The 112,050-nt window shown below is 48.1% G+C and overlaps 10 protein-coding genes and 1 long non-coding RNA gene across 17 annotated transcripts; 10 read left to right on the plus strand and 1 right to left on the minus strand.

Moving 5' to 3' along the window:
* Positions 1–3,728: 3,728 nt before the first annotated feature.
* On the plus strand, positions 3,729–5,574 carry LOC117842630 (F-box/FBD/LRR-repeat protein At5g44980). The gene is made up of 4 exons (XM_072291720.1): positions 3,729–4,072; positions 4,601–4,806; positions 4,899–5,023; positions 5,158–5,574. Exons 1-4 carry the CDS (start codon positions 3,849–3,851, stop codon positions 5,572–5,574), a joined length of 972 nt encoding a protein of 323 aa, XP_072147821.1. The 5' UTR covers positions 3,729–3,848.
* Positions 5,575–13,300: 7,726 nt separating this feature from the next.
* LOC117846025 (F-box/FBD/LRR-repeat protein At1g13570) lies at positions 13,301–14,871 on the plus strand. Its single transcript, XM_072291721.1, has 2 exons — positions 13,301–14,511; positions 14,612–14,871. Exons 1-2 carry the CDS (start codon positions 13,600–13,602, stop codon positions 14,777–14,779), a joined length of 1,080 nt encoding a protein of 359 aa, XP_072147822.1. The 5' UTR covers positions 13,301–13,599; the 3' UTR covers positions 14,780–14,871.
* Positions 14,872–28,028: 13,157 nt separating this feature from the next.
* LOC117842642 (F-box/LRR-repeat protein At3g03360-like) lies at positions 28,029–29,709 on the plus strand. Its single transcript, XM_072291722.1, has 3 exons — positions 28,029–28,963; positions 29,073–29,173; positions 29,271–29,709. The coding sequence occupies exons 1-3, from the start codon at positions 28,085–28,087 to the stop codon at positions 29,674–29,676; spliced, it is 1,386 nt and encodes a 461-aa protein (XP_072147823.1). The 5' UTR covers positions 28,029–28,084; the 3' UTR covers positions 29,677–29,709.
* A 5,794-nt stretch (positions 29,710–35,503) lies between these two features.
* On the plus strand, positions 35,504–36,055 carry LOC117842649 (secreted RxLR effector protein 161-like). Its single transcript, XM_034723141.1, has one exon. It carries the CDS (start codon positions 35,504–35,506, stop codon positions 36,053–36,055), a length of 552 nt encoding a protein of 183 aa, XP_034579032.1.
* A 1,028-nt stretch (positions 36,056–37,083) lies between these two features.
* On the plus strand, positions 37,084–39,585 carry LOC117842653 (putative F-box/LRR-repeat protein At4g15060). Its single transcript, XM_034723145.2, has 4 exons — positions 37,084–38,033; positions 38,139–38,273; positions 38,389–38,616; positions 39,409–39,585. Exons 1-4 carry the CDS (start codon positions 37,134–37,136, stop codon positions 39,583–39,585), a joined length of 1,440 nt encoding a protein of 479 aa, XP_034579036.2. The 5' UTR covers positions 37,084–37,133.
* Positions 39,586–47,804: 8,219 nt separating this feature from the next.
* On the plus strand, positions 47,805–54,704 carry LOC117842710 (uncharacterized). Its single transcript, XM_072291723.1, has 5 exons — positions 47,805–48,960; positions 50,042–50,425; positions 50,555–50,782; positions 50,898–53,715; positions 53,780–54,704. The coding sequence occupies exons 4-5, from the start codon at positions 51,824–51,826 to the stop codon at positions 54,702–54,704; spliced, it is 2,817 nt and encodes a 938-aa protein (XP_072147824.1). The 5' UTR covers positions 47,805–48,960; positions 50,042–50,425; positions 50,555–50,782; positions 50,898–51,823.
* Positions 54,705–59,593: 4,889 nt separating this feature from the next.
* LOC117844744 (uncharacterized) lies at positions 59,594–63,352 on the plus strand. The gene is made up of 3 exons (XM_072292016.1): positions 59,594–59,966; positions 60,331–61,942; positions 62,076–63,352. The coding sequence occupies exons 1-3, from the start codon at positions 59,764–59,766 to the stop codon at positions 62,511–62,513; spliced, it is 2,253 nt and encodes a 750-aa protein (XP_072148117.1). The 5' UTR covers positions 59,594–59,763; the 3' UTR covers positions 62,514–63,352.
* Positions 63,353–64,047: 695 nt separating this feature from the next.
* Positions 64,048–65,125, plus strand: LOC117842656 (putative F-box/FBD/LRR-repeat protein At4g03220). The gene has a single exon (XM_034723151.2). The coding sequence runs from the start codon at positions 64,048–64,050 to the stop codon at positions 65,095–65,097; it is 1,050 nt and encodes a 349-aa protein (XP_034579042.2). The 3' UTR covers positions 65,098–65,125.
* Positions 65,126–66,529: 1,404 nt separating this feature from the next.
* Positions 66,530–71,299, plus strand: LOC117844745 (F-box/LRR-repeat protein At3g03360). 7 transcript variants are annotated; one of them, XR_004637923.2, is made up of 6 exons: positions 66,532–67,534; positions 67,656–67,790; positions 67,892–68,342; positions 69,712–69,828; positions 70,080–70,175; positions 70,886–71,299. XR_004637923.2 is itself a non-coding variant. In XM_034725521.2 (4 exons), exons 1-4 carry the CDS (start codon positions 66,668–66,670, stop codon positions 68,068–68,070), a joined length of 1,074 nt encoding a protein of 357 aa, XP_034581412.1. In that variant the 5' UTR covers positions 66,530–66,667; the 3' UTR covers positions 68,071–68,205. The 7 variants fall into 7 exon arrangements, 4 of the variants coding, with proteins under 4 accessions (XP_034581412.1, XP_034581410.1, XP_034581411.1 ...); XR_004637922.2 differs by having other exon boundaries at positions 69,712–70,175; XR_004637924.2 differs by lacking the exon at positions 69,712–69,828.
* Positions 71,224–75,265, minus strand: LOC117844748 (wall-associated receptor kinase 1). The gene is given in 6 exon segments (XM_072291724.1): positions 71,224–72,320; positions 72,834–72,839; positions 72,951–73,179; positions 73,705–73,933; positions 73,935–73,995; positions 74,538–75,265. Coding segments are annotated over 6 exon segments (2,109 nt in total). The 5' UTR covers positions 75,188–75,265; the 3' UTR covers positions 71,224–71,386.
* Positions 75,266–105,922: 30,657 nt separating this feature from the next.
* On the plus strand, positions 105,923–108,317 carry LOC117844749 (uncharacterized). The gene is made up of 2 exons (XR_004637925.2): positions 105,923–107,040; positions 107,929–108,317. It is a non-coding gene; the product is annotated as an uncharacterized lncRNA (long non-coding RNA).
* Positions 108,318–112,050: the final 3,733 nt, after the last annotated feature.

A 112,050-nucleotide genomic window follows, 5' to 3' on the forward strand; every position in this document is an offset into this window, starting at 1 on the left:
CCATGTCTGCGCTTCTACGCGGTGGTTCGGTGGGGTGTGAGCCTCGGAGGGCTCCGCCACCTCAGGGACTGGTTCTGGTGCGTCTGCCATGGCGCACTCCGGAGATAGAGGATGATTGACCGCCATCACGTCACCATTGGTGGAGCCATCGCTCTCAAGCGTCTTGTCACACAGGTGCTCGAGAAACGAGTAGGGGGCATAGTCCATCATCCCCACATACTCGTACAGGGGAAGAGGTGGCATCACGACCCTCTGGAGGCTCTGCGCGTACATGTCCATTGGGGACCATAGGTTGAAAGGAAGGAATCCTTGCGGCGGGCGTGGCAGGGATAGCAAAGGTCGCCTAGAAAGCTGGCTGAAAGTATTGACGAGTGAATACACCATGGTATTCACATCGTTGGCCGTGGGGTTGGCACCCAGCACGAACTTGATGCGGAGCACGGTGGCTTCCACATCGAGGTTGTTGAGTGGCCCGCCAGCAACGATGCGAGACACCTTTCCAGGGGATGCCAGGGGGTTCGCCTCCTTGCGAAGGCGAAGTACGCTGAGCTGGTCAGCGATGAAGTCCAGGCTTCCGAAGTAGAAGGTCTGGAGTGGTGTAAACACCGGTGGAACCCACATCCTGTCGAGGGCGGGAGCGGGGAGCTCCAGCAAGCCGAAGCGAACCATATCGCTGGAGCCCGCTACACCAGCGATGGCGGCGAGATAGGCCATACGATGACCTACAAATAAGAATGCAATGACATCTTCCCTACGGATGGTGTCGAGGGCGGGAGCGGGGAGCTCCAGCGAGCTGAAGCGAACCATATCGCTGGAGCCCGCTACACCAGCGATGGCGGCGAGATAGGCCATACGATGACCTACAAATAAGAATGCAATGACATCTTCCCTACGGATGGCGCCAACTGTCGATGTGGAATCTGGCCGACAAGTAAATATTGGTAGTTTTGCCATGCGTTATATCAGATATGGCCTAGCACGCAATGACACAGTATTTATACTGGTTCAGGCAACGTACCCTACGTCCAATTGGGGGTCGATCGTCGACTTTATTCCTGAGCCCAAGTGCTCATAGTTTGAGGTAGGGGTACAAATGGGAGGAAAACAAGATGGGGCACCTGAGTCCTGACCTTGTTCTCTTCTCGGTGAAAGAGAGTGGCAGGAGCCCAAGCGTGCGCTAAGTGTTGGAGCAGTGTGTGCGGTATGAGAACCATCTGTGTTGTGTGTGTGTGTGTGAAAAAGGTCCCTTGTAGGTATATCTCTCGTGTATGGAGGGGGGTTGCACCCTTTTATAGCACAAGGGGGTGGCCCTTACAAGTCAGAAGGAGAGAAAAAAAGAGAGAGGGGGTATACGGGTGCTGCCTAGTCTTGTCGAATCCTATGCTAGTGGATATGTTATGGCCTCCGTCATCGGCCCCTGTTCTCCTTGTCAGCTCATCATGTTGCTACGTCAGGCCATCACGCCATAGCGTCAGGTCATCATGCTGTAGTAGGTAGGTTTACGGCGCCACTATGCGACGTGCGCAGCGTGTGGCGTGGTACAGTTCCATGTACGGCCGGCTGACCCGAGTGTTGCATCGTTATCCGTCCTACCTGCTCCCAGGGCCCACACTAGGAGGTCGGCCCTGGTCGGGGGTCAACGTTGGTGGCACGATGGGAACCTAGTCGGGGACGTAGGTCAGGAGCATCCGGTCAAGGAGAGTTGGTCGGGAGACCCCTGTCGGGGTCGGACTGTGGTCCCACCCTTGGCGGGCTTCGTCTGGTCGGCCATCGATCGATCCTCCAGGTCGGGGGAGCTGGTCGGCGGCCAAGCCGTGGCCCGGCCCAACTGTGTGCAGCCAGACCGGCCCAGATATCCGCAGTCGGCATGCCCTTTGTTGGGCTAAGTCTTATGGGAAGTGGTCCCGTTGGGGACCCCGGGTATATAGACCCGTCAACGGCACTCAGCAAACCCATCTTTGCCGAATGCCCCAAACCCTAGACACTCGGCAAATAGCTTTGCACTCGGCAAATATATTAATTATTTTTTTCATTTCCTTATTTTTCATAACGTGTTTTTGTTTTTTTCGATGTACTTTGAAAATACCTTATCAAATTGACTCAACAATATATATATATATATATGATTTTTCTACGAATTTTATTCCATTATTTTATAGAGTTACAACTCAAATTTAATTTATATCAATTAAAATTCTATAATTGCACTTAATAAATTAAAATTATTAAACGGATCAAAAAAATTACCAAAATTTCACATGAAACAATCTAGGTTCCCTATTGCCTATTCAAAAAGTTTTGAAGTCGAACCTCAATTCGGCTGTCACTTTGACTCCAAATCTTACCGATTCCTTCTCAACGCTACGATTCTTCTTCTAAGATGCTTCGGTTTATAAACATCGTATGTGATAAATTATGCGAAACTTTCTTAATTTTTTACCACAGCCTCCATGTATGATATCATCATATCATGAGAAATCTCATTAGTTACAGACTTTGTTTGCTTTTCTAGAATTTAAAACCAATCGACTACACGTTCGTGGTCGTGTTTCCTGAACAAGATGTTCGAAATTTATTTTCATTTTCCGAGTAAGGTCTAACACTGGACTCAATAACAAGAATATCATTTTTCTACTCATTTTATTCTATTATTTCAATCACTTGCATTTCAAATTTGACTTATACCAAAAAATTCCTAGAAATGCAATTAATTAATTAAATATAGCAAACAGATCTAGAAATATACCAAATTTTAACCTGGAATATCACATGTTGTATGTTGAGAGTAGAAAAAGTTTAAAGATCAGAAGAGAAAAAGTTTAAAGATCAGAAGAGAAAAAGTTTAAAGATCAGAAGAGAAAAAGTTTGAAATTATTTGCCGAGTGCCACAGATTTACACTCGGCAAACATATTAATGGATGGACACGTGGCACATTCTTTGCCGAGTGTTTTTTTTTCAGATTTACACTCAGCAACCATATTAACGGATGGACACGTGGCACGTTCTTTGTCGAGTGTTTTTTTCTCTTTTGTCGAGTGTTAAAATTTGCCGAGTGTTTATGCACATTTTTGCCGAGTGTAAGTTTTTGCCAAGTGTTTCCACTAACGGACACTCGGCAAACATATTAACGGATTTACACGTGGCACGTTCTTTGCCGAGTGCCTCCCTTTGCCGAGTGTTTTTTCCTCTTTTGCCGAGTGCAAAAAGTTGCCGAGTGTTTATGCGCGTTTTTTCCGAGTGTAAATATTTGCCGAGTGTTTTTTAATCTGTTTATCATGTGTCACATTTTTTACCGAGTCTTTTTATTTTAGCACTTGGTAAATAGCTTCTTTACTGAGTGCACGATGGAATACACTCGGCAAAGAACTTGGCACACCGCAAAGCCACAATTTCCGGTAGTAACTGATGAGCTATCAATTTTTTGAGCCAACTCGATGGTTCTTGATGTCGTGTTGATCCCTGGTGCAGTCATTTTTCTTTTCACGTCACACACTCAATGGGGATACAAAAGATTCAGTTGGGAGCCAAGATCAAAAGCTTCGGTCAAGATTCAAAATCTTTTGTGTTTGAGATCATGGGCTTTCCAAAATTTCTACCTAAAACACTCCAAGAGTCCGAGGAACTCCCAACTTGGAATTTGGAAGCCAACTGGTAATAAAATCTTTTAAAAGTACTATTGGTTTATCTCTAGCGGGCCCGCACCTTTTCTTTCTCTGCGTCAATCTCAACCGACGCCATTATGAAAAAAAAGTAATCTTGAACCAACGCACCAAAGCAGAAAAACCCCAATCGCCGTCCTCGCCGGCGGCGCACCTCCCCGATCCCCATCGGCGCCGGCGTCTACGCCATGGAGACAGTCGCCAGGAGCAAGCAGAGGAGAAGTCTGGAAGACGAGGAAGAGGAAGAACTCACCGACCGCATCAGCCGCCTCCCCGACGCCGTCCTCGGCGACATCGTCACGCTCCTCCCCACCAGGGACGGCGCCCGCACGCAGGTGCTCTCCTCCCGGTGGCGTCACATCTGGCGCTCCGCCCCTCTCAACCTCGACCTCGTCCGGCTCACCTCCTTCAAGTACAGCAGGTGCGTGCGCGTCTCCGCCAGCGAGATCACGTGGATGCTCTCCGCGCATCGGGGCCCTGGCCGCCGCTTCTGCACCGAATTGCAGCATCTCGAGCTACATGACCGCTGCCCCGCCGCGGTCCTCGACGGCTGGCTCCGTTCCCCCGCCCTCGACAACCTCGAGGAGCTCGAGTTCCACTACGGATTCAGTTCCCTGCCACCGCGGCCGCAGCTCCCGGCATCGGTGCAACGCTTCTCTTCGACTCTTCGCGTTGCCAAGTTCGCCGGCTGCAGCTTCCCGGTGGGAAACGCCGGCGCTCTGCACTTGCCGGTTCTCAAGCAGCTGAGCCTTATGGACGCCACGATCTCGGAGAGCTCTCTGCAGGCCTTGCTCGGCGGCTGCCCTGCCCTGCAGAGCTTGCTGCTGTCTGACAACAGCGGCTACTCTCGAGTCCGAATCATGTCTCGCACTCTTTTAAGCATTGGTGTGTTCCCGGGCCCATCCGATGACTGGTTGCACCATCTCAGTACTGGTGGCAGATTGCAACATCTCATCCTGGAGGACGCTCCCTATCTAGAAAGATTGCTTATTTTTCCTTATGCATCTAGATCTGGGTATGCCAAGAGAATGAACATCTCGGTTATTTCGGCTCCAAAATTGAATATTTTGGGGCCACTCTATGGTAACCTCTCCACGGTTGAGATTGGCACCACAGTTTTTCAGGTTTATCTGCCTCCTTCTCATTCTTACTTTCACCTACATGAGGAATGCTAAAACCCCTTACTGATCATGGTGTTACCCTCCTTTGCATTCTGTGCTTAACTCAGGGACCGCGCCTTGTTAGCTTCATGACGGTGGCACCCAGTGTGAAGATTTTAGCTTTACTGAATAAGGAAATTAGTTTGGATGTGGTTATTAACTTTATGAAATGCTTTCCCTGCTTGGAGAAGTTGTACATCGAGGTGACTAAACCTGCCTCGCGTGCAATTGGGTGTTAATTCTTTTGTCGCTTGCAATTGCATCCATACTTGTACTAAAAGATTATGTTGTACTAAAAGATAGCTTAACCATGTTTATGTTCAATTTCCTTTTCCAGATAGTATTGGCGGGGTACCAAAATGGATGTAGCCGTGAATACCAGAATTTTGTCAGGACCCATGATATTCGCCTGAAGAAAGTTGTGTTGTTAAGCTATCGAGGCAACAAGTCCCATGCTAAGTTTGCCAAGTTCTTTGTACTGAATGCAAAAGTGCTAGAATCAATGGTTCTTGAGTTACAAAAAGGAATAAAGCTTAGCACTGAGTGGATTGAGAAACAGCATGAGCGTCTACATACAAAAAATAGGGCTTCTAGGGGTGTACAGTTTGATTTTGTGTATCGTGAAGGTCAATCTGGGCTGATTGCCCCTGTGATCGATGAAGCACAAGCACATGATTTATCAACAGCTGACCCCTTTGTTGGGTTTCATGCCCGGTCGCATATAGGCTACACCATTTTAATGGGACTTGATTAGTCACTTGTCTGCAGCATTTTGATATTTAGTGTCTCTGTTCGTAGAATATTGTAATTTGTCAATAGACTGATATATTCTGTTATAACCAGAGAAGAGCTAGTTGGGGGTGTCCACCATTTGTATTTCTCCACATGGTTATCATTGAAATAATTGCACATATCATATTTGCGTCAAGCATGTTGCTTTCTAATCCCTTTGGCATCCATGCAAAATAAATCTCTCTGGTGAGAACATGAGGATATATTATATGCTATGTAGAAGCTAATCTTGTTTCATACAATGTACCAACTTGACCATTTGTGGAACTTTTGTGGTAACCTGTGTCAAGATTACTTGCTTCACCACAGATGTAATGTAAGCAATCTCACTTAATTCTACAATTTGTTTTAACCCTACCTCTCATTAACTCATTTACCATGTTTTTGTAAGTGGCCTGTGTCGGTTATATATTGGTGGTATGCATTGATTTCAACCTATGTTACAGTTCATTTCACAGGTTCTCTTTGTTTTTCCCTCCAGGTTTGTGCATGCATGTCTTTGCTAGAGAAGTAGTGAGGGCATGACTTTCTTTTTTTTTCTTTGTTGAGGGGGTGAGGAAAACTCACAGGTGAGGTAATTCTCCAATCTTGTAGTGGTATATTAGTCTGTTTCTGATCTGTTTCGAGGTGGAACTAGGGCAATCTATGCAGGGTAATTATTTGGGAGTTTTCTGCAGTGTTTTTAAATTTAGATTGTTGGTTTACATGGTTAGTTTAATTTGTTTTTGTATCAAACGGGAAGGAGAGCTATGCATCATTATTTTAAGAAGAAATAAATATACATGTTGCATTAAATTGGAGACTTGTAATTTTCTCCTCCTTTAAAATAGTTTTAGCGTGTCTGAGAGGTCTTGTTCTATCATTAACTGTTAGAGTATATTAGGCAACTCCAGATGTGGTTAGTTTAGGATTGATTGTAATTCCAGGATAATCTTCCTTATCTCTAAGAGAGGTTACTTGCCCTCCAAGCCATGTCCTCATATATAATCAGCCCACGGGGTTCAAGCAATACAACCCACGCATTATACAAAATCTTACATTAACATATGATTAGCCAATTGCATCAGCTGAATTTCTGCCCTAAGACTAGGCTGTTCCTGACTTCATGGTTGGTACACAATTACCATATACTTGCCAGATGCCTTGATATCCGTCTCAACTCTCAAGACACTAGTGCTGCAAAATAAATTAAGGCATAAAGTCAACAAGGTAATTTCATGCCATTCTTTTTTATTAAATGCAAAAAATGCTGGAGCCAATAGGATTTGAGTGTGGAATCTACATGGAGAATAAAGAAATTGTTGCAGAGCAGCGTAGTTTGCTTCAGCTTGAAAAGGGGTTTTTGGTTCATGTCCAAGTTAAACGCTCACTACGGGAAACTTTAAATTTGCCGAGTGTTTTCTTTTTGCCGAGTGTTTTTTTTCGGACACTCGGCAAACAAGCTCTTCGCCGAGTGCCAAGCCAAAAACACTCGGCAAAAAAAAAACACTCGGCAAATCGTGGCTTTGCCGAGTGTCAAATAAAAAACACTCGGCAAAGCCCCCTCTTTGCCGAGTGTCAAAAAAAACACTCGGCAAAGAGGGGGGTTTGCCTAGTGTTTTTTTTTGACACTCGGCAAAAAAATAATTTTTTTTTCTCTTTTCACCATGAAATTTTTTCTACTCCCCACATACAACATGTGGTACACCATGTTAAAATTTGATATATTTTTGAATTTATTTGCTATATTTAATTAATTAATTGCATTTCAAGGGAATTTTTGGTATAAGTCAAATTTGAACTGCAAGTGATTCAAATTATGGAATAAAATGAGTAGAAAAATGATATTCATGTTATTTGGACCAATTTGAGACCTGACCCATGAAATGAAAAGAAATTTCGAACATCTTGTTCAGGAAACACGATCATGAACGTGTCGCAGTAGTATTTTTAAATTATAAAAAAAAACAATCAAAGTCTGAAAATCTTAAGATTTGTCATGATGTGATGATATAATACGTGGAGGCTGTGGAAAAAAATTGAGAAGGTTTTGCACATTTCATCATGTACGATGATTACAAACCGAAGCATCTCAGAAGAAGAATAGTAACTTTAAGAAGAATTCGATAAAATTTAGAGTCGAAGTGACGGTCGAGTTCGTTTTGACTACAAAACTTTTTGTATAGTCAGTAGAAAACCTATATTGGTTTGTGTGAAAATTTGGTATTTTTTTGAAACTGTTGGATATTTTTTAAATTTTTTTCAAAAAACGTTTGCCGAGTGTCCTACGCTGGACACTCGGCAAAGAAAACTCTTTACCGAGTGTCCACGTAGGACACTCGGCAAACCATCCGCCCGGCCCCTCAATAAGTGCCTCCCGGCCCCCTGGCCTCTCACTCCCCTCACCCGGCCGGCCCTCACTCCCCTCACTCCCTCCTCTCTCCCTCCTCTCTCCCTCCCGCCGCCGCCCGAAGGCCCCCGCCGCCGCGCGCCGCCCGGCGCCCGGCATGCCGCCCGGCGCCCCCCGCCGCCGCTCGGCGCCCGGCATGCCGCCCGACGCCCCCCGCCGCCGCCCGGCGGCCCCGGCCCCGCCGCCCGCCGCCCCGCGCTCCCGGATCCGCCGCCGCCGCCCGCCGGATCCTCCGCCGCCCGCCGCCCTGGCCCCCGGATCCGCCGCCCCGGCCCCCGGATCCGCCCGCCGCCCCGGCCCCCGGATCCGCCGCCGCCGGCCGCCCGGCGCCCGGCGCCCCCGGATCCGCCGCCGCCGCCCGGATCCGCCGCCGCCCGCCCGGCGCCCGGCCCCCGGATCCGCCGCCGCCTGCCGCCCGGCGCACGGCGCCCCCGGATCCGCCGCCGCCCCCCCCCCCCCCCCCCGGCGCCCGGCCCCCGGCCCCCGGCCCCCGGATCCACCGCCCGCCCGTCCCCTCCACCGGATCCGCCGGCGCCGGGGCCTGAAGAGAAGAGGAGAGGATGGTGGCGGCGGCGGCGGCGGAGCAGTGGCGGTGCGTGATTTTTTTTTTCAATAATTGTTCGCCGAGTGTTTTCTGGTCACTCGGCAAAGTCTTTGCCGAGTGCCCGACACAAGACACTCGGCGAACTAGTGTTTGCCGACTCTATATTTGCCGTGTGCCGTTTGCCGAGTGTTACACTCGGCAAACGGTTCGCCGAGGGTATTCTGCCCTTCGCCGAGTGCCCCTGGCACTCGGCAATTTGACTGTGTCCCGTAGTGGCTGCCCATGGAGTTGATTAGGGATTGATCAGAAACTTTAACGTCCAAATTGGTAAAATACTACTCTTAGTTATGAGTTGCAGCTTAAGCATATCATAAAGCCCTAAAAAAAATTTTCCCTAAAAAAAAAACCAAAGATCAACATTTTTGAGGTTTTCAACTTGGAATAGCTGATATGACCTTTTGAGCTTGTTAGTGGCCACTAGGCTAGGTGACATTATTTGGGCTTGTATCTTGGCCACTGACCAGTGAACCCGTGACTAGGCTGGGATGCTGTTATCTGACTATATGAGAAGTCATGAAAAATGCTTCCTTGTTTGATTTTGTCCATGTTCCTATAATATTGTTGAGCAATGACCATTGAACACACTCAATCTTCACCCTTTTCTAATATGTTTGTAATATAAATTTGCATTTCTTGGCACGTCAATGGCAAACGTGCTTGGTGTTTGATTCATGCTGATATATCCGTGGTAAATCATGCGATTCTACGTGGTGCTCATTGTAAATTGAACTAGTTGGCGCTGGTTCAGTAACAATTTTTTTAAATAATTAACAGGCTTGTTATAAGAAATCTTAGCTACCTTGTTAACTTTTACAACCATTATTGCATGCATGCTAACAGCAATGGACAGCTTATTTAGGCTACAACCACCATGTAAAAATGAGGTATTTTCTGTATGTTTTTGAGTATAGCCATGAAAAATTGTTGCTGGACTTTGGCCCTGTCCCAGCTAAAGCCGTGACCTGTGACTGTGAGCACACCCAATCTTCAGTTCTTCACCCTCTTCTAATACATGTTGGCCAGACAATGAGATTCAAAGTATTCCATTTTAGATGGATATAAGAAATCCGAGTTAGCTTGTTAGTGACACTCCTTTTCTAAGGTGACATATATGGCCTTTTTTTTTTGTACGGTGGCTTACTAGGGACATGCAGGATTTTGACAACTACCAATGCTTGATGGAAGACATGACAATGCTTTAGAAATTTCATTTTTGCACCTGGTAACTGCGGATGGGCATGCCTTCGGGGCCAGCTCGTTCTACATTCTCACAATTCCTTTGCTATTTGTTTTCTAATTTTCTATACTGGAAAAAGTATATTTTTCATCATTTAAGTATTTTGAAAGTGTGACATTCATTCCATGTCAACTCGGGACGAAATCTCATCAGTGAAACCATCAGTTACTGCAACTGAAAGCTTCAGGCTGAGGCAGTAGCAGAGAGCCTGTGATGTTGTTCCCTTGAGTAATTGCTTTCTGCCGGTGGCTCACCTGGTACTCGTAAATTTAAAACACGAGAAAAACATGAATTAGCTAGGGATTTGTTCATCATTTACAAGCGCTGGGATAAATTCGAAACACGAGGCATGCAGCGTTCGTTTGACAAGCTGGACTTTGTCTAAACAAAAATGTTATTACGACGGCAGAGCCATTAGAAAAATAGAGCTTAGGCTAATCCCAGTGGGAGTTTCATAGAGGTTTCATGCACGTTAAATACAGTGACACATCAACATATGTGATGACATGGTATGATAGTTATGAAGTGAGAGAGGGAAGAAGTTTCATCAGGATGAAACTGTGTATACACTGTTTCCAAGACTATGAAACTTGCATTGGGCTATAGAGTTTCATTTCATCTAACCATATCCAATCACATGCCTCACAATTAAATGTCATGGTCATCCTATGAAATCGTAAAATGAAACTATGCACTGGGACTCTCTGTTTCATTCATGAGAATACACCTCATGGGATGATGTGGCATCCTTGGAAACAGTGCGATAAAACCTTGCACTGGGACTAGCCTTACACCTGATTGGGTTTTACAATACCTGATCCGGTGCTTTCTCTAAATGGGTTGCCTTGTGATCGGGGTAGTTTTTTTACATGGTCATCATCGTAATCAGCTCATGTTACGGCATGGTACTTTCACTACTAGAAAATCAGCCTCACGTACCGATCTCATACCCCCTCTAGAATCGGTTGCCCAACCGGTACTAAAGAGGCGGTCCTCTGGAGGGTGTGAAAAAATTAAAAAAAAAGAAAATCCTCCCAGCCAGCCCCGCCCCCACCTCCGCCGGCCACCGGCCCCACCCCTCCTCGCTGCTACCGCCACCCGTGCCTGCTCCACCCCTCCTCGCCGCTACCACCACCGGCCCCCGCCCCCTCCACCCCACCGCCCCTCCTCCTCCACCACTGGCCCTCCTCCTCCATCCTTCCTCACCGCTACCGCTCCGGCCTGCTGCTACCTCCTCGCCGCACCGCCACCCGCGCCTGCTTGCCTGCCAGCCAGAAAGAGGGACGGAAGCAAGAAGAGATAAGGAAGGGGATCAAGGAGATAAGGAAGAGGGACAGGGCAAGCGACATAAAATTCTTAGTGTTTGGCACGTTGGATGGCCCCTCACCCCCCTCTAAAAATTCATCGAGGCTCTGTGCGGTTGGGGAAACAATGGTTGTAGTTCTACACTTCTACTTTGTTGAATGGGTTCAACAGAAAGAACAGTCAAGCGGAGAGAATCAGGTTACAGCGGGGCAAAAAAAACACAGACTCGCCCAAGAACGTGCGTAGAAGAAGCCCACGAGCCGGCAACTATATAGGGCTGACCCAGGGAGGATCGCAGTGCTCCACGTCTCGATCTCCCCGTTCTGATTCCTAATGGCCACCGGCCGCCGCGCCGCCATGGTGATGGCCACGAGAGCCAAGAAGAGGAGGCTGGAAGAAGAAGAAAAACAGGAGCTCGTCGACAACTTTATCAGAGGCCTCCCCGACGCCGTCCTCGGCGACATCATCACGCTCCTCCCCACCAGGGACGGCGCCCGCACGCAGGTGCTCTCCTCTCGCTGGCCCCACGTCTGGCGCTCCGCTCCTCTCAACTTAGACTCCAACGCCAACAGCCCCCGCACCATTCGCGGCAACGTCCGCGACAGCGAGATCTCGTGTGCCCTCTCCGCGCATCAGGGCCCCGGCCGCCGCTTCCGCCACGAATTCCCGTACGTCGATATGTGAACCGGCTCCGCCACGAAACTGGACTGCTGGCTCCGATACCCCGCCCTCGACAACCTTACTGATCATGATGTTAACCCCTTTGCATTCTGTGCTTAACTCAGGGACCACTTTTTAGCATTGTAACGGTGGTGCCCAGCGTGAAGATTTTAGCTTTAGTGAATGGGCATCTTAGTATGGATGTGGTTATTGGCTTTCTGCAATGCTTTCGTTGCTTGGAGAAGTTGTACATCAAGGTGTCATCATGTCCACCAGCACGAAGGCCGGTGAGGACTTTCGCCTGGAGCAATAAAACCCCTCGTTGCACGTACATGGTTTGACACTCCTGGACCACTGCTACAGCAACCCAGCCGAGGCGCCGCCGCCGCCGCCCCTCGGCTCACCATGCCACCTTACCTCCACCTCCATTTTTGTCGCCACCCTCCATCCCTGCCCACACGCAGCATCCTCCCCCGCCTGCACCTCCCTGCCGATGCCGTACGACCGCTTGCCGTGCTCCTCTTGGCTGCCGCACTCCTCCCCGCCACCGTGCACTCTCCCGACTGCACGCTCCTCCCGACCGCACTCCTCCCGGCCGCGCTCCTCCTAGCCGCGTGCACTGCCCGACCGCACTCCTTCCAGCCACTACACGCTCTCTCGACCTTCGCGCTTCTCTCTCAGCCAGCGCTCCTCTGTTGCCCGCGCCGGGTGCCCGGCCTCTCACCCATCGAGAGTCCGTTGGCAGCCAGGGTGCACCTAGAGGATGAGCTCGTCGGCGACACACGTAAGGAAGACATCCACAGTGAGCTGCCACTCATCGATAGATGGCCGCAAGCCACTGCTGCCTGGGCCTGTCAGTCCCCCCGCTGGGTAGCAAGGCACAACCACCGCCAGCACACCGGCCCTTGCCAGGCCCATCCCCGTGACGCCCACGGCCATCCACGCCGTCCTCACTTCTCGCTCTGCCGCCCGCTCTCCTCTAGCGTCGCTGGCGAGGCATCATTCTTTGCGTCACACCCGCGGTCGCTCTCCTCCTTGTCGGCGGGCCGTCGCCGGCCGCCACCCTTCGTCATCGACGGATCCACCCTCGGGGCCACTGGATTCGCACTCGCCTGTGCTGGATCCGGCCGCCCATGCCGGCGCCGCCATGGCCTGTCCTCTCCGTTGATCGGGCGTCCACGTTTGCCTGAACCCGAGGGGGGGGGGGGAGAGCCGCCCAGCCACCGCTATCATTGCGGCTACTCGGACTTCCGACGGACGGCTTAGACGGCAGCACGGCGAAGGGAGGAGGGAGAGGAGTGGAAGGCGGCTGTAGCCCCCCCCCCCCCCCCCCCCCCCCCCCCCCCCCCCCCCCCCCCCCCCCGTCGCCCACGCAGGGGGAGAGGCTCAGGTTTGGACAATTGCTTGAACTGCTATTGATGCAAAATGTACTGAGCATTGCAATTAGGCAATATAAGTTGCATACTAGAAATTTTGAGCATATTCTATATGATTCGTGGATGTAATTTCCATCTCAGGTTTTGGTCCCCCAATTGCCATTGTGTCTTTTCTTTGTCGTGCACGATTTCCTCAACGAACCATGCCCATGTCCATGTCATCATGTTATACATGTAACAGGGCCCACGTGTACTAGTATTTATTAGTTTATCACCCAAAACAGGAGAAAAAAAGAAAAGAACCATCGAGCAATCCCGATCTCGGCATCGGCCGCCAACGCCGCCATCTTCCCAATCCCGCCCGCGCCGGCGCCCGGCGCACCTTTTGTATCCCTCAATCCCACCGTCCGTCCGCCATGGGGACGATCGCCGGAGACGAGTGGACGAGAAGACTGGAAGACGAGGAAGACGAGGAGCTCGTCGACCGCATCAGCGGCCTCCCCGACGCCGTCCTCGGCGACATCGTCACGCTCCTCCCCACCAGGGACGGCGCCCGCACGCAGGTGCTCTCCTCCCGCTGGCGCCACGTCTGGCGCTCCGCTCCTCTCAACTTCGACTCCAACGCCGACAGCCCCCGCACCATCCGCGGCAACGTCCGCGACAGCGAGATCTCGCGCGCCCTCTCCGCGCATCAGGGCCCCGGCCGCCGCTTCCGCCACGAATTCCCGTACGTCGACACGGGAACCCGCTCCGCCGCGAAGCTGGACTGCTGGCTCCGGTACCCCGCCCTTGACAACCTCCAGGAGCTCGTGTTCCACTACGGGATCAGGTTCCCGCGTGGATGGAGTTCTCTGCCGCCGCCGCCGCCGCTGCCGGAATCGGTGCGCCGCTTCTCTCCGACTCTTCGCGTCGCCAGCTTCGGCGGCTGCGCCTTCCCGGAGGTAAACGCCGCCAGCGCGCCGCTCCACTTGCCGGTTCTCAAGCAGCTGAGCCTTACGCATGCCACGATCTCGGAGAAGTCTCTGCTTGCCTTGCTCGCCGGCTGCCCTGTCCTGCAGAGCTTGCTGCTGTCTTACAACAGTGGCTGCTCTCGAGTCCGAATTGCGTCTCGCACTCTTACCAGCATTGGTGTGAACCCAGGTCGGGGAGACTCCAGATTGCAACACCTCATCCTGGAGGATGCTCCCTGTCTAGAAAGATTGCTGGTTTTTTCATCCGGGACTCGCAAGATAATGGACATCTCGGTTATCTCGGCTCCAAAGTTGGATATTTTGGGGCCACTCTCTGATGACTTCTCCAGAGTCGAGTTTGGCTCCACAGTTTTTCAGGTATATATATCTGCAACCTTCCCACCTTCATGAGGAATACCAAAAACCCCTTACTGATCATGATGTTAACCCCGGCCTTTGCATTCTGTGCTTAACTCAGGGATCACTTGTTAGCATCGTAACGGTGGTGCCCAGCGTGAAGATTTTAGCTTTAGTGAATGGGCATCCTAGTATGGATGTGGTTATTGGCTTTCTGCAATGCTTTCCTTGCTTGGAGAAGTTGTACATCAAGGTGACTAAACCTATCTACCTCGCAATTGGGTGTTAATTCTTTTGTCACTTGCTATTGCTTCTTCGGTACTTGTTCTAAAGCTGCTACCTTGTCACTGTGTTTATGTTCGTTTTGCTTTTCCAGACAAAATTCGCGGGGTACTACGAAAATGGGTGGCGCGATGAATACCACAATCTTGTCAGTACCCTTGATATTCGCGTGAAGAAAGTTGTTTTGTTGAACTATCGAGGCGACAAATCCCATGTTAACTTTGCTAAGCTCTTTGTACTGAATGCAAGAGTGCTAGAGTCAATGGTTCTTGAGTTAGTAGAAGGGATAGTGCCTAGCACTGAGTGGATTGAGAGACAGCATAAGCGTCTACATACTAAAAATAAGGCTTCTACGAGTGCGCAGTTTGATTTTGTGGGTCATGATGTCCGATCTGGGCTGTTTGGCAATGTGAATGAAGCACCAGCACATGTTGGCTATGTGAATGAAGCACAAGCACATGATTTGTCAACAGCCGACCCCTTTGTAAGGTTTCGTGACTGGCCCTGCTAGGCTACCCAGTTTCTGCGGAACTTGATTATTAGTCTATTGTTTGCAGCGTTTTGGCATCTCCGTTCCTAGAATATTGTAATTTGTAAACAGACAAGTGATATATTCTGTTTTAACCAGAGGAGCTAGTTGGGGTGTCCATTGTGATTTTTCCATCTGGTTATCATTGAAATGATTGCGCATATTATATATGCTATGTTATGCAAAAAGGAAACCTCTTTGGTCAGTTGGTGAGAACATGACGGAATTATATGTTATGTAGAAGCTAATCCTGTTCCACGCACTGCGGCCAACTTGACCATTTGTGGAACTTTTGTGATGACCTGCGTCCAGTTTACTTTCTTTACCAGTACCACAGATGTAATGTAAGCAATCTTGCTTATTTCTTTTAACTCTACCTCTCACAACTCATTTACCTTGTTTGCAAATGCCCATGCGTTGGTTATGTACTGAGGATATAAATTGATTTCAACCTATATGCTACAATTGGCAAATGTTTTCTTTGTTTTTCCTTCTCCATCTTTGCTCATGCATGTGTCTTTGAGAGAGAAGTAGTGAGGAAATCACAGATGAGATAATTCTCCAATCTTGTGGTATGTTACAAAGTCCAGACCCAGTGATTATCTGTTTTGAGGTGGAATTAGGGAAACTTTATTTGCAGGGCGATTATCTGGGAATTTTCTGCAGTGGAACTTGAATTTTAACTGATTGTAAATGTAAGCTGCATACAACTTCAACGCTAAGCTGAACCTAGATGGACATGTTTCGGACATGTGCCCTGCTTCTCTGTGGTTCATCTTTCACCATGACCTGATGCTGATGGTGTGGCTCAAGCAGTAGTTTCAGCATTTCCATGCATCCTTGAAACTGAAACGTACTTATATTTGGGTAATGGTTCATTTTGAGCGAACAAGTTTGCATGCATGCATTGGTTGTTCAGCTGGTTGTTTCTCTGTAGAAGATGAAAAAAAAAGAAGAAATTCCTGCTGTAAAGGTGTAAAAAAAGAAATTCCTGCTGTGGGCTAGCAGGCTACAACTGAACTGAGGACCAGGGTGACTGCTGCGTATGGAGGGTTTCTGAACAAGTTAACTCTGAACAATGAGCTATCAATATTTTGAGCCAACTCGATGGTTCTTGATGTCGTGTTGATCCCTGGTGCAGTCATTTTTGTTTTCACGTCACACACTCAATCGGGATACAAAAGATTGAGTTTTTTTATATTAAGGATAAAATCCGGCCTACTATATCCACATGGTGGACATATACAGCCAAAGGTTACAAGAGTTCTTAGACTCTAATCCTCAACACTGAGGAACTCAAAACACAAGAAAGATAACTCTAAGACAAAGAAAATAATTAGAAGACTAAGCTTCATTCTTCTTCTTCTTCGTCCATGCTTCGTTCATGTGTTGTCTTCATGCATCGCGAAGCCATCACATCTTTCATCTGCTTAGAAACTTGATGTTGGGCTTGGAATACTTGTTTTCTATCACTCGCATAACAGACTCCGTCTTAGATAATGAAGGTCAGGCCAAAGGACTTCCAAGGCGACGCCTCCAAGAAGGATACGATGTCGAGGACGGCATTGCCACCCATCCGACAAGCCGGAGTAAGGTTTTCACATAGAAGACCATTGACCTTACAGAGAGCATCACAACAAACACCTCCACGGAGGGAAATAATGCCCAATCGACGCCGTCATTGCTGACACTGACATCAATCGAGTAAAGCTTTCGCCCGTAACTCCTGCACGACCACATCATCATCCCAACAAGAAATATGCAACGCTCTTGTGGCCAAACCTGCTAGGCAGCCCCGCATAGTGGAGCTGACACCACCAGGATGCACTGAAGATGCCAAGCCTGCTGGCTGTCCCCCCACTCACCGACGGGAAACCGAGGCAAGAGGAGCGCCATCCACCCGCCGAGGACCCGACCGCCGGGGCGGTCAGGTCATTTGGGGTAGCAAGGCGACAGAGGGTCCGAGGGGCACGGCCGCACGGCTCCAATCGACCCACCCCTAGGCAGTGATGCTACAACGGCGCATCCCGCCTACCGCCCGATACGGACACTGTGGCGAAGGGAGGAGGAGATCCAGGTCGCGTCCGCCGCCGTCGTTACGGATCCAAGCACCGTGACCACCCGCTGTGCGCTGTCCTTCGCCCGGATGCCACATCCGCCGCCGGCACGATCCGTCGCCGCGGGGCAAGTCTCCTCCAGATCCGGCCGTGACCGGCCAAGATTGGCGCGCCACCATCTTCTCTAAGCGAGGGCTGCTGCCGCCACCTTGTGTGCGCGGGCAAAACTGGCGAGAAGCAAAGGGAATGCCTCGCTGCCACCTTCCTCGCCGTCACATGAGCTTTTGGCGTTGGCTCCAGCGACGGCGTCGCAGGGGAGGGGTGGCGTGGGTCTCTGGCGGCGGCAGCGGCGCTAGGGTTCCGCCCGTGTTGCCCGAGAGGGGCGACGCGGGGGACAAAAGATTCAGTTGAGAGCCAAGATCAAAAGCTTCAGTCAAGATTCAAAATCTTTTGTGTTTGAGATCAAGGGCTTTCCAAAATTTCTACCTAAAACCCTTCAAGAGTCCAAGGAACTCCCAACGTGGAATTTGGAAGCCAACTGGTTATAAAATCTTCTCTTTCTCTGCGTCAATCTCAACCGACGCCATTATAAAAAAAAGGTAATCTTCAACCAACGCAAAACCCCAATCGCCGTCCTCGCCGGCGGCGCACCTTCCCGATTCCCCAATCCCCACCGGCGCCGGCGTCTCCGCCATGGAGACAGTCGCCAGGAGCAAGCGGAGAAGTCTGGAAGAGGAGGAAATGGAAGAGAAAGAGCCCACCGACCGCATCAGCCGCCTCCCCGACGCCGTCCTCGGCGACATCGTCACGCTCCTCCCCAGCAGGGACGGCGCCCGCACGCAGGTGCTCTCCTCCCGGTGGCGCCACATCTGGCGCTCCGCCCCTCTCAACCTCGACCTCGTCCGGTTCACCTCCTTCAAGTACTACGGCAGGTGCGTGCGCGAGATCTTAACCGCCAGCGAGATCACGTCGATCCTCTCCGCGCATCGGGGCCCCGGCCGCCGCTTCTGCACCAAATTGCAGAACCTCGACCTACACGGCGGCCGCCCCGCCGCGGTCCTCGATGGCTGGCTCCGGTCCCCCGCCCTCGACAACCTCGAGGAGCTCGAGTTCCACTACGGATATAGGTATCCTCGTGGATTCAGTCCCCTGCCGGCATCGGTGCAACGCTTCCCTTCGACTCTTCGCGTTGCCAAGTTTGCCGGCTGCAGCTTCCCGGAGGGAAACGCCGGCGCTCTGCACTTGCCAGTTCTCAAGCAGCTGAGCCTTATGCACGCCACGATCTCGGAGAGCTCTCTGCAGGCATTGCTCGCCGGCTGCCCTGCCCTGCAGAGCTTGCTGCTGTCTGACAACAGCGGCTACTCTCGAGTCCGAATCATGTCTCGCACTCTTTTAAGCATTGGTGTGTTCCCGGGCCCACCCGATGACTGGTTGCAACGTCTCACTGGTGGCAGATTGCAACATCTCATCCTGGAGGACGCTCCCTGTCTAGAAAGATTGCTTATTTTTCCTTCTGCATTTGGGTATGCCAAGATGATGGACATCTCGGTTATTTCGGCTCCAAAATTGAATATTTTGGGGCCAATCTCTGATGACCTCTCCACGGTTGAGTTTGGCACCACAGTTTTTCAGGTTTATCTGCCTCCTTCTCATTCTCACTTTCATCTTCATGAGGAATGCCAAAACCCCTTACTGATTATAGTGTTACCCTTTGCATTCTGTGCTTAACTCAGCGACCGCACCTTGTTAGCTTCATGACAGTGGCACCGAGTGTGAAGATTTTAGCTTTACTGAATATGCAAATTAGTTTGGATGTGGTTATTAACTTTATGAAATGCTTTCCCTGCTTGGAGAAGTTGTACATCAAGGTGACTAAACCTACTTCACAATTGGTGTTAATTCTTTTTGTCACTAGCAGTTGCATCCATACTTGTTCTAAAGCTACCTTGTAACCATGTTTATGTTAATTTCCTTTTCCAGATAGTATTGGCGGGGTGCAAAAATTGGTGGAGCCCTGAATACCAGAATTTTGTCAGGACCCATGATATTCGCCTGAAGAAAGTTGTGTTGTTAAACTATCGAGGCAACAGTTCCCATGTTAACTTTGCCAAGTTCTTTGTACTGAATGCAAATGTGCTAGAATCAATGGTTCTTGAGTTAGAAGAAGGAATAACGCTTAGCACTGAGTGGATTGAGAAACAGCATGAGCATCTACATACAAATTATAGGGCTTCTAGTGGTGCACAGTTTGATTTTGTGTATCATGAAGGTCGATCTGGGCTGATTGCCCGTGTGGATGAAGCACAAGCACATGATTTGTCAACAGCCGACCCCTTTGTAGGGTTTCGTGCCTGGTCCAATATTTAGGCTGCACCGTTTTGATGGAATTTGATTAGTCACATGTCTGCAGCATTTTGATATTTGGTGTCTCTGTTATAACCAGAGAAGAGCAAGTGCGCCAGAGCACTAGACGCATAGCCCCAGCCGCACCCCCCCCCCCCCCCCCCCCCCCCCCCCCCCCCGCCGCGTTGGAGCTGTCGTTGCTCCTGCCAGCGGCCGGTCAGCAAGCGGGAGCTGCAAGGTGAGACGGACGTTGTCGAGGAAAGCAGCAGTTTTCGCCCTGCCCACCACGGAGGAGCTTGGTGGCAGTGGTGAAGCCATAGGTTAGCTAGGTCGGGCCGGCGTGACCGGGGTGTCGGTGCTGCAGGTGGCCGCCGGTGAGCTATTCGCGTGCATCTCGTCCGGTGGGCATGCCATGATCATGGGTGCGTCGCACGGTGGACATGGCATGGCACCGGCAGGACGCACACGTTTGGAGTAGGTTCGTAGGATAGGCGAACGTTGAACGTTTTGCAGGTCCCTATCGTCAAGGCCGCCTAGGCTGTTGGAGCAGCTTGATGGTGCGGAGGGGACAGGTGCTGTGCAGAGGTAGCTTGTAGCTTCAAGCAACATAGGGTCTTCCGGGCGTGTGAGTGGATAGAGCTGCTGCGGCAGGAGCAGCTCCGGTTCAAGTTCGGGGCGAACTAGTGTAGGCGCTCGTGACCCCTGGCTCAGCTTTTCACCCACATGTTGTTGACACTGTAGTGGCGTCATGCTGCCAGGGTATGGGCGCGCCGCGTGCGGGCCGTCCACCCTACCGTCCATCACCGTCACTGGACGCTGTGCTGACCGGTCACTCCCGGGCGGGAGCAGAGACACATTGATCATTGGACTGTAGTTCGAAACGTTTGACCTGGTCGCCGCAGCCGTGAGCGGCGCCGCCGCCGTCGGCGAACTTGCGCAGTGCCCGGGTCGATCTTGCTTGAGGTGAAGGGGTGGGAAATCACTGTTCTTGAACGGGGAGGGAACCACACACGCCCGCAGCGCCGTGCACGACGGCGGCGGCATGGCAGAAACCCTCCTGGAACTTGTTCCGGCCGCCGTGTCGCCATCAGGGGGGTAGGAGCTACCATCTTCAAACCCAGGCCTGGTTTAGAACCCATGCATTCTTGGCCCGTACCCTCGGGAGCTGGTGTAGTCGCGGTCGGGATCTCCGTCGTGGCCGGAGTCGCCGTCGTTCGACGGCGGCGACGAGGAAGGGGCCGGTCGGCGTGCGCGATCGGAAATCAGCGACATGCCGAAGCCGAATGATCACATCGTAGGTTAACCCTTTCTTCTGCCGTAGGTATGGCGGCAAGTTACACCAAATCCGCTACATCTCCGGATCATCGTAGGTAACTTGCTGCTCGTGCTCCTCAATCCAGAGCTTGCACCTCCTTGGAACGCAGCCCGGATCGTCGATCCACGCCTGGACCTTCATCCTCCTCAAGTCGACGCCGTCGTTGATCACCGGATCAATGTGCTCCACCCAGCAGGAGGGCGAGAGGATCTTCCTGGCCATACGTATGTTCCAGGCGTGCGCCGGAACGCCATCCAGCTCCAGGGCGACGCGGAAGAACAGGGTGTGTGTGTCCGCCCGCACCAGCCGTGTCCAAGGCCGAAGAGAGAAACAGAGCTCACCGACGGGCACAGAACCGGCAGCCATGGCCGCGTCTCACGCTCGCTGTGTCGTGAAGGACACGAGGAAGCTTTTGGGCCAAAACTGGCGGACCAGGAAGTTGTCCGCGCCTGCAACCGGCAACTCCGCGATGGCACGACGCATCCCGTCGATCGGCATGTCGGATGGCGCGCCAGGGCCCGTAGCGAGCAGCGAGAACCACAGGCGCTCATCCGCATCCATGGCGGCATCCCGGGCAAGGAAGCACGTTACCTCCGCAGGACAGCTGTCCGGGTGACCTGGCGGCATGTCCTCGTCGAATAGGGCGTTCGCAAGGTCACGGTCATCTCCCGCAGAGCTGCCGGAACCCGACGGCCCCTCCCGTAGGGACGGCCGTGGCAAGTTCTGACGCTGGGGTGGCGGGTTCTGACCGTAGCGCGGTGGCTGCGTAGAGCCCCCCGACGCAGGCCGAGTAGTGGGGTGCACGGCGTTCTCCGGCGGCAAACGTTCCCGAGCGACGCGGTCAGAGCTGGACGCCAGAGGTGACAGTGTGCGGGCAGGAGCGTCGCAGTCGTGTGGCATCAGCGGAGAGTCGCGGTGAGCCCGCACGAAACGGCATCCCCCACCATCGCCCGAGGAGACAGAGCTAACCGGCCCGCGAGATCTTAACCGCCCGCGAGATCACGTGGATCCTCTCGGCGCAACGGGGCCCCGGCCGCCGCTTCTGCACCGAATTGCAGTACCTCGACCTACACGATGGCCGCCCCGCCGCGATCCTCGACGGCTGGCTCCGGTCCCCCGCCCTCGACAACCTCGAGGAGCTCGAGTTCCACTACGGATTCAGTCCCCTGCCACCGCCGCCGCAGCTGCCGGCATCGGTGCAACGCTTCTCTTCGACTCTTCGCGTTGCCAAGTTCGCCGGCTGCAGCTTCCCGGAGGGAAACGCCGGCGCTCTGCACTTGCCGGTTCTCAAGCAGCTGAGCCTTGTGCACGCCACGATCTCGGAGAGCTCTCTGCAGGCCTTGCTCGCCGGCTGCCCTGCCCTGCAGAGCTTGCTGCTGTCTTACAACAGCGGCTACTCTCGAGCCCGAATCGTGTCTCGCACTCTTTTATGCATTGGTGTGAGCCCGGGTCGGGGAGACTACAGATTGCTCATCCTGGTGGACGCTCCCTGTCTAGAGAGATTGCTTATTTTTCCTGATGCCCAGATGATGGACATCTCGGTTATTTCGGCTCCAAAATTGAATATTTTGGGGCCACTCTCTGATGACCTCTACACGGTTGAGTTTGGCACCACAGTTTTTCAGGTTTATCTGCCACTTTCTCACTTTCACCTTCATGAGGAATGCCAAAACCCCTTACTGATCATGGTGTTACATATTGCATTCTGTGCTTAACTCAGGGACCGCGACTTGTTAGCTTCATGACGGTGGCACCCAGAGTGAAGATTTTAGCTTTACTGAATAAGCAAATTAGTTTGGATGTGATTATTAACTTTATGAAATGCTTTCCCTGCTTGGAGAAGTTGTACATTGAGGTGACTAAGGGGGTGTTTGGATCTTTAGTCCGGACTAAAATTTATGTCACATCAAATATTCGGAGGCTAATTAGGAGGACCAAACATGAGCTAATTATAAAACTAATTACACAGATGGAGGCTAATTCCCAAGATGAATCTATTAAGCCTATCAATCAATCCATCATTAGCACATGTTTACTGTAGCACCACATTGTCAAATCATGGACTAATTAGGCTTAATAGATTCATCTCGCAAATTAGCCTCCATATGTGCAATTGATTTTGTAATTAGTCTATGTTTAATACTCTTAATTAGTATCTAAACATTTGATGTGACAAGAATTTTAGGAGCTCCTAAAGAAACAAACGGGGCCTAAACCTGCCTCACAATTGGGTGTTAATTCTTTTGTCACTTGCAATTGCATCCATACTTGTTCTAAAAGATAGCTTAACCATGTTTATGTTCAATTTCCTTTTCCAGATAGTATTGGCGGGGTACAAAAATGGATGGAGCCGTGAATACCAGAATTTTGTGAGGACCCATGATATTCGCCTGAAGAAAGTTGTGTTGTTAAACTATCGAGGCAACAATTCCCATGTTAACTTTGCCAAGTTCTTTGTACTGAATGCAAAAATTCTAGAATCAATGGTTCTTGAGTTAAAAAAGGAATAACGCTTAGCACTGAGTGGATTGAGAAACAGCACGAGCGTCTACATACAAAAAATAGGGCTTCTAGGGGTGCACAATTTGATTTTGCGTATCATGAAGGTCGATCTGGGCTGATTGACCCTGTGATGGATGAAGCACAAGCACATGATTTGTCAACAGCCGACCCCTTTAATTTGTAGGGTTTCGTGCCTGGTCCAATATTTAGGCTACACCATTTTGATGGAACTTGATTAGTCACTTATCTGCAGCATTTTGATATTTAGTGTCTCTGTTCCTAAAATATTGTAATTTGTCATCAGACTGAGAGAAGAGCTAGTTGGGGGTGGTGTCCAGCATCTGTGATTTCTCCACATGGTTATCATTGAAATAATTGCACATATCACATTTGCGTCAAGCATGTTGCTTTCTAATCCCTTTGGCATCCATGCAAAATAAATCTCTCTAGTGAGAACATGAGGATAGATATTATATGTTATGTAGAAGCTAATCTTGTTTCTTACATTTTACCAACTTGACCATTTGTGGAACTTTTGTGGTAACCTGTGTCAAGATTACTTGCTTCACCACCCAGATGTAATGTAAGCAATCTCACTTAATTCTACAATTTGTTTTAACCCTACCTCTCATTAACTCATTTACCATGTTTTTGTAATTGGCCTGTGTCGGTTATATATTGGTGCTATGCATTGATTTCAACCTATGCTACAGTTGATTTCACAGGTTCTCTTTGTTTTCCCTACAGGTTTGTGCATGCATGTCTTTGCAAGAGAAGTAGTGAGGCATGACTTTGTTTTTTTTCTTTGTTGAGGGGGTGAGGAAAGCTCACAGGTGAGGTAATTCTCTGATCTTGTAATTATTAGGAAGTATACGTGTGTATTAAGAACTATTTATTCTTTCCATGTACACCTGATTGTATTCCTTGTACTTCAAGTCACATTGGCTATATATATAGAGGTCAACCCCCCCTCGTTAGGGCTTGTGGTGTTTCCCATCTATCTCTCTACAGTAATGGTATATTAGTCTGTATCCACCCCTTAGTTATCTGATCTGTTTTGAGGTGGAACTTGGGCAATCTTTGCAGGGTAATTATTTATGAGTTTTCTGCAATGTTTTTAAATTTAGATTGTTGGTTTACAGGGTTAGTTTAATTTGTTTTTTTGTCGAACGGGAAGGAGAGAGCTATGCATCATTATTTTAAGAAGAAATAAATATAGAACCAAAGTACATGTTACTACACAGCGCATCAACCATTTAAAAGTGGAAGCAATAGGAATAAAAAAAAGTTGGTTTATTTCATTTTTTTCATTGCATAAATAAATTGATGCGGCATGTGTGTTAAGTTTGTTCTTGTAACTCCACTTATGCTTTTTTACGTTATACCATGGTGCATGAAATTGGAGACTTGTAATTTTCTCCTCCCTGCAAATAGTTTTAGCGTGTCTAAGAGGTCCTGTTCTATCATTAACGGTTAGAGTATAGATTGATTGTAATTCCGGGATAATGTTCCTTATCTTTAGGAGGGTTACTTGCCCTCCAAGCCATGTCCTCGTATATAACGTATTATACAAAATCTTACATTAACATATGATTAGCCAATTGCATGTATGCGTCTCAATCCACTAGTGCTGCAAAACAAATTAAGGCATAAAGTCAACAATGTAATTTCATGCCATTCTTTTTATTTGATGCAAAAAATGCTGGAGCCAATAGGATTTGAGGGTGGAATCCACATTGAGAATAAAGAAATTGTTGCAGAGCAGCGTAGTTTGCTTCAGCTTGAAAAGGGGGTTTTGGTTCATGTCAACTTAAATGCTGCCCGTGGAGTTGATTAGGGATTGATCAGAAACTTTAACCTCCAAATTGGAAAAATACAACTCTTAGTTTTGAGTTGCAGCTTAAGCATATCATAAAGCCCTAAAAAAATTTTGCCCTAAAAAAAGCAAAGATCAACATTTTTGAGGTTTTCAACTTGGAACAGCTGATATGGCCTTTTTAGCTTGTTAGTGGCTACTAGGCTAGGTGGCATTATTTGGGCTTGTATCTTGGCCACTGACCAGTGAACTCCGTGACTAGGCTGGGATGCTGTTATCTGACTATCTGAGAAGTCATGAAAAATTCTTCCTTGTTTGATTTTCTCCATGTGTTCCTACAATATTGTTGAGCAATGACCATTGAGCACACTCAATCTTCACCCTTTTCTAATATGTTTGTAATATAAATTCGCATTTCTTGGCACGTCACTGGCAAACGTGCTTGGTGTTTTTGATTCATGCTGATATATTCATGGTAAATCATGCGATTCAACGTGGTGCTCATTGTAAATTGAACTAGTTGGCGTTGGTTCAGTAACAATTTTTTTAGATAATTAACATAGGCTTGTTATAAGAAATCTTAGCTACCTTGTTAACCTTTTACAATCATTGCATCCATGCTAACAGCAATGGACAGCTTATATAGCTAGGCTACAACCACCATGTAAAAATAAGATATTTTCTGTATGTTTCCACTTTCCAAGTGTACGTCTAGATGATGCTTGTTTTTGAGGATAGCCATGAAAAATTCTCGCTGAACTTTGGCCCTGTCCCAGCAAAAGCCGTGATCTGTGACTGTGAGCACACCCAATCTTCAGTTCTTCACCCTCTTCTAATACATCTTGGCCAGACAATGAGATTCAAAGTATTCCATTTTAGATGGATATAAGAAATCCCAGTTAGCTTGTTAGTGACCACTCCTTTTCTATGGTGACATATATGGCCTTGTTTTGTATGGTGGCTTCCTAGGGACATGCAGGATTACAATGCTTGATGGAAGACATGACAATGCTTTAGAAATTTCATTTCGTAGCAAAAATGTTATTACGACGGCAGAGCCATTAGAAAAATAGAGATTACACCTGATTGGGTTTTACACCTGATCCGGTGCTCTCTCTAAATGGGCTGACTTGTGATCGGGGTAGTTTTTTATATGGTCATCATCGTAATCGGCTCAGCACTAAGTAGAGAACTCGCCTTCAGTCCCGGTTCGTAGGAAGCAAATCTCCTGAAAAACCATCCGAGATAAAACAATTGAGATAAAAGAGGGACCTTTTGTCCCGAGTCACTCAACAGGGACTAAAGATCCCTTTTATCCCGGTTGGTATACCAACCGGGGTAAAAGAGTTTTCTAAAAAAATAAAAAAAGCACCGGCGGGCGGAGGCCCGCCTCGGCTCCCACGCCACTGGCCTCCGTGCGTCGCCGCCGAGCCACCGCATCCCGCCACCACCCGCACCCTGCACTGGCGCGCCTGCTCCGGCCTCGCTCGCTCGCGCCGGTGCGCCTGCTCCGGCCCCGCCGCCTCCTGCTCCGCTTCGCGCCGCCGCCTCCTCCACCACATCCACCCGCCGCTCCTTGCCCGCCGCCGCCGCCTGCAAAAACTCACCACAACAACACTAATACTGCACCGAGCTCACCGCCACCGCACCTCTTACTGCTGCTCCTCAAGCGTCGCCGCCGCCTGCAACAAAAAACTGCAAGAACTCACCACAACTACACTGACTTGGCCACCGAGCTCGCTGCCGGCCGGCCACCTCTTATTCCGCTGCCCTGCACCTCGCCCCGCTGCTGTTCCTCACTGGCAATAAGGGGCGAGCAGAGGGGGAAGGAGAGGGCAGCAGAGGGGGTGGCGGCACCGGGAGGGAGGGGAGGGGCGGCGCCGGGAGTGAGGGGAGGGGGCGGCAGCGCCGGCCGGTAGGGAGGCTAGGGAGAAGTGGCGGCGCCAGTGAAGCCTGCCAGTAAGCGCGCGTGAGAGAGGAAGAAAGAGATAAGGAAGGAAGAGATAAGGAAGCCTAGAGGGGAATTGGAGGGTTATTAAGAGAGAGGGGAATTGGAGGGGGCACACGAAAAACGAGGGTAGGGACTTTTTATCCCGGTTGGAAACACCAACCAGGATAAAAGGGGGCCCTTTAGTCTCGGTTGTTATTTCCAACTGGGATAAAAGGCCCCTCCAGACCACTAGTCTTTACAACCGGGATTAAACGGGTTCTTTAGTCCCGGTTGGTGAGCCCCCCACCAGTGGGGGGTGGTTTAGTTCCGGTTAGTGAATCATTTATTCCGGATCAACTTTAAATCGGGATAAAAGGGGTGGATGAAAATGTGAGTTACTAGTGCAGGTTACGGCATGGTCCTTTAAAGATGAAGTCGAGGCATGATTAGAGCTTATTCTTAATGGTAATGAATGCCTCCGGAATGTTGTTCCCACTGATTTTTTTAAAAAAGATGCATTTTATTTTGCATGGACAAAGAAAAAGTACTTATAATTGAGCATAGAAAAAAAATCCATCGGGGCTCTGTGCGGTGTGGGTCTACACTTCTACTTCGTTGAATCGGTTTAAAAGAAAGAACAGTCAAAGAAGAGAATCAGATTACAGTGGGCCAAAAAAAAAACAGACTGGGCCAAGAACATGAGTAGAAGAAGCCCATGAGCCGGCAACTATATATGGCTGGCCCGGCCGGGGAGGATCGCAGTGCTCCACGTCTCGATCTCGCCGTTCCGATTCCTGATGGCTACCGGCCGCCGCGCCGCATGGTGATGGCCACGAGAGCCAAGAAGAGGAGGCTGGAAGAAGAAGAAAAACAGGAGCTCGTCGACGACATTATCAGCGGCCTCCCCGACGACGTCCTCGGCGACATCGTCACGCTCCTCCCCACCAGGGACGGCGCCCGCACGCAAGTCCTCTCCTCCCGGTGGCGGCACATATGGCGCTCCGCTCCCCTCAACCTCGACCTCCAAGAGCCATTGCGGTGCACCCCCGCCAGCGACATCTCCCGCGTCCTCTCCGCACACCCGGGCCCCGGCCGCCGCTTGCACGTAAGCTACCTCAGCCACTACAGATTCGACATCGATACGATGACCCTCGACGGCTGGCTCCGGTCCCCCGCCATTGACGGCCTCCGGGAGCTCGAGATCCTCCTCGGCCATTATCGCTTGCGCAGGGGGCTTATTAAGCCGCTGCCACTGCCGCCATCGGTGCTCCGCTTCTCCTCCACCCTCGCCGTCGCCAGATTCGAAGCATGCGTCCTCCCAGATTGCGGTGCTACCCACTGGCCGCATCTTAAGAAGCTGACCCTTTTCAGTGTCACGGTCTCGGAGAGCTCCCTGCACGCGTTGCTCGCCGGCTGCTCTGCCATTGAGAGCTTGCTGCTACGTGACAATAGAGGCTTCTCTCGAGTGAAAATCGTGTCCCCTAGCCTCAGGAGCATCGGTGTGAGTTCTATTCGGGGATGCGATGACGACCCTAGGTTACAACAGCTCGTCATCGAGGACGCCCCTTGCCTAGAAAGGTTACTATTTTTTGATGGACTGGATATTGGCATCTCGGTAATCTCTGCGCCAAGGCTGGACATTCTGGGGAAACTCAAGGGCGTAGGCCATATGCTTCAATTTGGCACCACGGCTCTTCAGGTATAGGGGCATAGTTATTTTTCTCACCTTCATTAATTCACGATGGATCCATGTCCCATAATTTGGCTGATCAATATTGTGTATAAATTCTATGCTTAATTTCACTCAGGGATCGACCGTTGCTAGCCTGACGACGGTGGTGCCAAGTGTGAGGGTTCTAGCTTTATCTCATATGAAACCTTGTTTGGATGTGGTTATTAACTTGATGAAGTGCTTTCCTCACTTGGAGAATTTGCACATGGAGGTGACTCGTCTCTGAACCAACTAGAGTGTGCATTTTGCGATCTTTAATTTTGGCGCTTATTAGTATTATGTCGAAAGCTAGGCTGACCAATTTTATGTTGGGTTTGCTTTTCCAGATAACAAACGATGGGGAGGAAAATGCATCGTCTGATAAGAACCAGGAACCTATTAACATCCGTCTGAGAAAGATCGTGGTAGCATACTTTCATTTTAGGAAGCTGCATATTGAATTTGCCAAGTTCTTTGTAATGAATGCAAGCGTGCTGGAGTCAATGACGCTTGAGTTAAAACATGTAAGTGTTGGCAACAACGCGTGGATTAGAAGACAATGTACGCTGCTCCAGGTCGAAAAGAGGGCTTCGAAGGGTGCACGATTTCATTTTGTATCTCGTAAGGGATCATTTAGTCTTCCTCGTGCCAAGCAAGTACATGAAATGTCAAAACACGACCCCTTTCAAAAGACTCATTAGTAGGTCTGGCAACACCAATAAGAAATATTTGGTTCCTTGCAGGAACATCCAGTGAGTTTTAGTCATTTTTCAGTGTCGTGACATTTGTTATCTCTTTCAATGGAATACTGTAATTTGTCGTCCAATTTGGTGCTATATTTCGTTATAAATGGAGAGGACCTCTTGAGATGCCCATTGTTCTTTTCCACCTGGTTGTCATTGGAATGATTTTGCAACTTGCAAATCATGTATTACTTGGTACACCTGAATACCTGATGTATCACAATCGCCAATATAGTGTTCACTTCAGTTTTTCAGCAATGTTCATAATTCATAGTTTGTTTATTCTTGAGGAATCTACTTCCAGGTTATAATACCTAAACATAGGTCTTGCTTGCGCATCAGCTGTAATATGAGCAGAGCAGAGCTGAGTTTGGTATGCCATATTCCCCTATATTCTTTATTTCAGAACTGTAATGTTGCAATCTCTTAGTTTTGAAAACTAATGTATGGGTTGAATCCTTATTGCAATCTGATAATTTCCATGCCTCCTCTCTTTTTATGACATTAAACAGGAATACCGGATCATTTAACCTTACATGTTAATGCTTAGTGCCAATCAGGCTGCATTTTTTATCAAACTGGAAAGCCGAGGAACACCTGTTGAACAGTTGAAGACTAGGATGAAGAGGAAGATGAAGACGAAGAGCACCTCGGCTGCATCAACAACCGCCTCCCTGAGGATGCCATCAGCGTCATCGTCTCAACAATCTCCCGGAGTTTGATCATTGATGTCTAGAGCTGGTGCCTCAAGTGCTTGTCAGTCAAAAGGGGAACTGGCTCTGGAAAATAGAATGAGCGTTTTGGCACGGAAGTTGTTTAGCATCAATGGGACTATAGTGCTGGATTATAGAACGGTGCCGGCGGCGAGCTACACCTGCCGCTTCTCAAACAGCTGACCCTTTCCAATGTCACCATCTCGGAGAGCTCCCTGCATTCCTGCAGATACAAAACCCATCATGGCGAAGTTACCCAAGTATCTGCTCATGCTCAGAAAGTTTCTTATCAATTTCACCAAGTATTGATGCAACTTTGTGTCAGAGAACCCCAGTGCACTATGCTTCACCCATCACCCCCCAATCAATTTATCAGGGAAATTCAATTCAGCGGCAAAGGCTGAACACTACTTGAGAAAGTGTATGGTGATGAACGACATCATTAGGCCAAAGGCCCTTCCTTCATGTAACCCAGGAGTTTCAAGCTGAAGTGGACCAAAGTGTTAGCACCTTGAACACACTCATTTCTTCAATTTGAGACCACACAGGGAAGCTGTTGACAAATGGAACTTCGGTACAACTTTGTGCGCCCATCAACATTTCTGATTAATTACTTGACAGTTACAGTACTATTATTGATTTTTGCTGTCAGGCCTTCGTTCAGTAAGCTGCCAGGGCAATAACGGAAAGAAATATATATGCACTTGAAGCTCCAGTCATGCGAAGGCCTGAACTGTTAGGGGCTCTAGGCGTTGGTAGCTGCTACTTGTGTTTGCTTCGAAGTTTAAGTGTGGTCAACACATGTGGTATGTGTGCCGTGTGCCTCCTTATTAAAACATTTTTGTCTCTAGTACCTTGGGCTGGAAATACGTGTTGTTTTTTTGGCAATCTGTTTGAAATATATAGCAGTAAACAGCAAAATTGACCGCGTTTTTGTAGGGCAGGCTAATAAGAGTTAGGAAATTTTAAGATTATGGTATGCACTAGGATCGTGCCCGTGCATTGCTACATGCAAAATAAATATCTTTTATATGAAATAAAAAGGAAAAATTGCCGGTCAACCATACCAAAATATTTCCCTCCATAATGATTCAACTTGCATATTCATGCATTTAACCACATTAAAATTCACTTGTCACGCACATAGAAAATCCAAATATCATTCCAATATGTATCCATGAATAAGGCCCAATTGTCATGTTATATTTCAAAATTTCAAACGAGATGCCACATGAACAAGACCTACACTAAGCTAACCCACTTTGAATGGTGAACAATGACGTGAAACCAAAAGGTTTAGGTTCAACCTTACGTTGCTAGTTACCAAAAGTAGACTTGCTCTTCATGTGCAGAAAAAGAATGAGGGATCACTACTTGACTCCCCTCCATTCTATTCCATGCATGGAAATGCTTCTTCTTACCTTCTAGTTGACACAAGCTAATTGACTGGAACAAAGAATATGAAAAGTCAGTTGGCAAATTTAGCAAGGAAAAAAATATGTACTGTGGTCCATCTGATAGCAATAGTTATGCTGATCTAAACCAATCTTAGATTTAAACTAAGAGAAGCCATACACAAGGCATAGGGCTAATAGAAGCAATCCTCAATAAAAGGAACTGCACTGACAAATTAAAATCTACAGTCCTAAAACATACCACTATCGTAGGGCTGTCGTCAGAGTAATTTCTCTAGCTAATAGAACAAATCTATCCTTTTCAGAAACTGAACTGAATGCAAGATCCCAGTGACTACGTTGGTTATGTAAAAACATTGGGCACCACAATCAGTCATGTCAAAATCTCTGATAAACTTGGAAAGGAGATGTACACTACTAAACATGTCAAGATCCTAGAATTTATACCTATCTTCAATCCACTGGAATAATGGAATTTATTCCTACCTACAATCCACTGCAATAATGGAATTTATGCCTACCTAGAAACAACCAAACTGCAACTTCATTCAGTCCACCGGTGAGATGCAAAAGTCAGCAACGATCTAAAAATTCTAGCAAGATGCAACTACAAACTAAGCAGCAATGCTACATAGTTTCACTCTTTTGTTATGAACAACAGTGACCTCATTCTTCACATTGAAAGAGCCTGAGAATAGTTGTGTGCCAAATTTTACGAACTGAATATGAACCTGAGAAAGAAATGCCAATAAACTGGAAAATTTCTTTCAGCAACAGTATTGCAGTATGTATAGGATTGTATAGATACGTACCTACCAACTTTCAGAAAATACACACTATATGTTTAAATATATGTCAGCCCCAAGTCTAGTGTAATACAGCTCTTTCCTCTATTCTTCACAATCTACGTTGCCTCATCTAGCACAAATTAAATAGTCGACTTCAGTTCAATCTGATTGGCAAGAAAATCTTGAACACGGACAATGAGCCTGAAAAGTTCACAGTGAAAAAAAATGTAGAGCTAGCAGTGCAAGATTAAATCAAGAGCACAACGAATATTTTGCATTACCTAAAAGAGTTGGCTGAAGCCACTGGCTATCGTATTTACAGTTCTCTTCAAACTAACCTTACCAAAAAAAAAAGCTTCCAAAATTTTGATTCCTCAATCACCTAGCATACTGTTATTCACACTCAAGTTGTTGTTGCACAGTGAATTAGTAATAGAAAAGGGATGCATGCAAAAGTCAGAGAATTTTATAAGCAATTGCGATCAATATTACTACATTCTATTTGTTTGATATGGGCATATGGCTCCGGCAATTCACAACAAATGGTAAACACAGACCAAAGGGTAAATACATATCAACTTATGAGTAGATGGATAAACTTATGAGATTCGATGTGGCTGCCCACATTGCAATACTCCAAAATAGCTTTTGCGATCTAATATTGACAAAGCCATTATTTTGAACAACAAAAGTTGTGCTTGTACATTACGAAATTTTAATGGCATATCAGGAAACATAACACAACAGCTCCCATCTGCATTGTGAGAATCCAACCACAAACTGGTGCACCTTCGGTTACTGAAATTCAAGGAGCTCTTCATGTGATCCTGCAACAAAATAGATAGCAGTGAGGCCACAACCTAAAACTATTTGTACTCAAGAAATATGAAATACTGGGAAAAACAATACATCAACCACGCCTAGTTCAGCTATAGAATGGTCCTTCTACAGGTGTGAGAATTCATATCTGTGTAATGTGTCACTAACAGAATAGAAATACCAAAACAAGTAATCAAGGTCATAAGATGCATCATCACTTTTGTTTGCATATCACCCAATCAGATTTTCTCCATGTCTAGCTTGGTATTATAACAAACAGCTTCAGGGCAACACCATCTACGTGGCAAAAATGACTGAGCTTGTTACGCATAGCCCAAGCTGGGTACATTACAGGTAGCATCACAGCAGCAGCGACTCACCAATGACCATGCAGAGGAGCTTCCTGGGGCGGATCGGACAAGGCCGAAAAGGTGGTCGATGTAATCAAAAATCGACTCGAACACCTCTTCAAAGGTGGTGGGCGCCGGCTGCAGGAAGAAAGACCGTATAGCCGTGAGATCGAGAGCTGAGCAAACACCAGCTGGGGTTCGGGAGGCCGGAATCGAGCAGGATCGAATGCGTACCCGGCCTTCGGGGTGGAAACAGGGGTGAATGATCTTGATGCCATTCATGTCGAGGTAGAGGTTGTCAAACCCGATGCCGTTAGGGTTGGGGCGGTGGAGGTCGACGGGGACAAAGGCACGACTCGGAGGCGGATCTGCGGAAGCGCGAGCGCAGACGCGGCCGCGAGAGGCCGGCGCTGCGGGGCCCGGCTCCGTCGGAGGCCCCCAGCAGCGAGAGCGCGCTGAGCGCGAGGAGGAGGAGCAGCGCCGCCATGACTGCCATCGACGGCCCCCCGGGGGCAGGCATCATGGGACGGACCGTAAAAACATCACCTCTTTAGTTTTTTTTATTAGCTGTAGAGATTTTGTAGAAGCTCCCAACACTTTCATTGATAACTTATGCCCTGAGAACAATTGTAGCCTGCTTGTTCACTATGGGATATTGCTATAGAATATTAACACAGGATTTTGTACAGTATTATTAATAGTCTTTTTAATGAAACTGTACAAAATCAGATAGTGTACAAAAAAGTTTACTACCATCAAGAAATAGTACAAGTTTAGAGGATCTGAACATGAAGTTAATTACTATGGCATGGCCCGTCCCTATAAATGCTTCCACGCAAATAAATTCGTAACTTTTTCATATATAATTTCGGATGAATACAAACTTTACATGCCTATGAGAGTTTTGTAATTTCTATTTTGGTACCTACTGCAGTGCATGCGAAAAGAAAATGCTAGCTGCTCGTTGAAAATTGTTGGATCCATATTATCCTATGTTTTTTAACTGATTAATTTGTTGTGTCTCGTACACGTGCAACCATTTTTCATTTGCTCTTGATTGGTATGCACATACAACTAAAAGAAGGAAGGAGCACATGCATGAGCGCTTCTCACGCACGACGCGTCCATGGCGTAAGACTCGGACGCCCAACGCCGTCCACACATGTCGTGAGCTCGTGCAAGAAACAACAGAAAGCACAAGTTTAGGGATTTGCTAACAAATCCAAGTGATGAACGTACCATTCTCATCTCGCCAACGACAGAGTACTCCTTCCTTCATCTGGAACTGGAAGCAGCGCATTACTAGCTTCCCCTGATGAGACAGTTGAGATCGAATCATGGAAGAGACGACGATCATCCCCAGGCCGGAAAAGCTGATGATCAATTGCTACTTGAGGCTTCGGGCGGTAACAGCCAACATTGCAAGAGCTCTGGGGTTCCTGGCAGTGTCTTGGTCCACCGTCGTGCTCCTCGGCAGCTTCGTCCACGACCTGCCACCCAAGGAGTTCAGGCTTCTCACCGCACTCACCTTCGTCTTGGCATTGAGGCCGTTTTCTAGATAAGTGACCTGGGACCTCTCTCCTTCTACTTGGGGATCAAGGTGCACTAGACGACTCCATCATCACACTTTGACACACTGCCTACGCAAGCACGTTGTTGAGCTGAGTGGGCTCACCGACTATAACCCAGCTCTCACACTGATGGAGGAGAGGCTAAAGCTGAGCCATGACAGCACGGCTGAGGAGGTGGATGCTACACACTACCGACGGCTTGTGGGGAGCCTTCGCTACCTCGCCCACATGCGGCTGGACTTGGCGTTCTCCGTCGGCTACGTCAGTCGGTTTATGCAGCGACCGACGACGGAGCACCTGCAGGCCCTCAAGAGGATCCTCCGCTATGTTGCGGGGACTCTCAACTACGACCTCCACTACCTGAGGTATCCCTGGACGGCACACTTCATTAGCTACAATGACAGCAACCACGTCGGCAACATCAACACCAGCAAGAGCACGAGCAGGATGTTCTTCTTCCTTGGCAAGTGCCTCGTCAGCTGGCAGCCGGTCAAGCAGCAGGTGGTGGCCCTATCCAGTTGTGAGGCCGAGTATATTGCTGCTTCTTCTGCTTCGACTCCGGCTCTCTGGCTCGCTCGGCTGCTCGGCGATCTTCTTGACAAGGATGCTGAAGCAGTGGAGCTCAGGGTGGATAGCAAGTCTGCTTTGGCTCTGGCGAAGAATCCTATCTTTCACGAGTGAAGCAAGCACATCAGAGTGAGGTACCACTTCATCCGAGGTTGCTTGGAGGAAGGGAGTGTCAGGGGGAACTACGTCAACACAAAGGATCAACTCGCCGACCTTCTTACCAAGTCCCTTGGAAGAATCAAGTTCCAAGAACTCTGCTCTAGGATTGGGATGGTCGAGTTGCCGCTCAAGACACGCAAGACTTTGGGGGAGATTGATAGAATAAGTCTTGTGTGTTGGGTGTGCATTTATCTATCTATATACTTAACTTTGATACCTTTTTAATAATTGTTGGATGCTTTACTTAGTTTCCAAGCCACCTACTATGGTTGGTCTATATGTACCCCAAACTGCTATCTATTATGGTGTGGAATGAGAAAGAGATATTTTGGGCTAACAAGTGAAACCATCAGATACTGCAACTGAAAGCTTCAGGCTGAGGCAGCAGCCGAGAGCCGGTTGTGTCGTTCCCTTGAGTAATTGCTTTCTGCCGGTGGCTCACCTGGGATAAATTCGAAACACGAGGCAGGCAGCGTTCGTTTGACAAGCTGGACTTGTCTAAACAAAAATGTTATGACGACGGCCGAGCCATTAGAAAAATAGAGCTTACACCTGATTGGGTTTTACACCGGATCCGGTGCTTTCTCTAGATGGGCTGACTTGTGATCGGAGTAGTTTTTGATATGATCATCGTCGTAATCGGCTCAGGTTACATCATGGTCCTTTAAAGACGAAGTCGAGGCTCGTGGGTTTTTCCGATCCACATGATTAGAGCTTATTCTTAATGGTAATGAATGCTTCAGGAAGGTTGTTCCCACTGATTTTTTTTAAGAAAAGATGCATTTTATTTTGCATGGACAAAGAAAAAAAATACTTTTAATTGAGTATAGAAAAAAGTTCTACCCTTCTACTTTGTTGAATGGGTTTGAAAGAAAGAAAAAAGTCAAACGGAGAGAATCAGATTATAGTGGGCCAAAAAAACAGACTGGGCCAAGAACGTGCGTAGAAGAAGCCCATGAGCCGGCAGCTATATATGGCTGGCCCGGGGAGGATCGCAGTGCTCCACGTCTCGATCTCCCCGTTCCGATTCCTGATGGCCACCAGCCGCCGCGCCGCCATGGTGATGGCCACGAGAGCCAAGAAGAGGAGGCTGGAAGAAGAAGAAAAACAGGAGCTCGTCGACGACTTTATCAGCGGCCTCCCCGACGGCATCCTCTGCGACATCGTAACGCTCCTCCCCACCAGGGACGGCGCCCGCACGCAGGTCCTCTCCTCCCGGTGGCGGCACATATGGCGCTCCGCTCCCCTCAACCTCGACCTCCCTGAGCCATTGCGGCGCAGCCCAGCCAGCGACATCTCCCGCGTCCTCTCCGCACACCCGGGCCCCGGCCGCCGCTTTTACGTAAGCTACCGCCGCGGCCTCAACCACTACAGCTTGGACATCGATACGATGACCCTCGATGGCTGGCTCCGGTCCCCCGCCATTGACGGCCTCCGGGAGCTCGAGATCCTCCTCGACCATTATCGCTGTATGGCTAAGCTGGTTTCACTGCCGCCATCGGTGCTCCGGTTCTCCACCCTCGCCGTCGCCAGCTTCGAATCATGCGTCCTCCCAGATTGCGGTGCTACCCACTGGCCACATCTCAAGAAGCTGACCCTTTTCAGTGTCACGGTCTCGGAGAGCTCCCTACACGCGTTGCTCGCCGGCTGCTCTTCCATTGAGAGCTTGCTGCTACGTGACAACAGAGGCTTCTCTCGAGTGAAAATCGTGTCCCCTAGCCTCAGGAGCATCGGTGTGAGTTCTATTCGGGGACTCGATGACGACCCTAGGTTACGACAGCTCGTCATCGAGGACGCCCCTTGCCTAGAAAGGTTACTGTTTTTTTATGGACTGGGCATTGGCATCTCGGTAATCTCTGCGCCAAGGCTGGATATTCTGGGGAAACTCAAGGGCGTAGGCCATATGCTTCAATTTGGCACCACGGCTCTTCAGGTATAGGGGCATAGTTATTTTTCTCACCTTCATTCACGATGGATCCATGTCCCATAATTTGGCTGATCAATATTGTGTATAAATTCTATGCTTAATTTCACTCAGGGATCGCCCGTTGCTAGCTTGACGACGGTGGTGCCAAGTGTGAGGGTTCTAGCTTTATCTCATATGAAACCTTGTTTGGATGTGGTTATTAACTTGATGAAGTGCTTTCCTCACTTGGAGAATTTGCACATGAAGGTGACTCGTCTCTGAACCAACTAGAGTGTGCAGTTTGCAATCTTTAATTTTGGCGCTTATTAGTATTATGTCGAAAGCTAGGCTGACCAATTTTATGTTGGGTTTGCTTTTCCAGATAACACACGATGGGGAGGAAAATGCATGGTCTCATAAGTACCGGGAACCTATTGACATCCTTCTGAGAAAGATCGTGCTAGCATACTTTCATGATAGGAAGCTGCATATTGAATTTGCTAAGTTCTTTGTAATGAATGCAAGCGTGCTGGAGTCAATGACGCTTGAGTTAAAACATGGAAGTGTTGGCAACGACGCGTGGATTAGAAGACAACGTAGGCTGCTCCAGGTCAAAAAGAGGGCTTCGAAGGGTGCACGATTTGATTTTTTATCTCGTAATGGATCATTTAGTCTTCCTCGTGCCAATCAAGTACATGAAATGTCAATACTCGACCCCTTTCAAAGGGTTCGTCAGTAGGTCTGGCAACACCAACAAGAGATATTGGTTCCATGTGAGAACATCCAGTGAGTTTTAGTCATTTTTCAGTGTCGTGACATTTGTTATCTCTTTTCATGGAATGCTGTAATTTGTCGTCCAATTTGGTGCTATATTTCGTTATAAACGGAGAGGACCTCTTGAGATGCCCATTGTTCTTTTCCACCTGGTTGTCATTGGAATGATTGCAACTTGCAAATCAAATCATGTATTACTTGGTACACCTGAATACCTGATGTATCACAATCGCCAATATAGTGTTCACTTCAGTTTTTCAGCAATGTTCATGAATTTATTCTTGAGGAATCTACTTCCAGGTTATAATACCTAAACATAGGTCTTGCTTGCGCATCAGCTGTAATATGAGCAGAGCAGAGCTGAGTTTGGTATGCCATATTCCCCTATATTCTTTATTTCAGAACAACTGTAATGTTGCAATCTCTTAGTTTTGAAAACTAATGTATGGGCGGGTTGAATCCTTATTGCAATCTGATAATTTCCATGTCTCCTCTCTTTTTATATGACATTAAACAGGAATACTGGATCGTTTAATTAACCTTACATGTTAATGCTTAGTGCTAATCAGGCTGCAGTTTTTGTCAAACTGGAAAGCCGAGGAACACCTGTTGAACAGTTGAAGACTAGGATGAAGAGGAAGACGAAGACGAAGAGCACCTCGGCTGCATCAACAACCGCCTCCCCGAGGATGCCATCGGCGTCATCGTCTCAACAATCTCCCGGAGTTTGATCATTGATGTCAAGAGCTGGTGCCTCAAGTGCTTGTCAGTCAAAAGGGGAAACTGGCTCTGGAAAATAGAATGAGCGTTTTGGCACGGAAGTTGTTTAGCATCAATTAATGGGACTATAGTGCTGGACTATAGAACGTTGCCGGCGGCGAGCTACACCTGCCGCTTCTCAAACAGCTGACCCTTTCCAATGTCACCATCTTAGAGAGCTGCCTGCATTCCTTGCTCCTCAACTGCCCTGTCCTGGAGAGCTTGCTGCTGCTCGATAACAATTGCTGCCATCGATTCCACGTCAGGTCCCATAGCCTTAGAAGCCTTGGTGTGAGCTTTGATGGCAGGCCCGGCCCTTCACGTTGCGGCCCCTCATCATCGAGGATGCCCCGTGTCTGGAAAAATTGCTGTTGTTCATATACATGGGTATAGGGACGCACCTGTAGGTAATCTACGCGCCAAGATTGGACGTTCTAGGGCGAATCTCCGGCAACTTCCCCTGGCTCCAGTTTGGCAACACAGGTTTCCAGGTGCCCGTCATCATCATTCTTGCATTCACCTTCTTCATTCACCTTCTTCATTCACCTCCTTTTTCTTCCTGATCATGATATGATGTTATTAGTTCTGCGTGCTTGACTGATCAGGATGCCACCTGCTGTAGTAGCATGGACTTGGTGTGCGGTTTGAAGGTTTTAGCTTTATCCATGAACCCTAGTTTGGATGAGGTTATGAAATGCTCTCCTCGCTTGGAGACCTTGTACATCAAGGTGACTAAATGTTTTCGATCTGTAACAGATAGTGTGCATATCTTACTGTTATATATATCCGTAATTTGTTCTAAATAAAGCTAGGTTGGCAGTTGACACATTTTCTGTGTTTATTTTACCTTTTCAAACATTGCACGCAAGGCCAGGAAATGTGTGGTGTCATAGAGACAGGAATCTTGTAGCCAACCTCGACACTCGTCTCAAGAAGGTTGTGTTCACAAACTAACTATCGAGGCAAGATGTCGCATCTTAAAATCGCCAAGTTCTTCGTACGTATTGAACGCGAGAGATTGCTGGAGTCCATGAGGCTCGAGTTGGAAGATGGAAACGTTAGCAAAATATTCACTGGGTCACGTACGTAGCCTTCTATGTGCTGAGCAAGTACATGATCTGTCGACAGACGACCCCTTTCACAGGCTTCATGTGCACGCTATGATTCCGTTCCATGGGTAGGCTAAAAGTCTCGCAGGAAGATTATGTTAGGTTTTTTGGGGATGATTTCAAGTCCAGCATAGTTGGCAATTGTCCTTCTGCCTGTGCTATTCAGTTTAGATGGCCCTCTCTTGTCGTTGTCACCATTTTATTATAATAATAACAATATAATACTAAATAATCTGCAAATTCATATGCCGTTAAGGTGGCTCCAAATGCTTAATTAGAAATTAAGTGACACCATATTTACATTACTTTTTTCGTTTTCAGTTCAGAGCTTGTTCGGCTGAGCTTTGCTGCAGACTAAAAGCAGGAAAGCCCCATCTGAAGAAACGCTGCTGCAGATACAAAACATGCAGTCCCATCTGCAGCAGGAACGCTGTTGCAGCAAGCCTCTTGCTCCAAATCTTCCTCTAGTCTCCAACAATTTGTGATGCTGATAGTGTACTTCCTTCACTATGGTGATGAACGACATCATTAGGCCAAAGGCCCTTCCTTCATGTAACCCAGGAGTTTCAAGCTGATGTGGACCAAAGTGTTATCACCTTGAACACACTCATTTCTTCAATTTGAGACCACACAGGGAAGCTGTTGACAAATGGAACTTCGGTACAACTTTGTGCGCCCATCAACATTTCTGATTAATTACTTGACAGTTACACTATTATTGATTTTTGCTGTCAGGCCTTCGTTCAGTAAGCTGCCAGGGCAATAACGGAAAGAAATATATATGCACTTGAAGCTCCAGTCATGCGAAGGCCTGAACTGTTAGGGGCTCTAGGCGTTGGTAGCTGCTACTTGTGTTTGCTTCGAAGTTTAAGTGTGGTCAACACATGTGGTATGTGTGCCGTGTGCCTCCTTATTAAAACATTTTTGTCTCCAGTACCTGGGCTGGAAATGCGTGTTGTTTTTTTGGCAATCTGTTTGAAATATATAGCAGTAAACAGCAAAATTGACTGCGTTTTTTTAGGGCAGGCTAATAAGATTTAGGAAATTGTAAGATTTTGGTATGCATTTTGTAGAAGCTCCCAACACTTTCATTGATAACTTATGCCATGAGGACAATTGTAGCCTTGTTCACTATGGGATATTGTTATAGAGTATTAACATAGGATTTTGTACAGTATTATTAATACAGTCTTTTTAATAAAACTGTACAAAAAAGTTTACGGCCAGCAAGAAATAGTACAATTTTAGAGGATCTGAACATGAAGTTACTGTGGCATGGCCCGCCCCTATAAATGCTTCTATGCAAATAAATTCGTAACTTTTTCATATATGATCTCGGATGATTCCAAACTTTATATGGGTATGAGAGTTTTGTAATTTCTATTTTGGTACCTACTGCAGTGCATGCGAAAAGAAAATGCTACTAGCTGCTCGTTGAAAATTGTTGGATCCATTTTCCTATGTTTTTTAACTGATTAATTTGTTGTGTCTCGATCGTACACATGCAACTATTTTTCTCTGTAATTTATTTGTCCTTGATTGGTATGCACATACAACTAAAAGAAGGAAGGAGCACATGCATGAGCTTCTCACGCACTACGCGTCCATGGCGTAAGACTCGGACGCCCAACGCCGTCCACACATTTCTTGAGCTCGAGCATGAAACAACAGAAAGCACCATCCATGGCGTAAGACTCGGACGCCCAACGCCGTCCACACATTTCTTGAGCTCGAGCATGAAACAACAGAAAGCACCATTCTCATCCAAGTGATGAACGTACCATTCTCATCTCGCCAACGACAGATTAATTCCTTCCTTCATCTGGAACTGGAAGCAGCTAGCATTACTAGCTTCCCTTGATCAGAGAGACAGAGTTGAGATCGAATCATGGAAGAGACGAGGATCATCCCCAGGCCGGAAAAGCTGATGATCAATCGCTTCTTGGGGCTTCTGGCGGGGACAGCTAAGATTATAAGAGCTCTGAGGTTCCTGGCAGTGTCTTGGTCCGCCGTGGTGCTCCTCGGCGGCTTCGTCGTCCACGATCTGCCACCCAAGGAGTTCTGGCTTCTCACCGCACTCACCTTCGTCGTGGCATCGAGGCCGGTTTCCCATCTCTCTTCAATTGCAATTTTACAATCCTGTCATTGAAGTCGATCTCTTCAATAAATTTTACTTGTCATATCTCTCTCACCGACAATACACACATTATCCTGCAGGTTGATGGAAACTTCAATATGTTTTGGGCACAAAATTCGTATAATACGTATGCTCCGGCAACAGAAGTGGATCAAGGCGCACAAGGCCATAATCAGCATGTTGGGTACAATGCAACTAGTGAAGTGGATCATAGGCGCTTGTTATTTATGCCTCTGTCTGTCTTCGCCATTTGTGAGCCTGGGAGTCTCAGTGTCGCGTCTTGTACATGGCCGAGACATTGCCGCCAACGGAGCGGCGGCAAAACTGAACGCTGCACTGGACATCTTCTATGCTCTACATCTGCTGCAGAGCTTATTCAGCTTGTACTACATAGTCATTTACCTTAATGGAAAATACATGCAGCTTCTGACGAACAGGCACTCTGGGCTTGAGGAAGAATGGGGTTACCGACAACAAGCAGTTCGAATGTACTATTCAGAAACAGAAAAGAAGCTTAGCAAGGACGGGAAGCTGCCCTGCAACTGGGACTTGATCACATACGCTATTGGGTTGCTCCAGTCTGCATCTGGGGATGATGACTATCTATGGGGAGCAAGGGTATTAGACAAGCTCTTCGACGACACGGATGCATCTATAAGACGGCAGCTACTGTCTTCAAGGATCTCTATTCAGAATCTGATCGGCATGATTGGTCGGAGAGGCGCAGCTCATGACATCATCGAGAGCAGAGAGCGCGCCGCAAGGATTGTGGCTCATCTTGCCACTAGTATCAATATAACACACTTCCCGGGTATAGTACAATGCATTTGTTCCCTACTTGAAAGAAGCAACTACTGTGAGCCACAAGTTACTACTTGTCGTCCATCGGAGAATCCTCAAAATAGACTTCTTCCTGATGATAAAAAGGATCAACATGAAACACCCCAGCATCATCAAGATGATGCCTACATGGCAGTGCCCATCAAAGACCAAACTGATGGCCATGAACACCAACAAGCCAGTTTAGCCAAGAGAAAAGGAATAGCTTTGATGGTATGGGATTTTATCAACGACTGCCGTGAGGCATGGCGACAAGTGATCGAATTTATCCGTGGGCATGTAAAGAGCGTACAGCAGTTTTTCCCAACGAATTTAGAGGAGCCAAGGAGCTGATTTCTCAAGGCCTGTTGATTCTTGAGAGGCTCACACAAGACGAAGGAAACTGCACGGAGATCAGCAGACACCAACGGCTGGTCGCTAAGATTACATCGCCACTGAGCAGCCATGACTTCCTCAGCAATGCACGGGACAAAAAAATGGTTGGAATGCTAAACAAGTCACTCACAGTGGTGAGCAGGCTACTTAGCAGCCCTGGAGACGGCGCCACAAGGCTGCGCCAGGAGCTGGCAAGTAAAACGGAAGCCGCCAGTAACCTGATGGCTATTTTGGAGCTTGCTGACAGTAGTGAAAGTGCCCAAGAACTGCATGAACAAGCCCTGGAGATCCTGGCAGAGTTAGCCTTTGATGATTCTTTCAAGAAACTGGATTTCGAAAAGCTTTTAAAGGCCCTGGTACGAATCTTCCTTGAGAAAGAGGCCAGCAATACTGCAGGGGACATGGCTACAGTGGACGTGGCTGACAGTACTATAGCCGAACTAGAACGAGCAGACAGAGAACATAAGGCCACCAGACTGAGGCGCAAAGCAGGGGAAGCGCTGGCCAGACTGCTTCCCCTTGGCGCGGCAACAGATGTTAAGGTTGCTGATAAACTTTCCAAGCAAGAGGCAATCGACCTATTGACCAAGGTAACTGATCGCTACCTCTGCCTCACTTTTGATCTTTTTATTCGCAATTTCTCAGTGAATTTCTTTTTACTTCTGTAGTGTATACAAATATTTCCCGGACAGTTCAAACGTATATAGTGGGTCTAGGTCCAAATTATATGCTATTTTAGAAAGATACAACCACTGTTTTGGAACTTATCCTAAATATTATACATTGAAAACAGAGGGGGTGGTTTATAATTTTAGTATTATTTGTTTCTCGGATTTCTTTTCTATAATAAATATCCAACTTAGCTGCTAATCCCTCTGTTCCAAAATGTAAGGTGTTTTAGTTTTGCCCGAACTTTCTAATTTTCATCAAGTTTATATAAAAATATATTAACAATTATGATACCAAATAAATGAACTACCAAGGCATATTATATGGCAGATTTAGTGAAATTATTGGTGTTGTAGATGTTGATGCATTTTCTATAAATTCAGTCAAACTTAGAGATGTTTGACTTAGGACAAAAAGAAAAAACTTAAACATCTCACCTGTTGAAATAGGGGGAGCATTTGGAACTTGCATTAGATAGATGAACATAAGAAATTACAAGAGGGCATCTAAATTTTTTTCTTCAAGTAAGTCATTAACTCCTTTCAATAACTTAACATGTATCATGTATAATACCATTATAAGATTGCTGATCTCTTGTGTGAAATTATGTTGCGGCAGGTGTTTGATCAAATATTATCTAGTAAAATGGGAAAAACTGAAGATGCAGTCAAAAGGGTTGTTATACAAAAGAAAAACCTAGTGATTCGGGTAACTTGCTGCCTCTACATCGCTTTTGATCTTGTCCCCATTGTCTCATCTGTCAGCAGTAAATTTCTCTCACTTTTGTAGTTTAGAATCATTTTCCTCAAACACTGAAACACATTTAGTGCGCCAACATTAGTATCCTTTCCAATCCAAATATATGTCATTGTAGTAAGATAATTTATAATTGTAGTATTATTACTTTTTCTAGGCAATTTTGTCATCAATATCCATCTTAGCTGCTACTTGCATAAAAATTACAAGGGACCATCTTAATTTATTCAAGCAATTCATCAACTCATTTCAATAATTTAAATACAGATAAAAGGACATCCTTCTTCGACTAGACATGAGTTAACTCCTTTCCATAAATTATGCATAAATAAAACAACATATTTCTTCTACTAGAGATGGTTTGCGTCAATCTTTATCATGTATAATATGATTATAAGATTGCTGATCCGTTGTGTTAAATTATGTTTGTTACAGACACTCGATCAAATATTATCTAGTAAAATGGGAAACTATACAGATGCAGCCGTAAGTGCTGCTAGAGAAACGAAAAACCTAGTGACCAAGGTAAATTATTGACTCGCTATCTCTACCTCTGAATCACTTTTGATCCCATTCCCAATTTCTTAGATGTCAATCAATTCTCTTATACCTTTATAGTGTAGAAATATTTTCCTTAACTGTTCAAACACATTTAGTGTATCAAAATTAGTCTCCATTTGGATCTAAACTATATGTCATTTTGTAAGATAGTTTATTATTGTGATATTATTATTTGCTAGGCAGTTTTGTCATTGATATCCATCCAAGCTGCTAATGGGTATTTGCATAGATATACATATGAAACCACATGGGGCCATCTTAACTTGTGTTCGAGTAATTCATTAACTCCTGTCAATAACCTATGTACAGATAACACAACATAGTCCTTCAACTAGAGATGAAATGCATCATTCTGTATCATGTAAAATATTATTATAACACTGCTGATCTCTTGTGTTAAATCATGTTGCAGGAGCATGATCAAATACTATCTAGTAAAATGGGAACAAATGCAGATGCAGCCAAAAAGGCTTTAACAATAATTGAAAGCCTGCCGACGGAGGTAACTCGCTATGTACTCTACCTCTACATCGCTTTTGAACTTATTCCCATTCTCTCAAATGTCAGTAAATTATCTTACTTCTGCAGTGTAGAATATTTTTCCCAAGAGTTCAAATGCATTTCATGGGTCAACATTAGTATCCCTTCTGATCCAAATTATATATCATTTCATAATATATTTAATATTTGTATTTTCTAATTAGTACTTGCATTAGATAGATATACAAACGAAATTCCAGGGGGGCACCTTAATTTGTTCAATCTAATTATTGAGTTCTTTCAAATAGTTTATGTACAGATAAAACAACATCATTCTTAGACCAGGGATGAGCTGCATGCATGAATCTGTATCATGTATGATATGGTTATGACTTTGCTGATCCTTTTTGTTAAATTATGTTGTTGCAGGGGCTCAGTAAGCTGATATTACCTAGTAAAATGGAAGTAACTGTGTTTGTTGCTTCCCTTTTACGTATTCTCATTCATGCAATCGAGAAGCAATCCGAGGAAATAAAATCAATGGCAGCCATGTTATCCCTCGCCGTGGTGATGTGCAACAAGAATGCTATGAGTAGAGAAGATTTTGCTCGTGCCACCCCTGGAGATGAAACAATGGTGAAGAAGCTCAAGGAGATACTAAAAGTAAACAAGCACTGCACGGCTGAGTGTTTGGAAGTAGTGAAGCTTACATGCCACGTGGTGGTAGCTATGATTAAAGCCCAGCCCAGCTGCATCCAACGTTTCAATGAACATAATTTCGAGGAAACACTGGCGGAGACTTTGGAAACCATGTCAGAGGTTGATGACTGCCTGCTCTTCGCTGGGAACGATCGTGAGGTGATCAAGCCTGCCAGGTCTCTCGCTTCTCTCGTGAAGGAAGCACAGGAACTCCTAAAGACAACATAGGAAAAGGCTGGGTGACTGATCGATCTCTGCCTGATAAAGGGTACGCACTTGTTTGTGGTTTATCTCTGAATCGTGTTCTGGGCTATCTGTGTGATCGAAACGTGATTTTTATTCTTGCTTCAGAACTAAGATGTCCAATTCTTGCTGATAATGTAGTCGTGTCCTATCGAAGTGATACGCTGGGAGCTTTAGGTCAGAGCGCCTCACAACGGAATCCTCTGTAGGTTGAGGTTCTCCAGTTTGGTGTCTCCAAGTAAGTGTGGATTCTTTGCGTCTTCCATGAATGCTTCTTTGTGTCTTCAATTCCATGAATAATGCTTTGTTTGCGTGCTGGGAGAGGTGACGTCGGACCCATCTTCCGCCCTGATCTATAATACGCTATCGCTGCTGTTTGTCAAGTCCCGTCGCCAAACATAATATCTGATTGATCTCCTAGAGAAAGCATAGGAAAAGGGTAACCGATTGATCTCTGCCTGATCAAGGGGACGTCGTCAAGTATACTATCCATATGCACTTGTTTGTATCTCTGCCTAAGCAAGTGTCGTGTTATTGCTCGTTATTGCTACCTTTTTCGTGCTATTTAAGTGGTATTTCTAGACTAAATCCTATACTAATTAACCCGTCATTTGGCACTTGAAATAACCTCATATTTGCATGTGTTGAATTTCGGACTACATTGGAAAAATGAAGGGTTTTTCTACGACATGTTGGATTTGGGTTTGGATTTTGTATATTGGAATGTCCAAACATGATGAAGAGGATTAAAAGGCTTAGGATAAAAATAAAAATATTTACAGCAAGACTATACAGGAGGAATATATAAGCGCCCCTAGCTACTCCATCATTTGTATGAAAAAAAAATAGGGCTTGGTCTCGGGAGTAGGGAGCTGCCGTTGGGGAGCGATTGGCGGCATGAGGCGAGCAGAAGGGGAGGTGTCGGAAGAGACCCGTTAGATCTAGCTTTTATGGTTCTTGCTTAGAGTTGCTGGGCATGAAGTGGGTGTGGGACCACCATTTCACTATCAATATTTATGTACCACGTAGCTAGTATTTTGTTTGGTTTCGTACAAAGCTGCTGCTTTATGCCTGTACGAGTTACGTGATAGGGAGGCTGGTATGTTCGCGCACTTTGGAAAAAAGAGCTGCTTTGAGGGGAAATAGCCGTGTGCTGAGGATCGGAAGCGACCCAGAAGGCCAGAAACGATGGATGCGTGCATCCTGATTAAATAGATCCGTGACATCCATATAGCAAATTGATGGCCAGTCCATGTGCATCCCAATACACAAAGTGGTCAATTGTTTCTTTCCTACTATCGTTTCCACCAAACCAAAGTTACAACAGTACGTGTTGAAACCTTTCCTGCACTCCTTAAGCAAGCATCTTGTTCCTTGAGTGTAGTCACAACTCTTAAACAAGTGTCCTGCAAGATAAGTATCTTGCTGCCTATTTAATAATAAGCGTCTCTCGTCTTGCTGAAAGCAAGAGTACCATTACATTGGGCACCAGCAGGGAGGGGAAGACGTCCATTTTCCTCAGTTCACGCCAGAAGAGATGTGTAACCAGACGGTATGCACCTATGACCAAATAAATTATTGTGTCTTTTGCAGCCATTTTTTTTTCTCTTTTTCACATTTAGTATGATATTTTGGCCTTCAAAACGTCATTGCTCTAACCTATTTGGATTTGAATTCAAAATTCTTGAATACATTATTATATATGTAGAGTATATGTTTAATTTTAACATGGAAGTCGAATATGACATGTTTAATAGGAATGTGGATATATTGGTAATATTGTTTTTAAGCAGGTACCATTATTGTTACTATTTTATAATTGTAAGTCCACTTGATTCATTTGCTCTCTACCAAAAATAAAATCCTTGTATAGGTTAACGTGTACAGTTTGAGGTTAGCCTTTAGCTCTAGCATATGTAGTGCCAAACCATGTTAAGAATGTATGAAGTTCTTTCACGAACTGAATCATCAATTTCTTGTCAACATTTTTAGGGTACCATTCAAAATCTAAGTTGTTTTAATTTGAGGATTCTTACAATGGTACAGCTGTTCCTCGTAACCAATGCCTACCAATAAAATATATGATTTAAACAATCCTTTGGGTCTCACTTAATTGGAAAATAAGATTGGAAAATAAGACTATCAAATGGAGGAATTTAATTATTTGAATGAATTAGGATAATTTTTCATATTCATGGACCACGTTTTTATATTAGTGCGTTTAGTGCACCAAGAAAGAAGCAGGGAGCGGCTCTTGGACATATAAATTCTATTACTCGCTAAACAAACAACCGTATCCTCTGCCGGTTCGTTTTAAAAAAACTAAACAACCTAGGTCTGACATAATTTGGTCTGACATTAATGAAAGCGTGCATGCAAGCATGTTTAATTTTAACATAAATGAAGGCTAATGGTCTGACATTACTGCAAGCGTGCATGCATAATTTTGTCTAGAATTTTCTAAACGAACAGTATTTGTGAGATGGAGGGAGTATGCGGAAATGCTAGAAGTTCCGTACTGATAACATAAATGATGGCAGATTATTGCATCCAAAACTTATTAATTTGAGTGGAAGCTATTGCCACTTGTGCTCCCTCTTCATGTGCTGACATGTACGTGCATGTTGTGACAGCATCTGCCGAACTAACGCGACCCAGAAATGGAGCGGTCAAGCTACCCATTACTCGGGCAGCATGAGCAGTGACCACACGCTGGCAAATCCCATTGCAAAAGGCAAACCAGACATCGGCCTCCTCCATTATTGCAAACGTTCGTTTAATTTCTTTCAGAGTTTTGACAAAAATTAAGGAACCATGGAAGAGGACGTCGGAAGGCCGGAGGTGCTGATGATCAATCGCTACGTGAGGCTTCGGACCGCCACGGGGAACATTGTAAGCGCTCTGGGATTCCTGGCGTTGCTGTGGTCCACCGTCGTGCTCCTCGGAGGCTTCATCGACGATCTCCTGCTCAAGGAGTTCTGGGTCCTCACTGCACTCAGCTTCCTCATGGCATGCAGGTAATACAATAGCTTTCCTTCTATGTATGCCTGCCATTAATTGCCGTTGCGTCCGTCAAAACTTGTGTCGCCGTTAATGTCAAATTTTCACTCTAATGGCCCCTCGGTTGACTGATCGATGAGAGACAGATAGATCACCAAAACCCCATATGCAAGTGAGAGACTGAGAGACCAGAGAGGAAGGGAGCGAAGACGGCCTGAGCAGCGAGGTGGTGTCAGCGGAACGGCACTAGTGGACCTCAAAAGTCAAAATCGAGCGCCAAAAAAAATAGAGTACCTGTGCACGAATTTGGCCGCGGCGGATCATGAAATCGAGAGCCGGCGGGCAAACTTGGCGCCAGCTTCACTCGAAATCAAGTATGATAAAACAACATCATTCTTAGACCAGGGATGAGCTGCATGCATGAATCTGTATCATGTATGATATGGTTATGACATTGCTGATCCTTTTTGTTAAATTATGTTTTCGCAGGCGCTCGGTAAGATATTACCTAGTAAAATGGAAGTAATTGTGTTTGTTGCTTCCCTTTTACGTATTCTTATTCATGGAATGGAGAAGCAATTCGAGGAAATAAAATCAATGGCAGCCATGTTATCCATCGCCGTGGTGACACCAAGAATGCTATGAGTAGAGAAGATTTTGTTCGTGCCACCCGTGGAGATGAAACACTGGTGAAGAAGCTCAAGGAGATACTAAAAGTAAACAAGCACTGCACGGCTGAGTGTTGGGAAGTAGTGAAGTTTACATGCCACGTGGTGGTAACTATGATTAAAGCCCAGCCCAGCTGCATCGAACGTTTCAATGAACATAATTTCGAGGAAACACTGGCCGAGGCTATCAGATCCCAAGAATCAGTGATGTTATTTTCTAACATTGGAAACCATGTCTGAGGTTGATGACTGCATGCTCTTCGCTGGGAATGATCGTGAGGTGATCAGGCCTGCCAGGTTTCTGTTGGGTAATACAAGCTCGGTCAGTGTTAGTTAGCTAGAATAAAGGAACTCAAATTCTTTGAGCGTCTGTACAGGCCGTTGATGCATGTGTTCATGCACCGGCCCTCCTTTCTTTCAGCAGAGTCGTAGGACTAGGTGGGGTGATGGCCAAGTCTCTGAAACGTGGGATGGTGCGTTTCATGCAGAGGCGAGGGGATCGCAGCGTCGTTGTGAGTTTGGGCCACTATCTACTTGTATTTTGGATCTTTATATTGAGTTTGGGAGTCCAGAAAATGCCAGTTCGTTCGGCACCAAAACTGAGCTGTGTTACTCGCGTTCATTAGCGTTCTTGAGTGTTTTGTGTGAGTTCTAGGTTCCAAGGGGTGCTGTTCATCTTCTCCGGCGACGGGTGCCGGGATTTGAAGGCAACAAGTGGTACCAGAGCGGTTACGACTCGGGGAAGCCATGTCTTCGCTGCCCAACCTCGGCGGGAGGTCGAGGACGCCGGTGGGGCGCCGGCGGCCGTCACCGTCGCCACCGTGGCGCCAGCCGCGCCCGCGGTACCGCGACGGCACGATCATCATCGAGCGCACGGTGGAGCGTCGCCTCAAGGACATCGGCAGCGCCAAGTGGCCGATGCTCACCAAGACGAACTACGGCGCGTGGGCGGCTATGATGCGCGTCATGCTCAAGTCGCGCAAGCTCTGGGATGCCGTCAACCTCTGCGACGCGGATGAAGACGAGGACGAGATGGCGCTGGAGGCCATCTGCAAGGCGGTCCCTGAGGACATGGTGGAGGTCATGGCGAACAAGTCGAGCGCGCGGGCGGCTTGGGAGGACATCAAGACGGCGAACCTCGGCGTCGAGCGGGTGCGCAAGGCGAAGGCGCAAACACTCCGCAAGGAGTTCGACTCCCTGTCTTTCAAGGACAGCGAGTCGGTCAGCGACTTCCAGGTGCGGATCACCAAGATCGCACAGCAGTTGCGCACCCTCGGCGACGACCTCGATGAAACGGTGGTGGTGCACCGTTTCCTGCAGGCGGTGCCCAAGCAGTTCCACCAGATCGCCATGTCGATCGAGATGCTCTTGGAGCTCGGGGACATTCCCCTCGAGGATCTGGTGGGGCGCCTCAAGGCTGCGGAGGAGAGGTATGAGCTCACCGGCAGCGGTGTTGGCGTTGCACAGCTGAACTTCACCGAGGACGAGCTCGTGGCGCGGGTGTCCAAGCACCTCCAGATCAACTCCGACAAGGGAGCGGGGAGCTCGAGCGGCTCGTCGGGAGGACAGCCACGCGGTCGTGGAGGCGGTCGCGGAGGCGGCCGTGACAAGACTGGCCGTGGTGGCCGGCAGAAGGGCTGGGATGGGGCTCCCAGGGAAAAGAAGGGCAACGGCGGAGCGCGCAGCAACAGCTGCGACGTCGCGCGGGATGAATGCCGCTACTGCGGCGTTCGCGGTCACTGGGCCAAGGAGTGCCCGAAGCGCCGGCGGGATTCAGCCCATCTGGCCCAGGCTGAAGAGGAAGAGGAGGCCCATACCCTTCTGTTGGCGACGGCCGTCGAGGAGGTCAACGCCACTCCGTCCCTATCGGCTCCGGCCGGTGCGACGGCGACACCATCGCCGATCCACCTCGACGAGAGCCACCTCTTCGTCCAGCTTGGCGAGAGGAGCGACGGAGCCACCACAAGATGGATCCTCGACTCGGGCGCCACCAATCACATGACTGGTGCCCGGTCAGCCTTCGCGGATCTCGACGGCAGCATTCGTGGCTCCGTGCGTTTCGGCGATGGCTCCACGGTGGCGATCGAGGGGCGCGGTACTGTCCTCTTCAAGGGGAAGACCGGCGAGCATCAGAAGCTGGTGGACGTCTACCACATTCCCAGGCTGACGGCAAACATCATTAGCCTGGGCCAACTGGAGGAGAAGCGGTTCAAGATCCTGCTGGAGGACGGGGCTCTGAAGATTTGGAATCCGCAGCGGAGACTGGTGGCGATCGTGCGGCGCGCGGCAAACCGGCTCTACATCCTCAACACCAATGTCGACAAGCCGGTGTGCCTGGCGGCGCACGCAGAAGAGGCGTCGTGGCGGTGGCACGCCAGGTACGGCCACCTCAGCTTCCAGGGACTCCAGAAGCTATCGAAAGGGGAGATGGTTCGCGGGCTGCCGCGGATCGAGCACGTGGATCAGGTCTGCGACGGGTGTCTCGTTGGCAAGCAGCGGCGCGCACCGTTCCCAGCGGCAAGCAAATTCAGGGCGACACGGCAGCTGGAGCTCGTGCACGCCGACCTGTGTGGGCCGGTCACACCACCGACGGCTGGCGGCAAGAAGCTGTTCCTGCTCGTCGTCGACGACATGAGCAGGTACATGTGGCTTGTGCTCCTGGCCACGAAAGATGAAGCGGCGGCTGCTATCGTGCATCTCCAGGCACGAGCGGAGGCGGAGGTCGGGCACAAGCTGGGGACGCTGCGCCGACCGGGGCGGCGAGTTCACGGCGCGGGCGTTCGGGGAGTACTGCGCCAGCAAGGGCATTCAGCGCCACCTCACCGCGCCGTACACGCCGCAACAGAATGGCGTGGTGGAGCGGCGGAATCAGACCATGCTGGGGATGGCACGGTGCATGCTCAAATCCATGAGTGTACCCGGGCGGTTCTGGGGCGAGGCTGTGACGACGGCAGTCTTCATCCTCAACCGGGCACCTACTCGAGCTCTGAACGACAAGACGCCGCATGAAGCATGGTATGGCCGCAAGCCCGCTGTTCATTTCCTTCGCACATTCGGCTGTGTTGCGCATGTGAAGGTGGCCGGAGGCCATCTACGGAAGCTCGACGATCGAAGCACGGCCATGGTGATGATCGGGTACGAGCCGGGCATGAAAGCCTACCGGCTCTACAACCCGGCGACGGACCGCGTGCACGTCTCGCGGGACGTGGTGTTCCAGGAGGGGCATGCTTGGAAGTGGGACGAGGATGGCGCGGTGAGCACGGACGGCGGCGACGACGACCCGTTCAACGTCAAGTATGAGTATGTCTACACGCCTGGCGCGGCGGCACCTGGAGCAGCAGCAACACCGCGCGCGGCATCGAGGGCGCCGAGTGTGACATCGAGCAGGCCGAGTGCGGCCCAGAGCGTGGTGCCAAGTGCACACACAGAAGCTGCAGCACCGACGGAGCAGGCTGTGGGCGGAACACCTGCTCCACTCACGCCAAGCGCTCCGGCCACACCACCTGGGGTGGAGTTCGTCTCACCACCAAGCCGCGGCATCGACCTCGACGCCGACCACGATGACGGGGCTCCATTGCGTTTCAGGAGACTGGATGACCTTCTCGCTAGCACCAATCCAGTGGAGTAGCAGGAGCTGATGGTGGCCGTGGGTGATGGGGAACCGGCCACGTTTGAGGAAGCACGGGGTGACCAGAGCTGGATCAAGGCCATGAGAGAGGAGATGGCCTCTATCGAGCAGAACAACACTTGGTCCCTGGTGAGTCTCCCTCGCGGTCATAGAGCTATTGGTTTGAAATGGGTGTTCAAGCTTAAGCGTGATGAAGAGGGGAACATTGCCAAGTACAAAGCGCGTCTCGTTGCAAAGGGTTATGTGCAGCAAGCAGGAGTTGATTTCGATGAAGTGTTTGCCCCAGTTGCCAGAATGGAGTCAGTGAGGATGTTACTGGCAGCAGCAGCTCAAGAAGGATGGTTTGTACATCACATGGATGTTAAATCAGCCTTCCTGAATGGTGAACTCAAGGAAGAAGTCTATGTTCAGCAGCCACCTGGATTTGTAGCTGCTGGACATGAAGAGAAGGTACTGAAGCTAAACAAAGCCCTGTATGGTTTGAGGCAGGCGCCAAGAGCTTGGAATGTGAAACTTGATAGCAGTTTGCAGGTCAAGGGATTTACAAGGTGTGCAAGTGAGCATGGAATGTACACCAGGGGTGCTGGAGAGGCTAGAGTAGTGGTTGGAGTCTATGTGGATGATCTTATTATTACTGGTGCCAATTCAGCAGTAGTAGAGAAATTCAAGGAGGAGATGAGGCAGACTTTCAGGATGAGTGACCTTGGCTTCTTGTCTTTTTATCTGGGGATTGAAGTCAAGCAGGGGAACAAGTGTATAACTCTGGGACAACCTGCATATGCAAAGAAGCTGCTTGAGAAGGCAGGAATGGTGAACTGCAATCCTTGTAGTACACCAATGGAGGTCAGATTGCAGTTGTCCAGCAAAAGCACTTCAGAGGAAGTGGATGCAACAATGTACCGCAGTTTGGTTGGGAGTTTGAGGTATCTGGTTCATACACGACCAGACATTTCTTTCGCTGTGGGGTATGTCAGTAGATTCATGGAGAAGCCAAGACAGGAACACCTTGCAGCTGTCAAGCACCTACTGCGTTATATTGCAGGCACTATTGATTATGGGCTTGTTTATCCAAAGCTTACAAAAGGAGACAGCAGACTCATTGGTTACTCTGACAGTGATTTGGGGGGAGATGTGGATGAGAGGAAAAGTACTGCAGGGGTAATCTTCTTCTTGGGAGGGATGGTAATCTCATGGAGTTCTCAAAAACAGAAGACAGTGGCTCTATCCACATGTGAAGCCGAGTACATGGCAGGGGCAGCTGGGGCATGCCAAGCTGTGTGGCTCAGGAGGCTGCTGAGTGACATTGCAGGGGAGAATGTTCAGCAGCCAATTTTGAAGATGGATAATCAATCAGCAATTGCCCTGAGCAAAAATCCAGTGCTGCATGACAGGAGCAAGCACATAGACACCAAATTCCATTTCATCAGAGAGTGTGTGGAAGATGGGAGAATCAGCCTGGAACATGTGAGCACTCAGGAGCAGCTAGCTGACATTCTGACAAAGTCATTGGGGCGAGCACGGTTCTGTGAGCTTCGTGACAAAATCGGAGTTGTCAGGTTGAAGTGAAGACCGAGCATGTCTTAGGGGGAGATTGTTGGGTAATACAAGCTCGGTCAGTGTTAGTTAGCTAGAATAAAGGAACTCAAATTCTTTGAGCGTCTGTACAGGCCGTTGATGCATGTGTTCATGCACCGGCCCTCCTTTCTTTCAGCAGAGTCGTAGGACTAGGTGGGGTGATGGCCAAGTCTCTGAAACGTGGGATGGTGCGTTTCATGCAGAGGCGAGGGGATCGCAGCGTCGTTGTGAGTTTGGGCCACTATCTACTTGTATTTCGGATCTTTATATTGAGTTTGGGAGTCCAGAAAATGCCAGTTCGTTCGGCACCAAAACTGAGCTGTGTTACTCGCGTTCATTAGCGTTCTTGAGTGTTTTGTGTGAGTTCTAGGTTCCAAGGGGTGCTGTTCATCTTCTCCGGCGACGGGTGCCGGGATTTGAAGGCAACAGTTTCTCCCTTCTCTTGTTAAGGAAACACAGGAGCTCCTAGAGACAGCATAGGAAAAGGGTAACTGATTGATCTCTGCCTGATCAAGGGGACATCGTCAAGTATACTATCGATATGCACGTGTTTGTATCAAGGACGTACTTTATCTATAAATCATCTTCTGGGCCTATTTGTGTGAGTGTGAGAGAATAAACGTGTGTTTTTACTCTTGTTTCAGAACTAAGATTTCCAATTCTCGTTGACAATATAGTCGTGTGCTGTCTAAGTAGTGATGTACAGTATATTCAGCAAGAAAAATACGTCCATCATTGAACAGCTTTGCATTTGATGAATCGATCTGCTGGGGCAAAGAAATTGAGGATTTCTGTACAAACTATACTCACCTTTGACGCATTTCGTCGTCGAAAACCTCATGGTCCAGGAGGCAGCATGTCATAAGCATCCCCACCTACAGCACAGTTTCATTCCCTGATCAAAAGGTTCGAGTCCTCTTCACCTTCTTAATTTGAAGCCAGCGCTGCTACCTCTTGGATGATAGCTCCACACCACGACCACCCGTGGCTACCCACGCCCTGGCCACCGTCCATCACCACCAATGGGCGCGGGTCAACCACCTCCAAACTCCAATGCAAGGTCTCCTTCATTCGTTCTAAGCCCAACAACAAAGAAAACCCATGCAGGATGCAAGTCTCCCTTGCGTCAACCCATGCCAGAGTTCTTAACCATCAAATGTACGTCTCATTGTTTGGTGTTCTTTTTACCATAATCTTTTGAAGATGTACATCCATGGTAGGTGGATATCCCTCGTTAAGCATAGGATAATACAGTTCCTTACATGTTCGGTGTTCTAATAATGAGAAGCTTCATGTTACAATATTTCTATGATGACATGCTAAAGACTGGAAAATCACTATTGTTTCGAATTAGTAATCATGTCATTATTGTTACATCATTTTCAAACATTTTCAAATATAACGTCGCCATCAAACAAATATTTTCAACATAAACTTAATGCCATCAAATTCCAATATGCAATGTACTCATTTTATTGTTCGAGGATAAAGAGACTAGTTCCACATGCAATGCAAAAGCCTCATTCATGTGCAATGCAACATGATGACATATATAATGCATACATATTCAGCTCAGCATCACAGCTGACCAAGCGTGCCCATTTGCAAAGAGTCAACTCCTTGTATGTCATTAAATATCATCATATTCCCTTCCATGACATTAAAAATTTAGTCTTCCCTTAAGTGCCGTGTTGCCGCTCGTTATTGCCACCTTTTTCGTGCTATTTGAGTGGCGTTTCTAGACTAAATCTTATACTAATTAACCCGCCATTTAATACTTGAAATAATCTCATATTCGCATATGTGTTGTATTTTGGACTACATTGGAAAATGGTAGGAAATACGACATAAATGAAGGGTTTTTCTATAAGTTGGATTTGGGCTTGGACTTTGTATATTGGAAGGCCCAAACATGAACATTGAACTGCAGGCCCGCAGGAGGAGCTGAACTTTGCACGGGTCATATCTTCATCATCCGAACTTCGATTGGAGCGAATTTACAGGGAAAATTGCATGCCTCAAAAAGTTCTACAACTTTTGTATGAAGCGCTCAGGCATTAGAGGCCTGTCGGGGGCAGGCCGATCGGCCTGCCCTTTTCTGGGTCGGTTTGAGGTGCATTTTGCCCCCACGGCATCTCCAGGCTATAAATATGCTAATTCGCCATCGGCACGCACATCCATCCACCAAAACTCGATGAAACCTAGGGCATTCACCAGTGTGAGCTGACGGCCGCCGCAAGTCTTCGGAGTTATCTAGGAGATGGCTTAGGCCAAACCCTAGCTGCCATGGCCTCCCTGTGTGGTTGTGCCATGGTGGAGTTCAGGAGTAGTAGTAGATCATCGATGGTATGTACTTGGAGGTGATGGTCTAAATACATCTATTATGTAAGCAATGTTCTTCGTATCATCTGATCTGTTAGCAACTCAATGCCTCCTTCTATGCTTTTTGTCTATCATGGATATGCTTGTTCCTAGTCTAGTTCCGGATTAGACTATCTAGCTTGCTTGGTGTAATCATTGTTATTAGATCTAGTATGTCGATCCTTCATGATAGCTAGACATGTTTATCTGTGTTCGTGCCTTTAAACTACCTGCGCTAATAGGGGGGATCGTGACGGTGTCTACCGTGTAGGGTGGGGATTTTCGGGAGGTTGACCGAAGGTAGTAGTTTAAAGATTGTTTTGGATGATACAAGATGTGATTGGTTATTAACTAGATATGATAGACTCTTGTTAGAGCACCAATGAAGCTTGCTTAATTAATTAGCACATTAGTCCTATTCATAGATAACAACCGACCGGCCGTGAAAGAACCTCTAGCCAAGTGGTTAGAGCACCGGAGTAGAACCCAACAGGTCCGGGTTCAACTTCCTATGGGAACGAATTAAACGGTTTTAAAATAAAAAATATAAAAAAATAGGTAGGAGCTTCCTGCTGATTTCGTTAAAAAAACAATCCGCGGGCTGGAGTATTTGTTATTACTAGTTTGTCTATCTGTTTATTATATTTGGGGAAAAAAACACCGTCTTGCGTATGTCTGTATGTGTCTTTTGTTGTGTCTATTAAAAAACAATCCGCCGGCTGTTGCATTTGTTATTACTAGTTTGTCTAGCTATTTATTATATTTGAAAAAAAACACCTTCTTGCGTATGTCTGTACGTGTACCGGTTGGAAACTTCCATTAAATAACATGATTTGTTAGAAACAATCCGCCGGCTGGAGTATTTGTTTATTGCATCCAAAACTTAATTTGGTTGGAAACTATTACCACTTGTGCTCCCTCTTCATGTGCATGTTGTGACAGCATCTGCTGAACTAACGCGACCCAGAAATGGAGCGGTCAAGCTACCCATTACTCGGGCAGCATGAGCAGTGACCACACGCTGGCAAATCCCATTGCCAAAGGCAAACCAGACATCGGCCTCCTCCATTATTGCAAACGTTCGTTTAATTTCTTTCAGAGTTTTGACAAAAATTAAGGAACCATGGAAGAGGACGTCGGAAGGCCGGAGGTGCTGATGATCAATCGCTACGTGAGGCTTCGGACCGCCACGGGGAACATTGTAAGCGCTCTGGGATTCCTGGCGTTGCTGTGGTCCACCGTCGTGCTCCTCGGAGGCTTCATCGACGATCTCCTGCTCAAGGAGTTCTGGGTCCTCACTGCACTCAGCTTCCTCATGGCATGCAGGTAATACATTAGCTTTCCTTCTATGTATGCCTGCCATCAATTGCCGTTGCGTCCGTCAAAACTTGTGTCGCCGTTGATGTCAAATTTTCACTCTAATGGCCCCTCGGTTGACTGATCGATGAGAGACTTGCAAAATGCATAGTGATTTGTTCTTGAACTATGTTGTGGCTCTCCCGCTAGAGTGTCTACCTCTTCCAACTCCTAGAGAGAGAAAAAAAATGTCTTGTAATTAGCCGTGGAGTGGCTGCCGCAAGCAGCTCAGTCCCAATTCTGTGTGACACATACAATATCCTGAATTTTAATGGTCATATTATAGACAAAGACAACCTTAGCTTTTCCCTCACTAACCCAACATATTACGCAGGATGGCGGAAATTACTAACAACGAGCTCCGTAAAGGGATTTATATGGAAGAGGATGAAATCATTGATACTCTCCGGAAACAGAAATGGTTCGAGGCGCACAAGGTTGTAATCGTGCTGCGTGTGGTGCAAGTACTGAAGTGGATTTTTGGCATTTGTTTTTTCTTTCTCTATGTTCTTTCGCCATTTGTGAACCTGGGGGTCGCAGTGTGGCGTCTTGTACGACGAGATTATGGCGATGCGGGTGGAGATATTGGCAACAGATCAAAACTGAACGCCGCACTGGACATCTTCTATGTCCTAATTCTGTTCCAGAGTTTGTTCGCCTTCTACAGCATAGCCATTGACTTGGTGGAGTATGGATTGCAATCACGAACGGAAAAACACTGTGGGCTTGAAGAAACGAGTCAAGATATCGTTTGGCGCTACGCTTCAGAAACAGCTAGGAAGTTCAGGAAGGACGGGGAGCTGCCTGACAATTGGAACTTGATCGCATACGGTGTAGAGCTGCTCCAGTCTGCATCTGGGGATGACCATCTATGGGGAGCAAGGGTGTTAGACCAGTTGTTCAGTAAGGATAAGTCTGTAAGACAGGAGCTGCTATCTTCCAGGAGCTGTATCCAGAATCTGATCGGCATGATTGGTCGGAGAGGTACAGCTGATAACGTCGAGAACAGAGAGCGTGCCGCAAGGATTGTAGCACACCTTGCCAGTGACCTCAATATAGCTCACTTCCCGGGTACACTGCAATGCATCTGTTCCCTACTTGAAAGCTGTAATACGCAATCTTGTGAGCCACAAGCTACCGATCCGTCGGAGGAGCCAGAGGACCAAAATGGTGCTGACACAGTACTGCAGATCAAGGACCAAACTGAATATGAATCTGGAGGACCCAAAGAATTGGTTTCTCAAGGCCTGCTGATTCTCGAGGGGCTCACACAGGACGAAGAGAACTATGCAGAGATAAGCAAACACCCAAGGCTGCTCTCTAAGATCACATCACCACTGCTGATTTCTCAAGGCCTGCAGATCCTTGAGAGGCTGACACAAGATGAAGAAAACTGTACAGAGATAACCAAACACCCAAGGCTGCTCTCTAAGATCACATCAACAGTGAGCAGCCATAACTTCCTCAGCAATACGCGGGACAACGCAATGGTTGAAATGCTAAGCAGGTCACTCACAGTGGTGAACAGGCTACTTACCAGTCCTGGTGATGGCGCCACAAGACTGCGCCAGGAGATGGCAGGTAACAAGGAAGCTGTCAGCAGTCTGTTGGCTATTTTGGAGGCTGACAGTGAAGGTGCCCAAGAACTGCATGAACAAGCCCTGGAGATCCTGGCAGAGTTAGCCTTTGATGGTTCTTTCACAAAACCAGCTTTTGGTGAGTCTGAATGCATGCTCGACAAGCTTTTCAAGACCCTGCATCGCATCTTCCTTGAGGAGAAGGATGGCAATGCTGTGGTGGGAGAAGCAGACAGAGAGAAAGACACCAGACTGAGGGGAAAAGCAGGGGAAGCACTCGCCAGATTGCTTCCCGTTCGCGCTGCAAGAGATGCTAATAATGTTGCTGGTATACTTTCCAAGCAAGATGAGATCAACCTATTGACCAAGGTAACGAGTAATTCGTTAACTCCTTTCGATAATTTACATACAGATAAAAATGGTGGCTAGAGATGAATTACATCAATCTGTATCATGCATGATACAATTATAACTTGCCGATCCTCTATATATGTTGTTGCAGGTGTTCGATCACATAACAGCTATGAAAGGTGCAACCATAGGTGCAAACAATGAAAGGCAATCTGATGAAAGAAATTTGTTGGCAGCCATGTTATCCCTCGTCGTGGTGATATGCAATGAACACATTATCAGTAGAGAAGATTTTGTTCGTGCCATCCATGAAGATGCAGCACTGGTGAAGAAGCTCGCGGAGGTACTGAAAGTAAACAAGCAATGCACGGCTGAGTGTTTGAGAGTAGCGAAGCTTACCTGCCAGGTGGTGATAGCTATGGGTCAAGCCAAGCCCAGCTTCGTCCAACATTTCAATGAACATAACTTCAAGGAAGAACTGACCGAGGCTTTGGAAATCATGTCGGAGGTTGATGGCTGCATGCTCTTTGCTTCTCTTGTGAAGGAAGCACATAAACTCCTAAACAGCGCACAAGAACATGGTAAATGATATATCTTCCTTGAACAGACTCATTTCTTCAAATTGATACCACAAAGGGAAGCTCTTGACAAATGGAACTTTGATAGAGCTTTGTTTACTGTGTAGGCTGTAGCGCGTTGATTTTCTGATTACTTATAGTTACTACTATTGATTGTTGCTGTCAGGTGTTCGTTCAACAGAATTTCATTAATTAAGTTACCACGGCCTTCAGGTTGTGTTTGTGATCAACAATCACACTGAAAAACTGAGTAACCTTCAAAAAAAATTGAAATCCATGAGTTGACAGGATCTGAACATGAAGTTTCTTTTGTGAAGCGACTATTTGATCGGGCAACAGCAGTGAACAAGGTGATAAACTTCAGAGTCATCAACCACTGAAAGCAAGGCCAGGAATATGCATGGAGAATGATGCATCGTAACCACAAGAATGTACGTGTTATATGCACATGAATACTTCTAGTAGTAGAATATGAACCATGGAGTTATATGTGTATCAGAATTTCGTAATTTCTATTTTGATGCCTGCTGCAGTGCATGACAACATGAAAATGCTAGCACCCAGCTCATTGAAAAATGTGGAATCCATTTACCTTATGTTTTATGCTTATTAATGTTGTGTTTCTTACACATGGAACTTTTAAGTGTTCTTTTGACAAACATTGTAATGTTCGGATACTAAGATTGGAAATATTTTTTCTTGTTGCCCATCCATAATAAGCATTTTATTCAATTTTTCAATTGTAATCAAGATTTTTCAAATAGAGCATGTTGTACGGATTGCCTCCAGGATAGCTCGTGCAATCAAATATTGACATCGTATTTCTATGGATCACTGCGAATTCATTTGCCCCTTACCATAAATCTTGACAGGTGCCTTCATGTGATGCCATTTTACAAAACCCTGGTTGTGCATATACATCTTCTCCTATGTGCTATGTGTCATATTACAGAAGTGTTGATTCAAATCTATATTTTGAACTTCCGATAATTCTTAGTGCAAAAGCATTTTGATCTCCAAGAGAATTTCAGAACTTACCATTAAATCCATGATTCACCATCAGGTTGTACACCTTTCACAGCTCTCCACTCCGCACCTAGAATGTAATGTGCCATTCTTATATTTTTTTTAAAAGAAAATCTTTTTCATGTGGACCAAAATTCACTATAGTTATGGTATTATGGGTCACTTTGTCAATACCACAGCCCTTCTCCGCCAATCTTCGAGAGGCTGGATGTGGTCAAGGTTTCCAATTTCATACATCATGTCATCAAACCCACTGGTTGTTAAATACAAGGATGAATGATTAGACAAGTTAAAGTTCGGTATTGATGATTTCTTAGTTAAGGTGAAATTTGATGATCCAAAGCAAAGTTTAGGGGTGATTTGGAGTTTTCCAAAGAACAAAGGGTTAAAAAGGGAATACCAGCTGGCGCACGAAAATTTTTGTAAACCACGCCAAATCAGTCGCAAATTCTGAAATTTTTCCCAAATTCTACAGCGAAATGCTAAAAATTCCATTCCGTTCCCCACTCTCGAATCTCGATGGAGAGCGGCGGAGACAGCGAGGGCGCCCCCAAGCGTGTGAAGCTCTCGTCCGGCGATGCCGGCAGCGGCGAGGACTGCCTCAGCGCGCTCCCCGACGACGTCCTCGTCCTCATCCTCCTCCGCCTCGACACCACCGTCGCCGCCCGAACCAGCGTCCTCTCCCGCCGCTGGCGCCGCGTCTGGGCTCTCCTCCCGAAGCTCTGCTTCCCCGTCGCCCCCGAGCCCCACCGCTTCCGCGACACCCTCGACACCCACGAGGTGCCCCTCCGCGACCTCCTTGTCGGGGCCGGGGGCCCCACCCCCGAATCCCTGGCGATCTGGCTACCCGCCGCCACGCGCCGTGTCTCCGGCGACCTAACCCTTCTCAACTTTGATCCGGGGAAAGACGCCGGGGAGGAGGAGGGGGAGGCCACGCAAAGAGGCGCCTTTGAGCTCCCCTGCTTCGAGAAGGCCACCTCGATCTCCCTCATCCTGGGGTTCCACGGCCTCGCCATCGCCATGCCACCCACCGGCGTCTTCGCCCAGCTCACAGGGATCTACCTGAGCTGCGTCCGGTTCCACGGCCCGTGCACGCTCGGCGACGCCATGTCCTCGCCACGGTGCCCGTGCCTGCAGAGGCTCACCGTCGAAGACTCCCGTGAACTGGGCGATCTCACCATCAACTCGGTGTCGCTGCTGCAAATGGAGCTCAGGAACCTGCGCGGGTTGTGGCAGGTCACTGTTGTGGCGCCGGCGCTCACGGAGCTAACTGTGATATACTGCTTTCGCAACGATGACACTCAACCGGTTGCCAACATCTCAGCCCCTCAGCTGGTGAGCCTCGAGTGGAGAGATGCGTATGATCCAAGCTCCGTACATCTTGGCAAGATGGCACATCTCCGATGGCTGGGCACCTTTTATCTTGTATATGGACAAGATGGCCTTAGTCACAACCACTCTTGTTTAACGCTCTTGCAGCGCTTTGAGGCCATTGAAACCCTTTTTCTCACACTGGCATATATGCGGGTGAGATTACTTATTCTCTTATCTGAAATTATGCCATCGTAGTATCATACTGATATGTCATTGTAACATCTTTGATTACCTGGGTACATGCAGTTTGAAATTGGATAGCAAGATCCGTCCATTTTTCTGTGACATGCCCACCAAGAAATGGTCCTAGGACGACCTAGGCTACCACACTGTAGAATTCGCTCAGCCATGCATATGATTCTTCGTTTAGAAAAACTTTACATTGAAGCAAATGCCCTAATTAAATGGATGTACCATTTCGACTGTTTTCTGAATGCGATATATATGTAGAGCTATATATCACTTGTCCTCGTGGTGGTGGTATTCATGTTGAAATATATTCTCACTTGTTTTGCTTTGCGACGTTGCTGAGCACACTCAATTATCCTTCTTTTCCAATATAAACCGGTTGCTTGTACTGGGAAGCTAAGCAAGGAATTGATGTAATCCACTTCAAATACTGTCAACGCTTCTAACGAGGGCGACACTCTCCGCCTCTTGCTTACCTCTCTTCCAATTCCAAGTTCATATATCAGTATAGATTACTAAGTTAGTCTACGGCCAAGTTGAGACAAACAATCAAGTCCGCCAACCAGGATGAACAATGAAGCTTGCTTAATTAATAAGCACATTAGTCCTATTCATAGATAATAATGTGCCGGGGCCTATAGTCAAGTGGTTAGAGCACATACCCAGCAGGTCCGGGTTTGACTTCCCGCGGGAGCGAATTACGACTTCATGTAGGAGCGAATTAAACAGGTCTAAAATAAAAAAAGAGGTTGGAGCTTCCCTGTTGACTTCATTCAAAAAAACATCCGCCACCTGGAGTACTTGTTATTACTAGTTTGTCTATCTATTTATTATATTTGAAAAAAAAACACCATCTTGCGTATGTGTACTGTACTAAGGTTGGCAACTTCCATTAGGGCGTGTTTGGCTCTCACGTGCTAAACTTGAACTATCACATCGGATATTTGATACTAATTAGAAGTATTAAATATGGTGTAATTACAAAACTAATTACACAGATGGAGTCTAATTCGTGAGACGAATCTATGAAGCCTAATTAGTCAATGATTTGACAATGTGGTGCTACGGTAACTATTTGCTAATGATGAATTAATTAGGCTTAATAGATTTATCTCGCCAATTAGCCTAGGGGTTCTGCAATTAGTTTTATAATTAGCTCATGTTTAGTCCTCCTAATTAGCATCCGAACATCCAAATGACAGGGCTAAAGTTTCACACCTAGTATCCAAACACCCTCTGAATAATAACATGATTTGTTTGTTCCTCGAGGATACATGTGTATAGCCCACAAAGTCAAATGCAACGCTAGCTTCTCTCTCTACGTGATACGTTCTTGTCTTTAGTTGTGTCTATTAAAAAACAATCCGCCGGGTATTTGTTTATTGCATCCAAAACTTAATTTTGGTGGAAGCTATTGCCACTTTGTGCTCCCTCCATTAATTTCGTCGGTGCCTGGACGAAGAGATGAGGCGAAAGTGGGGAGCAGTTTGACCAGCACCACACGGTATCAATAGCGTGTGCTTGGGGGAAAAATCGCGTTGACCCCCGACAGCTCCCACTCCGATTCCCCAATCCCATGGCGATGCCCGCCGGAGCCAAGAGGGAGAGGAGGGCAAGGCTTGACGAGGATGGAGAGGAAGAGCTCGTCGACCGCATCAGCCGCCTCCCGGACGACGTCCTCGGCAACATCGTCTCCTTTCTTCCCACCGTGGCTGGCGCCCGCACGCAGGTACTCTCCTCCCGCTGGCGCCCCATCTGGCGCTCGGCTCCTCTCAACCTCGACATCCGCACCGACGACGTCTCGCGCATCCTCTCCGCGCATCAGGGCCCCGGCCGCCGCTTCTGCACTGAGTTCAGCTACTTCGACCCCGGCGACCGCTCCGCGACCCTGGACGGGTGGCTCCGGTCCCCCGCCCTCAACAACCTCCAGGAGCTCAAGTTCGACCTCAGCTTTATTCCTTATCAGGCGAGTCCGCCGCTGCTGCCGGCATCAGTACACCGCTTCTCATCCACCCTTCGCGCCGCCAGCTTCGGCGGCTGCGCTTTCCCGGAAGGAAACGGCGCCAGCCCGCTTCACTTGCCACTTCTCAAGCAGCTAAGCCTTTTGAATGTCAGAATCTCGGAAACTTCTTTCAATGCCTTGCTCGCGGCCTGCCCTGCCCTGCAAAGCTTGCTGCTAGGTTACATCATGGGCTGCTCTCGCGTCCAAATTGTGTCCCAGAGCCTTAGAAGCATTGGTTTGCTTCATACTTATTGCAATTTGCAACAACTCATCATCAAGGATGCCCCATATCTAGAAAGGTTTTTTGAAGGTTCTGCCATGGAAGTCACCGTATCGGTTGTCTCGGCACCAAAATTGCATGTTTTGGCACTACATAGTGCTTACAACCTCAGACACGACGTTGGCAGCACAACTTTTCAGTTTCGTAGAACAGTTTTTCAGGTATCACCTCCCTTCTCACTTTAATATTTGTGACGGATCCAAGACCCTTTTTTCGAACAAACGGATCAAAGTCCCCTTGTCTGATCATGATGTTAAACTTTGTATTATGTGCTTTACTCAGAGATCATGCATTCCTAGCTCCAAGACGGTGGTTCACAGCATGAAAGTCATAGCTTTAACCCAGCCGGATCTTTGTTTGGATATGGTTATTAACTTGTTGAAATGCTTTCCCTGCTTAGAGAAGCTGTACATCGAGGTGAATAAACTTTTCCTCCATAATAGGGTGTCCTCTGCTTTCTTTTTCCTCCATTCTAATGCTAGGTCGTTACTATTGTCATGTTCATTTTGCCTTTTCAGACACACAAAGCAGGGAAGAAAAATACTTGGTGTCGTCAGAAATACAAGAATCTTATTGGTACCCTTGAAATTCGTCTGAAGAAAATTGTGTTGACAAACTATCGGGGCAACAGATCACATTTTAACTTTGCCAAGTTCTTTGTTTTGAATGCGAGAATGCTACAGTCAATGAGGCTTGAGTTATTTGATCAAAATCCCAGAAGCACAGAGATTGACAGACGGCGTGGTCGAAGCACAGAGATTGACAGACAGCGTGGTCGACTGCTCCAAATAAAAAAGGCTTCAAGGGACATTTTGGATGTTGTGGCTAAAAACAGCTGCTCTTTGATGCTTTCCATTGCGTTTGCGGAGCAAGTACATGATTTGTCAATAGCTGACCCCTTTGTAAAGCTTCATAATTGGAAATGATTCCTTATGACGACCATAAAAACCCTCTTCTCCTAACTTGGAGGTAATGCTATCCTTTTCTTTTCTAAGACTTGAGTCAACATGGAAGTGAGGGAATGCAATCTACATCTGCATTTCTTGGCAGACCAACTCCTAGTCTGCTAGTTTCCCTAGGTGTTTTTAATGGTTTAATTCATACCGACCTGAAGTTTATGGCTTCTGTATATGACATATTGATAGAACCATGCCTGAAGATTCAGTAGTAATTTTAGCCACCATTCTTAGCGGTAAACCAGATGGTAAAACAAGAAGTCATTTTAGCAATAACAGTCATAGTTCTGCAATCTGTTAGAGCAACTCTAGCAATAGTCCATACTTGAGATCCCTACTTTTCTGAGTGATGGTGGCATTCTTGGGAAGGTAGATCCAGGGGAGGGGGAGGGGGAGATGACCGCCGGTTGCGATTTGGGAAGTGGCGGAGCTCTCGGGCGGTGGCGGTGGTGCTCTGGCCATATGAGCGAAGGCAAGGCAGGTAGGAGGAAAACGACCGCAACAAAAAAGTAGGGGCCTCCCTAGCCACCCGTGGGAGGAGGGGAGGGGAAAAGTAGGGTCCTCACTAGAGTAAGGATCCAAGTAGGGACCATGCTTGAGTGGGTTTTTTCACCCTCGGCCTCAACTTTTTGAGTAGGGGCTTGAGTAGGACCCTTGTTAGAGTTGCTCTTAGCTTTTGGTGACATATCTGAAACCCTCAAGTACTTTTCAGATCCTCACTGAGTATCTATCCCAAACAAGCCTCCGAGCGCTTCATACAGCAACCCTCAAGTACTTTTCAAATCCTCACTGAGTAGTTCTAGTACTCTTCGAGTACTTTATCTGGCTGAATCTTCAAAGTGCTTCAAAGATGCCATAAGGCTTTGGTGTGCTCAAGCCCTTCATCATCTTAATTTGTAATTTTCATCTTTGGAATGTGATATGGGCCATGCCAGCCCCCCTCATGATCTATATTTTTGTATTAAAGGTCTTAAAAATTAAGAAGAAAATTTATGTATATCTAGTTTTGCTCCATGAATCAGCTTAGCTGCCCCCTAATGTTTCCATCCCAGCTTCGTCCCTTAATAACGCGGTCTTTGTCTATTCAATAATCGTACCATTCTTTATTTAACATAATCAGGAATATCTTAGAAATAAACTAACGATTAATACCAATCATTTTACTTCATCTTTTTGTTAAATGTCTAAGTGGATAGGTGTCCTTCAACCATTAATACCAATCGTTTTACTTCATTTTTTGTTAAATATCTAAGTGGATAGATGTCCTTCAACCATTAATACCTATCGTTTTACTTCATTTTTTGTTAAATTTCTACGTGGATAGGTGCGTATAGTAACATTCCAGGATTGAAAAATGAATACATTCCTTTGCGTTTTTCTAGGGACGCCTTTTGTTGTGGTAGGTCAAGGCTTGGATGAACAATTACTGCATCAGTATTCTCTAAACCTGTGGCGTGAAGCAGAATAGTGGTGAAAGCTAGTATTTGGACGATAAGCAGGTTGTTTTTTCTTGTTCATTATGTCAATGGGAAATATATCCTATCAAAAGAGAATGGAGGGAATACATTCTCAGTGAAGTCAAGAGAGATCTTTTTAGTGAAAGAATAATCATTAAGCTTGCATGCCTTACGACCTTAGTAATTAATTCTTTGGAAAGCGGTCTAAGAGATTGCTACCTTTTTAGACAAGTGCGAATGCACGTCCTGGGTAGCGAGATTAAGAGATTGCTCTGGTTTTGTTTCTTCCTTAGCCGAAGAATGAAATTCCAAGGAAGTCTGTATCGGTGCTGTGGACATCGTCGTCAAGACGTCGACCGTACCGTACCCGTCAGAATCTTGTACTGCTTGTAAGTATTCGCCACTTGACAGAGTCTTGCGCTGGCCGTCGCCCGGCGAATAACCTGTCCGATTCGTCCTTTATTTTGTCCAGTTACGGTCGATCGGATTGTAGCTAGAGTACATGCTACACTACAGCATCACAGTAAGAAAAATTAATGGTTCAAATTTATTTTTTTAAAAGACATTTTCAAACCTGTAAATTTAGAAGAAAATGGCGAAGGAAGTATTCATAGGGACAGTGCAGGGCCATGGTACCTAGTACTAGTGTAGTACTATTGGCAGCAGCCGCTATGCCCTGCCGGCTGGCGAGACAGCTGTGCGGCTCGGCCTTTCGGGCCTTGTAGTAGCCCAGTTCGGTCAGCCCTTCTGTATTTTTTTTTTGCTTTTATCCATTTCTTTATTTCTTAATTAGAAAATAAGAGAAAACCCCCACAAATGGACAACAATAAGTTGCATGCGCTACAGAAATATATATTGAATTTAAGCAGCTTAACACCGACACAATCAACTCAATAATGGTAACGGTGGATAAGCTGAACTCTTGCTTTAAAATAGTTGCTGCCTTGAGTGTTGACTCGACTAACCTCACAACTTCTCTTTATTACTTTAACTTCAAGGCTAACAATTATTGATTGATGGCTATGTTATAAACTAACTTACCCTCGAGTGTTCGAAGTTAGCCTTGAGCTCCGAGATTTTCACTCTACTTTTTACTCAGGATCGGGATTGAACTATACGTCGCAAGGTTGAAGTCATGAGGTCAAGAAGCTCTTTTAGCACGAGGCTAAGGGTGCGAAGCTGATGGATTAAACCAATGCAGAGAAGAAGTCCCGAGGTTAAGGACATAAAGGCGTGAGAAGCGTGACTACATGAAGGCGTGAAAAGCATGGCCACATGAAGGCGTGAGAAGCGTGACTACATGAAGGTGAGAAGCGTGACTACCTAAGAAAATTCAATTTGTACATATTACCCTAAAGAACTTTATGTACGGCATATCCTAAGAATGTAGTAGGTGAGGAAGGACATTTACGGAATATAAAATGGCATCCGGGTCACTATAAAAGGGAAGCTCTACCCCGTTGTAAAGGAGACTCATGATTTTCAAGAGATTACAAGTGTTTTTCTTATTCCATCTGTTGTACTCGAATCCCTTTGAGACCAACACTTGCTATAAAGTAGTTGCTGCCTTGAGTGTTGACCATGCTCCATGCATGCTTAATTAGCTTGCAACAGAACTTGAACCTCCGCTGGCTATTGCCTTCACTTGCTTAAGCTCCTCCACCACCTCAGCCATGGTCGGTCTCTCATCCACGTCTTCCTTGAGACATTGGACCACGAGCCTACTGATCCTATCCAGGCATTCCATGTGATGATATGATCGGGCATCGTCACCAGACAAGATCTCTTCGTCATACAAGTTCCTTCCATTCCCCTCCTCCTTGAAGGACCTGATGAAGTCTAAGTAGAGGCTATTGTCCCCGTACTTGGCCGGCTTCCTCGTGACGAGCTCCAAGAGCACCACACCAAAGCTGTAGACATCGCTCTTCTCCGTGAATCGGCCAGACTTTATGTATATTGGGTCTATGTAGCTCATGTCCCCTGACACACACCACTTGGAGTACCTGCTGGCGACGGACACGAGCTTCGCTGACCCAAAGTCCGAGACCTTGGGTGTGAGGTTATCGTCGAGGAGGATGTTGCCGGACTTGACATCGCCATGGACGTGGTTGTGGCCACCATGTGAGTGCATGTAGGCAAGAGCTTCCGCGGAGCCAATGGCAATGTCCAGGCGCACTGGCAAGGACAGAGGGAGCGTCTTGCCGGCGCCATGGAGAACACTGTGTAGGCTGCCTCTGGGGACAAACTCGAAGACAAGCATGGGAACGTCTGTCTCGAGGCAGCACCCGACGAGGCGAACAAGGTTAGTATGGCTGATGCGGAACTGGAAGGTTATCTCATTCACGAACTCCGCCTGCGGAAGAACCTCGCCTTTCGCAGTGGCGCACTTAACCGCAACCTGTTGGGAGGCATCAGTTACCCCTATGTAGACCTTGCCAAAGGCACCTTCTCCAATAGATTTTTTGTAGCCGTTTGTGATTTTCTTCAGCTGACCCTCCGTGATTTCTGTCGAAAAACCTCCTGTGCTTTCGCCTCTTTACCTCAAAAATTGCGAAAGTTGCTACGACGGCGACAACAATTATGACTGCAGCCATTACACAGGATCTGTCGTCAGCCATACAGCTGTTACATGCAAACCATTTGTTCCTTAGTTTTATTGGAAATTTATCTTGTGCTAAAACTAATCCATTCTTCATTTTCTTGCGCATATATATATAAATATTATGTGACTGCTTTTTTCTATTATGAATTTCACCTAAGAATTTATATATCATAAAGGTTCCAACTCTTGAACATATCAAACGCACTTAAAGGAACTGTTTTCATTTTTGCTCATAGAAAATATTTTTTCTTGTGGATTCCTAAAAAAAGAACTTTGAACACAAAAGCCTTTCAATATATGCTGTACAAAATAGAAAAGAAATTGAGAGATAGCGAAGACAATAAAGATTGTTTTCATAAATAAGCTATCAAGGATATCTATGAGTTGAGAATAAAGCGAGTAACATAAAAAAAGAAGAAACCCAGTGTTAGATCAACATGCATACCTGGTACTATCCAACTATATATTCAACTGAAGTGCTCGCAGTTTTCTCAAAACCAGCAATGAAATCGAAATACCAATTGAAGAGATTTTTCATCTTCAAAAAGAATGAGTGCAATGCTATATGACTAAGTAAAGAGTGAATGCATGCTCACCAAATATTGATATTGCCCATACTGGAAATATGGGCTGGCATCCTGCTGTCTCACTTTTACCATCTCCTTTTAGACCAAATTTGCATTTGCACTTGTAACCACCCTGTGTATCATGGCATGTGCTACCACTATAACAAGGATATAGTTTTTCATACTTGTCGGGATTTGATTTCCGAAGATCGCACTCATTAATATCTGTGTCAAAGATATATGGGATATCGATCCAAATATATAGTTAGTTGGGCAAATATATCAGACTTTCAGTGGCAAATTTACATGTCAAGGGGTAGGTATATCGATCCTTCTTTTCATGAAAAACGCCTGTGTTAGTCAAATGCGTCAATCAACTGGTAGGTATGTTGGGTCTGGGCTGATTTCAATGGACTATGCTCTCTTATGATCCTAACGACAGGTTCACAAGGTTTGAGCAGAAATTAAAAGGTATTTTATGTTTTGTGATGTCAGTAGGGCAACACAGTACATAGGCATTACGGCTAATAATAGTAACGGACCATCCTATTCGAATAAAATAATAGTCAACCAACAACAAGTTTTGTACGTTTTCCATCTACAGCTATGCATATATAGAGACTTGGATTAACAATAAGCCATTTTCTGTTAAAAATAATTATCTTAGGCATCCGGCATGTTTTAATCCGTAATCTAAAAAAATCCGGTTGAAATAAACTCACTTTTTTTAGAGGGTTGAAATAAACTCACTCTTGCATCCTTTGTCACCGGTGACGTAGGGATTGCCCGTGTATCCCTCAGAGCAATTACAGAGGTACCCAGACCCCTGTGTCGCGTTCACACAGAAGCTATTTGTACTGACGCAAGCGGAAGCTGTGGGTTTAGCGGACGCGTCACCATCCTTAGGTGTGGGCCGGCAAGACCCGTCATCCCTGATGGCCCACTCAAGTACCACCGGCATATGGTTGGTTTCATTAACTAGATCTGCTGAAAAATGAATTGTTTCCGTCGAGAATAAGATCTTGCCGGCTGAAGTTATACCTAAATTTTAAACATTAAAACAAAATCAGGCATTCCGTACGTTCTATAAACTTAGTCAAAGATACAGATATTTGGCTCAAGATACTAAAAAATCTTTAAGTTTTTGTAACAGAGACGAAATATAATTTAAAAGAGATATGGAAGAGATAAAGTTAGACCGCATAAAGAAATCTGGACAAACTCTGGATCCACGCATAGAGTCGTACGTAGTACCAAACAGGCCGCATAAAGGAAAACTATAATTTTCAAATTAAATTTTTATTGGACCAGTGTGTTTTTACAACAAAATTTCTTTTGCGAGACCGGCTGGAATAAATGTTCCACGTTTTGGAGAAAATTTTCTAGCTTAACGGAAAAAATACTCCACAAAGAATGTAAAGATGCCAAGAAACTTCAACAATAGAAAATTACCACAAAACAAGATGAACAAATCAAAATATACGTTTGGGTGTTATAGAACTATTTTGTTCCATTTAATGTCATTAATTTAATGGCCGTTACGTTGAATATAATATGTAGCAAGTATATATGTGCGTACGTACCAGCCTTTCTCGGCCACAAAGGCGAAACTGCATTGGCTGTACTCCCAGGGATAATAGTAGTCGGTGCCGTTCTTGTAGTTCCAGCGTACCTCCGTCGTGCTAAGGTTGCCGGAGATGGGTATCTGGCAGCAGCCGAGCCCCGTGCACTTGTCGCCGTCGGCGGCCGCGTCCTCTATGCTCACGCAGTAGCTGACGCAGCCGGTGTAGTAGCTCGTGCTCTTCAGCATCGCCACAGTGCTGCATCCGATGGCCGTGAACTCGTTGCGCCTCTCCGAGATCACGAATGGATCGTTAAGTGTCCACTGAAAGTCGTAGGTGGTGAAGATTCTGGGCGAGTTCAAGTTGTAGCATAAGTAGGAAGGTAAGGAGAAGACGCGTATCTCGCCGGTCTCCGGTGAGATGCTGGCGATCTCAACGTCGACCAAGTATGGTCGCGGAGGACTAAAGCTATCGTCGCAAGTGATGACGTAGGGATTAAAACCCGGCCGGCCGCAGCCCTCGCCGATGCCGAAAGGATAGGGAATCTCTATGTTGCCGCACATATGGCAGTCCGGTCCCGGCATCGATGAGTTGGAGGCACCGGCAACCAGATGGGAAGTTACTAGGGCAGGAACAAGGATATGCCACAGTAGGACTTGAAGAGGCGCCATGGCTGCTGCTGGATTGTCTGCGCTAACTAGCTAGACAGTAAAGAAGCTGTAGCATTGGCTTCATATATAATTTCCGATCTGGCCGCGTGGAGGGCTATATATAGGCGGGGATGACGGCCGGGATGGATTGATAATCATCTCCCCAGTGTTAATATGTGATAATACAGATCAGCATCCATCATCTTTTTTCTTAAGCAGCTAACAGTAAAGCACTGCCTAGTAGCCAACAGAAGTACGTGTCACATCAAATCTTTGGAGGCTAATTAGGAGGACCAAATATGAGTTAATTATAAAACTAATTATACAGATGGAAGCTAATTCACGAGATGAATCTATTAAGCCTAATTAATCCATCATTAGCAAATGGTTACGGTAGCAGCACATTGTCAAATCATGGACTACTGATGTTGTAGATAGTTATGCATAAAAGTTCACAGTATATCATCAATGAACATAGTTACTGATGTTTTTTATTCTTTTCATTTTTTACTGATTAAAATTTTCAAAATAATTTCATATTTTTAATTTTTAAGAAAGTGCAAAAATTCCCAAGCATGTTGTACTGGAAGAAATCAGAAAAACTTTCTTAAGCCTCACCCTATATTTGAATATCCTTCAATTCTTATAGGCAGTCTTGTTCTCACTGGAAAACAAATATTCCACGATTTTTTTGCTCTTGTTGGCTTGTAGGGCGAAGACATTGACTTGGTGAAGTCAACAAAGATTATCTGCAGAACAGAAGCTTCCAAACGCTATTTGCAGAGTAGCACCTTTCAAAAAGCAACTGTATGTTACACAAGTGTAAATCCGCACGCCATTGCTTCTAGAAAGATTATTGTCTTGTTACTTTATTTTGTTCTTTAATACTATGGAATTAGCAACGTATAGTATTATATTGGAAAGTTTATAGGTATTCTTCCTAGATAAACCTGCTTCCACTAAGGGCGTGTTTGGCATGGAGCTGAACTCTATGGAGCTGCCAACTTCATGGAGCTGTAGTGCAAATGGGGGTGGAGTTTTGGACATTTTCAACTCCAAAACCACCAAATATGAATCTCCTCGTGGAGTTGCTGGGTAATTACCTACCAATACCACTGATTAAAAAAAATGGTTCACTTCTTTTTCTCCCGAGACCTCCCCCCTCGCCACATCTCCCTCCCGCGCCTGCTCTGTTCCTGGCGCCCAACCCCTACCCCCGCCTAGGGTTTGGCTGCCGCCACCCCCGCCGCCAGCCGCCGGCTGTCGTCATCCCCTGCTGCTGCCCCTTGTCCACCCCCACCGGCCGCCGTCCTGCTGCCCCTCCTGACCACCGCTGGCCCACCGAGCCCTACCGCCGGCGGCTGAGCCCTGACGCCGGCCGCCCCCGTCAATAGGAGCCCCACCTCCGTCCACTCCGTCAACAAGAGACCCACCGCCGGCCGCAGAACAAGGTAATTTTTTCAATTTTGATTCAAAAATTAATTTGTTTTGTATGCCTAGTTCCTTTCATAGTCAAAATTGGTTTGATTTGTTGTTGCAATCCTAGATTCACAGTAGATATTTTGCAATCCAAAATTTGTTGTGTGTACTAGAAAAATATGGACAGTACCATTCCAGTGAAGTAGATTAATGCCTTCTAATATGTGTTGGGGGGAAATATTAACGACCCCCTGATACGCTGCTTAAAGAAACAAACATGAAGGCCCAGGCCCACCAAAGCGTGATCAAGTCTCCGCCTCGCCCGACCCAGGCGTCAGGATCGGGAGCGCCCGACCTCCCTCCGCAAGGCTTCCGCCTCGCCCGACCATAACCCCAGGGTCGGGAGCGCCCGACCCTGTACCACGAAAGTTCCGCCTCGCCCGACCCCGAGCGAAGGAGTCGGGCACGCTGAGGACCACGGGGTCAGAATCCCCCTCGGATACGATCCGCATAAACAAGACAAATCCTGTGGGTCCCCCCCGTCGGCCTCACCATCAATGCGCCGCAGAGTTGGAAGAGCGCAGGGTGACCGCGCCCCCCACGCAACCCGGCGCAAGTACCCGCGCACGACCGTCCTGTGCGAGCTACAGTACCGGTGGCCGGCCCCTGTTCGTCGCAGGGTACTCATGACCTGCGGCGACCGGAGCAAAGGAGGGAGCGGCCCCGTCCTCGGGTCCCGCACGCCCTCGGGCCCCGCGCAAACGGCAGCACAGGTGTGAAGCTCCCCCTCTCCACAAGCCATCGCCAGAGCGTCGGTATCCACCGTCCTCCCTAACGGACGGCGGGGTGGCGACAAAACCGCCTCATCATGATCTAACCTGGTACCTACGAACATCGAAGAAGCTACCTACGGGGAGCAGCGACACTTGGCGTCTGGCGACCACCCATCCCGGCATGCACGGCGGCACGCGTTTAGGGTCGGCAGGACGTCGGGCGCCTTAGCTCTCCCTCCTCCTCCTCGCCTGACTTTTTACCATCTTACTCTTTACCTTTCACCCGGTCCCAATTGTAACTCCGGCCGGCCCCTTGCGATATAAAAGGAGGAACCTAGAGCTGGAGAAAGGGATCGAGATCCCCAGATCAACAAGCCCGCCTCTTCTCTAGTACACCATTGTACACGACCGCTGGGGAAGAGGGGACCGAAACAAAAGAGACTTGGGACCTGTCCCTCTCTCGCCAATCTGTAACCCCCTACTACAGAACCCCCGCGTGGGCAACACGAGCACCCTCGACACTGGACGTAGGGCTTCTCTTGCCCGAACCAGTCTAAATCCGTGTCTCCCGCGCAACCATATGAGGCTCACGCGCATAAAAGAAATTTACTAGTCTAAAGTCTAGATCCGCTGATCTTGACAACGACAGTTGGCGCGCCAGGTAGGGGACCTTTGCGCGTGCATCTACAAGTCACAGATGGCCAATCGCGATAGCAGCTTTGCTCCGGGCTCCCTGATCCGCTTCGGGAGCCTGGACTTCCTGGCCACCAGGAAAGGGATCGAGCTGATCCCTGTCCACGTCCTGCCTGCTCGTCCCGCTGCCCTCGGCACTACCACCAGGACAGCGACGAGCGGCCGGACGCTAGCCGGAAGGGCCTCACCAGAAGGATGGCTCTTCGGGCTACGCAACGCCACGGAGGCTCACGGCTGCCTCCTAGCGCGGTCCTTTGCCACGTCACCCGCGAGCAACAGGCTCGCGGGCATGGCAAGGACGGTCTCCGACACCTGCTCCAGTAACGAGGATCCCCGCCCCTCGCGCGAGTGCTTCATGGCTGACGCGCACTCCGAGGGGTCCAATGGCGATGGTGCCGAGGGGAGGCAACGGGCTCCCCCCTCGCGTGCCGCAGCTACCACTGGGGCCTTACCCAGGGCCCCAGAGTGCTCTCAGCAACCGGAAGCGCACGTGGGCGCTCGCCAAGAAGTTGAGCACCCCTACCACGAGGGGGGAGCGCGACAACAAGCGCGCGACGTCCAGGAACGCATCTGTGCGGATGGAGAACGTCCGCCGCTCTTTGCCCACGCTAGCCAGAACGTCGCCGCAGCGGCGGTGTTGCTCCGACAGCTCCCCGAGCCAGCGACCCCCGAGGAGCGACGGGCACGCCAAGAGATGCGCAACCTGCTCGAGTGCGCCGCCGTCCAGCAGGCGGAAAGTTCAGCGTCTCGACGACGCGGCCAGAACGCCAGCCGGGCAATGCATGGCGCGCCCCCGGAACCACGGGGGGAATCTGTCCATCAACCCCCTCCGGTGGCGAATCCGGTTGCAACCGCCCGACGAACACCGCCACCCGCGGCAGACGAGGCCCGATCCGTCCACCAACGCATCGGTCTCGTCCGAGACGCCCGCGACACCCTGAACGCGCGGAGACGCTCCCGCGCAGACAGGGGGGACGGGGCAGATCGAGGCTACCATGTCCACCGTGGCGGGCGCTACGACAGCGGGGAAGACCGCAGTCCGAGCCCCGGAGCGGCCGGACCACGGGCCTTCTCCACGCGCATACTGAATGCGCCCTTTCCGCCGCGCTTTAGGCAACCCACTAGCGTGCCCAAATACTCGGGGGAGACCAACCCTGGAGTATGGCTCAGCGACTACCGGCTTGCATGTCAGGCCGGCGGGGCGGACGATGACCTGTTCATCATCCGCAACTTACCCCTGTTTCTGGCAGACTCCACGAGAGCCTGGGTAGAACACATCCCTTCAGGGCGCATTCGCAACTGGAACGACCTGAAGGAGGTTTTCGTAGGAAACTTCCAAGGGACGTACACATGCCCTGGCAACTCCTGGGATCTCCGTAGCTGTCGCCAGGGGGCGGACGAGTCCCTCCGGGATTACATCCGGCGCTTCTCTAGAAAGCGCACCGAGCTCTCCAACGTCGCCGACGCCGATGTCATAGGAGCCTTCCTAGCAGGGACCTCTTGCCGGCCCCTCGTCCACGAGCTAGGGCGCCGAGGTCCACGAACCACGGAGCAGCTCCTCAACATCGCCACCAGCTACGCTTCTGGTGAAGAGGCATTTGGAGCGATCTTCGATCGTTCCAAAGGCAAGGCGAAACGGGAGGAGGACACCGACGAAGGCACCTCCAACCGCCAGCAGCAGAAGAAGAAGGGCAAGCAGCGACGTGAGGCACCGCTCGTAGGCGCAGTCGAACGCAAGCAGGGGCAGCCACCCCCCGACGGCGCTCCTGGCTTCTTCGACAAGCTGCTCGAGGGGCCGTGCCCGAACCACGAGTTCCCCGTCAAGCACGCCTACAAAGATTGTAACCTCATGAAGAGGTTCTTTGTGGGCAATCCGGTGAAAGGTGACCGGAAGCGGAAACCCGACGAGGAAAAGAAGGGAGACGAGGAGAAGGAAGACGGCTTTCCTAAAGTGGACGGCTGCTTCATGATCTTCGGGGGCTCCGCAGCGTACGACACCAGGCGCCAGCAAAAGCTAGAGCATCGGGAGGTCTACGCGGCCGAGCCTGCAACTCCGGCTTTCCTCGATTGGTCCGGACCGGCCATCACCTTCGATAGGTCCGACCACCCAGGACGCGTCCGACATCCGGGGCGCTACCATCTCGTCGTCGACCCCATCGTCGGTACGACACGCCTCACCAAGGTACTCATGGATGGGGGCAGCGGCCTCAACCTCCTCTACGCCGAAACCCTCGACGCCATGGGGATCGACCGCTCCCGCCTCCGTTCTAGCAAGGCACCCTTCCATGGCGTCGTGCCAGGGAAGCAGGCAACGCCACTCGGGCAGATCGACCTGCCCGTCACGTTCGGGACCCCTTCCAACTATAGGAAGGAGGTCCTCACCTTCGAGGTAGTGGGGTTTCGTGGCACCTACCACGCCATCTTGGGACGGCCATGCTACGCGAAGTTCATGGCGATCCCCAACTACACCTACCTCAAGCTCAAGCTGCCAAGGCCTAGTGGGGTCATCACCGTCGGCACAACCTTCCAGAAGGCATACGAGTGCGATGTCGAGTGCTGCGAGTACGCCGCGGCCATCACCGTCTCGGGCGACATGGCGGCCCAGCCTGAAGAAACGATCGAGGACCGGCCCGACGCCAAGCAGTCAGGTACCTCCTTCAAGCCCACCAAAGGCATCAAAGAAGTCCCCCTCGATCCCAGTTGTTCCGATGGAGGGGTCGTGCGCATCAGCGCGGCTCTATCCTCCAAATAGGAAAGCGCGCTCGTCGACTTCCTCCGCGCGACCAGCGACGTCTTCGCGTGGAAGCCCTCGGACATGCCAGGCATCCTGAGAGAAGTCGCCGAGCATTCCTTGAACATCAGGGCCGGCTCTAAGCCAGTAAAGCAAGGCTTGCGCCGTTTCGACGAAGAAAGGTGCAAAGCCATCGGCGAAGAGCTCCAGAAGCTCCTGACGGCCGGGTTCATCAAGGAAGTACACCACCCCGAGTGGTTGGCCAATCCTGTTCTTGTATCGAAAAAGAACGGGAAATGGAGGATGTGTGTTGACTATACCGGACTCAACAAAGCGTGCCCGAAGGATCCGTTTCCTTTGCCACGCATAGATCAAATAGTTGACTCGACCGCCGGGTGCGAAACTCTCAGTTTCCTCGACGCATACTCCGGCTATCACCAGATTGCGATGAAAGAGGCCGACCAGCTCGCCACCTCCTTCATCACTCCCTTTGGCCCCTACTGCTATGTTAAGATGCCGTTCGGCCTCAAAAACGCGGGAGCTACCTTCCAACGATGTATGCTTAAGTGCTTCGGAGACCTCATCGGGCAGACCGTTGAGGCCTACGTCGACGACATCGTTGTCAAATCCAGGAAGGGCGATCAGCTCGTTCCCGACCTGGAGCTAGCCTTCGAAAGGCTAAGGGATAAGCGCATGAAGCTTAACCCCGAAAAGTGCGTGTTCGGGGTCCCAAGGGGCATGCTGCTAGGCTTCATCGTCTCCGTGCGTGGCATCGAGGCGAGCCCGGAGAAGATAGCGGCCATCAACGACATAGGGCCGATTCGGAACGTGAAGGGAGTGCAGCGCGTCATGGGATGCTTAGCATCCCTCAGCCGCTTCATCTCGCGCCTCGGCGAGCGAGGACTTCCTCTCTATCGGCTCCTGAAAAAATCCGACCGCTTTGAGTGGACCACCGAGGCACAGGAGGCACTTGACAGGCTCAAGGATCTCTTGACGAAGGCCCCAATCCTAGTTCCGCCGGCCGACGGCGAGACCCTTCTACTCTACGTCGCGGCGACCACCCAGGTGGTCAGCGCGGCCCTAGTGGTGGAACGGGAGGAGGAGGGGCACGCTCTTAAGGTGCAACGACCGGTGTACTTCATCAGCGAAGTATTGTCCGAGTCCAAGTCACGATACCCGCAGATCCAGAAGCTCGTCTACGCCATCCTCATCACAAAGAGGAAGCTGCGCCACTACTTCACCTCCCATCCGGTAACGGTCGTCTCTTCATTCCCGCTTGGTGAAGTAATCCGGAACCCAAATGCAATAGGAAGGATCGCGAAGTGGGCGCTTGAGCTTATGGATCAGGGTATCACCTACGTCCCCCGCACCGCCATTAAGTCCCAGGTACTTGCCGATTTCGTGGCCGAGTGGACAGAGGTACAAGCACCAACGGCAACAGAGGAGCAGGAGTACTGGACGATGTATTTCGACGGGTCGCTGATGAGGGCATGCGCCGGAGCAGGCCTCGTCTTCGTCTCTCCGCTGGGCGTACGCATCATGTACATGATCCGCCTCCATTTTCCTGCATCCAACAATGTCGCTGAGTATGAAGCCCTGCTCAACGGGCTCCGCATCGCCATCGAGCTGGGCATTCGTCGACTAGACGTCCGAGGCGATTCCGAGTTGGTCGTCGAACAAGTCATGAAAGAATGGAGCTGCCATGACCCTAAAATGGCCGCCTACTGCAACGAGGTACGAAAGCTCGAGGACAAGCTCGACGGGTTGGAGCTCAACCACGTCGCAAGGCGCTTCAATGAAGCCGCCGACGAGCTCGCAAAGGCGGCGTCTGGCCGGATGCCCGTCCCCGACAGCGTCTTCGTTAGCGACCAGCTGAAGCCCTCGGTCCGTTACCCGGAGCTAGCAGGGGTCGGCGGGGCATGCCCAGTCTTGGGGGCAGGATCCGAGCCAGGGGAGGTCGGCAGCAAGCCACCTGTCCTGGACCTGAGCACCGATCCCAAGGGAACCAACGCTGCCCCACCCGACCTGGCCCCGGAAGTCAAGCCTCCCGACCCCGTGGTTATGGAAATCGAGGCGGGCCCCGCGGCGGGGGCCGACCCCTCGGCCGATTGGAGAGCCCCGTACCTCGACTACCTTCTCCACGACGCGCTCCCGACCGACAAGACTGAAGCCCGCAGGATCACGCGTCGTGCGAAATCCTTCACCATCATCGACCAGGAGCTTTACAAGCGAAGTCACACTGGGATCCTCCAGCGTTGCATCCCGATCGAACAGGGAAAGGCGCTGATCTAGGACATCCACGCTGGGGCTTGTGGTCACCATGCTGCGCCAAGGACGCTTGTGGGCAATGCCTTCCGACAAGGTTTCTACTGGCCAACCGCGGTCGCGGATGCTACCCAGGTAGTCCGCACTTGCGAAGGATGCCAGTTCTTTGCCCGCCAAACCCACCTGCCCGCGCAGGCGTTACAAACCATCCCCATCACGTGGCCGTTCGCGGTCTGGGGGCTGGATCTCGTCGGACCCTTCAAAAGGGCGCCCGGGGGCTTCACCCATCTACTCGTCGCCGTCGACAAGTTTTCCAAATGGATCGAAGCAAGGCCTGTGGCGCAAATCAGGTCCGAGCAGGCGGTGCAGTTCTTCACCGACATCATCCACCGATTCGGGATCCCGAACTCCATCATAACCGACAACGGTACGCAGTTCACCGGGAAAAGATTCCTCCAGTTCCGCGACGACCACCACATTCAAGTGGATTGGGCGGCAGTCGCGCACCCCCGCACGAACGGGCAAGTCGAGCGAGCCAATGGCATGATACTTCAGGGTCTCAAGCCACGGATCTTCGACCGCCTCAAAAAATTCAGCGGACGATGGGTCGCGGAGCTCCCAGCCATCCTCTGGAGCCTGAGGACGACCCCCAGCCGGGCGACAGGGTTCACCCCATTCTTCATGGTCTATGGGTCAGAAGCCATCTTGCCCACCGACTTGGAGTATGGGTCGCCGAGGGTCAAAGCATACAACGAACAAGGAAACCAGGCGTCACTCGAGGACGCACAAGACCAACTCGACGAGGCGCGAGATGTAGCCCTACTACACTCAGCCAAGTACCAGCAGGCCCTACGGCGTTACCACAGCCGCAGGATACAAGGCCGCGCCTTCAACGTCGGAGATCTAGTGCTCCGCCTCGTTCAAGACAACAGGGGTCGGCACAAGTTGACTCCCCCATGGGAAGGCCCGTTCATCGTCGCACAAGTGCTGCGGCCAGGCACTTACAAGCTGGCAACTCCCGACGGGCAAATCTTCAGCAACGCCTGGAACATAGAACAGCTAAGGCGCTTCTACCCATAGCTCTCATTTATAAGTTATGCATGGCCTTGCCGTCGTTTTCGTTTAAGCTCAGGGGTATCCGACCCTGGCCTCGTTCCAAGGTCGCACACCCCTCGGGGGCTACCAGTTTTTTTCTTCTGCTAAAAAAGAAACCCTGAGCCACCTTGGCTCAGGTCCTTTCGTTTAAGCTCAGGGGTATCCGACCCTGGCCTCGTTCCAAGGTCGCATACCCCTCGGGGGCTACCAGTTTTGATCTTCCTCGAAAAAAAAAGAAGGCCTTTTCTTTTTCAGGGGTACCCGACCCTGGCCTGGCTCCAGGATCGCACACCCCTCGGGGGCTATCAGGGGTCCCTACCCCAGCCGCTGGGCACCGCTAAAAAGAAAACATTTTTTCTTCTTTCAAAAAACCGAACACTCCCTTTCGAAAACCTTTGGACGCAAAAAGATAAGGATGCGTGAACGGTACTCAGCCAAGTTGCGATCGGACTGCGAAAAAGCCTACGCCCCAGCGGCTACGGTACCTTCGCTCATCAAAAACTTACTGACGCGCCCGGCAACGCATCCAAAAGCTTTCGAAACCAAAGGAATAACAAAGGGAAACAGTTTCCTTAGCGCAAAATAAAAAAGTCATAAGAACAGGCCCGTATGGCCACACAAACGAGTTCAAAGCGACTGACTTAAGTACAAACTTTTTCGGGCACAAGCCCGGTACAGCTAATTAACAGGAGGGTCGACTGGAGCAGTGGTTCCGGGGTCGGCTGAAGCAGCGGCTTCGGGGTCGGCAGGAGCGGCGGCTTCGGGGTCAGCGGCGGCTTCGGGGCCAGCGGCGGCTTCAGGGTCGGCGGCGGCGGCGGCCTCGGGACCAGCAGGAGCGGCTTCAGGATCGGCAGGGGGGACGGCTTCATCGTCCAGGAGCTTCGCGAGGGCCTCCGCTGGCGCGGTCACCACGGAGTCGATCTCGTCCAGCTCGGCATCGGTGTAGCCGGCGCAGTACCCCTCACTCATCTCGACAAAATTAATGTCGGCATAGTGAGAGCCAAAGACCCCGAAGGCGCGCCGCACACCAAGGTGAAGCGCGTCCACGACAATCTCGCGGCGGCGACGGCGCACTTCGAGGACACGAGCCGGCAGCGAGCTCGACCCCTCCTCCGGAGCAACGCCGAAGTCCTCGCAAATGACGCGGACCGCATCCCGCAGGGCGCTATGCTCGCCGCGCTCCTCGTCGAGCAGAACCCGCAACCTGGCGAGGTCATCTGCAGGAGCCGCTCGAGAAATCCCACCAAGTCAAAGGAAGCGAAACACCAACAACACAGAAATGCGTGAGCAGAAAGAGCCTCACCGTCGGCCTGGGCCTTCAACTCGCGCTCCCGGTCGACGCTGCGGGACAAGGCGGACCGGAGCCCATGCACCTGCAAACGGAATTGGTCACGTTCCGTGCGGAGGGCTCCATTCTCCCCCCTCAGCCGCGCCAGTTCCTCGGCGTCTCGGCGGGCCCGATTGGTAGCAGTGGCTCTTAGCCCCTCGGCATCGTGGCGCGCCCTGTCCATGGCAGCCTGGAACTCCTCAAGGTCGAGGCGGGCCTTCTCCGCGACGGCCTGGAGCTTGGCCTCGGCACGCCGCGCCCCCTCCAGCGCCACCTGCTCACGACCCTCCAGGTCGCGAACGGCCCCCTAGGCGGCGCCAAGCTGCAGGGTCAGATTCCTGGAGCGCTCCCTCTCGGTGTTATAGTGCTCCCAGAGGTTCCGCTGCCGCCGGAGGAAGTCAGACTTCTCCCGGCTGCCCTCTTGGAGAGCCTGCAAAACAGCATGCCGTTAAAACAAAAAAGTAAAGAAAAGGGACTCACCATCGAGCGGCAGAAACAACATACCTGGCTGCCAGGGACCACGGTGTTGGCCAAAACTCCCAACGCCGAGGTCGATGCCGCCTGAACCTGGGTGACGCCGCCGTGCACCGCCTGCCACTGATGCCACTCGGCGGCATCATCCAGTGCGTAGAGGCGCCTCGGCGGGTCGTCGCGGGATGTCCAGCGGAGGACGGGCCCTCTCCACGCCCCAGGGATGGAGGAAACCGAGGGCGGAACAAAGGCCGACTCTGACGTCGCCGTCGATGACGACATCACGACGCCGGAGACCCCTGGATCTGCCGACGTCTCCGGCGCCTGCGCACCCGTCGCCACCACAGCCGCTACCGGCACCCCTTTGGGCACCTCCGTCCCGGCCGCCAGAGTCACCCCCGCAGGAGCGACCGGAATGGAGAACCCGGTCTTCGGCACCGCTGCCTCTGTCGCCGCCGCGCCCTCGGGAGCAAGCGCCCCCTCCGCCTCCAACCCCGCCATGGCAACGGGGGCATCCGCCTTGCCCTCCGTCGTCTCCGCCTCCTCCGCCTCGTCGGCATAGAGGTCGATCACCTCCCCGGCCTGCGGGCCCGGGGGGATCACGGCCCGGACCGGAGGGGCGACCGGTGGAGCCACAGGCGGAGTGGAGTCCGCTCCCCCTCCTGCGGCCGACTCCGCCGCCGTCCCGACAACCGGCTCCGCAGCGGTCACCTCCGCCGGGGGACCCGTGGCCACACCAGGAACCCCGCCAATCGCCGTTGGTGGGGTCGCGTCCCGCCTCCCGAAGGAGGACGACGTCCGCAGCATCTTCTTGGGCGCCAGCCGCAGGGTGACGCCGCGGGGAGAAGTGCTGCACGTCGACGATCAGGCGTCAACGGAAACAAAAGGAAAGGGAAAGGAAGGAGGACACATGGGAAGAGTCAACTTACGCCCTCGAAGTGCAGGGGCGGCGCGCGCGCTTCGACTCGGAGCCGGACGCCGACCCCGGGGTATCTGGCAAGGGCCGCTTGTCGCCACCCCGTTGCCCTCCGCCAACAGGCACGGCGGCGGGGGCAGCCCCCACGGATCCCCGAGGAGCCCCCCGAGCAGACTCCTGGGGAGCGCCCCGCGCCGGACCCAAGGCAGCGGCAGGGGCGGACTCTGAGGGCCCCTGAGGGGCGCCCGGCTCGACGCCGGGGCGGCATCCCTTGCCGACCCCGAGGGAGCATCCCGCGCCCGCTCCTGGGGGGTGCCCTGGGACGACCCCGAGGGGGCGCCCCGCGCTCCTCCTTGGAGGAGGTCCTGCGCCGACCCCCGGGGAACGTCCTGCGCCGCCCCCTGGGGAGCAATCCGCACCGGCTCCTGAGGCGCGCGCTGCGCCGACCCCTGAGGAGCGGTCCGCGCCGGCTCCTGGAGCACGCGCTGCGCAGACCCCTGGGGCGCAGCCCCAGGACCCGGGGGAGCCGGATCCCGGGCGGACGCTCCCGCCGCCGCACCCCCTGCAGCCGTCTGCGAGGGTGCGTCACGAATCACCAAAGCCCCCGAACGGGGGGCAAATAGCTCTTCCTCTTCCTCCTCGTCCTCTTCCTCTTCCTCTTCTTCTTCGTCTTCTTCGTCGTCGTCGTCGTCGTCGTCGGACACGACCGCCCCTCTCCGCCGCCGTTGGAACTCCTTGGCGGCCTTCTTCCGCCGCTTCTCCGTCTCCTTGTCCTTGCGGCGTTTATCCTTCTCCGCCTGGAGACGGTTGCGAGCCCTCCGCGCGGCATCCTCCGGCACCGGTGGGAGGGAGTCCGCGACCCGGGTCAGCATGCCCTGCGAAGCATGAAAGAGGATCCGCATAAGAACAACAAAACAACGCGACGGCAGGAAGGAGAGGTGGTGACCCAAACCCCTTACCAGGTCTATGGATCCCGGCTCCGGGCGCATCGGCGGATGACCGGGGATCGGGTAGTCGACATCCTTGTCCTCCAGCGCCTCCCGGAGTCGCTGCCGGATCTCGGAGGCAGCAAGCGCGCCTGTCGCCAGGACGGTGCCCTCGGTCGGCGTGTCGGGGGACATGACGCCAAGCGGCCGCGCCCGGAGCATCAGCGGCGCCACCCGCCGGGCGTGGTACGCACCGATGACCCCGGCGCCGGTGAGCCCCTCCCGCTTCAGCTGCCCAATGGCCTGCAGCAGGTCGGAGATTTTCCTCTTCTCCTTCTCCACCGGCCCGTACGCCCACACGTCGGGCGCCGCGTCGATGGTGCGGCCGGAGAACGCCGGCAGGGGGGAGATCGGGTAGTTCTTCACGTAGAACCACTGATTGTGCCACCCCTTGTGGGACACCGAGGTCTTCACCGTCATGTACTCCTTGGAGCGAGTATGACGGAGATGGATCCCGGCGCACCCAATCAGCACCGGAGGCGACCGCTGCTGGCCCCCGGCCTTCCCCGCCTTCTGGTACAGGCTCACCGTGAAGAAGTACTTCCACAGCTCGAAGTGGGGCTCAATCCCCAGGAAACCCTCGCACAGCGCAACGAACGCCGCGATGTGCTGGATCCCATTGGGGTTGAGGTGCTGGAGCTCGAGCCCGTAGTAGTGGAGGAGCCCGCAGAAGAAGCGGCTTGGGGGGGAGGCGAACCCCCGCTCATGGAAGTGGGCGAAGGAGACGACGTAGCCAGCGGGCGGCGACGGAACCTGTTCCGGCCCCGGCAGCCTCCACTCGTCCGCCGCCGTCTTCTCGCAGAGGAGCCCCTTTCGCACCAGGCCCTCGGCGCGGTTGGCGGTGAAGTGGGAGACCCCCCAGGAGGCCATCGCCGAAGGAGGAAGGGGACCGACGGAGGCGAAGACGAAAGCACGCGGCGTGAAGCGGCGGGAACGAGGCGAGCGAGGCGAGCGCAGGTGAGCTAGGAAGGCAATAAGGCTTGAGCGCGAAAGGAGAGGAACCGGCGCGGCGTGCTTCTGCTTTTATAGGAAGAGTACCGGGGAAGCCAAATCGATGCCCCGGCCACCATAAATGCGGCGCCAGGTACGCCCCTGCCACGCTCGTTTCCTTTTCGAGAACCGCGCGCACGATCGGCCATGAAAAAACATCCTATCTTCCTCGATGCACGGGACGACGCTTCCATAACTCCACTCCCCGGGTATCGCGCCCACGACGCTCCCCACGATCGGCCCTGGCACATCAACCGCTCCGCTCTGGTCCAAGGCCCACAGGAAGGTAAGAAAGGGATACGGGGCTAAAAACGCCCCTACGGCCCAATACGGTCCGGGGGTTCGAAAGCTGGCCCAACACGGGTTCGACAGCTGCCCCAGGACATCCCCGAGCAAGGGGTGAAAAGGGACGGGCCCGCTAGCGGCCAACACCCAAGCGAGCGAACGCCAAGGGCACCCCAACCTCACGTTCGAGTCCCGCTCAGTGTAAAGTTTATGGTTTTTCCACGGGGAAAGGCAACGAGCCCTCAGATCCGGTCGAATGGATCCGAGAACTATATGAACTAACTGACGGGAAATTGGAGTACGCCACCAGCTTGGCCCGAGCCGGACCCCCCCGAACGGGGACCGGGACTCCACTCGAACTTACCCGTTTGCAGCTCAAACGAGCACCACGGTTCGTCCTACGCGGATAACGTGGCCCGGCTCAACCCCTCCGTCCTAGCGAACGGACGCTTGAGGGGCAACGATCAAAAAGTCGACCTGGCCTCCCGATCGGTTTCCTGCAACGAGCAGGAGCTCGGGGGCTAGCCTCGCAAAAAACTGCCACACGTGTGGTCACAAACCGACAGGTTCTCTCGAGCATGGCGAAGATGAAACAAGAGCGCCATAACACAGGAACCGATGGCAAACAGCGAAAGGAGCCTCCGGAGGAGCACTCCTGCTCCACCACAGGCTCGGGGGCTACTGTTGGGGGGAAATATTAACGACCCCCTGATACGCTGCTTAAAGAAACAAACATGAATGCCCAGGCCCACCAAAGCGTGATCAAGTCTCCGCCTCGCCCGACCCAGGCGTCAGGATCGGGAGCGCCCGACCTCCCTCCGCAAGGCTTCCGCCTCGCCCGACCATAACCCCAGGGTCGGGAGCGCCCGACCCTGTACCACGAAAGTTCCGCCTCGCCCGACCCCGAGCGAAGGAGTCGGGCACGCTGAGGACCACGGGGTCAGAATCCCCCTCGGATACGATCCGCATAAACAAGACAAATCCTGTGGGTCCCCCCCGTCGGCCTCACCATCAATGCGCCGCAGAGTTGGAAGAGCGCAGGGCGACCGCGCCCCCCACGCAACCCGGCGCAAGTACCCGCGCACGACCGTCCTGTGCGAGCTACAGTACCGGCGGCCGGCCCCTGTTCGTCGTAGGGTACTCATGACCTGCGGCGACAGGAGCAAAGGAGGGAGCGGCCCCGTCCTCGGGTCCCGCACGCCCTCGGGCCCCGCGCAAACGGCAGCACAGGTGTGAAGCTCCCCCTCTCCACAAGCCATCGCCAGAGCGTCGGTATCCACCGTCCTCCCTAACGGACGGCGGGGTGGTGACAAAACCACCTCATCATGATCTAACCTGGTACCTACGAACATCGAAGAAGCTACCTACGGGGAGCAGCGACACTTGGCGTCTGGCGACCACCCATCCCGGCATGCACGGCGGCACGCGTTTAGGGTCGGCAGGACGTCGGGCGCCTTGGCTCTCCCTCCTCCTCCTCGCCTGACTTTTTACCATCTTACTCTTTACCTTTCACCCGGTCCCAATTGTAACTCCGGCCGGCCCCTTGCGATATAAAAGGAGGAACCTAGAGCTGGAGAAAGGGATCGAGATCCCCAGATCAACAAGCCCGCCTCTTCTCTAGTACACCATTGTACACGACCGCTGGGGAAGAGGGGACCGAAACAAAAGAGACTTGGGACCTGTCCCTCTCTCGCCAATCTGTAACCCCCTACTACAGAACCCCCGCGTGGGCAACACGAGCACCCTCGACACTGGACGTAGGGCTTCTCTTGCCCGAACCAGTCTAAATCCGTGTCTCCCGCGCAACCATCTGAGGCTCACGCGCATAAAAGAAATTTACTAGTCTAAAGTCTAGATCCGCTGATCTTGACAACGACAATATGACATTTGTGAGTTGGATAGATGCCTGAAACTGATTGGAACTCGGAGAACACTTGGGTGCTCTGTATGTTGTTTACCGTAGAAGTTGAAAAAGGAAATTGGCCAAACACACACTTGAATGCACTTGGTTATGCTGAGGTTAAGAAAGGTTCAAAGATAGGACTGGAATTGTGGCTACCAAAGGTTAGATCAAGAACAAATGGGACAAGTTGAAGGAAGATTTCAAGGCATGGAAGAAACTAACGCTGAGGCAAATAGGGACTGATTGGGACCCTATAAAGAAGATTATTGCTATGGATGATGAATGGTGGAAAAAAGCTAGAGCTGTAAGTTGGTTCAAAAATTTTGATATATTTGTTTTGCATATGTCAATTCTATTGGTAATACTTATAATAATATGTATTATTTTGTTTATTTCAGAACATTCCGGGTGGTGGTAAGTTTAAAAAGAAGGACAATAAAGATGAATTAGCTAAGTGTTTTGCTGAATTGAGAATTGAGAATTGAGCTGTAAATTGCAATTAATTGGCCTCACATAAGCTCCACTTGTATTTTTTTCTCACATATGTGCGGGTCGCCGTTAGCTGTTGAAAGGAATTGTGAAAAATGACATCGAGATAAGCACAATACAAGGAACCGAGACAAAGAATGAAAGCCTTGCCTTACGCAGACACTCAAGACCAATCAGACATGACAAATACACTCAAGACCAATCAGACAAGACAAATGCAGCAAGAAAACGTAGGTCAGAGGCACATCTGAAACAGAGATCTGCACACCTTACGCAGCCCACTTTATTGTGAAACAGCTACTACAGAATATCACGTCAAGCAGCATTTTATTCAATCAAGACAGATCTGAGCTCCACGTCAAGCAGCATTTTATTCAATCAAGACAGATCTGAGCTCCAACAAAGAATTGCTGGGGATATATCTTAGAGATTTGGCCCCTGATCGCAGCCTCTGAAGCAGCAGGGCTACTCTACACCGGTAGAAAACTAGCTTTAGTAAAAAGCCGCATAACAGTTGATAGTGAAGCTAATTAACTTGTTCAAGGCAAATGAGGTTCTAGATGCCAAAATCCGAATCAACAGGCACGAGCACAGCTTTGTGCAAGCTGTCACCACGACTAGCAGCAGTGCCTCACAGGCACCAGCACCACATGTTTAAGGGATCCTGCCATGCGGATCGGATGTTATGTCCGGAGAGAAAATCCGCTAGTAACTCATGCCATTTCTGCCAATGTCGAGGTAGTCGAGATGAGGGTGAGTAACCGTGGTCGAGGATGCCGTGTGTAGTATAGCCACAGTCGAGGTAGCTGAAGACGAGGGAGCTGCACATGAAGCCACGCATGAGTCCTATGGTTTTAACCAGATACATCGAGTTTTAACCATTTTAAATATACATTCTTTCTTACTATTACTCGATGTTCACTTAGGTCCCGTTTGGGTCCCTTCATTTTGAAGTAATTGGAATCTATTTAATGGAGTAGGCTAATTTATGTTGGAATGTGGCATTCCACAACTTTCCAAAGTTTAGATATAAGCCTATCTTAAATTCATGGGGTGGGAGATGGAAATTGATTCTATAGATTATGGTTATTAGAATGGAATTCAATTCTTATAGCACGCTCTTGGACTCGCTTCTCTATAGTAGAAGTGCAGCATATAAGTATCTCTCCCATATCACCAACTATAATATACAACTATATTCCACATACAATTATATTAACTTAATTAATTTGTGTCTAAATTATGATTATTAGGATGGAATTCAATTCCAATGATCCAAACGGGGCCTTAAGGCTTTTAACCTCTTTCTTACTATTACTAATTGGAGGTTCCTTTTGAAGCCTCCACATGAAGCCACCTAGGATCCTAGGTAGACAGTTTAGAAAAAGAGAGAAATCTTAGAAATTCTCCTAAAAAAGCAAAACATCTGGCCATCAATTCATTAGACTCAAATCATCATAGCCATTGGATGTATTATGTTTTCTAAAAAATTACCCGCCTCTGCCATTATGAAAATAGCTTAAATTAACCCTCTAAATCTATACATAAATTATTCACCTCTGCCATCATACAACAATTGAATCTATATTATATTTTCTAAAAAGTTATCCACCTATACTATTATGAAAATTGTGTAAAGTAACCCCTATATTTATATATAAATATCTCACTTCTGCCATTGTGAAAGAAACTGAAGTAGCCCATAATCTTTTTATTTTAGCCTCATGTTAATCTCCATGTAAGATGCATTAGGAAATAAAAAGATAAATCTAAGAACTTCTCACGAGAACACAAACACATCCACCCCTCGATCGAATTTAAAGGTGATCTTTGAGAGACATCTGACCCTTCATGGCGATTAATAAATACATGCGGGTGTGGACATTCAACAAGCCAACAACTATACGTACAAAATGCATGGGCGGCTTATGAAGGCCATCTTGGGTTACAGGCCTACTGTGGTATGAAGAGGACGCACGACAGGTACTCTTATATTTTGTTGTGGTGCATGCAAGCTTCACTGTCTTCATACTAATTTTCTCAAATCTTAATATTTTTTAATAAAACAAGCATTTATACGTACTGCTTATAGCTGTTATTGCCACATTACATATATTGTTTTCATTCTTGCTTTGAGAGCCTTCAACTTTAGTATTGATGTATGCATGCGTGGACATGCAGCATTTACCAATTATTAAATAAGAGGATTAACAAAGATGATACAAAAATATATTAATTTGTATAACAAAAAACACAAAATAAAAATATGTAATGATAATTTGCACACTCTTATGTAAATGCTGTACAACTTTACATTTATAGTGTCCTGTTTTTTATTTGAGTTCCAATATGCAGTGGACAAATTCAAAAACTCAAGGTTGTTGATATTATGGTTTCGAATCTCTAGGTTCATGATGAACATTGTTAGGGTAAAATTTTTGGTCAAACGTGCACTCCTTTAATTGCCTTCAAGACCGATGCTTTTTAGGGAGAATTATGATAGAATGTTTTTCGAATTCTAGGTTGAAAATGAATTGAGGCTACAGTTTACCATGAAAACTAAATTTCTTTTCAACTTTCCTTAAGGGTTGGTGCTTAGCAAGCTGTTGTGTTCTATTCCTCCTCATTTTTAAGAAAAATCGATCTTAGAAAGGAAAGGAAATGCTCCTAGAGACATCCTTAAAAGGGTTATTAGTGCATAAAAAGCATATTTTAAAACGGTAATGCTGGGAGCCGCACGTCCGATGCTGGAGATAAATATCAGATGCGGGGCCTACCAGCATCTCCCTCCGCTGATTATTTCAGCCACTCGTTCTTTTTCTCTAATCTCCAGCTTCTTATCCATTCGTTCATCTTCTGTGAGTTCTAGTCCTTATCCACCTCTCCAGTCATGAACTAAATCCAGCTTTGCCCCTTCTCTGCAGCAACTCAGATCCTATGCCTACTCACATCCCAGCGCCACCGAGCATGCCGCTCCACAGGCCCAACACGCCCAGCGAGCTGATGGTGCTCCCCAGCGCGCGGCTACCAGTCCAGCGACAGCAGCCTCTCCGCTAGAATCCACGGTGGCTGCTAAAGGAAGAAGATTCCACCGTGAGAGGCACCAACCATTCATGTAGCATCTAAATTTTGTGATGTTGCAACAGATATTTTGAGATATTTTGCGTAGTGTTCACTAATGTTGAAGATTAATTTTTAGATGTTCCATAGTACGTTCGATTTTTTGATGTTACAATATCTAACCTAAGATGTTGCAGCAGTAATATTTTTATGTTGCATGGTTGACGTTGACTTTTTTTACAAAAGTTGATGATGATTTTATTTCGGGGTTCGGGATGTTGCAACTGTGAAATTGAGATGTTGCATTAGATGATGTATGATGTTGCACAAGGTGTTGCGAGATATTTTGGATTAAAAGAATTTTTCAAACGAAACGTTGATTGAAACATTGACAAATATTGCGATGGGCTTCTTTTATGTGTCAAACTTTGTTCCCAGAATTTTTATTTTTTTTGCATGTTGCATGCAACATGTGACCATGTTGCAGCGAAATTTTTTCCGCTTCCCAACTATCCGACGCTAACGGTCCCGGACGTCCGCCGCTAGTAGCACCTATTTTAAAATCCAACAACTGCTGTGGCACAGTTTTGAAAATAACTTGCAAGGAGAAACCACAGCACTTGTGCTGCCATGGCTGCAAGGCGCTTCATTCTTTATTTTTCTTTAAGAACGAAGCAGCTAACAAGTTATTTGCTTTGCAATTCGCTCCAGCGGCAAGGTTATTTATAGGCGCGAGTCATATGATTTACAACCTTTAGTATTGTGGACGAGTTAGGTCGATGGTCTCAAAAGTCAAAACATGTTTGCGAGGAAACTTCGTTTATTAAATCTAGCTAAATTAATGATGTTGCATTGACAGAGCTCGACACGTCTAGGTTGGTCAAGTACTGAAGTGATGCTTAGGCTACATACACGACAACCATAGCTGTTGTACTGTGGATGTTTTGGACCATAGAGAAACATGCATTTCTGAAAAGGAAAAGATTCATTGCTTGCACTACTTCGATCTGAATCACGCATACGCTATCAATTGATTGAAAATTGTTAAAGCGACTAAGGTTTCTGCCTTAATTTTTTTGTTTGATCCAACTTCTACCATTGACAACTAGGTCCAACTTATGTTGGATGTATTTCATGTCCTTCGAGTCTACTTTGTTTCGCCCAATCTCTTTCCTAATTCTATTCTGCGTTTTTTCTGATATATGCATGGGCAAACCGGGGGGCAACCTTCCGAGCTCGACTCCATGAGCCTCAGGCCGTCCGCGCCATATCCTCGTACAAGGATGTGTGGGATAGGTAGAGGCACAATCACAAGGCAGCTGTGCACAACGAAACACTGCAAGTTGAGCCGACCTCGCGGAAGCAGGCGCGGAACGAAGCTTCAGTGGCAGGCCGACCTTGCGGGTGCAAGGAGGGCTTGCGGCCGATGAAGCTCATTGCAGCAGGCCGGACTCGCGAATCTGGCCAACAGCAGTGTAAATTGGGATGGTGCTGGAGGTCGAGCTCAGCAGGAGCTCACGATGGCGGCCGGCGCTCGCAAGAACCCACGACGGAGGGCAGTGCTCATGCTCTCAGGCAAGGGAGCCCGCAACCGAAGGCAATGGGTAGGCCGGCGATTTTGGAAGAAGCAGAGAGGCCTAGTCGAGCAGGGACATACGGCGCAAGAAGAGCGGCGTTAACTCTCTGGCGGCACGAGGAGATGCAGGGCGCTCCTGGTCCGCAGGCCCGTGAGGATGTAGTCCAGCCACACGAGTGGAACGGGCGCAACGAAGGCGTACTACCGAGACGAAAAATCTATCCATCCATCGCTCGGTCATCAGTGCAACTGTGTGCAAGCAAGACAGACAAGCAAGATGACTACCGCTATCGACTAGCTTTAATCGCAGGGCCCGCCTTGACTTGTTGCTTTTGATCGAGGAGAACGACTTGTGTGATGCAGTTGCGTGCGAGTCGCTACCGTCAAAATGTGCCCCTTTTAGAATTTGCAAGATTCTATTCTTGGTTGTACTCTACCTACTGCGCGCTGTACTACAGCACTGTACTCTAGCACAAACTGGTCTCTTCCTTTAATGTCAATTAATGTTAATTGTTTGTTCCGTCGAGGGAACCTGGATTCTAATTCTAGCTTTGGAAACTTGCAAATGAAAATAATCATAAAAAAGTTAATGTACATTTTCACATAAGTTATGATGATAATATCCTCTACCACTCCACAAAATTGGAACTTAAAACAACACTTGTATGCGCAGAAACAAAAGGACAAATCTCCCGTATGGTATTGTTGGAAAATTAAACAACTGCATAATTAATTTTCGAACTAGATTTATCATAATAAGAATAAAACCTAGCATGCAAATCTCTAACATACTAAACAACAACAAGCACAACTTCATTATCTCAGAAAATATGCTGAAATAACAGATTAGATCACAGCGTACATACTTTACAGGTGCAGCCATGATGACAAGCGGTGCTGACGGAACGATGATGGTATTACGGATGGAGCGCAGCAGATGATATCAAAGACGATGGTACGCCGCAACGCCGGACTGAGACGGAAGACGAGCCGTGGTGAAGACCTTGAGCAGTTGCGCGGAGTGCTTCCCAAAAACTATATTCGCCCTCTCCCAGTGCAGTATCACAAGAGCGAGAGATTCCGGAGACCTGCTCTCCCGTTCGCCGGTGCATGCTGACGCTCGGGATGGAGTAGACTATGGTGGCGGTGCAGCAGCGAGAAGACGCAAAAACCCTAACTCGATTAGATGTGTTTTCGATAGAGGCCGATAGGTCGTATATATAGGAGAGCCCATGATCTCACGTCGCGATCGTGATCTAAACCGATTAGACTTCCATATATCTCATTGACTTAAAGGCCAAGTGTTGACGCAAAATCCTGGCGGTGGTAGACCCTGCATCAGCACATGAGGACCTGGGAGATCTGCTTAACTCCAGTGCAGAATCCAAATCGGCGCGCGTGGTGTGCGCGGGCGTGCCAGTCAGTTTGACCATTCAACTGACAAGGAGATGATAGTCGTTGTGAAGTCCGAGGCAACCGGCCGATCAGGCCAATATAATCTTGGCACAGTAGCGATAATGGTGCAACAAAATAAATCATGACAAATATATCGGCTGTGAAGCCGATTCCAGTGCCTTGATGAATGTGAGTGATTCATCGGCCATCCAGCTGATATAATTTACAATAAATATCGGCCAGACGGCCGATAGAAAACAGGATGCTGTTGAGTTGTTGCCCCGCCATAGCTAGAGCCACAAGCCGATGAGATCTAAACTAACGTCACCACCAATATCTCTAGGTGAAACCACAGCGATGCGCCTGGTGGTTAAAGCCTAGAACACCTGGTGACGGAACTTGCAGCTCGCCGGAGATCGAGGTCGATGCAGCCCAGCTTGCTAGAAGGAACTCGTCGAGAAGCTACATTACTCCTACTCCTAATGCAATGGCGTGAAGCCGAAAAGGTAAATAAAAGATAGATGTGTTGTACATTGATCGTGTGATTATCCTTTACAATGGCCACGTCCCTTTATATTTATAGGGCGGACGTTACATAATTGGCATCTAACCACGCACAAGGCAAGTCACGTACACAATCTTTTCTAATAAAAAACTCTATCTCTAACTAACCCAACTCTATCTCTAAAATATTTTATTCTATGAAACAACCTCCCGTACAACCTCCCGTACATGCACAGATCGGCATGCATAATTATTCTGGAAGCCTCCCACGCATGGCATGTAAAGTGCACCAGAATCCATGTTGTATATTCTAATCATTTTTATCCATACGTGCTGGCCTTTCCTTTATATCATCCTTGCCTCTCCTTGCTGATCAATCCAATGAAGCCGATTTGGACTCCGTGCCCATGTGCATGCATGCTTGCTTCTTATTGTTGTACGTGACTCCGATTATCTCGTACTCTGAATTTATAGGATTGGTCAAAATCCGGTGTCAACACAGGCCCCCCAGTTTCGGAGTATGAATGCTTCATGTTCCGAAACTAATTATAGAAGTCTGATACTTGTCTTCAGAGCTAATGACGTCTGATTGCAATATCCAAAGCCACGTCGACTCCTCTTCAAATATAAAGAACATCATCGGCATTGCCGGCAGTAGAAACAACAAATTAGTCTGTTGACACCAAAACTTGGTGCAGTAACCAGCAAGCTTTTGTTGTCAACACAGGCAACACCAAGTAACAAAAAATAAAATGGCAAAAGGAAACTATGCCCCCGCAAGGCTGGAGGCCAGATTTCGGTGGACCATTCACGCAGGTATCGCACACCCGCGCCCTTCGCCCTGGCCCAGCCCGGCCCGGCATGGCGAGCGAGCGCGCGTGTGGAGCTTTCCTTCTCTCCCCACACACATAGTTTGGAGGAGTGGAGACAATCTCCATATTTATGTTGGCCAACCTTCTCCTCCACTAGCAATGTGGGACTAAAGGTTTGCACCACTCTAACCACTTGCTCATGCCCACATGGGCCTTTGAGATTTATTTGGAATTTCTGAAATTGCAATGGGCCAAGCCCATTATTTCATCAATCCCCCACCAGATCTCAAATGTTCATCAGAGATTTTGCCTATTTCTCACTGCTATTTATATATCAGTGTTTCAGCAAGGACTGTTAAGTTGAACTCTCGCCTAAAGCTTCAAGCTACATTCATCCACAACTTGAACAATGGACTAAACCTTGAATTGCAAGTTTTGTGCGGACAAGTTTCATTCAAAGTCGAAACTAGTACCTGGCTGCCAGTAGCCTACCCCGCAGGTGGAGCATATTCAGCATACTCCTTGGTCTCTTCATGAGATTACTGGAAATCACCCAAGTCTCATAGACTGCGATGTTTTATAGTCGGGCTCATATAGGTGTGTTCTTTCAAAAATGCTCTGTTGGACAGCATCTTCGCTTATTAATCAAGCCAATAGAAGTACATTAAAGCATATTGCTAACCTTCCTTACAACATTTGAGAGTATTGCATCTTCACATAGAGAGAGTTTATTAATTATTCTCCTCAGTCAACCGATAGCTTATTTTTCCCAAATCCTAATTCACGGGATCTCCGATCACATAGGTTGGGTTACCACTGCGGCAACTCAAATGGGTCTCATACCCATCTCCCTCGATGCACATTCTATCACATTCCGTGATAACCCTTTTGTAAAGGGATTTGCCAGGTTTTTGTCTGTTTGAATATAAGTCACACTTATTACTTCAGAGTTTCTCAACTTCCTGACAGACTTCAGTCATTTCTTGACATGTCTTGATGACTTTGCGTTATCCTTAGCACTGTTCACTTTGACTATCACCGTTTGATTGTTACATTTCATAAGGATTGCCGGCACTGGTTTATCAACCACAGGCAAGTCTATCAAGAGATCACCCAACCACTCTGCCTCAACAGTGGCTGTTTCCAAAGCAGTAAGTTCTGCTTCCATGCTTGATCTCATCAGAATGGTCTATTTGCAAGACCTCCATGATATTGCACCACCTCCAAGGGTAAACACATATCCACTCGTGGCATATAGGTTATCAGTGTTCGAAATCCAGTTTGAATCACTATATCCCTCAAGCACAACAAGGTGCCCGGAATAGTGAATCTCATAACTCATAGTACCCACCAAGTAGTGCATAACCCTTTCAAGTTCATGCCAATGATCAGAACCCGGGTTTGACATGAACCTGCTCAATTTGTTCACAGCAAAAGCTATGTTGGGTCTCGTTGTGCTAGCTAAGTACATGAGTGAACCGATAATCTGATAGTATCTCAGTTGGTCTTTAGCAGTTTTGTTGTTCTTTCTGAGTATCACGCTGGGATCATAAGGTGTTGGAGAAGGCTTGCTTGTCCATAGAACCAAAACGGTTCAAAACATTCTCCACATAATGGGATTGCGAAAGAGTAATCACAGTCTCATCCTTAATGAGCTTGATGTTCATAATAACATCAGGTTCTCCCAGATCTTTCATATCAAAGGTTTGTGATAGAAAAATTTTGACCTCATTGATCACAACTATGTTTGTGCTAAAGATCAGTATGACATCCACATACAAGCACAATATAATTCCTTCACCCCCACCATGGCGATAGAGCACACATCTATCAGCCTCGTTAATGATAAAGCCGCAGAAGTTAAAGTTCTGTCAAACTTATCATGCTATTGCTTAGGTGCTTGTTTCATGCCATACAAAGACTTCAACAACACACCTTGCTTTCTTGACCCTTCACCACAAACCCGTCAGGCTGATCCATATAGATCTCCTCATCCAACTCTCCATTTAGGAAAACTGTCTTTACATCCATCTGGTGGATGATAAGACTATACAAGGCAGCCCAGAGAAAGAATCGAATCCATCTCACTTTGGATAGCTTCTTTCCAATAGTCTGCATCTGGAGATGCATACTCCTCAGTGATGGATGTGGGAGTATTGTCCACAAGGTACACAGTGAAATCATCACCAAAGGATTTTGCAACCCTCTATCTCTTGCTCCTTCTAGGAGCTTCACTGTCATCCTTCTCTAGGATATCCTCATGCTCATGCTCATCGGATTGTTCAGAAAACTCAACAGGTGCAATAGGTTCAAGAGTTATTTCAGCAGAAAATCTAGAGTTTCTATGCATATCTTTAAGAGGAAATATATTCTCAAAAAATATTGCATCACAAGATTCCATAATAGTATCAACATGCATATCAGGGACCTCAGATTTAACCACTAAAAATCTGTAAGCAATGCTCCTCTGAGCATATCCTAGAAAGACACAATCCACTATATTAGGTCTTAACTTGCGCTTCTTTGGAATGGATACATTGACTTTCGCCAAGCACCCCCAAGTACGCAAATAAGAAAGTGATAGTTTTCTCCCGATCCACATCTTATATGGAGTTTGATTTTTATTCTTGTTCGGAACTTTATTCAGGACATGACATGAATTCAATAGAGCCTCCCCCCACCATGCCTTAGATAAACTAGTCGTATCTAACATGGAATTAACCAAGTTAGTCAGTGTGCGGTTTTTCCTCTCATCAATCCCGTTGGACTCAGGTGAACAAGGAGGCTTCTTCTCATGAATAATACCATGTTCCTCATAGAATTCATCAAAAAAATTTGGAAAGTACTCGACACCACGATCAGACCTTAGACGTTTGATATTTCTCTCAAGTTGATTCTCAACCTTAGCCTTATAAATTTTAAAAGTAGTCTAATGTTTCATCCTTAATTTGCAACATGTAAACATAGAAAAATCTAGTCGCATTATCAGTCAAAGTCATGAAGTATCTCTTTCCACCTTTTGTCAACACATCATTCATCTCGCACAGATTAGAATGTATGAGTTCTAGATGTGCCAAGTGTCTCTCCTCAGCCTCCTTGTGAGGCTTCCGAGGTTGCTTCGATTGCACACAACTATGGCACTTAGAACCTTTGGCAATGGTGAGGTTCAGAATTAAACACATGCTGAAAAGCCGAGACATTAAACCAAAATTAATATGACACAAACATGAATGCCAAATACTCGCATCATCACTAACGTTGCCACAAATATGGTTCATGGAATTATTACAAAAATCTACAAGGGAAAAGCGGAACAAGCCTCTGCACTCATAGCCTAAACCAACGAATTGTCCATATTTTGACATGACTAATTTATTGGATTCTAACACTACCTTAAACCCATCCTTGCACAGGACCGAGCCGCTCACAAGATTCTTGTTGATAGTAGGGACATGCTGCACGTTCTTCAGCTGCACGTTCTTTCCCGAAGTAAACTTTAGATCTACCGTATCAACACCATGAACAGCAGCATGTGACCCATTCCCCATCAACACAGAGGAATCCCGGGTGACCTGGTAAAAAGAAAATATGGAGATGTCAGCACACACATGAACATTGGCATCCGTATCAAACCACCAGCTAGTGGAATGAAAAACTGAAAGAACAGTAGGTAGATTACCGTACCCGTCTCAAATGTTGCCTATGGTCACCATGTTGACATCCTAGGACCCATTGGCCCTTCTGCCCTTGCAGTCTGCATGCTCTGGACAATCCTTAGAGAAGTGTCCAAGCTCACCACAAGTGTAGCAGTTCATCCCAGCCTTATTCTTCTTCTTCTTGAAGGTAATAGTCTTGACGACTTTGTTCTTCCCTTTGTTCTTGCCACGTGGAAATTTCTAGACCATGTTGGCGCTAGACTGACCTTGGTCTCCTTTCTCAGTAGTGTCCTTTTTCCGAGCTTTCTCCTCAACATCAAGAGACGCTACCAGATTTTCAACCGATATCTCCTGTCTGCTATGTTTCAGAGTAGTGGCAAAATTCCTCCATGAGGAAGGCAACTTTGCAATTATGCAACCAGCCACAAACTTGCCAGGTCTTTGACACTTAAGGAACTCAAGATCCTTCACAATGCACTGCACCTCATGGGCCTGCTCTACCACAGAACGGTTGTTCACCATCCTGTAGTCATGGAAATTGTCCATGAGGTATAGTTCATTGCCTAAATCTGCTGCATCATATCTTGCAACCAGAGCATCCCACGGCACCTTCGCATCTATCATGTCTATGTAGACATCAACCAGACGGTCAGATATATTGCTAATGATACATCCCACGAAAAGGTTATTGGCATCATCGAACTTTTTCTGCGCTTCAACAGTAAGTTCGCCTTCAAGTTTGCCAAGCCTCGTGTCCCAGATGTTCATAGCATTAAACCAGATATGAACCTTTGATTTCCACCTCTTAAAGTTCACACCGGTAAATTTTTCCGGCCTCATTGACTTAAAGGCCAAATAACTAAAAACTAAAATGGCAAAAGGAAATTGTGCCCCCGCAAGGCTGGAGGCCGGATTTCGGTGGACCATTCACGTAGGTGTCGCACGCCCGCACCCTTCACCTGGCCCGGCCTAGCGAGGCGAGGCGAGGCGTGGCGAGCGAGCACGCGCATGTGGGAGCTTTCCTTCTCTCCCCACACACATAGCTTGGAGGAGTGAAGACAACCTCCATATTTATGTTGGCCAACCTTCTCCTCCATTAGCAATGTGGGACTAAAGGTTTGCACCACTCCAACCACTTGCTCATGCCCACATGGGCCTTTGAGATTTATTTGGAATTTCTGAAACTGCAACGGGACAAGCCCATTATTTCATCAGGTATTGGACCTATTGCAATTGTTTGGGGAATAAATTAGACCTACATTTGTTTGGAGAATTAAGTGGCCAAAGTGGGTTACTGGGTGAAACAAACTTTCTCCATACAAGGCTTCTTTCATTGTCCAATGCAAAATGGCACTGGCGGAGCTACTCATTGGCCAAGGTGGGCCATGGCCCGCCCTTGCCCAGTGACAGTTTCTGAAGAGCTAAGCTAGCAACCCTCTCGTCGTCCATTGACTCAGAAATATGCAACAACAATCTCAGCCAATTAGCAGTTCATCTAGAAAGAAACAGAGGTCCTGCGTGATCTGATCATGCCCTTCCAGCAAGCAAAGCAAGACCTTGGTGCACGCAATCGCTCGGTGATAACGAGTCCTTGACTTCCGCACCTCCCAAGCACTCTCAAACCACTGCAATAACTGCAAGCTGCCTACTTGTTGCTCGTTGTCAGGTGTCGATAAGTCAGGTCGTAGCTCCTTTTGTCTTGGAACAATGACATTTGTGTGAACCTGAACATTATTTGGTTTGAATAAAAAAAATAGCAACGCCAGTCAGCACCGTGGCAGGCAGTGGGCGTGCACCAGCAACATGGCGCGGGGTGCCAGGAAGTTCTTCGCGCCACGAAGAAATATGGTGGGAGGGAAGCAGGCTGGGAGGACGGAAAAAAAGGAAGGGGTAGCAATGATTAGGGATAATGTGGTCATTGTCTAAGTCATTAAATATTGTTTAGTCCCTACATCTAAACAGGGGGGACTAAGACTAAAAATAAGCAAGTGGAAACCAAACACAGCCTAAGACTAAGGGCAGTCCCAATGGGACATTGATGATAGTTTCTATCCCTCTTAATTGTCATGCCAACTAAGCAATTTGCTGATGTGGCAGTAGATTTATTATGGAGAGAGAGAGAGAAACCATTTCTTAGAGAGGAAACCAAGTCCTCACGCGCACCAATGAGCCAAGAAACCAGCGAATCTGCATTGGAGAGACCCAAGTAGTTTCTTCTTACTTATTGCCGGATTCTTTGCGCTTGCACCGCTGCTACCCATCACTCGAGCTCCTTTACATGATGCACAGAGGATCTGGTACTAGAAGGGAGAATGATTGGTTGGATTTTTGTTTAGACTCTAGATAAAAAAGTTGCATTGTGAAGGATGATTTCTTGATACAATATCCTAGACTATGGAAACTAGGTTGGTTTCTCCCATTGGGACTGCCCTAAACAGACTGTAGCAATCAGCCCCTCCTTACATTGATTCCTAGCTCCGCCACTACAAAATGGGTGTGTTATTCATATATACCTCTAATAATTACTTCACTACTTACGTGCATGCATTAAATGTTTCATTTTAATAGAAATCCAGTCATACTTAATAGTTTCTGGGTCTATGTGCAAGGTGAAACAAACTTTGTAACTGCAAATGGAGAGAGTTTTTTTTTTCTCCAATTCAATTCATGTGGTAATTTTTTGACTAAAGGTGAAGAAGACTTCTTTTATTGACCAATTGCTATGACAATGGATTATACCTTCTCTTTCCTCGTGAGTTTGGGTTCCGATGCTAATGTAATTGAAGTGTGCAACGAGATATAACCAAGAGATGTCGAGTAAAACCCAAGTACAGTGAGATTTACTTGGTTATCTGAATATCCTAGTTACTTGTAAAAACTCTTCGTAACATACAGATTGTCATTCCTTAGTCTTTTCATCATGAGTTTGCTATTTGTTAGCAATTTTTGTATACAGCGGAATAAAGATAATACTTTGTCTATAAAAAGTTGTTTTCCTTTGAAACTCAATGTTATACACTATATTTATTTGCAATATATATTATGTACAGCTTATGTTGACTTGGGTAATTAAGCCAACAGATATTCTTCTCAATGGAAAAAAGTACCACAACTGTTAATCCATGACCTAGTGTGAATCCACGTCCTAGGTAGAGAGATTAAGGCCCTGTTTGTATACGTTTTTCCTAGCCACGCTTGGATTATAATCTAAGCGAAGATTTTCTCGCTTCTCGCTTTTCGCTTCTCGTAGTTCAAATCGTTGAAGCGGCTTACCACATAAGCAAGAATCGGTGGAAATAAGCAAAGCGTTTGGCGGGATTCTCGCTTATTTTCACCGATAAGCCGCTTATAAGTAGATACAAACGGGACAGATTGCTCTGCTTTTGTTTCTTCCTCAGTCGAAGAATGAAATTCCAAGGAAGTATGTATCGGTGCACCCGTATGCTTCGATGCATATCACCGACAGGTGGTATGGGCATCGTCATCGAGACGTCGACCGTACCCAAGTAGTTTAATCTTTGCTCACGAGTATTCGCTGCTCACGAGTATTTGTCAATTGCCGTCGATCGGAGGATGCTGTCTCATCAGCTTACTGTCAGATAGCTACCGGCTCCCTTACGAGTCGCATCGGCATCGCCCCGAGACGAAACAATGCTGGAGACAGCGGTTGCCGCCATATGGGATATTGTTACTAGGGCCGGAGTAAGGATCGAGAAGCCACAGCACCCGGCCCAAACGTGGGCATGAAAATGACCGTGGAGCATGCAAGTTGTTCAATTTGCCACTTGTGTTCAAGCTAAAGATGCTGATGGATATACGTACGACATGGCCCCACCTACATATGTTCCAAACTGGAACGGGTGAACAATCAAGGCAGATATTCTTTAAGACCTTAAATAAGTCACTTCCGTCTAGTGCCGGGAAATGGACGCCTTTTGTCTCTTGCAAGGCTAGTTTTGGCAGATTGTTGGGCCTCAGATTTCTAAGCTTCAATGTGTTTTTGGTTCGACCAAAATTTTCTGAGGTATGGGCTTGTCTAGCAACTAGATTGCACACTCCTTTCCACACAGTTTAAGCGTACATCCAAGATGGTGATTTCAGAGGTCCCAATCAAGTTCAGCATGAAAATGACCGTGGCTAGTTACGTACTCTTCACTCATGGAATCCTTAACACCTAATTAGTTAATAAAGTTGATGGGAGTCTAAGAAATGAAGAACTCATTTACCTGTGCAGTTTAGGGAGGGCAAAACAAGGAAATTAAAGGATTTTATATGGTACAGATCGGAGCTATATATGATCGAGGACAACTAAGACAGCTATATACCGCTGCGAGGAGGACGCTGAGGAACGCGTTGAGGAGGCTGGCCATCTCGTCGAGCTCGAGCAGCAGCTCGACGCCGCTGCAGCAAGGATGCCGAGGCTGCCGCCCATCGATCGCGCTGAGCTTGATCAGTTCTCGGTAAAGCCAGGTCAACGTCCCACGGTGTTGCTCCGCCTACTGTCGTGCTCGTGGATACTATTTGCTTGGTGAGTGGATAAGGTAGCTGGTAACTACGCTGCTACCCAGCTCCTCCCTCTGATGTTAAGATTGTGGAAGGCTGGCAAAGCATGCGTTGATGCAAACTATTTCTTTCTTTTCTTCTCGATTCTTTTTTTTTTTGACAAGGTTCTAGGATAAATTGTACAAGGTTCACGAGAACTATCTGTTTCATGAAATGTTCATGCTTATCGGAACAAAAGGTTCATTTGTCATTAAAAAAGGAAAAAAGGAGCTACTAATGGATTCGTCTGCTGATTGCTGTTTCAGTAGTGCTGGAGACTTAATCTCTGATTTCAGCCTTAGAATAAGGGTGCATAAACAAGATTAGGTGTTACATTTAGGTTTTAATTGAGGTTGAAACCTAGCTGTACAAAAATAAATGGCACATGCTTTTGTACATGGCGATGTTTAAAGTTTTTGAAGATCATTAGAAAAATATGATAGGTGATGCCTAGAACTATCTTGATTTTTTTTGTTTGTACATATTTCCCTTCTTCTGTTGCTCTTCATGACCATCAGTATTTATGGGTTCATCACAATCGGTACCAACGTGTACATAAGTACCTTATTAGTGAAAGGTATTAATTTGTATTAGTAATGGATTTAACATCTATTTACGGGTTTATCATAAAATGTACCACGGTGTACCTTGCTGATTAGTGATGGATTTCATGTGCGGTACCTCGGTGTACCAAAATGAATATGGAACATATTTGAGAGAAATGTGGGGTCAAATCTGACATGAAGACAGATTAAAAAAATTAAGACCATGTGTAATGGTTACTTTTTCATACGTGTCATGCTCATTGTACTTTTAATATATTTTTTAACTTTTTAACGGGAGCAAGTGGCGCTCGTTTGAACATGTGGTGCAGAATCATCCACCTAATGCATGCATCACTGGGGGCACAATGAAGGCGTACTACCGAGACGGTCGGTCGTGGCACGCCAAGTCTAACTCTCCGTGGCTTGGTCGTCAATGCAACTGTACAAGGAAGACAACTACCGCGATTGACTAGCTTCGGTCGTAGGGCCCGCCTTGATTTGTTACTTTTGGTCGAGGAGAACGACCCATGTGATGGAGTTGGCCGCCGTTCTATGCCAGTTTGCGTGCGGGTTGCTACCAAATCAAATTAAGTGTGCCCCTTTCAAGCTTTGCAAGATTCTATGCTAGGTGGGGATTTAGCTACTGTACGCTGCAGTGCTATACTCTAGCACAAACTGGTCTCTTCCTTTAATGTTAATTGCCTGTTCTGTTGACCGACCTGGAGGCTTCTAGCTTTCGATTCTTGCAAATGGGGATATAGATAATTCCACAACTTTAGAGGAAACACATCGATATGGGACCATTCCCAGTGAAAGTTTCATTATTTACAAATGAGATTCTACATAAGCAAATACTATAACATAGTTGGAATTATAGAGAGCGGAAATGAATTTCATCCATATGAAATTCGGTTCGCATGATTTCCAATACAATGAAACTCTTTGAAATATCCCTGAAGGACTAGAGTTTATTTCATCATATCATGTGCCCAATCAAACGATTCCACATCATGCATGAATTAAATACTATAGCCACCTATGAAAATACAAATTGAAACTTGCATTATTGAGAGGGATTGTTTCATTTAACAAATCATCATGACACTCTCGATGCACTACAAGATATGATATCTTTTAGTGTCTATTATATTTTCTTTTAGTGGCCCACAATTTTCTTGTACAATTTTCATATTTCCTAACAATTTTATCAAATCACCAGCAATGCAGTTCCCTACAGTAATGTTGACTAGTTATCCAAATATATTAAAAACCATTGACCATTAGCCACCTGTAAAACAAACTACTCCCTCCGCCCCATAAATACTATTCGTTTAGCTTCCAAAACTTGTTCCACAATGAGTGTTTATATAATTTTCAGACCATCCAACAAAAACCCTCATAATACCTTCTAGCCTAGTTAACGAATCAATCTACTATATCATCGATGCCTGAGCCAGACTCGCTAAATAAGAAAGGCTAATAAGAAAGGCTAATAGGTCCGACATTAATACAAGCATGCATGCATAATTAATTCTACTCGGTAATCCATCCGATTAAGAAGAGTTATTAGGAGTATTTTGGACTTTTAGAATTGCTACTATCTTGTCTAAAATTTTCTGAAGGGGTAGTCTTTGTGAGATGGAGGAAGTATGCAGAAATGCTAGAAGTTCCGTACTGATGACATGGCACCCTAGGAAACAACTAACAAAATGAAACTTGACATTAAAATTGTCCTGAGAGCATATAATTTGCAAATATTTTGGAGGTGACAGAAGTAATTCTTGACAGCTTTAATTTGGGATGGCGGATTATTGAATCCAAAACTTAAATTTGGATGGAAGCTATTGCCACTTGTGCTCCCTCTTCATGTGCTGACATGTGCATGTTGTGACAGGCTGACAGCACCTGCTGAACTAACGCGACCCAGAAATGGAGCGGTCAAGCTATCTATTACTCGGGCAGCATGAGCAGTACGAAACCATTGCCAAAGGCAAACCACACATCGGCCTCCTCCATTATTGCAAACGTTCGTTTAATTTCTTTCAGAGTTTTGACAAAAATTAACGAACCATGGGACACGTCGGAAGGCCGGAGGTGCTGATGATCAATCGCTACGTGAGGCTTCGGACCGCCACGGGAACATGGGCATATTCGCTTCAGCTTATTCAGCTGGCTTATCAGCCATCAAACAGTGTTTTCCTCTCACAACAAATCAGCCGTTTCAGCTTTTCAGCCGGCTTATAAACTGAACCGAACGGGCCCATTGCAACCGCTCTGGAACTCCTGGCGTTGCTGTGGTCCACCGTCGTGCTCCTCGGAGGCTTCGTCGGCGATCTCCTGCTCAAGGAGTTCTGGGTCCTCACTGCACTCAGCTTCCTCATGGCATGCAGGTAATACATTAGCTTTCCTTATAAGTGAACCTGCCATCCAAGTTCTTCATTTTCCTTCTATGTATGCCTGCCATTGCCGTTGCGTCCGTCAAAACTTGTGTCGCCGTTAATGCCAAATTTTCACTCTAATGGCCCCTCGGTTGACTGATCGACGAGAGACATATAGATCACCAAAACCCCATATGCAAGTGAGAGACCAGATAGGAAGGGAGCGAAGACGGCCTGAGCAGGATAGCGAGGTGGTGTCAGCGGAACGGCACTAGTGGACCTCAAAAGTCAAAATCGAGCGCCAATAAAAAAGAGTAACCATGCACGAATTTGGCCGCGGCGGATCTTGAAATCGAGAGCCGGCGGGCAAACTTGGCGCCAGCTTACCTGGAATCAAGTGCCGATTATTTTAAAAAAACGGTAATGCTACGGAACGTATATCCGGAATCTTAAAAAACCGAACGGCTTGACATATTTTACAATAGTTTAGATGTTGCAACTATTATTATTTCTGTATGTTTCATAATGAATGTTGCATGAGACATAGTGTTCATGTTGCAGCGGAAATTTTGTATCTTAGAGTCGAACAACGTAGTCATTTTTACATATTACTTTTGAATATTGCACATTGTGATCGATCATATTTCACTAGGTAATTTTTATTGTTTTGTCAAAGCATCCGAAGAGAAATTTTCCATCGAACGTGCGCTAGCAACACCAAAACGAGTGCCTGTTTTAGAACTCACACCCACCAGGCCGGTTCTTGAACCCAATCATGCCTCTTTTCCTAGGTGTTTCCATTGTCGGTGTTTTATACCTGGCAACCTACCGAGGGGTATCCCGAGGTAGTAGATTGGTTGGTGGGGGATCATTGGATCTAGAACTTGATGGTAAAAGCGAGGACACAAGACACAGATTTATACAAGTTCGGGCTGCCAATGTAGCGTAATACCCTACATCCTGTTTGGGTTTTGTATATTACACCCTGCGCTTGGATGTTGTTTGGTATTGAGAATTTGGTCCTCTGTTGTGGTTCTACCAATCTAGATACCCCTACCCTTCTTTATATACTCCATGGGGCAGGATAACTAGTCGATTACAAGGAGGAGTTTTAGTAGAATTACATGATATGAGTTGTAGTAGGATTACAGAATCCTAGTTGGAGTCCATCTTCTTCCTTCCTTGCGAGTACTGGGGATCTATCCCCGATAAGCTCCCAAGCGCTTCATAGTCGAGTGCAGCAACCCTCAAGTACTTTTCAGATCCTCACCGAGTAGTTCTAGTGCTCTTCGAGTACTTTGTCTAGCTGAATCTTCAAAGTGCTTCAAGGATGCCACAAGGCTATGGTGTCCTCAAGCCTTTGATCATCTAGATTTGTAATCTTCATCATTGGAATGTCACATGGAGGGTGGCGAAAGTCGCACTCCATATGAATTAAGCTGAGGGTCAATAAAATCTTGAATCTTTTTCTTTCACCTTGAAAAAATCAACTACTGAATGTAGCTTATCAGCCCCCGAGCCTTGGAATGATTAAATAATCAATTCAAGGGTCTAGCGAGCTTTAGTCTTCACGTCAATTGTCATCTGAGTAGTTTTGCGGCGTCCAGCCCCTGAGCTTATGCGCCAGGTGAGCCGTAGGAGCAACATTGAGTAGTGATTTGGCGCTTAGCTCCCATTGGGAGCTAACTTAGCCATTGGAAATATTCTGAGTAGTAATAGGTGCTTAGCCCCCAAGCCTGGGGAGCTAGGAGAGGTACGTTGAGCGTCATAGAAAGTCATCGCTGAAGCTTGATCTACAAAAAGAGATGCATACATTATGTAGCATATTTGTAGAATTTTGAAGATACTACCAAAATTTATTCGGTAATGAATGTAAATGTTGTGTGTGATGCTCTTGTTTTCGCCATATTTCTCTCGAATAGTTAGCATGTTACGTTTAGGCTCTTAGTACCTATTTAGCTATTGCCACTGTGTGTAAGATCTTTGTCTCGTGTATGCATACTGGCACCGCTGCTATACGTCTGAGATCTTTGTCTCATGTACACGTCCTAGAGTTTAGGCATGACAGAAGAT

Source organism: Setaria viridis, chromosome 2 (genome assembly GCF_005286985.2).
Source record: "Setaria viridis chromosome 2, Setaria_viridis_v4.0, whole genome shotgun sequence".
Lineage (NCBI taxonomy): Eukaryota > Viridiplantae > Streptophyta > Magnoliopsida > Poales > Poaceae > Setaria > Setaria viridis.

Bases quoted from the DNA above. Each gene is read 5' to 3' on its own strand.
- LOC117844745 (XM_034725519.2), top strand. From the start codon at position 66,668: ATGGCGATGCCCGCCGGAGCCAAGAGGGAGAGGAGGGCAAGGCTTGAC. The intron at 67,535-67,655 runs GTATCACCTCCC...TGCTTTACTCAG, and splicing joins TTCGTAGAACAGTTTTTCAG to AGATCATGCATTCCTAGCTC. The intron at 67,791-67,891 runs GTGAATAAACTT...TTGCCTTTTCAG, and splicing joins TAGAGAAGCTGTACATCGAG to ACACACAAAGCAGGGAAGAA.
- LOC117842630 (XM_072291720.1), top strand. From the start codon at position 3,849: ATGGAGACAGTCGCCAGGAGCAAGCAGAGGAGAAGTCTGGAAGACGAG. The intron at 4,073-4,600 runs GTACAGCAGGTG...TACTGGTGGCAG, and splicing joins GTCCGGCTCACCTCCTTCAA to ATTGCAACATCTCATCCTGG. The intron at 5,024-5,157 runs GTGACTAAACCT...TTCCTTTTCCAG, and splicing joins TGGAGAAGTTGTACATCGAG to ATAGTATTGGCGGGGTACCA.
- LOC117842656 (XM_034723151.2), top strand. From the start codon at position 64,048: ATGGAGAGCGGCGGAGACAGCGAGGGCGCCCCCAAGCGTGTGAAGCTC.
- LOC117842710 (XM_072291723.1), top strand. From the start codon at position 51,824: ATGTCTTCGCTGCCCAACCTCGGCGGGAGGTCGAGGACGCCGGTGGGG. The intron at 53,716-53,779 runs GTACATGTGGCT...GTGCATCTCCAG, and splicing joins GTCGTCGACGACATGAGCAG to GCACGAGCGGAGGCGGAGGT.
- LOC117844744 (XM_072292016.1), top strand. From the start codon at position 59,764: ATGGAAGAGGACGTCGGAAGGCCGGAGGTGCTGATGATCAATCGCTAC. The intron at 59,967-60,330 runs GTAATACATTAG...CATATTACGCAG, and splicing joins AGCTTCCTCATGGCATGCAG to GATGGCGGAAATTACTAACA. The intron at 61,943-62,075 runs GTAACGAGTAAT...ATGTTGTTGCAG, and splicing joins AGATCAACCTATTGACCAAG to GTGTTCGATCACATAACAGC.
- LOC117842649 (XM_034723141.1), top strand. From the start codon at position 35,504: ATGGAGGAGAGGCTAAAGCTGAGCCATGACAGCACGGCTGAGGAGGTG.
- LOC117842642 (XM_072291722.1), top strand. From the start codon at position 28,085: ATGGTGATGGCCACGAGAGCCAAGAAGAGGAGGCTGGAAGAAGAAGAA. The intron at 28,964-29,072 runs GTATAGGGGCAT...AATTTCACTCAG, and splicing joins TTGGCACCACGGCTCTTCAG to GGATCGACCGTTGCTAGCCT. The intron at 29,174-29,270 runs GTGCTTTCCTCA...GGCGCTTATTAG, and splicing joins GTGGTTATTAACTTGATGAA to TATTATGTCGAAAGCTAGGC.
- LOC117846025 (XM_072291721.1), top strand. From the start codon at position 13,600: ATGGGGACGATCGCCGGAGACGAGTGGACGAGAAGACTGGAAGACGAG. The intron at 14,512-14,611 runs GTATATATATCT...TGCTTAACTCAG, and splicing joins TTGGCTCCACAGTTTTTCAG to GGATCACTTGTTAGCATCGT.
- LOC117842653 (XM_034723145.2), top strand. From the start codon at position 37,134: ATGGCCACCAGCCGCCGCGCCGCCATGGTGATGGCCACGAGAGCCAAG. The intron at 38,274-38,388 runs GTGACTCGTCTC...TTGCTTTTCCAG, and splicing joins TGGAGAATTTGCACATGAAG to ATAACACACGATGGGGAGGA. The intron at 38,617-39,408 runs GTCAAAAAGAGG...GTTGAAGACTAG, and splicing joins GACAACGTAGGCTGCTCCAG to GATGAAGAGGAAGACGAAGA.